This window comes from Capra hircus, chromosome 8 (genome assembly GCF_001704415.2).
Source record: "Capra hircus breed San Clemente chromosome 8, ASM170441v1, whole genome shotgun sequence".
NCBI classification, from domain to species: Eukaryota; Metazoa; Chordata; class Mammalia; order Artiodactyla; family Bovidae; genus Capra; species Capra hircus.
This window is the reverse complement of record NC_030815.1, coordinates 2,014,148-2,158,326: the sequence shown is the minus strand read 5'-3', so window position 1 is coordinate 2,158,326 and position 144,179 is coordinate 2,014,148.

The following is a 144,179-nucleotide window of genomic DNA, read 5'->3' as shown; positions in this document are numbered from 1 at the left end:
TTACACTTTGATTTTTGTATTCTATTGCTTCCACTAAAAGTTAATCACTAAAGAGATGTTGCCCATAGTTTGAAGTGTTCATAACAGCCCATCTCCAGGAACACTGCCCCACATGTCTGAGTATTAAGCTAAAATATCTTTGTTTAGCTCCAGAAAACATCCTAACCAGGCCCCACCATGAATGACTGCAGGAAAGAAGAAATGAACACATCTCCTCTGGAGTTTGGCTAGAACCTGGAAATATTTGCAACAATCTATTGCCTTTTCTAACTTTATCCCCTCAACTCTTCTTCTTTGTTCAATGAAAGAAACTAGCACCCAAACCCAGGCAAGATGATTCTTTGCAACACTAATCCACCCTTTTCTCAGTCTGCTGGCTTTCCTAATAAAGTCACTATTGCTTTCCCCAACACCTCATCTCTTGATTTATTGACCTATCACGCAGTGAGCAATATGAGCTTGAACTCAGTAGCAAGCCCAGGTGAGAGGACTGTTCACCTTTTTAACAGCATCTGCCCTGAGCATATGGAGCCTTTTGAACACTGGGAGGAGAAGACATCAAACTAGAAGGAAACAGCAGAGCCCTGGGAGAGCTTGTGTTTAGTCTGGAGAGAGGATGGCAGGCAGTCAGGCATGTGAGGATCCTAAGGTATGTCAGGATGGGACTGGAGGCACCACCTACAGAGAGGCTGCTATGATTACTTTGAGGTTTATAAAACAAAGAGAAACATTTTTAAAAATAACAACAAGAGATGGGGATAACACTTTGCAGAAGAATTCAGATGTTTTCCATCTGGGCAGAACCTGGTTTAAAACAAACAGCCTGGGTAGAAAGATTAGAACTGAAGAGTTCAACCTTCCGTGGGTCTCTCCTTCCAGAACCCGGAAGGTGCTGACCTTCCCCGCCCTCTGTCCCCTGACACCTAACTTGGGCATGGCGCCACGAGCTTGCTGGTCACCTGGCTTCAAGCCCAGCCTGCCCAACCTGAGCCTGGCCCCGGTCCTCAGACCACCTCTGCTACTGTGGCTTTATCTCCACAGCTCAGATGATTGTAGCCTCAAGTGGTCATGAAGGGACACACCAGTGACAAAATGCTCGGATTGTAACAATGTGAACAGAGTGATCCAAATCCAAACACCGACATGTGAGAAAACAGGCTTAGAGTTAGAGAAGACAACTCATTTCCAGTCACATAAAATGTGGCACAACTAATACTAAACTCACTTTTTAAAAACTCCAACTTCATGTTTATCTTGATCACTTTCATGTTCCTACCACCAGGCTGGAGGCATTTTCTTTAACTAGGTCCAGTATCAGTATCCTTTCCATGCCAATTTTGTTACCACATCCCAGTGAAATAAAGCTGAAGGCTTAGGTTAATTTTGATGAAAACAAAAATTTAAAAAAGAAACAACAAAAGACTGAGCTGAAGATCTCAGATAAAAATGCTTGTGAGAGGATCATAGAAAAGTACTTGGAACCCTACAGCCTCATGCCTGGCTTCTACCTGCTCAGCTTCAAGTAAATCCTGCAACTGGACAAGCCCTAACACTTTATGTAGAACTGCTGGTCAGACTTCCCATTCAGGGGAGAAACAATGCTATAAAATTAATAAAAATTATTGACATTTACAATGAAAATGGATAAATTTTATGGTGTATAAATTATACCTCAATTAAAGCTGTTTTAAAAGGGCAAGACAGATTGAAAATGAATGTCAAAGCAAAAACTGCACCAGGCAAAGTTACACAGGCAAGGAAGACTTTACCCAAGGCTATTGTCACAAGAGTGAAGGAGGAAACAGACAGAACAGGTTCCATCTCGAAAGCAGGACTCCATCTTGGGCCAGACTGTGGACTTTGGGCTATGTGCCCTGTATCTATGGAAATGACATACAAACTGGAAAACCAGACCCTCCTCCCCCCAACCATGAAGGAGCCTCAGGATTTGTACCTAGACTCTCCTTCACCTAAAAGAGTATGCTAATTTTCTCTGTAACAGAACAAAGTCATAAATCCCATTATGCTTATCGGGGTATGACCACAGGCCTATTCATAAATGTCCACTGTTTAACTATCTAGACTTATGGCACATGAATCATGGGTTAACTTTTATCGTATCTCTCTTTCACCTTGTCCAGACTAGTTTCAAGGAATTTGGGGAGAAGAGTTTGGGCATGTACACTTAGGGTATATAAGGTCTTCACAAAAACTGGTCGAGGTCCCTGGCTAAGAGGAGACTCTGCCTTGGGTCTGCCAGAGTAATAAACTGCACTCCACTATCTGCATTGTCCTTCTGAGTGAGTTTGTTTCCTGGAACTCATGGCTACAACAAGAGAAACCATACTCATACTGAACTCCACTAAGGTGAAGGACAAGAGAGATTTTAAGAGGCAGGAGGATCACCAGCCATCTGCTTTTGATGACTGGACTTGCCAAAGGAGTAAGCTATCCTGTTTCAAGACAGGACACAGCTTTACAAGTTGGAGCTCAGTGCCCAGGAAAGCTAGATCCCTGCCCAACCTCACTCCCCAGGAGATGGGAGCTGTCTTCCTTGATGATTGCATTTCAGAAGATAGCCCCTAGGTCCTTGAGAAGGACACTCCCAGGTCATAATATCTACAGGAGGCTTTAGAGTGATTTGCATCTCCAAGGGGCAGAAATAGAAATTACAATAACTAAATTCTTAAACCTCTAATAAGAGAAAGGTTGGGAACCAGAGGCAGGAGGAAGTCTGTCTCAAGTTTTTTCACAGCCTGGGTAACTTGAAGCCCCACCGTGGTATATGCCAACCAAAGAAATAATTGGCCCAGAGAGGTGGGGGAGAAAGGAGCACAGAAACAAGCAGGCAAAAAAATTAACCATTAAAAAATGTAATTAACATTTGCAAAAAGATTTATTAAAATATTGGATCTCTAAAACTTCAACTCTAAAATCAGATTATAATCATCATGCCTCTTAGCCAAAATGAAAATAATAAAAACAAACATTTTTAAAAGGAGATTTCCCAAAATAAAAGAGGAAGGAAAAAGAGAACAACATGATGTGCACTGCGACCGACCAGCGCACTAAGCGCGGCTGAGAGGAACTACCCCATGTCCAAGGCAGGGGCAGAAGCCAGGAGGACCCCATGTCCAAAGGGTGGCGGCCAAGAGGAGTTACCCCACGTCCAAGGACGGGGCAGCGGCCGAGAGTGCCAGGCTGCAACGGCACAGGAACGGCCAAGAGGAGCTACCCCATGTCCAAGGTCAGGGGCAGCGGCCAGGAGGAGCCACCCCTCTTCCGAGGTCAGGGGGGCTGGCCGAGAGGAGCCATCCTGCGTCCCAGGCCAGGGGCGGCGGCCGGGAGGAGCCACACCATGTCCAAGGAGTGGTGGCTTTGCGGGCACAGGAGGGCCTGGAGGAGCTATCCCACGTTGAAGGTCAGGAAGGGCGGCTGTGAGGAGATACTCTCATTCAAGGTAAGGAGCAGCGGCTGTGCTTTGCTGGAGCAGCTGTGAAGAGATACCCCATGCCCAAGGTAAGAGAAACCCAAGTAAGATGGTAGGTGTTGCAAGAGGGCATCAGAGGGCAGACACACTGAAACCATACTCACAGAAAACTAGTCAATCTAATCACACTAGGACCACAGCCTTGTCTAACTCAATGAAACAAAGCCATGCCCACGGGGAAAGCCAAGAGAAGTGAGTCATGGTGGAGAGGTCTGACAGAATGTGGTCCACTGGAGAAGGGAATGGCAAACCACTTCAGTATTCTTGCCTTGAGAACCCCATGAACAGTAGGAAAAGGCAAAATGATAGGATAGTGAAAGAGGAATTCCCCAGGTCAGCAGGTGCCCAACACACTACTGGAGATCAGTGGAGAAATAACTCCAGAAAGAATGAAGGGATGGAGCCAAAGCAAAAAACAATACCCAGCTGTGGATGTGACTGGTGATACAAGCAAGGTCTGATGCTGTAAAGAGCAATATTGCATAGGAACCTGGAATGTCAGGTCCATGAATCAAGACAAATTGGAAGTGGGCAAACAAGACATGGCAAGGGTGAACATCGACATTCTAGGAATCAGCAAAATAAAATGGACTGGAATGGGTGAATTTATCTCAGATGACCATTATATCTACTACTGTGGGCAGGAATCCCTCAGAAGAAATGGAGTAGCCATCATGGTCAACAACAGAGTCCGAAATGCAGTACTTGGATGCAATCTCAAAAACGACAGAATGATTTCTGTTCATTTCCAAGGCAAATCATTCAATATCATGGTAATCCAAGTCTATGCCCCAACCAGTAACGCTGAAGAAGCTAAAGTTGAACGGTTCAATGAAGACCTACAAGACCTTTTAGAACTAACACCCAAAAAAGATGTCCTTTTCATTGTAGGGGACTGGAATGCAAAAGTGGGAAGTCAAGAAACACCTGGAGTAACAGGCAAATTTGGCCTTGGAATGCGGAATGAAGCAGGGGAAAGACTAATAGAGTTTTGCCAAGAAAATGCACTGGTCATAGCAAACACCTTCTTCCAACAACACAAGAGAAGACTCTACACATGGATATCACCAGATGGTCAACACCAAAATCAGATTGATTATATTCTTTGCAGCCAAAGATGGAGAAGCTCTATACAGTCAACAAAAACAAGACCAGGAGCTGACTGTGGCTCAGATCATGAACTCCTTATTACCAAATTCAGACTCAAATTGAAGAAAATAGGGAAAACCGCTAGACCATTCAGGTATGACCTCGATCAAATGCCTTATGATTATACAGTGGAAGTGAGAAATAGATTTAAGACATTAGATCTGATAGATAGGGTGCCTGATGAACTATGGACTGAGGTTCGTGACATTGTACAGGAGACAGGGATCAAGACCATCCCCATGGAAATGAAATGCAAAAAAGCAAAATGGCCGTCTGGGGAGGCCTTACAAATAGCTGTGAAAAGAAGAGAAGTGAAAAGCAAAGGAGAAAAGGAAAGATATAAGCATCTGAATGCAGAGTTCCAAAGAATAGCAAGAAGATATAAGAAAGCCTTCTTCAGCAATCAGTGCAAAGAAATAGAGGAAAACAACAGAATGGGAAAGACTAGAGATCTCTTCAAGAAAATTAGAGATACCAAGGGAATATTTCATGCAAAGATGGGCTAGATAAAGGACAGAAATGGTATGGACCTAACAGAAGCAAAAGATATTAAGAAGAGGTGGCAAGAATACACATAAGAACTGTACAAAATGGATCTTCACGACCCGGATAATCACGATGGTGTGATCACCCTCTAGAGCCAGACATCCTGGAATGTGAAGTCAAGTGGGCCTTAGAAAGCATCACTACAAACAAAGCTAGTGGAGGTGATGGAACTCCAGCTGAGCTATTTCAAATCCTGAAAGATGATGCTGTGAAAGTGCTGCACTCAACATGCCAGCAAATTTGGAAAACTCAGCAGTGGCCACAGGATTGGAAAAAGCTCAGTTTTCATTCCAATCCCAAAGAGGGGCAATGCCAAAGAATGCTCAAACTATCGTACAATTGCACTCATCTCACATGTTAGTAAAGTAATGCTCAAAATTCTCCAAGCCAGGCTTCAGCAATACGTGAACAGTGAACTTCCTGATGTTCAAGCTGGTTTTAGAAAAGGCAGAAGAACCAGAGATCACATTGCCAACATCTGCTGGATCATTAAAAATGCAAGAGAGTTCCAGAAAAACATCTATTACTGCTTTATTGACTATGCCAAAGCCTTTGACTGTGTGGATCACAATCAACTGTGGAAAATTCTGAAAGAGATGGGAATACCAGACCACCTAACCTGCCTCTTGAGAAATCTGTATGCAGGTCAGGAAGCAACAGTTAGAACTGGACATGGAACAACAGACTGGTTCCAAATAGGGAAAGGAGTACATCAAGGCTGTACATTGTCACCCTGCTTATTTAACTTATATGCAGAGTACATCATGAGACATGCTGGACTGGAAGAAGCACAAGCTGGAATAAAGATTGCCAGGAAAAATATCAATAACCTCAGATATGCAGATCACACCACCCTGATGGCAGAAAGCGAAGAGGAACTAAAAAGCCTCTTGATGAAAGTGAAAGAGCAGAGTGCAAAAGTTGGCTTAAAGCTCAACATTCAGAAAACAAAGATCATGGCATCCGGTCCCATCACTTCATGGGAAATAGATGGCAAAACAGTGTAAACAGTGTCAGATTTTATTTTTGTGGGCTCCAAAATCATTGCAAATGCTGACTGCAGCCATGAAATTAAAAGATGCTTACTCCTTGGAAGAAAAGTTATGACCAACCTAGATAATATATTCAAAAGCAGAGACATTACTTTGCCGACTAAGGTCCGTCTAGTCATTTATGGATGTGAGAGTTGGACTGTGAAGAAGGCTGAGACCCGAAGAATTGATGCTTTTGAACTGTGATGTTGGAGAAGACTGTTGAGAGTCCCTTGGACTGCAAGGAGATCCAATCAGTCCATTCCGAAGGAGATCAACCCTGGGATTTCTTTGGAAGGAATGATGCTAAAGCTGAAACTCCAGTACTTTGGCCACCTCATGCAAAGAGTTGACTCATTGGAAAAGACTGATGCTGGGAGGGATTGGGGGCAGGAGGAGAAGGGAACAAGAGAGGATGAGATGGCTGGATGCATCACTGACTCAATGGACATTGAATCTGGGTGAACTCCGGGAGTTGGTGATGGACAGGGAGGCCTGGTGTGCTGCGATTCATGGGGTCGCAAAGAGTCGGACACAACTGAGCGACTGAACTGATTATTTATCTGGACCCTTCATATCCCCAAAAGCTATAAACACAAAATGTGCTAAAAAGCAGGACACTAAAACAAGTCCCATTACTAAAGAAATCTGGGCAGTAAGAACTGTCCATTTATCTTATCTCACTTTGTTTTTCACAATACTTTCCATTAAAAAAAAAACAGTCATCTCATCTTCCCATGTTTCATCAGGGAATAATCTGGAAAGGAAGGGGGGTACAGACATTTGGGCTACATTCACTTTTTAAGAAGTAGGGAACCACACAGAATATCCTGAGCTTTATTTATGATATTTACGTACTTGGGTATGAATTTCTAAACAGATACCTGAATTTTTTTTATTACACTTCACCTGTGACTTAGCCTCTAAAAACAATGATCACAGGGAAGTTCTGTCAAATACTAGAGAAAAAGTTAAATTAGGCTTTTAAAAGTCACTGTTCATTAAAATTGCTTTGCCTAAAGCTTTAATATATCTTTTGTGTCATATTATTTTACTTTTAAATTCTTTTTCCTTTTGCTTTTGATCTCCTATTTTTTGAACTGAGAAATGCAATGAAAAATAAATTGCATCAGATTAAAAGGTAATCACAAGAATAATTGAGAAAGTCTGAGTGACTTCACTTTCACTTTTCACTTTCATGCACTGGAGAAGGAAATAGCAACCCACTCCAGTATTCTTGCCTGGAGAATCCCAGGGACGTGGTACCCTGGTGGGCTGCCGTCTATGGGGTCACACAGGGTTGTACATAACTGAAGCGACTTAGCAGCAGCAGCAGCAATGTAAAAACTCACTGTAACCTTGCTGTTAGAACTCTGAGTACTTTCTTTATGTTGACTGGGAAAAAAAATGCACAACCTAAAAGTTGCGAGTCATGTCTTACTTTGCAGACAAAACTGAAATCTTAGGCCTGGGATACAGCATCTCAGATGGTTCTAAGGGGCTGGTCGGACGTGGTAAGGGAGGAGCCAGGATATATATGGGTTTTTGCAACAAAGACCAGGTAGTTGGGACATCAAAAGATTACTGTTAATTAAGGAAATTAGGTGTCTCAAGTTAAAGAATGTAGTGCTTTTCTGTGTATGGGAAGATGCAAGAGTCTGGGCTCACTGAAATCATTCTTCTGACCTGCAGCTCAGCTACCTGGGGCCAATATCCTGTGCTTTCTAACCCTAAGTGCCCTCAGGGCTCACCACTGGGGTGGCTAGAATATGGCAGCTTGATGGCTGCAGCTTCCTTTTCTTGCTGATGTGCAGGCAACATTTTTCCATTAACATTTTTATTATGCCGGAAGAGGCCAGAGATTATGGCTCAATTTATGATGCATACATACATCATGTCAGCCTTGAAAACTTGGTCAACAGTAATGCCAAAGATGACAGTGACCAGAAAACTTGATTCCCTACTGGAATGGCCTTATGTGGCCAAGACACAGGACTTTGAATCTAGTTAATAGGCGGGTGCTGGAAGCGGGGAAGAGAGTTCTTAAAAACATTAAGGGTCTGGATGGGGTATCAGATAAAACAGAGAAAGACATGAATGATCGAAATCCATGAGGGCTGTGGAATCCAGAAGACACAAGGACCAGCACTCTAGTTTAAAAGGTCAGGAACGGATGGGGAGAATCCTTACAGACATCCAGAGGCTGAAAGGACTCCCAAGCAGGAAAGCAAGAAGGACGATGAGTTTCCAGTTAACCTCAGGCTTCTTCTGTTAAGAAAGGCTGGGACCTGGGACACTTCGCCAGTGCTTACAGCTAGACAAACTTTTCCTCCAGCAACAAAATACAAAGAAACTATAGGCAATGATAATAACTGCATGCATGCACAGTTGGAGCAAAATACAGGCAACACAATGCAAAAAGACCAAAAAGCCCAACTGCCACTTCTGAAGAGCTGTCAGGAAGGTAGGTGCAAAAGCAGGGGACTGTGCATGCCACCTGCACACAAGATCACAAAGGGGTGGGCAAAACACTTAAGCCACTCCACAGCCCTGGACACACCCAATCCTCACCCAGTATATGGCAGTTCACCTCCCTCTCTAGTCCAGGAGTGAGCAAGGTAACCTGTTACTTGTTTTGGCTCCCCTATGCTGTAGCAGGAGCTCCAATGAAGCCATGTCTGAATCTCTAGTCTGGCCTCTGATCAATTTCTATTGATTGGGGAAAGCCAAGAACCCTGGAACATACCACCAAGACCTAGAGGAGTAGGAAGCATAATCCAGGGCATGGGGTTCTACCATTAGGGAAACTGGCATTAGAACACAGGTGGGAATCTAGGTACCTGATAGAACAGACCAAGGGGGAAAAGACATACTTATTCTCTGAGGCAAAAGCTCTTTATTCCATACCCAGGACAGCACAGAGGCTTCCCTGGTGGCTCAGTGGTAAAGAACCTAGCTGCCAATGCACGAGACACAGGCTGGATCCCTGGGTCGGGAAGATCCCATGGAGAAGGGCATGGCAAAGCATTCCAGTATTCTTGCCTGGAGAATTGCATGGACAGAGGAGCCTTGTGGACTACAGACCATGGGTCTGCAAAGAGTCAAACGATTTAGCAAGGACAACATAGAGGCAAAGCCCTGGGCAGACAGAATTCACAGGCTGACCCACCAGAGTAGAGAAGCAGGTGGTATGTGGCAGCAAAAACAAGAAAATTCCATCAGCTTCTCCTTCTCATGTGTTTAGATGAGGACTTCCTTTCAGATGAAAATCAGAATAAAATTTTCCATTCTACACGTTGATATATGCAGTAGTAGAGACAATATAAGCATTTAAACATATCAGGAACACAAGTAACGAGATCACAGAATACTGAAGATAGAATGACAAATTCAAACATCCCTTATTTGGCTGACTTTGTGGATTAAATGGACATGCTGAGCTATAAAACTGCTGGGATAAAGCACCTTAAGACTTTGACCAAGAAATGGGGAACAATCCCAAGATGGCAGATGAATGGGAGACTACTTTCTCCCCTACAAATTCATCAAAAGATCATTTGAATGTTGAGCAGCTTCCACATAACAAATTCTGAATGCTGGCAGGGGACAGCAGGCCCCCAGACAAGCAGCTGAATCACTTTGAAAGGAGTATTGAGACTACTTTAAGAGGAGGACCAAAACCCAGAAGCAGGAGGCTCAACTCCAGAACTTTAGAACATCACAGAACTCCTGACTCCAGGGAACATTAATAGACAAGAGCCCATCCAAAAGTCTCTATACCTACACTGAAACCAAGTTACAGCCAAGAGCCAACAAGTTCCAGTGCAAGACATACCACACTAATTCTCCAGCAAAACAGAAACACAACACTGAACATTGAAAGACAGACTGCCCAAAGTCATACCAAACCCATAAACACCCCCAAAATCACAACTGGACACTTCATTGCACTCCAGAGAGAAGAGATCAAGCTCCAACCACCAGAACACAGACATAAGCTCCCCCAACTAGGAAACCTTGATAAGCCACTGGTCCAACCCCATCCACAGGGAGCAGACTCCACAGTTAAGAAGAACCATGACCTTCCAGCTTGCAGAAAGGACACCCCAAATACAACAATCTAAACAAAATGAAAAGGCAAAGAAATATTCAGAAGTTAAAGGAACATGATAATAACCCACCAAACCAACAATAGAGGATGAGATAGGGAGTCTACCAGAACAAGAATTCAGAATAATGATAGCAAAGATGAATCAAAATCTTGAAAACAAAATGGAGTTACAGATAAATACACTAGAGACAAGGATTGAGAAGATGCAAGAAATGTTTAACAAGGATCTAGAAGAAATAGTCAATCTATAGTAAACAATGCAATAACTGAGATTAAAAACACTCTGGAGAGAGCCAACAGTAGAATAACTGAGGCAGAAGAGAATATGTGAGGTGGAAGATAGAATGGTTGTAATAAATGAAGCAGAGAGGAAAAAATAAAAAAATAAAAATAAATGAGGGCAACCTCAGAGACCTCTGAAACAATGTTAAATATCCCAACATTCAAATGTTAAATACCTCAATATTCATGGGTGTCCCAGAAGAAGACAAAAAGAAGGGGCATGATAAAATACTTGAGCAGATAACAGTTGAAAACTTCCTTAAAATGGGGGAGGAAATAGCCACCCAAATCTAAGAAACCCAGAGAGTCCCAAGCAGGATAAATCCAAGGTGAAACACCCCCAAGACACATATTAATCCAACTAACAAAAATTAAACACAAAGCACAAATATTAAAAGCAGCAAAGGAAAAGCAACAAATAACACACAAGGGGATCCCCATAAAGATAACAGCTGATCTTTCAACAGAAACTCTTCAGGCCAGAAAGGAATGGCAGGATATACTTAAAAGTGATGAAAGAGAAAAATTAATGATCAAGATTTCTCTACCCAGCAAAGATCTCATTCACATATGAAGGAGAAGTCAAAAGCTTTACAAATAAGCAAAAGGTGAGAGAAGTCAGCACCATGAAACCAGCTCTTCAACAAATGCTAAAGGATCTTCTCTAGGAAGATCCTCCAGGAAACACAGAAAAGGTTTATAAAAATGAACCCAAAACAACAAAGTAAATGTAACAGGATCATATTTATCAATAATTACCTTAAATGTACATGGGACAAAACTGGCCAAAAGACAAAAGACAAAACTGGCCAAATGGATAAAAAAAAAAAAAAAAAAAACCCTATATATGCTGTCTAAAAGAGACCCACCTCAAACCTAAGGACACATAAAGACTGAAAGTCAGAGGGGCTAAAAACAATATTTCATGCAAATGGAGACCAAAAGAAAGCAGGAGTAGCAATACTCATATCAGAGAAAATAGACTTTGAAATAAAGACAAAGAAGGACACTACATAATGATCAAGGGATTAATCCAATAAGAAGATATAACAATTATAAATATATATGCACCCAACATAAGAGCACTTCAATATGTAAGGTAAATGCTAACAAGTATGAAAGGTGAAATTAATAGTAATGCAGTAATAGTGGGGGAATTTAATACCTCACTCACACCTATGTATAGATCAACAAAACAGAAAATTAAAAATGAAACACTAGTTTAAATGATACACCCGATCAGTTAGACATAATTGATATCTACAATTTTGATTTCACCCAAAAACAAGGGATTTCACTTTTTTCTCCAGTGGACACGGAACATTCTCCATAAAGAATGGATAGATAGATCCCATCCTGGGCCACAAATCTAGCCTTGGTAAATTTTTTAATATTGAAATAAAGTCAAGGATCTTTTCTGATCACAGTGCATTAAGATTAGATGTCAACTACAGTAAAAAAAAAAAAAAAAAAACTATGAAAAACACTAACATGGAGATTAAACAATATGCTTCTGAATAAACAATAGATCACAAGAGTATCAAAAATGAAATCAAAATATGCATAGACGCAAAAAAAAAAAAAAAAAAAAAAGAAATGAAAGCGCAACAACCCCAAACCTATGGGATTCAGTATAAGCAGTACTAAGAGGACGGTTCATAGCAATACAAGCCTACCTCAAGAAACAAGAGAAACTTCAAATAAACAAACAAAGGTTACACCTAAAGCAGCTAGAAAAAGAAGAACAGAAAAACCTCAAAGTTAACCTTCCTGACTTCAGACTATACTACAAAACTGCACTTATGGACACCTTATCTCTGACAAAGGAGGCAAAAATAAACAATGGAGAAAAGACAATCTCTTTAACAAGTGGTGCTGGGTAAACTGGTTAACCATGTGTAAAAGAATGAAACTAGGAGACTTTCTAACACCATACACAAAAATAAACTCAAAATAGATTAAAGATCTAAATGTAAGATCAGAAACTATAAAACTCTTAGAGAAAAACAAAGACAAAACACTCTCTGACATAAATCATAGCAAGATCCTCTATGACCCACCTCCCAGAGTAATGGAAATAAAAACAAAAATAAACAAGTGGGACCTAATTAAACTAAAAGCTTTTGCACAAGAAAGGAAACTATATGCAAGGTAAAAAGATAGCCTTCAGAATGGGAGAAAATAATAGCAAAGGAAACAACAGACAAAGAATTACTCTCCAAAATATACAAGCAGCTCATGCAGCTAAATACCAGAAAAACAAACTAATCAAAAAGTGGGAGAAAAAAATAGACATTTATCCAAAGTAGACATACAGATGGATAATAAACAGATGACAAGATGCTCAACATCACTCATTATCATAGAAACACAAATGAAACCCACAATGAGGTGTCATCTCATGCCAGTCAGAATGGCTGCCATCACAAAGTCTACAAACAATAAACGCCAGAGAGGGTGTGGAGAAAAGGAACCCTCTTACGCTGTTGGTGGGAATGTAAACTGGTACAGCCACTATGGAGAACAGTGTGGAAATTCCTTAAAACCTGGAAATAAAACGGCCATACGACCCAGCAATCCCACTCCTGGACATACACACTGAGGAAGCCAGAACTGAAAGAGACACAGGTAAACCAGTGTTCACTGAGGCACTGTTTACAATATCTAGGACATGGAAGCAACCTAGATGTCCATCGGCAGATGAATGGATAAGAAATTTGTGGTACATATACACAATGGAATATTACTCAGCTATAAAAAGGAACACATTTGAGTCACTTCTAATTCTAATGAGGTGGATGAAACTGGAGTCTATTATACAGAATGAAGTAAGTCATAAAGAGAAACACCAATACAGTATATTAACATATATATAGGGAATTTAGAAAGATGGTAACTAAAATCCTATATGCAAGGCAGCAAAAGAGACACAGATGTAAAGACAGACTTTTGGACTATGTTGCAGAAGGCAAGGGTAGAATGATATGAGACAATAGCATTTAAACATGTATATTACCATATGTAAAACAGATGACCAGCGCAAGTTCAATGTACGAAGCAGGGTACTCAAACACAGTGCTCTGGGACAACACAGAGGGATGGGGTGGGGAGGGAAGAGGAAGAGAGGCTCAGGATTGGGTGGCACATGTGTACCCATGGCTGATTCATGTGAATGTATGGCAAAAACGACCACAATATTGTAAAGTAGTTATCTTCCAATTAAAATTAATTAATTTTAAAAAATACTTTGATCAATAAATGGAGCTTCACAAATATCAGTTGTTTTAAACAAGATTTAGCCTACGTTAAGGTAATGACCAACTGACTTTATTAATTTTATTTGTAAGTCCATTCTTGCCTAGGAAAATGACAAAATCTCACACTAACTTCTGATTTACTGGAATTTCCATTTAACAAACACGTCTAGACTTATAAGAAAGAAAACAGCAGAGTTTTTATTATCTTCTGTTCAGTGGATTCTCTTGTCAGTTTTCCAGCTGTGCTATTTCTGATAAGTTTTTCTAAGGCTTAGCCCACAAATGGGTAGCAGGCAGAAGCCCCACTATAGCTCTCTCCGTAATTATTGAGAGGATGAGGCAGAAGAGCAGACTGGACCATGTTTCCCTATTGCTCTGTCACTACGCCTGAGAGACACACAGATGTTGATTAACATGCATGTTAACCTTGGCTGCACCCTGGCGTCATAGGCCCACGCCCCTTCTGTTAATTTCCAGATGTTCACCCAGACAATCGCAAGTTCCTAATGCAAGACAGGTGACTCTCCTGTGCAGCCAGGATTGAAACCACGGGGTCAAGGGCTTAGAATTCAGAGTTTGGGATTCAGGCAAGTCACTTCACCCAAGTCTGTTTCCTGACTTGTACAAAAACATCTACTTCTCAGGGGGCTTCCCCAGTTGCATAGATGGTGAAGAATCTGACTGCAATGCAGAAGACCTGGGTTCAATCCCTGGGTCGGCAAGATCCCCTGGGGAAAGGAATGACAATCTACTCCAGTATTCTTGCCAGGAGAATCCTATGGACAGAGGAGCCCGGAGGGCTGAAGAGTCAGAGACGACTGAGCAACCAAAACTTCACTTTCTCAGCATTGATATAGGAGTTAAGTCATCTATAATATTTAAGTTCTGGAACCTGTAAGCTCTCAATAACAGCTGGGTTTTGCCTTTAGGTAGAACCTAAAAGTCCATATTAATAGAAACTATTGACTGAAAATAATGCATAACCTAAAAACTGCTGGGGGCCAGCGTGAGGAATTCCACCCATGGCAAAGGTCATGAGGAAGGAGGCTTGGCATATGCAAAGGTGTGATCAAGCCTCAGGAAACCCCCTGTTCCCGAGCATCTAACCCCAAAGCCAGAGTCTGTTTTATGCTCTCACCTACACCTCTAACTTTACAGGGGGCTCTCCCCCATAACCATTTCTCTCGGAGAAGGAATAAACGTGCAGCTCCAAGGCAATTAAAATTCTTGGGCGTGACAAGAGTGTTTCAGCTTACGGACTCCTCTGAAGGTTATCTAGCCCACCTGTATAGGTTTGTCCGGCCACATGTGATTGTTTACAGCCTCCCAACCTGAGAGGCATGAGATGTTTTAGACTTACTAAAGGCAAAGTCTTTTGGGGAGTTAGAAATTATTAGTATAGTGTGTTGGTTAGGAATTATATTGGTGAAGGGTTTTTTCATTTGTTGTGTCAATAATTGCTGCTAATTCCCTGCTCTGGGTGGGACAAGGATGTCTCAGGTCAAACCTCTCTGCTGACAGACTAGCTTGTGTGACAGCATTATCCATACTCCTGCCACATGATTGTTTACTACCTCTTAACCATAAACAGCACAGAGTTTTGGAGTATTTTGAGAGTCTTAATTAGCATAGGACTTTTTCTTCTTGTTAAGTCAATGATTGCTGCCAGGCCTCCATATCCTTAGGCACCTGGGAATATATTAATCAATGTATTTGGAATATAGCAAAGGAAATATGGTAGTTTTTGATGTTAGCAATACTAGACTTTTTGAGTTAATGGATTTTCTCTTTTGTAATAGATCACTGTACTTTGTTATAAATCACTGTGTCCTTGCTATGTAAGAATGTAACTTTATCATATCTTAAGACTAAACAGATCTTAAGAGGAGCATTGGTGAAAGGATTTTCATTTGTTGGGCTGATGTTTGCTGCTAAATCTCCATGTTCCCTACACTTATAATGAATATAACTAGCATATAGGAAGAAATAAGTATTAACTTTTAAGCATATAGGAGAAATAAGTATTAACCTTTAAGAGTAATCATGTTAACCTTGGGTTAAATAAATTCCTTTCTTGATTGTAACTCACTACACCCTCACCCTATAGGAATGTAACTTTATTTGGAGGGTAGTGCCTGGTTTAAGAAAAAACACCCTTGGAAGAAATAAGTTTTTTGGTTATCAGAAAGAAAGGATCATAAAATGTCAGCAGGTTTCACTCATGGCCAGAAGATGACGTAATATCCCTAAGACCTTTTTTTATACATTTATGTGAAGCACCTGATTTTGATAAAGGTCAGGACTGCTGACCCCCGCGTGACTCTGTATTCATCCCTATGTGTAACAAAAGGTATATAAGCAAACCCAAAAAATAAAGAAATTGGATCAGTTTCTGGAAAGACTGATTCCCCCATGTTGCTTCTTTCTTGCTCCCGTTTTTCTTGCTGAATTCCCATCTGGAGCATGGATGCTATTCCACGTAATCCAAGTTATTCAGCCTCTTTTTCTCCACTGATCTTCCTACTACACTATCCATTTCTAATCTCTCTATATCTGTGATTAAATATGTATTTTTCCAAAGACGCCAACTCCGTCCCCCCACCTTCGAATCACCCTGGATGCACCGGGGCTGGACCCCGGCAAAAAATTGAGTGTGCTGTGTGAGTGTGTATGAGTGAGAAATACTGAGGATGTAAGCCTGGGAGACAGGCTTTCTGACGTCTCTGAGGGGCTGCTCTGCAAAGGTAAGAGAGAATCCAGGATATATAGATTTTTTGCCAAAGAACTGCTACAAAATAACAGACAGTTGAACATCAAAAGATTACTGCTGGACTCACAAACATACAAAACAAACTTAAGGTTACCAAAAGGCAAAAGGGGTGGGGTGAGGGAGGGGGTTTAAATTAGGGGTTTGGATTAGCAGATTTAAAACCACATTAGGTAAATTAGATAAACAACAAGGGCCTACCATAGAGCACAGGAAATTATGTTTGATAGCTCCAATAAACTATAATAAAGTCAAAGTAAAGTCGCTCAGCCATGTCCAACTCTTTGCGACCCCATAGACTGTAGCCTGCCTGGTTCCTCCATCCATGGGATTTTCCAAGCAAGAATACTGGAGTGGGTTGCCATTTCCTTCTCCAGGAGATCTTCCCGACCCAGGGGTTGAACCCAGGTCTCCCGCATTGTAGGCAGATGATTTACTGTCTGAGCCACCAGGGAAGTCCTACCTAAAAGTTAAAACATTGTAAACCAACTATCCTTTGATTACAAAAAATAAAAGATTACTGCTAATGAAAAGAAAAAGAAACATCTCAGGTTAAGGACTTAGCACTTTTCTTGGTTCGGGAAGATGCAAGGCTCTGGGCTCACTGAAACCATTCCTTTATCTGTGCCTCAAATCTCTGCCGTCAGTGTCCTGCTGTTCTCCATCTTGAACCCTCTCAGAGCACACAGTAAGGGGTGCTAAGAGGCTGACAGCTTGATGGCCACAACATCCTTTGTTTACAATATCTTTTTGCTCCTTGGAAGAAAAGCTATGACCAACCTAGACAGCATATTAAAAAGCAGACATTGCCAACAAAGGTCCATCTAGTCAAAGCTATTGTTTTTCCAGTAGTCATGTATGGATGAGAGAGCTGGACTATAAGGACAGCTGAGTGCCGAAGAATTGATGATTTTGAACTATGGTGTTGGAGAAGACTCTTGAGAGTCCCCTGGAATGCAAGCAGATAAAACCAGTTAATCCTAAAGGAAATCAGTTCCTGAATATTCATTGGAAGGACTGATGCTGAAGCTGAAGCTCCAATACTTTGGCCACCTGATGAGAAGAGCTGACTCATTGGAAAGACCCCGATGCTGGGAAAAATGGAAGGCAGAAGGAGAAGAGTATGGCTATCAGGAGCCACATTAGGCATTACTGACAAAATGGAGGCACGGCCCCAACCCCTTCTCATCTCGCAGGCATGGTCACGGGATGAAGGAGTTAGGCCTTTTGATTCTAACTTGTTCTTTCCTTTCTTCCGTTCAGTTGGCAGGAAAGAATGTTAAAGTGCTTGAAAGAAGCATGGGAAAGCACAAAGCCTTCTACAGTTGTACCCAGAAAACAATCTATAAAACAAACCATTGACATTTGTTCAAGGAATGTCCCAGGATGAGCACATAGGCCGCAGCTTGAGATCATGGGGAGGATTATTATCTGAGACCTGTTTGCGAGGGGAATGTTTATGGCAAAAGAACTTTGCCGAGTTTAGGGTTTCAGTTCAGAACAGTTCAGTTCAGTCGCTCAGTCGAGTCCGACTCTTTGCAACCCTATGAATCGCAGCACACCAGGCCTCCCTGTCCATCACCAACTCCCGGAGTTCACTCAGATTCACGTCCATCGAGTCAGTGATGCCATCCAGCCATCTCATCCTCTGTCGTCCCCTTCTCCTCCTGCCCCCAATCCCTCCCAGCATCAGAGTTTTTTCCAGTGAGTCAGCTCTTCACATGAGATGTCCAAAGTACAGGAATTTCAGCTTTAGCATCATTCCTTCCAAAGAAATCCCAGGGCTGATCTCCTTCAGAATGGACTGATTGGATCTCCTTGCAGTCCAAGAGACTCTCAAGAGTCTTCTCCAACACCACAGTTCAAAACCATTAATTCTTCAGCGTTCAGCTTTCTTCAGAGTCCAACTCTCGCATCCATACATGACCACAGGAAAAACCATAGCCTTGACTAGACAGACCTTTGTTGGCAAAGCAATGTCTTTGCTTTTGAATATGCTATCTAGGTTGATCATAACCTTTCTTCCAAGGAGTAAGCGTCTTTTAATTTCATGGCTGCAGTCACCATCTGCAGTGATTTTGGAGCCCCCCAAAATAAAGTCTGACACTGTTTCCACTGTTTCCCCATCGATTTCCCATGAAGTGATGGGACCGGATGCCATGATCTTTGTTTTCTGAATGTTAACCTTTAAGCCAACTTTTTCACTCTCCACTTTCACTTTCATCAAGAGGCTTTTTCGTTCCTCTTCACTTTCTGCCATCAGGGTGGTGTGATCTGCATATCTGAGGTTATTGATATTTCTCCTGGCAATCTTGATTCCAGCTTGTGTTTCTTCCAGTCCAGCATGTCTCATGATGTGCTCTGCATATAAGTTAAATAAGCAGGGTGACAATATACAGCCTTGATGTACTCCTTTCCCTATTTGGAACCAGTCTGTTGTTCCATGTCCAGTTCTAACTGTTGCTTCCTGACCTGCATATAGGTTTCTCAAGAGGCAGGTCAGGTGGTCTGGTATTCCCATCTCTTTCACAATTTTCCACAGTTTATTGTGATTCACACAGTCAAAGGCTTTGGTGTAGTCAATAAAGCAGAAATAGATGTTTTTCTGGAACTCTTGTTTTTTCCATGATCCAGCAGATATTGGCAATGTGATCTCTGGTTCCTCTGCCTTTTCTAAAACCGGCTTGAACATCTGGATGTTCACGGTTCACGTATTTCTGAAGCCTGGCTTGGAGAATTTTGAGCATTACTTTACTAATGTGTGAGATGAGTGCAATTGTGAGGTAGTTTGAGCATTCTTTGGCATTGCCTTTCTTTGGGATTGAAATGAAAACTGACCTTTTCCAGTCCTGTGGCCACTGCTGAGTTTTCCAAATTTGCTGGCATATTGAGTGCAGCACTTTCACAGCATTATCTTTCAGGATTTGAAATAGCTTAACTGGAGTTCCATCACCTCCACTAGCTTTGTTCGTAGTGATGCATTCTAAGGCCCACTTGACTTCACATTCCAGGAAGTCTGGCTCTAGGTGAGTGATCACACCATCGTGATTATCTGGGTCATGAAGTTCTTTTTTGTACAGTTCTTCTAGCTAGAAGACTTTTTAGGAGATAATAATTTTAAGATGCTAGGGGCAAGCAGGATTTAGAAAGATAAGAAATAAACTGAGGAATGTAACATGAGTTACAATGTAATCACAAGTTAAGTACAGTAAAGCTGGGTGGGGAAACTAAAATCGTCAAACCTCTGACCTAATGCTTTTGTCAAAGTATAAAAGAGAACCTGAAGCTTGAAATAAACATGTAGTCCTGTACTATGAGTCAGAGGCTATATCATCATCGCCGACACCGTCCATCTCTTTAGGTTGAATCCCTGGCTGCTGGAGCTGGACTCTGGCAGATGGCAGAGGATGAGATGACTGGATGGCATCACTGACTCGCTGGACATGAGTTTGAGCAAGCTCTGGGAGTTGGTGATGGACAGGAAAGCCTGGCGTGCTACAGTCCATGGGGTCTCAAAGAGTCGGACACAACCTAGCTAATGAACTGAACTCACAGCAGAAGACATTCTTCGTCCACACCTTATTAGTCTACTTTTTTATGACATTGGTACCTTTTATGAAAGCAATATTGACATACATCCCCTTGTATGGAGGGAAAAAACTTTTTCCTCTGTCCTTCTAAGTTCTTAACTGGGACTCCTATAACAAAAGACAGATTAACATAAGAAAATCATACAAGTTAATCTAGCACAAGTTTTATGTCACACAAAAGCCTTCATAAGGAAATGAAGAAAGTAGCAACTACAAATTGGCAGTTGCCATCTACTTCTATGAGCTTCCCCAGTGGCTCAGTGGTAAAGAATCTTCCTGAAAGACAGGAGTTGCAAGAGACATAGGTTCAATCCCCAGGTCGAGAAGATCACTGGAGGAGGGAAAGGCAATCCGCTCCAGTATTCTTGCCTGGAGAATTCCATGAACAGAGGAGCCTGGCAGGCTAAAGTCCACGGAGTCGCAAAGAGTTGAACATGACTGAAGCGACTTAGCACGCATGCACGCATCTACTTCTACAAGGATTAAACTGTTTGCTGCTACAGCTGCTGACCTTCAACACCCCCTGAAAGGAGTTCAGTGTGGGGAGAAGGAATGAGGCATCTGCGCTCAGGAAAAAACTGGCAGAACAGGTCTTCAGATAGATATTTTCAGAAGGTTTTATGATCCTAATTGTTATACCTTCTCATATCTAGAAAAGCACTTTACATGGTGGCGACTGTTCCTCAGGATGAGTAGAAACCTTCTGCAAAAAAAATATGTGTTTGATTTCACGCATTCCCCCTTCACCACAGTCACACAAAGATGGACTGTCGCCCTGCCTCTTGGGAGCAGTTTCTCAGAGCCATCTGAAGTGCTCTCTCCTGGACTGCTGTCCTCATTTTGCCCAAAATAAAACTTAACTCACAACTTTCATGCTGTGCATTTTTTTAAGTCAACAAAACAGTGTTAATGTAGGTTTCATGAATCCTGGAGAGTCTTGCAAAGATGGGAGAAGACAGAGCCTGAGCTCAGTGCAGAGAATGCTGGGAAACAGCAAGCCCTATTGGCTTGGATTCTTCTCAGTGCCCCTATATCTTGAGAGAAAAGGAGGCTCCTTCCTCTGGGTATACAGAGGACACCTCTCATGTGAGGGTCTTATGACCTGTTTCAGAAGAAGATTAGCAAATCCTTCCTGCAGCTGCCATTTCTCAAATTCTTCCAGTTTACAACAGTCTACATGCCAAGGAGTCAAATTTTGATGTAGGGTGGCCTAAGCCCATTCACCCCTAAATAAATAACACCCTCGTTTCAATTGACCTGTTTGGTAAAAATAAGCCTGCACACTAAGGAAATGGGCAAGAAATGCCTGAAAGGAAGTGAGATGTATTACTATATATATATATAGACCAGAATTTTACCATTTATCAAAGATGAAGCAAGGAAAACACAAAACAAAATGAAAGAGACCGAAAGAGGAAATTCAATGCCTGCCTGTAGAGAAAAGAGTGTTTATCACACCTAATAACACATTTTCTATGCTTTTATGGAATGGAAACAGTGACAGACTTTTTCTTCTTGGGCTCCAAAATCACTGCAGATGGTGACTGCAGCCATGAAATCAAAAAACACTTGCTCCTTGAAAGAAAAGCTATGACAAATCTAGACAGCATATTAAAAAGCAGAGACATTATTTTGTTGACAAAGGTTCATATAGTCAAAGCTATGGTTTTTCCATTAATCATGTATGGATGTGAGATTTGGACCATAAAGAGAACCAAAGAATTGATGCTCTTGAACTGTGGTGCTAGAGAAGACTCTTAAGAGTCTCTTGGACTGCAAGGAGATCAAACCAGTCAATCCTAAGGGAAATCAGTCCTGAATATTCATTGGAAGGCCTGATGCTGAAGCTGAAGCTCCAGTACTTTGGGCACCTAATGGGAAGAACTAGCTCATTGGAAAGACCCTGATCCTGGGAAAGATTGAAGGCAGGAGGAGAAGGGGACAACAGAGGATGAGATGATTGGATGGCATTACTGACTCAATGAACAGGAGTTTGAGCAAGCTCTTGGGGTTGGTGATGGACAGGGAAACCTGGCATGTTGCAGTCCATGGAGTCACAAAGAGTCAGACATGACTGAGTGACTGAACTCAACTGAACTGATCATTTTATTAAATGAAACTTCATCATCCATCCAGTTATAAGGATAACTGCACATGTCTGAGTCCAATGTGACTACTGATAGTCTTTCAGGCAGTTTCAACAGGCTCATCAATAGATAAAATAAGAAGAACTGAGACTTCAGTGAGCACATCAGAAGGTGAATTAAACATTTTACACAGAGTCAGAAGGCAGCAGATTTGCCATTGCAGTGTTGACACAGAACATTTTTTCCCTTTGGCTACGTGGAGAGATCACCTCTGTGCCCCACAGGGCTGAAATGGAAAAATGAGCTCTGGATGACTTCATGTTCTGATCCCCGAAAGAGGACCCTGCCATTTGTGTGATACATGTGGACACAACAAAGTAACACATGCTCTTAGTCTGTATTTGGACTGCCAGTAGCCCCCTCCACATCCCAGCCACAGGAGAGCATGCATGCAGGCTTCCTTTCTACACAGTGATGTCCATCACTTTGTCTCACTTGGCCCAAACAGGGCTCCAAATAGGGTAAGAAGTTGTACCTTTTCTGTCCCACCGATAGGGGTGTCATTAACAGAGCCAAGCTAACAACACTTAACCCTCGTGCTGTTGCAGAAATAAGGAAGCGTCTGCATAGAGTTAATAATCCTGGAATAAGTCCCAGACACATGCTCAGGAAAAATCACTTGCCATAACAGCGACTCCAGTTTAAACTTGAAGAGGTCTATATTCAAATGGAATAGATCATGGTTTTTCTATGAGCTGTTGAAGAAGTTTCTCTGTATTCTATGTGAGATCATTATTATAAAAGACTTTGAAAAATAAAAACCAAACCTAAACGAAATTTCTCCAAAGAAGGCATACCATGGCCAACAGGCACAACATACAGATATTCAGAAAAAATGCTCAATATCGCTAATTACCAGAGAAATGCAAATTAAAGCTACAATGAGGAATCATCTCACACCATTCAGAATGGTCATCATCAAAAATTCTACAAACAATAAATGCTGGAGAGGGTATGGAGAAAAAGGAATCCTTCTACACAGTTGGTGGGAATGTAAATTGGTGCAGCCACTATGAAGAACAATATGGAGGTTCGGCAACCCACTCCAGTATTCTTGCCTGGAAAATCTATGGATGGAGGAGCCTGGTTGGCTACCGTCCATGGGGTTGCAAAGAGTTGGACACGGCTGAGCTACTTCACTATCTATCTAAGAAACTAAAATAGAACTACTATATGATCCAGCAGCCCCACTTCTGGGCATATATCTGGAGAAAGCTCTAATTCCAAAAGTTACATGTAGCCCAGTGTTAATAGCAGCACTACTCACAAACCAAGACATGAAACAACCTAAATATCCATCAACAGCTGACTGGATAAAGATGTGGAATATATATACAATGAAATACTACTCAGCCACAGAAAAGAATTAAATAATGCCTGTCTGCTGGAGTAGGGGGCTGCACTGCCCCTCGCTGGGTGGGTGTGCGAGTGTGTGAGTGAGAGACAATCACTGGCCTCCCTCCTGCAGGGGAAGAGTCCCCAACACTGGCCTTGAGCAGCATCATGTGACAATCAGTCCCTCCTATTTGGACCAGAACAGCCTTTGGGCCAAATGGACCCCTTCCCAGCACTGTGGATGGGGGTGAAGAGGCCCCGGGCCCTGGCTCCATCCTGCCCCCTGGCGGTGGCGGCCGGATGACCCCTGGACCCGCGGTTGAGGTCCCACCCTCGGAGGCGGGAAGTATAGCTCGATTTTATTTGGACCCGGTTTTTTCAGGCTCCAATCCCTTCCTTGATCTGGGCCCCTGTGGGTGGTCTGTTGTCCTCAGGGGTTGTGGGTGTCAGGGGAGGATATGCATGGTCTGAACCTAGGGTAGGGGACGGATAAATGCCACATCCCTCGGCCCTCCCACTGTGGCTGAGGTTGGATTTCATTTTGGACAGAGACTGAAGACCCCGGCCTTGGAATGGGAAGGGACCCAGGCTCCCTGTCCCTTAACGGTGAAAAGACCTATTCCATAGCCTTTGACTGCAGATCTGTGGGACCCTCCCAAACTGTTTCAGAAACTTCTGTCTCCCAGGGAGGGGCTGGGGTGTTTGGATGGCACGAGTGTGGACTCAAACAGGCCCTGCCAGGATCCAGGGGCAGCGCCTAGGGTCCCGGGGTGGGGGTCTGCACCATGGTGAGATGCCTTAGCTCGAGGTCCGGGGGAGAGGTGGGGCGTGCCTAACCTTGTTTCCCTTTGTATCCGTCTGAATGCCCCCTCCCTGTATTGTCCCAGCGCTGGCCAGTGCATGTCCACTGGAGGTGGACTGTGGTCTCAGGACCCAGGGAGCTGAGAACTCGCCCCTCTACCCCTCCCCAGTGTCTGGGGGCCTGAAGGGACCGGTAGTCACTGGGACCTGGTAGCTGTGGCCTCTAGAGGTGGGTGAAGGGGGCGGGCCCCAAGGGACTTTGCTTTGGGGTGACTCCCTCCCGGCTGCCCTGCCTGGCCTCATCCTGGTATGTAATTAAACAAGTCTTTTTTTAAACTCCACTCCCCCCCCCGCCCACGAAAAAATGCCATTTGCAGCAACATGGATGGATTTAGAGATCATCATACTATGGGAAGTAAGTCAGAAAGAGAAAGACAAATACTACATGATATCACTCATATGAAAAATCTAAAACATGACTCAAATGAAGTTATTCACTAAACAGAAACAGACTCGCATAGAAAACAAACGTGGTTATCAAAGAAGAAAGGGAGTAGGGAAAGACAGATTAGCAGATATAAACTGCCATATATAAAGTAGACAAATAGCAAGGTCCTATTATATAATACAGAGAATTATATTCAATATCCTGTAATAAATCATAATGAAAAAGACTACACATACATGTATAATTGAATCACTTTGCTGTACATGGGAAACTAATACAACATTGTAAATCAGCTATATTTTGATTTAAATAAAAGCCTTAAAGGAAATTTATTACCAGCCCAATAACAGCAGTATAATCTATTCCAAAGAATTCTCTTCATGCTTATGCCTTATTTCATGGCTCTGCCAATTTTTAAACCAACACAGTTAGTATACCCAGTTGGTTCTTGTCACTTATCTTGGTAAATGGGCAAAGCTAAGAGATACTAAGATAATTTTAAAAGTTAAAGAAGGAATCCAAATCTGACATATTTTAATTTACTTTACCTAAAAACACATAATTTGCCAATATAATAATATAGAATGAAAGCCTTTTCTTTAAGTATGAATCTGCTGATTGCAATAATGAAATATCTTTCTTGCAGGAACCCATGAGTGTTAGTGTGTGTTTTATTGAAACAGAGTGAAAACCTAAAGACTCCTTAAGTAAAACCTTTTGGGGAATTTCAGATCTTCCCCAATCTTGTATAGTCATCTTGCCCATTCTATAATTCAACAGAATTATGTTTTATTTACCTTTATCATCTTTCTAAAGTACTCAAGTTGGTCTTCATAGAAAAAAAAATATCCTTTTTATCCATATTCAATGTCATCAGTTTATGTGTTAACTTATAATATAAAAATATATGTATCTGTCATAAAAAGGTTTGGAAACCAATTCATTCTTGGCAAGAAAACTAGCCAGTTGATACAGGAAGAAGAATCTGGGCATGTATGTAGTCTTGTAATGGTCTATTTACCCTGACCACAAGTTAGTGTACGTTTCCATGGGAATGGAGAACTTGGAAGATTTCACTGAGTCCGTCTATGAGGTGAATTTAAAGAATAACGATTCTATTTTATGAATATCTTAATGCCAATTAAATGTTAACCTGCCTCTCTTAAACTGACTATAAACTCCATGAGATGGATCTCCCTAAGAAGCTAACACTTAACTCACAAACAAGCCAGATATCCAGACTAATTTTCACAAGAAGGAAAGAAAAGAAAAAGAAAGTGAAGTCGCTTAGTCATATCCGACTCTTTGCGACCCCATGGACTGTAGCCTGCCAGCCTCCTCCATCCTGGGATTTTCCAGGCAAGAATACTGGAGTGGGTTGCCATTTCCTTCTCCAGGGGATCTTCCTGACCCAGGGATCGAACCCAGGTCTAACCACACTGCAGGCAGAACGATGTCGGATTCATAATCTCCAAAGAAGATTTAGCTTTGGGACCAGGGACCAGGCACCAGGCTCAATCACTTGAGAGCTTTTGTGTAGCAGAGTTTTATTAAAGTATAAAAGGACAGAGAAGAATTGGTAATTCTTTACCTATTTTTTTCATGAAATATATTTAAAAGGTGAAATCATTAGTGAGAGAGCTAATCCTTAGGTAGATAAGGAGTCCAGGGTCCTCAAGGAGGAAGGGTTCCAGGGCCCTTAAGGAGGAGAAAAGGACAAATTGGTTTTTTTCCTACTTTTTTAATCTTAGTCAATATAACAGTGTATCTTGCTCAAGGACATGTTTCTCCTTAACAAGAACCTTCTGACTAAGCTTATTAAGAAGTATATTGTGAGAGTGGGTCTGGTAAGACCTTTCCATTGCTAGTTCTAATCTTGTTAATTAAAGATATATGTTGGGAGAAAGGGTCTGGTAAAAGTATATAAGGCCTTGATAAGACTAGCAAGTGGGGCACTCTTCATCCCCCTTCTGATGTCTATGTCAGAAGCTTTTTCTGTCCTTTTATACTTTAATAAAACTCTGCTACACAAAAGCTCTCGAGTGATCAAGCCCAGTCCCTAGTCCTGAAGTAAAATCTTCTTTGGAGATCATGAATCTGACATTGTTCACCATAACCTGTCATTAGTAAATCATTTAGGAGTCAGTCTATCTAATTGCAAAGCCACAGGTGCCTATTTTCAAGATCATTTTATATATCTGGTTTTAAACTGCGAATGCTGTTATGTTTAAATATGCTTTTAAAAGTACATAACAAGAAGCTTAGGCTATAACTGAAAGCAGAGTGAAGCAGAAGCAGGTCAGTAAATGATCCAGAAACCTTACAGGACCATGCTAAACAGCGCCAGCAGAGAAGAGTTTAATGAAGAAGCCATATCTTCATTTTTAAATTAGCAATAACACACTAAGTGGAGGAGAAGAATATTGCAATGGAACTATAGGAAAGTTAGTGATGGTGGTGATAAAAATCACAGGAGGATTCACACAGAACAATCTACTCAACTGTTTCTTCCTCTCTCCACTCTGTCAAATGAGAAAGTTTTAGGAAGAAAGGAGAAAATTTCCCACAGCTGATCAGGAATGAATGATACAGTGAAGGCCCCACTTCTCCACTGAATAGCTGGAAAGAATGAAGAAGTCGTTTGTGGCTGAAAGAGGGACGCAGCTGCCAGCTATGGGCCCTGGAAAATGGGACCTGGATGCAGGATACTTCCAGAATGAACCTGTTTGACTCAAGGCTGGATAGAAGCAGCGTGAGGTGTGTGAGAGAGCCATAATCAGCAAAGTTTGATGTCTCCTCACTAACTTTCAACTAGTGCTCACATTTCTTGGAATCTTACACTATCTGAATGCCATTTTTTTTTAGTTTTGTTAATATTAATAATTGACTACTTAATTAACAGTCCTATTTCCATGGCAAAAATCTGAATGGAAGTGTGGGCTCTTCTCTGAACCACAACTAACGTTAAGAGCCTGACTATTCAAAGTCATAACAGAGCTATGACCATGATCTGGTCAAAAGATAATCCAAAATCCAGACAAAATTATGAAAGTGGATAGTTTTGGAGTTGCAAGATGAAAACAGAAAAGAACCATCACACAGACCTTTTTACTGACTCACTAAATTCTGACTTCTTATCTACACATTTGGAATTAGCTTAGTCATATGATGTCAACGACAGCCATAACACAGAAATTACATGAGGCTATTAAACAAAAGACAATGAAATTTGTAATTTGGTAACTAACAAAAACTGCAAGACAATTAAAGCTACTTTTTCATAGGACCATCAGTCAATACCTCATGATTAATAGGAGTCAGGGATTTCCCTGGCAGTCCAGTGGTTAAGACTCTGTACTTTTTCACTGCAGGGGGCATGCGTTCAATCCCTTGTCAGGGAACTAAGATTCCAAATGCTGCATGGCACGGCCAGAAAACACATCTTTCTTCCAACAAGCTATGGCCATCAAGCTTTCTCATGCCGGCATAGGGAAGCATCCAAGAAGAGAGGTAGAGTGTGAAGAATAATACTGAATCCTTACTAAAAGAACACAGCTCTAACTGGAAATGTGAAAGAGGCACCATGAGATGTGTAGACACCTCCAGCAAGAGGAACTGCATTCCATGCTGAAGCGGCTCTGCAAAAATTCCCTCTAGTTTTCTTAGAAAAAAGAATTCTTCATTTAGAACACACTCTTTGATCTTAATTCTACTGATTGGATCTAAACAGAATATGCAGACCTTCCAACACACCCAGTTCACAGCCACCTCCCCAGCCACAACGCACACCGCGCTATTTCATCAAACCTCCAGGTTCCCCGAGGTTTTTCCTGGGCCCCTCTCTTTCCCGAGTCTCTCCTCTCAATGTTCTCAAAGCTGCATGTGCTACAGTGAAAAGGGGGGAAAAAAAAAAAAGGAATGAGTTTTTTCCTTTCCTTTCCTGAAAACAAAGAAGATAAAGAAGAGAACAGTGAGCAGGCCTGGCAATTTCTAGTTTTTATTTTCTTTTATTTTAACTGCTCCTAATTCTGCACACCTGTAACTAAACTTGCTCTTCTGTCCCCTAACTCTGCAGGAAGAGCCTCTGTGGTGGCTGGAATAGTAAAGAATCTGCCTGCAATGCAGGAGACCTGCGTTCGATCCCTGGGTCAGGAAGATCCCCTGGAGAAGGGAATGGCAACCCACTCCAGTATTCTTGCCTGGAGAATCCCATGGACAGAGGTGCCTGGTGGGCTACAGTCCATGGGGTCACAGAGAGTCAGACATGACTGAGTGACAAACACTTAACTTCTTACTCTGAAGGAGCTACACTTAGCACATATCTTCCTTTGATTCTGTGCAAAATATATCCTGTATCTGGTGTTCACCCTTACAACACTCTTCCCCTTATAGTTCTTTTTACATATCAGAAAGAAAGCCACAGAGCCATGGAACTGCCAGACTAAATTACTGTATCACTGCCACCAGCCTACGACTGTCTTTGAAACAATTCAAAAGGAAGAAATCAAGATCCTAACACCTTTGTTCCTCATCACCTACTCCTGGACTGTGAGCCCTCATCTTATATAAGCTCCTAGACTCCTCACTGGGGTGGCGGGTTGGGAGGCACAGTTCTTAGGGCATGAATCTACTGTGTTCTTCTCTCCACTAGTTGAGAATTACAGCTACCTTTCTGTTTCCTCCAAGCTCTGTGTCTGTATTTTTTACACGGCTTCAGTGGGCAGAGAAAGCCAAGATTCTGGTCACCAACACATGTTCCCCCTAAACCATGACCCTTGGGCTAAAAGCCATCAGGGAAGTGGGCCTGGTCTTCAGGAGAGACAAGAGCAACGTTTCCTCATTCTCTGAAATTTCTGTTCATGCAGCCAAAGTTGTGCTAACCCAGTGGCAACCACATCAGGCAGCCAATCACATCAGCTATGCTTCCATGAAATCTTGATTCCTCCCCAGAGCAGGTTCGATGCCACATTCCCACCCTCCCAGGGTTGGAAACCAAGTGTAGGACCTCACTTCCATCTTCAGTGGAGCAGTAATCTCATTAGATCTCACACCACACTGCAATCTGATCACTTTTAAACGAATCCTGAGGCCACTGTGCACAGTAGGCTTACTTTGTTTTTCAGGGGTACATCATATTTTTAGAAAAAGTGTTCCTACATATGCAGTTAATGCATTAATTTTAAAAACTATATTATAAAGGAAGAAGGATAGAGCTATACCTTAAACAGATTTCTTTTTGTTGACAAGAGTTAACTAACAGGCATACCACACACAGACATTAGATTGGAGCACTGGCACCTAGCTTATATAACTAACTCACAAATGTATTAGAGGTTACATGCAAAGTGTCTGATGAAATCAAGACCCTAAGTGTACATATTTTGCTCTGATCTGTCAGTGTAGTTATCCCGTCAAAGGAAATAATGAGGGAAGAACATCAATTGGTATTCATGAACCCGCAGGTAATTACCATTTCTCTCAAAGGGAGTCTGGATTACAATTAGCAGGCTACTGAATACCTGAAATGAAGTATGGAGGTTATCCTTAGGAGTGGCGGAAAAAGAAGTAAATAGGAATAATAGTAGCCTCATCTACTTGACCATTTCCCTGAAGTTAGCCCCATCTCATATCCACCTCCACATGGACAAGCAGAATCCTGTGATGAAGGGTGTTCTGTCCTGAAATTCCTTAACTATATCCAAAGCTTAATAAGAATATGAAAACTGTTCAGTAACCAGTAATTTGTATGACTTGTGAAGGTAAGTTTTAACAAGGATAATGTCAACATAAAAAGTGTGTTAGCTTCACCATTACACACACCCAGACATTCAGATAGTGTCTCTAAGCGCAAATAATAAGAAAGCTGAAGCTAATCTTTAGGAAGTTTTAATCAAATAACATATCTTTTTAGTAATAGAGCAACATTCAAGGAGTGAAAGTTATAAAGCCCTCAGTTGGGGAGTTTATCTTTCCCTTCTTAAAACCTAAGCCAATAAACATGAAATAATAAAGAAACAAACTTTTAATGGCCTATAGATAATGACACCCCTGCTAAGATATCAGTTTAGTATCCTGCAGTTTAAACAGCTGCCATTTGTCAGATAATTGCTGATGTTATTTCCATCTTTGCATTAAAGCAGACGGCTAAATTTGCATTTTTGACCCACTTTGTTTTTGTAAACAAAGTTGGCATTTAAGAACCACTGAAATACCCTATCTTATTGTCTTCACCATTTGGAAGGCTGGAGGCAAAGTCCAAAGAAAACTCAACATCATTGAAAGTGACTTGGTCACATGTAACCTAACTGTCCATCTTACTTCTAGAAAGAGGAAAGAAGACCTCAAGGAGACAACAGCCTGCAGCGGAAGAGAGAGCCACTTCCACGTTCTGACCTCATCTCAGGATTCCACATTCACTTCCCCTGTGCAGAGCTAATTATTTTGCCCCGAATCACTTTTATTTTTAGACCTTGTTAAAGATCTTTGACCAAGACTTCAGTCCACTGGAATACCACTCATTCACTCCATGTGGATAGATCTCAAGGGGACAGAGTATGCTTTCTGCCTAAGTCTCTGCCACTATCTCCAATCGCTGAGCATGAATACATGGTACTATAGACTAGCCCATCTTACACTGGACCCTCAACCAGCCATAATTCTAGGTGGCCATGCTCGAATCCAGGTCTCCCGCATTGCAAGCAGATTCTTTACCGTCTGAGCCACCAAAAGCCCCATGCTAAGCCACCCCTGTGTCAAAACATAAGTGCAATGGCAAGTTAAACAGAAAGGAAGATTTTTCTCAAGACTATTGCAATAGAGGAGAGAGATTGAACTCAACTCCCCAGAAACAAAAAGTGGGGGAGTTTTTAAGCCAGGGTGAGCTAGCAGAAAATTACTGGAGGAAATGGGAGAGGATGGACTATGAGATGAGGCCATTTGTGTTTTAACTGGCCCTGGTGGAAGCTAGGCTCCTCCCCTCCCACAGAGCCTGGGGTGGCTGAGGGTGCTACAAGTTCTATCTTCCCTGATAATCACAGCTCAAAAAAGTGGCTCCCAGATCCTTGAGAAAGACATTTTTGGATCATAAAATGGGCAAGAAGCTTTTAAAAATATTACAACTGAAAGGGCAGAAAAGTAATTTACAATTGAAAGTTTTCTATATCAAATTCTCCAATAAAAGAGAAATCAGGGGTCCAGAGTCAGGAAGAAGCAGGTCTAAGGTTTAGTGGGGCTGAGAAGAGAAGCTGCTCCAGAGCCACACTAAGTCAGGGAGTAAGGCATCAGGCAGTGAGAAGTCGAGGCACACGGCCCAGCCACGTTCACCATCTCCCCCACACACCTGGACGCCTTTACAGAATCTCTGCTAAGATCACCCCTTCATGGCTTTTTTATTAGTACTTTGTTATCTAATGATTACTGTACATAATCATGAAATAATGAAAAAAAATGACCACATATAATTCACTACATTTTTTCTCTCACTACTGCTAAAATCCCATCCACAAAGAAGCAAAAAAAAATTTTTAAAGACTAAGAGGTTCCATTTCTCCAGAAATTACTATAGTCTTACAAAACCCATGAAAAAACCAAACAGGCTGGTATCTAGCTTTTCCAGCAGGACCCAAACAGCTGCCACATGAATTTCTGATGCTTCTCTGAAGACATCCAGGACCTATGATGCCACCAGCCACACCCCAGAGGGAGCTACATGAAAGGGTAATACTGGGGGGCTTCCCTGGTCTTCTTCTTCTGCTGCTGCTGCTGCTGCTAAGTCATTTCAGTCGTGTCTGACTCTGTGTGACCCCATAGACAGCAGCCCACCAGGCTCCTCTGTCCCTGGGATTCTCCAGGCAAGAACACTGGAGTGGGGTGCCATTTTCTTCTCCAATGCATGAAAGTGAAAAGTGAAAGTGAAGTCGCTCAGTCATGTCCAAGTCTTCACGACCCCATGGAGTGCAGCCTACGAGGCTCCTCCACCATGGGATTTTCCAGGCAAGAGTACTGGAGTGGGGTGTCATTGCCTTCTTCCCTGGTGGTCTAGTGATTAAGAATCCACCTGCCAGTGCAGGGGACATGGGTTCGATCCGTGGTCCAGGAAGATCCCACATTACACCACAACTGAGCCTGAGCACCCTAGAGCCCATGCTCCACAACTACTGAGCCCAAGTACCCTAGAGTCCATGCGCCACAACAAGAGAGGCCACCATAATGAGAAGCACACACACTGCAACTAGAGAGTAGCCGGTGTTCGCCACTAGAGAAAGCCTGCACAGCAGCAACAAAGACCCAGACAGAAAAAATAAATAAATCTGAAAACAAAAGGGTAATACTGGGAAGGCTAGTTGTCAGTCCTGCCTTCAGCCCACTTAGACATCAAACTTTCCTCTAATTACCCTATTTCAGATTGAGAGCAGGAGGAGAAGGGGACAACAGAGGATGAGATGGTTGGATGGCATCATCCACTCAACAGACAGGAGTTTGAGAAAACTCTGAGAGATAGTGGAGGAAAAGGAAGCCTAGCGTGCTGCAGTCCATGGGGCTGATAAGTGTCGGACACAACTGAGCAACTGAACAACAGCAACTACAAGCCTTGTTTGAGCCTTGCCCTTCCAGTGCGGCACCTCACTTTATGAAACAACATCCAGCTGTCCTCCCATCAGCCTTGCCTCTTTTATGACTGGCCCAGAATATTCTCGGGGTTCCAGATCCCCAGAGGTGTCGGGCTGGGTGATAGTCCCAGTCATTCTTCTGCTGGAACACTTTCTCTTCTTCCGATAGCCACAGGAACCAGCTCTTCCGAATAGAAGCTCATCCCCCACCCTACCTCCGCAGAGCCTCCCTGACCTTCCTTATTGAATAGTGCCCTTGAGATTCTATTATAGCACCCATCTTATTGTACTGTAATTATAGGTCTGTTCATCTGTATCTCCCACTTGACTGGCTCCTTGCGGAAAAATAACAGTTTCTTCATTTATCTCTGATCCCTTAAAGGCACTCAAACATCTGTTGAACTAACTGAAGATCTATTTTACACTGTCCCCATATGGCAGACTCCATGATTAGCCCTAAATAGATGCAAGGCAGCATCCTGGGACCCATCTCCTTCCGCACTTTGGACATAATGGTTAGAGTATTATATCTCTTTCTTTTCAAGAGGGTATACAGCTAGTACCCTCAGTCATGAAATAGAAAAAAGAGTACTGTAATGAATATGTTCCGTACCATATGTTCTGTAGAACTAACAAGTCCTACATCCTTTAATCTCATCTTTCCTTTGAGAAAAAAAATTTTTAAACATATTTTTGGACAATTAGGACTTACAACCAGTAACCATTATAACAAATTAAAAAGCAAAACATCAGCAAGATATCAAATATAATTGTTTACTTTTTATGAAAAATCCACCAAGATCTTTCCCTTTCTGTGAAGCATTCTAGACTTCCTTTACTCAGGAAATCTTCCCTCTTATACTCTGGTATTCATTCCAGGACAGCTATTTGCCACTCTACTTAGTCTATTATGGGGAAATGAAAAAAACAAAAGAAACAGAAAAGAATTGCCTCATGACTTTGCAGTAAGGCCCATTTTATAGAATCTAAAACTTACAAGAATTTGAGAAAGAGCCTTAACTTTAAGCAAGTTCCCTTTTGTCTGGTTCTTAATTTTTTCCAAATTAAAAAGTGACTCAACCTACTGGTTATCCAGAATTTAAAGTACTTCAAGAACTGATCAGTCCTTCACTTCAGTTAAGTTCAGTTGAGTTTTCAGTCACTCAGTCATGTCCGACTCTTTGCGACCCCATGGACCCCAGCACCCCACGCCTCAGTGTCCATCACCAACTCCTGAAGTTTACCCAAACTCATGTCCATTGAGTCGGTGATGCCATCCAAACATCTCATTCTCTGCCATCCCCTTCTCCTGCCTTCAATCTTTCTCAGCATCAGGGGCTTTTCAAATGAGTCAGCTCTTCACATCAGGTGGCCAAAGTACTGGAGTTTCAGATTCAACATCAGACCTTGCAATGAACACTCAGGACTGATCTCCTTTAGGATGGACTGGTTGGATCTCCCTGCAGTCCAAGGGACTCCTAAGAGTTTTCTCCAACACCACAGTTCAAAAGCATCAATTTTTTGGTGCTCAGCTTTCTTTATGGCCCAACTCTTACATCCATACATAACTACTGGGAAAACAATAGCCTTGACTAGAAGGACCTTTGCTGGCAAAGTAATGTTTCTGCTTTTTAATATGCTGTCTAGGTTGGTCATAACTTTCCTTCCAAAGAGTAAGCTTCTTTTAATTTCGTGGCTGCAATCACCGTCTGCAGTTCTTTTGGGACCCCAAAAAATAAAGTCTGACACTGTTTCCACTGTTTCCCCATCTATTTCCCAGGAAGTAATGAGACCAGATGCCATGATCTTAGTTTTCTGAATGTTGAGCTTTAAGCCAAATTTTTCACTCTCTTTAACTTTCATCAAGAGGTTCTTTAGTTCTTCTTCACTTTCTGCCATAAGGATAGTATCATCTGCATATCTGAGATTATTGAGATTTCTCCCAGCAATCTTGATTCCAGCTTGTGCTTCATCCAACCCAGCATTTCCCATGATGTACTCTGCACATAAGTTAAATAAGCAGGGTGACAATATACAGCCTTGACGTACTCCTTTTCCTATTTGGAACCAGTCTGTTGTTCCATGTCCAGTTCTAATTCTTGCTTCCTGACCACCATACAGATTTCTCAAGAGATAGGTCAGGTGGTCTGGTATTCCCATGTCTTTAAGAATTTTCCACAGTTTATTCTGATCCACACAGTCAAAGGCTTTGGTATAGTCAGTAAAGCAGAAGTAGATGTTTTTCAGGAACTGTCTTGTTTTTTTGATGATCCAACAGATGTTGGCAATTTGATCTCTGGTTCCTCTGCCTTTTTAAAATCCAGCTTGAACATCTGGAAGTTCACAGTTCACATACTGTTGAAGCCTGACTTAGAGGATTTTGAGCATTACTTTGCTAGCGTGTGAGATGAGTGCAATTGTGCAGTAGTTTGAGCATTCTTTGGCATTGCCTTTCTTTGGGATTGGAATGAAAACTAACCTTTTCCAGTCCTGTGACCACTGCTGAGTTTTCCAATTCTGCTGGCATATTGAGTGCAGCATTTTCACAGCATCATCTTTCAGGATTTGAAAGAGCTTGACTGGAATTCCATCACCTCCACTAGCTTTGTTTGTAGTGATGCTTTCTAACGTTCACTTGACTTCACATTCCAGGATGCCTGGCTCTAGGTGAGTGATCACACCATCGTGGTTATCTGGTCATGAAGATCTTTTTTGTGTAGTTCTTGTGTATTCTTGCCACCTCTTCTTAATATTTTCTGCTTCTGTTATGTCCATACCATTTCTGTCCTTTATTGAGCCCATCTTTGCATGAAATGTTCCCTTGGTATCTCTAATTTTCTTGAAGAGATCTCTAGTCTTTCCCATTCTACTGTTTTCCTCTATTTCTTTGTGTTGATCACTGAGGAAGACTTTCTTATCTCTCCTTGCTACTCTTTGGAACTCTGCATTCAAATGGGTATATCTTTCCTTCTCTCCTTTGTTTTTTGCTTCTCTTCTTTTCACAGTTATTTGTAAGACCTCCTCAGAAAGCCACTTTGCTTTTTTGCATTTCTTTTTCTTGGGGATGGTCTTGATCCCTGTCTCCTGTACAATGTCACAAACCTCAGTCCATAGTTCATCAAGCACTCTATCTATCAGATCTAGTCCCTTCAATCTATTTCTCACTTCCACTGCATAAGCTTAAGGGATTTTATTTAGGTCATACCTGAATGGTCTAGTGGTTTTTCCCTACTTCCTTCAATTTAATTCTGAGTTTGGCAATAAGGAGTTCATGATCTGAGCCACAGTCAGCTCCTGGTCTTGTTTCTGCTGAATATATAGAGCTTCTCCATCTTTGGCTGCAAAGAATAGAATCAATCTGATTTTCGTGTTGGCCATCTGGCGATGTCTATGTATAAATTCTTATCTTGTGTTGTTGGAAAAGGGTGTTTGCTATGACCAGTGTGTTCTCTTGGCAAAACTCTGTTGCACTTTACCCTGCTTCATTCTGTTCTCCAAGGCCAAATATGCCTGTTACTCCAGGTGTTTCTTGACTTCCTACTTTTGCATTCCAGTCCCCCATAGTGAAAAGGACATCTTTTTGAGGTGTTAGTTCTAAAAGGTAGTTCTTTTAAAATCCTTAATTCTTACATGTGTTCCCAAACATGAACCCCCCTACCACCACCCTCCCCATAACATCTCTGTGGGTCATCCCACAGAGGATTTTAAAATTAAAAAAATAAAAAACTGAAAAGAAAAAAAATTAAAAAATAAAAATAAAAGGTAGTTCTTGTAGGTCTTCATAGAACCGTTCAACTTTAGCTTCTTCAGTGTTACTGGTCAGAGCACAGACTTGGATTACCGTGATATTGAATGGTTTGCCAGGAGTGGCAAATGGCTGAGAGGAGATATCCCACATCCAAGTCAGTAGCGGGGCTGTGAGGAGATACCTCACATCTAAGGTTAGGAGCAGCAGCTTCACTTTGCTGAATCAGCCATGAACAGATACGTCCATGGCAAGAGAAACCCCAGTAAGACAGTAGGCGCTAAGAGAGGGCATCAGAGGGCAGACAGACTGAAACCACAATCTCAGAAAACTAACCAATCTAATCACATGGACCACAGCCTTGTCTAACTCAATGAAACTAAGCCATGCCATGTGGGGCCACCCAAGATGGACGGGTGATGGTGGAGAATTATGACAAAATGTGGTCCACTGGAGAAGGAATGGCAAACCATTTCAATATTGTTGCCTTGAGAACCCCAAAAACAGTATGAAAAGGCAAAAATATAGGACACTGAAAGATGAACTCCCCAGGTCAGTAGGTGCCCAATATGCTACTGGAGATCAGTGGAAAAATAATTCCAGAAAGAATGAAGAGAGGGAGCCAAAGCAAAAACAACACCCAGTTGTGGATGTGACTGGTGATAGAAGCAAGGTCCTCTGCTGTAAAGAGCAATATTGCATAGGAACCTGGAATGTCAGGTCCATGAATCAAGGCAAATTGGAAGTGGTCAAACAAGAGATGGCAAGGGTGAATGTCGACATTTTAGGAAAATCAGCAAACTAAAATGGACTGGAATGGGTGAATTTAACTCAGATAACCATTATATCTACTACTGTGGGCAAGAATCCCTTAGAAGAAATGGAGTAGTCATCATAGTCAACAAAAGAATCTGAAATGCAGTACTTGGATGCAATCTCAAAAATGAAGAATGATCTCTGTTCATTTCCAAGGCCCTTCACTGCAGCAGACAATTCTGATACTCAGAGAAACCAATCATAATATCCACCACACTGAGGACCAAATAGCTTGTCAGATACTTAACATTTAAAAATGGATAATAATGAATGTGTTTACTATTGATGTCCTGGAAATCGTGTGTCTACAACTTATTTTGTTAAATCAACAGGAAGGAACATACCTAAACTTTAATATCTTTACTTCCTACAGCATAATGTCAAGTGAGTTAAGATTTAATGGTATGCCCTTACTTTTATACAGAATCAAATAAAGGAAGTATAAATTGGAACAATGTGCCCTTTAAATGTAATTATTAAAGATTTACCTACTAGACAATTCATTGGCTCACACACAAACATATTTGCCAAAAAAGTAAACCTTGACACACAAATATAAATATTTTATGTTACCTAGGTAAAAGGCACTATACAGCCCCATATGTTTCTCATTTCCATAGCTCTCATAAGCTAACTGCTTCCCTCAACTGCAGGAAGGCACAAGATAAATTTCATCCCTCCCCCATTTTAATATATTTCATGCACCTTTTATTTTTATTAAGTTTTTTTTAATTGTGAAAGGTACATCTACCTGAGATCTAACCTCTTAACAAATTTGCTAAGTGTACAATATATTATCAACTACAGGTGTTACAGTGTTGTCACAGATCCCTAAAGCTTATTCACCTCTCTTGACTGAAGTCTTATGCTCATTGATTAGCTACTCTCCGTGTCCATCCTCCTCCCCAATGTCTGGCAAACCCCTTCCCACTTCTGATTCTATAACTAGTTCAGATTCCTTATAAAAGGGGAATCATGAAGTACTTGTCTTTCTATGGTGGGATTATTTCATTTAACATCATATCATTAAGGTTCACTCATGTCATTGAATATTATACAATAAGTTTTAAGTAAACTTTTAATTTGTACATTTTTAAAAATACATCATTTACATAGAGTTTGGAGAATTGTACCGAGTGACTACAGAAGAGAACCAAGTGATGACCACACAGACCAAGAAGTGGAAACTGACCAGCAACTCAGAACCCCCATGTGTTCCGCTCAGCACCACTCTATCACTGACTATAGACACAATCAAAAGAAGGAAAACACAGCATCTTCACCCCACTTTCTCTTCATCTACTTCCCAATGGTCACTCGTTGTAGTAAAATTCTGAGAGCTGTCACAAGAGGAGGACCTCAAACAGGAATTTCAATGCTTTGAGGAAGTGATCTAAGATTTCATTTGAATCCTTTAATTCATGTGTACAGTTTATTCTTGAACCTTTAAACATTGCGTCTCGGTCTCTTCATTTATTTTTGTCCTTATTTTTGCTCTTTTTTGGGGAAAAATACAGAGAATTTGAAAACCCACAGCAACATGAAAGGAAATGTGAGGGTGAAGAAAAGAAGACAAACATACTTTTAAGTGTGAAATGTCCTTCATGTCCTTCAACAATGGGAACTTTTCATGGAGCAGGTTAATTGGACATCCTGTGGTGCTGGGGTGCTCAGTTCACAAGAGCTGCTTTACCCTGAAAAATATAACTTGTTCCTTTGATATTTTCTACTTGTCTTCACCATGCATTTCTGGGCAACTTTTCAACAACAAATGTTGTCTATGTTAGAGAGAAAATAATACATGCGCATACATGTCAGTGAAATAAAACTGCATTTTATGCTTTCTTTGCATGGTTTAAATCTTCAAAAAATAAAATGATACATATATTACAATATAGGTCAGTACAAGAGCAAAATAACTAGCATATATTTTAATATAGTGCTTGGTTTAGAACTTAATGTTTATGAGCTCTATTTGTTTTTCCTTTTCTTTTCTTTTCTTTTTTGACCTATAGATACTTGGAACTTAACATGTATCAGGTACTGATCGAGTATTCTGAAAGGATTGTTTTATTTCTTACAAAACTGCCATGAGATATGTACTATCACTATCATATTTTTATAGTGTTATCACCAAAATCTTGTCTTCTCTACAATTCATTGGCTCACACAAAAACTTGCATTCCAAAGGTATAAACACCCACAAACAAATCTGGGTATAGTATTTTGCAAATTATAAGGATAGAGCTCATTATGATGCTTTTATCCACAGCTATCATAGGCTAATGGCAATATCCAACAGCAGGAAGCCACAGTTTTTATAGAGAGGTCTAAAACTTGCCCAAGGTCGCACACAGGAAGTAGAGGAACCAAGGCTTACCTGAGGCTCCAGATCTTAATTGTTAAGCTATAAATAATGTCTGAGAGCTTTTACTAATTACCACATGTGATGGGTGCATATTCAGTCATCTCTATTTATGACCCCATGGACTGTAGCCCACCAGGCTCCTCAGTCCATTGGATTTTCCAGGCAAGAATACTGGAGTGGCCTGTAATTTCCTTCTTCAGGGATCTTCCCTATATAGGGATCGAACTCACATCTCTTACATCTCCTCCACTGGCAGGCAGATTCTATACCGTTAACACCTCCTGGTAAGCCCATTATCACATAACCTTCAAATAACTTATTAAAACATTTCCTGAGTATGTGTGTGTGTGTGTGTGTGTGTGTGTGTGTGTGTGTGTGTGTGTGTGTGTGTGTGTGTATTCATAAGACAATTTGAATTTGCTTTTATGTCTCTAAACACATTAACAGTTCTGCATTTACATTTATATTTATATACCCAGATTTTAATTCTGAAATTTCAGAAACATTAATTGGATAAGTTTCAGAAATGCAAACTGTGTGATATGAGAAGTGATGGGAAAGTCCCAGGATGGCCCCCAGAAATCTGCCGCATGACATGGAATCTTGTTCTTGGAGACCAGTTCCTATGGATGAATCAGCAACATCTTTAAATATCTAAATACCTCAGGAAGAATTAATCTATTGTCCACTTATTTAACAAATATTTATCAAATGTCTGTGTGTTGGGTACTGTGCTAGGCACTTGGAAAATATTAATGAATAAAAACTCTATCCTCATGGAACTTGCTTGTAGAGAGAGAAAATAAGAAAAATATGGTAAATGATAAGTAAATTATATAGAATTAGAGATGATATGTGCTTTCACAAACAGTACATCAGGATAATGAGGATTTGTAATAGTGGGGTGGCTGAGGGTCAGATCACAGTCTTCAATACTGTGGTCAAGGTAAGCCTCATTGACAGGTGAGAGTTGAACAAAGATTTGATGGAGAAGGTGAGGGAGTGAAAAAAGGAGTGCCAGAGGAGAAAGGAGTTCAGAGAGAGGAACCAGCCAGGGTGAAGGCCCTGAAGACCGAGGATGCCTAGTGGCCTAGTGTGACAGAAGAACCAGGTACTTGGTTACAAATTCTGAGGGAGGAGAAAAGCCACGGGAGATCTGACCAGATAGAAAAGGGGGTTAAGATAATTTTACATCTTTATTGAGAATAGCCCTTGATAGATGAAAGCTGAAGCAGGAAATCCTATTGCAATAAACATTGCCTAATGCAACAGTCCAGGCAAGAAATGACTTGCAAATTTGTCAAGATAGTAACTTCAGTCATAGTAAGAAAGGACCAGATTCCAGAGATATGAGTAAGACTGTCTGATGGCTGGAAGTAGGTGGGAGGGAAAGAAGTGGTGAAAAGGTACTCCGAGGTTTTTTGGACTGAATGATGAGTAGCACAGAGTTCACATCAGATGAGAGAGTAAATGGCTGTTGGATGAAAGGAGGGATCACAGGTTAAGTACGGCTATGTTGAGATGGAGGTAATTGTACATCCAAGTATAGATTTTAGTAGAAACATGGAGTGTATGAGTCTAGAGGTTGGAGGAGAAGTTCAGGTTGGAAATTCACATTTTCTGTTAGATACTGATCATTCCCACACAGGTAAAGGTGAAGTCAGCAGGACAGAAAATATTTCCCTGATAAGCATCTGAATAAGTCTAGCAATGTGGATAGAGTTTTGGGTGTAGAAGGGAGGGCAGTTAAGAAAGGTGGTATAATTTTAGCATGTTCAAAAACCCCTGAGGCCCACAAGAGGGCTCATCAACCTAAAGGGCACATCCTAATGTTATTGCTATTACTGCCATGAATACCCAGGAGTAGGATCACTGGATCATATGGTAGTTCTTGGACTACTGGTCAATCCTAAAGGAAATCAACCCTAATAGTCATTGGAAGGACTGATGCTGTAGCTGAGGCTCCAATAGTTTGGCCATCTGATGCAAAGGACCAACTCACTAGGAAAGACTCTGTGCTGGGAAAGATTGAGGGCAGGAGGAGAAGGGGATGACAGAGGATGAGATGGTTGGATGGCATCACTGACTCAATGGACATGGGTTTGATCAAACTCTGGGAGATGGTGAAGGACAGGAAAGCCTGCCATGCTGCAGTTCATGGGGTCACAGACTCAGACATGACTTAGCAACTGAGCAACAAAAACAACATGGTAGTTCTATCTTTAATTCTCTAAGAACCCTCCATACTGTTTTCCATTGAGACAGCTCCAATTTACATTTGCAACAACAATGCATAAGTGTTCCCCCTCCACATCCTCATCAACATTTACCTCTCATCTTTTTGGTGATGCCCATTCTGCCAGGTTTGAGGTGATATCTCACTGCAGTTTTGATTTTCATTCCTTTGATAATTAATGATTATGAATATTTATTCATGTACCTGGTGGCCATCTGAAGGTCTTCTATGGAAAATTTTTCAGACTTTCTGCCTATTTTTTAACTGGATTGTTTGTTTCTTTCTTATCAAGCTGTATGAGTTATTTGTATATTTTGATTATTAGTCCTTTATCAGATATATGGTTTGCAAATATTCTTTCCCATTCAGTGTGTTGCCATTTCATTCTGTTGGTTTCTTTGCTGCGCAGAAGCTTTTTAGTATAATGTAGTCCCATTTGTTTATTTTTGTTCTGTTGATTTTGCTTTTGGTGTCAGATATTAAAAAAACATCACCAAGACTTATAGCAAGAAGCTTACTACCTATGTTTTCTTCTAGGAGGTTAATGGTTTCAGGTCTTACATTCAAGTTGTTAACCCATTTTGAGTTCAATTTGTATATGATGTAAGATAGAGGTCCAGTTTCATTCATTTGCATGTGGCTGTCCAGTTTCCCCAGTACCATTAAAAAGACTGTTCTTTCCCCTTTATATAACCTTGGTTCCTTTGTTGTAAACTAAATGACAATGTACTTAGTCGCAAAGTGATGTCCGACTCTTTGTGACCCCATGCACTGTAGCCCGCCAGGCTCCTCTGTCCATGGGATTCTCTCAGCAAGAATACTGGAGTGGATTGCCATGCCCTCCTCCAAGGTATCTTCCCAACCCAGGGATGAAACCCAGGTGGTTGGGAAGCTGGTTGCAGGTGGATTCTTTGCCAACTGAGCCACCAGGGACGCCCAAACTAAATGACCATATATGTGTCAATCAGAGGTAAGATATAGAAGTGGGAAAAATGTCTAAATGATTTATAGAAGTTGTTTCTCATTTATGAAGCAATGAAAACTTGTGTAACTTCCTTCATTTATATTTCTAACCAGAAAACTGCCAAGTGTTTTCATTTTTTTTTTTTTTTTTTGGATCACAAATGTGTATATTTATTTATTTTTTTATTTTTTATTTTTTTAATTTTAAAATCTTTAATTCTTACATGCGTTCCCAAACATGAACCCCCCTCCCACCTCCCTCCCCATAACATCTCTCTGGGTCATCCCCATGCATCAGCCCCAAGCATGCTGTATCCTGAGTCAGACATAGACTGGCGATTCGATTCTTACATGACAGTATACATGTTAGAATGCCATTCTCCCAAATCATCCCACCCTCTCCCTCTCCCTCTGAGTCCAAAAGTCCTTTATACACATCTGTGTCTTTTTTTGCTGTCTTGCATACAGGGCCGTCATTGCCATCTTTCTAAATTCCATATATATGTGTTAGTATACTGTATCGGTGTTTTTCTTTCTGGCTTATTTCACTCTGTATAATCAGCTCCAGTTTTCATTATTTTATGTAAGCATTGTTTTTAACAAAGAAAGTAATGCAAGTGAGAAAATAAGTTTGCTTGGATAACGTATGATCTATGAATTTCAGTGGCTTTCCATATTCCAATATATTTTTATACAAAGCCAGTTCAAGGTTTATATTGAGAATGAAACATTTTAAGAATAGTGTTACATATATTTTTTCATATAATACTTTTGGGGAATCAGTTTTTCTTGAACATAGTCTTTAGTATATTATATACTTTCAGTTTTCATTTATATTTTTCAAAATAGCAAGAGAGAAAGTTTTATTTTTTTAAGGAAAAATTAGCAAATTAAAGTTTACTAGAGAGCACTCCAATTATCTATATATGAATAAAAGGACACAATATTGAAAATAAGAGAAAATGTGTGAATATGAAAATGAATTTTGATTATATTTCTATTGTCAAGTGAAATTATATGTTCATAAATATCTAAAAAAATTAAAGCCATTAGTATCTGGAAACTTCACTACTTAATTTGATTTAAATATATTTTTTAAGTTGATAGCTGAGGACTCATTCAATTCCTTCAAGTGTTGACTTATGCAAATCAAGCATAAATTAACCAATCATTTTTCCCATAGAAACAAAAACTGAACAGTGAGATATCATTTCTGTTTTTCATTACCAAGGCTATCGGCTGGTGGCCAAACAATAGCATATGCAATGAGAGACTTATTATTGAAAGTGATTGTCAAACAGAGAAAATAAACTGTAAAGAAATGTGGCTAGAACACAGGAAAGAAGATAATTTCTGCAAACTATCATATAAAAGACGTTAGGCCTATACGACCACCACAGAAATATTACCAAACATGGCAACCCACTCCAGTATTCTCGCCCGGAGAGTCCCAAGGACAGAGGAGCCTGGTGGGCTCCCATCTATGGGGTCGCACAGAGTCAGCCACGACTGAAGCGACTTAGCAGCAGCAGCAGCAGCCTTGAAATAAGTCCACGTTTTCCTAAAGCTCATTTGGTAAATCAAAGGAACCTATAATGGGGAAAGAAAAACATTTGAAAACAGAAAAAGCATCAATAGGGAAATTATCAATCCAAATAAAAAGATTGTTATTCCGGGGAACTTATACACAGGCCTAGGACTGGAAGGGATTTTGGTGGTTCCTTCTGGCAGGCAAAGGCTTTGTCCTTCACCAACAATGATAATTAAAAATCTCATAATTAAAATTCTTCAGGGAGTTTCTCCAGCAGTCCCCACTAGAGCTTAAAGGTCTTCCTTTTAGTTAAAACAAGTAGCTTCTTAGAGAATCTTTGAGGAAAAGTGTTCCCAAATAAACTATTCATTTTTCTCCATGACCTTCAATATGTACCAACGGAGTCTGCAAATGGCAAGTAGTCAATAAATGTTTGTTGAATGGCTAAGTGAATGAATTCATTTGCACTTCCCTGATGGCTCAGACGGTAAAGCGTCTGTCTACAATGCGGGAGACCCGGGTTCGATCCCTGGGTCGGGAAGATGCACTGGAGAAGGAAATGGCAATCCACTCCAGTACTATTGCCTGGAAAATCCCATGGACAGAGGAGCCTGGTAGGCTACAGTCCACGGGGTCGCAAAGAGTCAGATACCACTGAGCAATGTTCCTTCCTTCCTTCCTTTAATAATTAGCAAAGAAGTATCAATTTTGGAAGAGTAGGTTGGCTCAGACAGTAAAGAATCTGCCTGCAATTCAGGAGACCTGGAGTCAATCCCTGAATCAGGAAGATCCCCTAGAGAAGGAAATGGTACCCCACACCAGTATTTTTGCCTAGAGAATCCCATGGACAGAGAAGCCTGGCAAATTACAGTCCATGGGATTGCAAAGAGTCAGGCATGACTGAAATGACTTAGCATTGCACACACAGGTATATTAAAAGACACAAGTTTACTAATAAAGAAAGACTTCAAAGAGATACCATTATAACTCTAGGCTAGGAAATTATAAACAGACAAAAATTAGAACTTTTGTTCTCGAAATGTTCAGTTCTGTTCAGTCGCTCAGCCGTGTCCAACTCATTGCGAACCCATGAATCGCAGCATGCCAGGCCTCCCTGTCCATCACCAACTCCCGGAGTCCACCCAAACCCAAGTCCATTGAGTTGGTAATGCCATCCAGCCATCTCATCCTCTGTTGTCCTCTTCTCCTCCTGCCCCCAATGCCTCCCAGCATCAGGGTCTTTTCCAATGAGTCAACTCTTCTCATGAGGTGGCCAAAGTATTGGAATTTCAGTTTCAGCATCAGTCCTTCCAATGAACACCTGGGACTGATCTCCTTTAGGATGGACTGGTTGGATCTCCTTGCAGTCCAAGGGACTCTCAACAGTCTTCTCCAACACCACAGTTCAAAAGCATCAATTCTTCAGTGCTCAGCTTTCTTCACAGTCCAACTCTCACATCCATACATGACCACTGGAAAAACCATAGCCTTAACTAGACCGACCTTTGTAGGCAAAGTAATGTCTCTGCTTTTCAATATGCTATCTAGGTTGGTCATAACTTTCCTTCCAAGGAGTAAGCATCTTTTAATTTCATGGCTGAAATCAATTACCATCTGCAGTGATTTTGGAGCCCCCAAAAATAAAGTCTGACACTGTTTCCCCATCTATTTCCCATGAAGTGATGGGACTGGATGCCATGATCTTGGTATTCTGAATGTTGAACTTTAAGCCAACTTTTTCACTCTCCTCTTTCACTTTCATCAAGAGGCTTTTTAGTTCCTCTTCACTTTCTGCCATAAGGGTGGTGTCATCTGTATATGTGAGGCTATTGATATTTCTCCCAACAATATTGATTCCAGCTTGTGCTTCTTCTAGAAATGTTAGCAATAGTTAAACTGTATTCAATTTTTCTGATTTATATGTGAATATATAATAATCTCATTAACTGAGAATTTCTGTTTTCTAAATTTTAATATAATTTTTGTCAGCATATAATATTATTCATTTAGAAGATTTTATATTACTGTGTTTTCACTGTATTATCATTGAGTCAAAATATGTTATAAAAATATTTTCCTTTCTACTCTTATATAAAACTATAATCATTCCAAAATACAGGTCCTGTGTTTAAAACTGTGTGTCTCTCTACATGTAGGCATTGAAAGAAATTTCTAAATGAAGTCACTTATGCTAAGAAAATTTCTGTAAACATCTGATTCACTGTGAATCAGATCTAAGACAGGGATAGGTAATGCAAAGTCAGTGTCAAGGTCAGAGGTTCCCAACCTTCCTCAGTTCATGGCTCATGGCAGCCTCAGAGTCTCCATTTTCTTTTTCATGGTGTCCTGAAGCCAAAGGTCATCTAACAGTTACCTTCATTAAGCCCATCCATCTTAAGTCGCTTTAGTTGTATCCAACTCTTTGCAACTCTATGGACCGTAGCCCTCCAAGCTCCTCCGTCCATGGGATTCTACAGGCAAGAGTACTGGAATCGGTTGCCAATTCCTCCACCAAGGGATCTTCCCGACCCAGGAATCAAACCTACGTCTCTTATATCCCCTGCCCTGGTAGGTGGATTCTTTACCACTAGCTCAATGTGGGAAGCCCAACCTATAAAATAGCCGTATCTTAAAACAATCCAAAGCAAGAGCTAGAGAAATCAAGTTCCCTGACTTCAGACTATACTAGAGAGCTAAAAGATAGTATGCAACCAGCACAAAAACAGAAAAACAGATATATAGATCAATGGAACAGGACAGGATGACAGATATAAACCCCAGGCAACCTAATCTATGACAAAGGAGGCAAAAGTATATAATGGAGAAAAGACAGCCTCTTCAATAAATGGTGCTGGCAAAACTGGACAGCCTCATTTTAAAGAACAAAATTACAACATTTTCTAACACCAATCACAAAAATAAACTCAAAATGGATTAAAGACCTAAATGTAAGGCCAGACACTATAAAACTCTTAGAGGAAGACATAGGTAGGACACTCTGACATAAACCACAGCAATATCTTTTTTGATCCACCTTCCACAGTAGTGGGAAATAAAAACAAACACAAACAAATGGGACCTAATTAAGCTCAAAAACTTTTGCACAGCAAAGGAAACCATGAACAAAAAGACAACCCACAGAATGGAAGAAAGTATTTGTAAATGAAACAACCGACAAGGGATTAATCTCCAAAGTATACAAACAGCTCATATATCTCAATACAAAGAAGCAAAAAAATAATAATAATAAAAATAAAAAATTTTTTTAAATGGACAGAAAATCTAGATCTAAATAAACTTTTCTCCAAAGAAGATATACAGATGGCCAAAAGGGACATGGAAGATGTTCAACAGCACAAGTTCTCATTTTTCATGTTTGGGAATGCATGTAAGAATTAAAGATTTTAAAATTTTAAAAATTAAAAAATAAATAAATAAATAAAATTTCCAAGAAAAAAAATAATAAAATAAAATATACTTGAAAAAAAATACTTTTATTTAATTTTTAAATAAGCACATTTACTTTCTAACAGAATGCCCAAGCCTGTCTTGAATTTTTCAAACAACTTCTTAAGCCTTGGAATCAAACCTTCGATCCCACCACCTCCGTTTCCCGCTCCACTTAATTTTCATGTGGTGATTGTTTTTATAACCACAACTGCAGAAAACCTAGCTTCACAGAGACACGACGTTGTCTAAAGGAATGTAGCACAAATAAGCCAGCAGTTCACACAGTGTCTGACCGGTGTCACTAGACTCCCCTCGAAAATGTGAAATGCCCTGAAGCGCTGCTATGAATTCACTGTGCTGACGATGTGGGACCCCTGGTCCAGGTGAATGGGTTACTCAGGGTTAAGGGACAAGATGAAACACAAAAGCAAATGGTTAATAATCCCTTAAGGGCAGAGCTGCAAAATAAGACAACAGCAACAAGGATTATGTGCAAAGTTGAATCATTTTTATAACCTGTTAGATTAAGTCAGACCTTAATATGTTAAGGCTGTTTACCTTTTTGTTATTATCAGCTCAAGAAATCTTTAGACAAAGAGAACAGCTGAAAATCAGTCGGTGGTAAGAAAGGAATTGGGGCCAATATATGGAGAATCGCTCAGTCATTCAAAAATATTCAATTTCCCCTGCAAGTCCAGCAGACATTAGCTGCCACAGCAAGAAAATAATAATAATAATAATTCAACTGTAAATGTCCTCCAACTCTTACCTCTTGCTACACATCCCTTGGACAGAGTGACTGTGTATTGTCCCTACAACAAAACAGTGTCTGGGGTTTAGTAGGTGCTTCATAAATGATGCTATGATGAAAATTGGTGGCTCAGACAGTAAAGAATCTGCCTGTAATGTGGGAGACCAGGTTCGATTTCCTGGGACAGGAAGATCGCTTGGTGAAGGGAATGGCACCCCACTCCAGCGCTCTTGACTGGAAAATCCCATGGATGGAGGAGCCTGGTAGGCTGCAGTCCATGGGGTCGTGAAGAGTCGGACACAACTGAGCGACTTCACTTTCACTTTTCACTTTCATGCACTGAAGAAGGAAATGGCAACCCACTCCAGTGTTCTCGCCTGGAGAATCCCAGGGACGGGGGGGGGGGGGGGGGGGCCTGGTGGGCTGCCGTCTATGTGGTTGCACAGGGTCAGACACGACTGAAGCGACTTAGCAGCAGCAGCAGCAGCCTGTTCTAAGAGTTTTCACCAAAAACAAAACTGCTTTTCAAAGCCTTTTTCAATTATAATAGCAGTAGTTACTGGTCAGGAAATTACTAACAGATGAGCGGCAACAGAAATACATTAACAAGCAGAGTTTAAAGACAAGAACATTTATAAAGTTCTTTCCTTTGTTACACTCTTGGAACAAATCAATACGCCATGCAAAGCGAGACAAATGGACTAACAGCAGTGATTACTGTGCACGCTGTTCTGACTCACATTTTATTAATCCATAGATTTATTAGTTTGATTTGAAATACCATCCACCCTCCTTCAGGAAATGGTTTAATTATGAGGTCAGAGTTCAGGAAATCCCTCCAAGTTCTTACGTTTTCTTTTCAATACAATACTGCCCTCCTGTGGAAACAGACACAAGCCCCTAGCCTTGGATCCTGAATCTCTTTTCAGTTGTTGAAGATGTATATTCATATATTTCAGGGAAGTAAAAGAGTTTTAGAAAGCTAGGAGGGAAAAGAAAAAATAACCACCAGATAGTAAGGCATCATTAAGACTAAGTCCTGAAATAGGACTTGGTAAAGAATGCCACATGCGTCTGTAAAAACTGTGTGGTCACCAGGGTCCTGAAACACGGCCAGTCTACGACTCTGTTGGCAAGTCTCTGTAACCTATCATCAGCACAAAAAGGCTTCTTAGTATGCTTCTAAGGCTTAACTACATGAGGTGGTTTGAAATATGATGCTAATCCTAGAATATCAATTTCAAAGAGAGTGGAGTAGAAAACCCATCCCAGTAGCCTTCCAAAAGAGCAATATTTGGAATTTGAAATATAAGCGACTGCAGGCCAACAGTCAAGTACGTACATCATGTTCTGTTTATGTGGATGAGAAATCATAATGAAAATAGAGTGAGATCAGTACATCATAGACATATCTGTTTTGCTTCTCAGGGTGTGATATATGAACGTATTACCATAAGCCATAAGAGGCCATGAATACATCCATCACCTAAGCGGCTGAGATAGCACCCACAAAGTGCTGCTCAGGCTATAAAATAAAATAAAGCTATTCATTCTGTGCCTCAGCCAATGAGCCAAAACCCTGAAAATGAATTGTCATTGTAAACCCTAATACCACTCCTCTAATATTTACTAAAATATGTGAGGATGGCAAGGCTAAATATACGAACTCTTGATTTGTCTCTACGCAGTAATTGGTGTCAGCTGATACCCTTCATGAGGGTGTTTTTTTTGTTTGTTTGTTTTCCTGTGTTATAAATTCTGACATGAGAAATTTAACTCCAGGGAGAGAAAAGCGGTCAGCGTCCAGTACTGCTATTTATGACGTGTATAAACCGGAGTCATTTCAGCACCATTTGTCACTTAAGAGGAAGAAGCGGGTCTGCTGCTCCCTGCAAGTCTAACCTAGTGCTGTTTCTCTGAAGGTCTTAGGAGACCCAGGCATCTCCCTCGCTGTCATGACCCTGCCTCCTCCGTGGCCGTATCTCAGAAGTACATTGAAGTTTATGGCTGTTTCACTAACACTTTGATAAGTATTTGGTATGACATTAAAAAAAAAAATCTACAAATGATCATTTTGCCTTTTGCCCTGCATAACTATAATCACTTCCTATAGGAATACAGGCTAGCCTCTTGTCAATTTGCTACTTGTTATGTTCAAATGAAGTAACAAACAGTTATGAGATAAAGGATTTTGAGTGAAGAGATTCTAAATGACCAATATGAAGAGGCTAAAAATACAGCAGCAGCATTTGAAACAGAGGAAAATACAGGTGGCTATTCAGGTATCTGTGGTTAAGGCACATTTTAAGAAGGTAAGCTTAGAGTGTACTCAGGTGTAGGTTTCTATCAGTTTTATGAAATATATATAAGTTTATAGTTATAAAACTTAAGTTTTATTTCTGGACTTAAAATTCAACAACAGTGAAGCAGCTGCTGTCAGAGTCACCTGTTTCAGACTTTCTATCAGGGACTTGTAACATCACCACACTGAGTCCTCAGACATCCCCATAAGCCAGCAACCACAATTGTCCCCATGTTCAAGATAAGGAAAATAAGAGTTAGCAAAGTGGCACCCCACTCCAGTACTCTTGCCTGGAAAATCCCATGGATGGAGGAGCCTGGTGGGCTGCAGTCCATGGAGTCATGAAGAGTCGGACACGACTGAGCGACTTCACTTTCACTTTTCACCTTCATGCATTGGAGAAGGAAATGGCAACCCACTCCAGTGTTCTTGCCTGGAGAATCCCAAGGATGGGGGAGCCTGGTGGGCTGCCGTCTATGGGGTTGCACAGAGTTGGACACAACTGAAGTGACTGAGCAGTAGCAACTTTGTTTTGAGAACAATAAATTTCTGTTATAAGGGAGGGGCCATTGTAACCATCACTGGGACTGTCCTCCTGTGTGGCTTATGTGAGTGAATTCATGGTTCCCTTAACAAGAGGCAACCATGATAAAAGAATATAAGCTCACATTCAAAATACCTGTGAAAATAAGTCTAGCAATATCTACAGATAAGTGTATTCAGACAAGGGAAACAAAAGCAAAACCAAACAAATTAGGTCTAATTAAACTTATAAGCTTTTGCACAGCAAAGGAAACTATAAGCAAAACAAAAAGACAATAGACTGAACCGGAGAAGATATTTGCAAATGATTTGACTGTCAAAGGGTTAATATCAAAAATATATTAAAACTCATACAACTCAACATCAAAAACCAAAACCTGATTTAAAAATGGGCAGAAGAAATGAGTAGACATTTTTCCAAAGAAGACATACAGATGACCAACAGGCACATTAGAAGATGTTCAAATCACAAATTATTAGAGAAACGTATATCAAAACCACAATGAGGTATCACCTCACACCTATCAGAATGGCTACTGTCAACTAGACAAAAAATAAATGTTTGAAAGAATATGGAGAAAAGGGAACCCTAGTCCACTGTTCCTGGGAATGTAAATTAATGTAATCACTAACATGGAAAACCGTATGGAGTTCCCTGAAAAAACTAAAAATAGACCTACCATATAACACAGCTATTGCACTCTTGGGTTTATACCTCAAGAAAATAGAAACACTCATTTGAAAAGGTACATGCACCCCAGTGTTCAGAGCAGTGGGACGGGAAAGACAGGGCCAGGTCCAAGGACAATCGCCCACGCCTAGGCACTAGGAAGAAGGCAGCACCACCTCCTTGTTTTGCACTTATGGAGGCCAGGCAGCACGAAGGAATGGCATTGAAAACAGAAACTCTGCAGCGTCTCAGCAAGCAATTCTGGCCTTAAAAACTATGAAGTGTGCACAACAAAATGACCCTGTACACCTTCCGCATGCGGTGCTTGACTAGCGGGGGAAATTTACGGAAAACAGCGTTTATGTTTAGAGCGTATGAATGGTGACTTCAGGAGATAAATGTGCTGCTACAACCTGGTGCAATCCAGCCCACACCTCAGCCTTCCCCTCAATGAATATTTCACTCCTAATCAAAAAACCACTCATCCTGAGGGCTAAAAATACAGTAAAAGGGGGATCAAAAAACTCTGCATGGTGCCCCTCACCCACAAAGATGCCCACACTCTTCTCTGAGTGTGTTCTTTTGCTTCTGTCATAAATAAACTGCTTCTTTGTTCTCTTTGCTCCTCAGAGAGAGAGGGAGAGTGTGTCTGTGGGGGTGGGGGGTGGGGGGTGGGGGGGTGGTTTGTTCCTGACCCGGGGATTGAACCTTCATCTCTTTTGTCCCCTACACTGGCAGGCAGGTTCTTTACCACTAGCACCACTTCTTCTGTGTTCCCCACTCAGATTCTTTTTGGACCATGTGAACAAGAGCCTGGATGTTTGATAAAGCTTGTCCAGTGTCAGCAGCACCATTTACAACTGCCAAGACATGAAAGCAACCTAAGTGTCCATTGTGGATAAAGAAGATATGATAGATATACACAAAGGAATACTACATGGTCATATAAAAGAATGAAACCCTACCTTCTGAAGCAACATGGTGGATCTAGCCAGTATTATGCTGAGTGAAGTAAGTCACAGATAAAGACAAGTACTTAATGTGCATGGGTGGAGGGCACTGTTTGGGCTGCACTCCAGGCATCACACATCTGGACTGATGAATACAGGATGAGACGGATAACCTGCACACCACTCAGATGCACCTGTCTACTACCTCCACTCCAACCAGCTCCTCAGAGTCAGGGTAGGAGAGAAAATACGATGACAGCCGCCACAGGACAATTGCTTGGGATGGTGCAATGTAATTTAGAGGAGGACTGTCTGAATTCATGGCGAAAAACTGAGGCAGTGAGTTTTCTTAGAGACAGATGGATTTAAAGCCAAAAAATATGAATACTGGTTCTTTTACTATGACCTGTTGCAGTTACACTATCGCTGAAAACAAATCTCTCCAACAGGTTCAGTCTTCCAGTAATTCTCAAAAATGGCAAAAAAAAAAGGAGACAGAAGAGGCACACGCTGTACGTTCTCTGGGCCTTTTGGAAAACAAAGCTGTCCCTGGGCCACACGGATCTACAAGAAAGGTGACATTACACACACTGAGAGAAGGGGCACTGCTCAAAGAGGCACGGCCCACACTGTTACCATAGCAAACCCACAAGATGGTGCCCAGTACGCTGTTGTCACGGCCATAAACTAACAAATTAAGGGCAAGACTCTTACCAAGAAAATCAACGCACATATTGAAAACATTACGCACTCTGAGAACTGAGATAACTTCCTGCAATATGTGAAGGAAACTGACCAGAAAAAGGAGGAAGCCAAAGACAAAGATACAAACCTGGGTGCAAGTAAGGAGTCAACTTGCTCCGCCCAGAGATGAACACTTTGCAAGAAGCACTGGAGAATAACTTGGGCCGCCAGGACCTATGTTCTATGAACTCAGAGCAAAATAGGTTTAGAAATATAAAAGAATTATTGGTTATAAAAAATCAGCCCCAAGTGTATTGGCATGCAACAATAATCATTTTATTATTATCTTAAGTCTTTATAAGTCAAGAACTTGAGGATGACTAGACTGGGTGGTTCTGGCTTTGGGTCTAATACACAGGCACAATCAGACTGCAGGTAGGCAGAGTGAGTGGAGCAGGGGCAGCTGGGGACTAGCCAGGCACCTGGCTCTTCTGTTCTCAGGCCATCTCCACATGGCCCCAGCGTGGGGACATTTCCTCATAGCAGACGATACTCAGGGCAGAAGGATTGCTTCCCTGGCAGGTGAAGGCTGCACAGGTGACTATTCCAGGAAGAAAGATGCAAAGCTGCTTCACCTCTTATGACAAAGCCCCAGAAGTCATTCAGCAGCAATTCTGCCAAAGTCTCTTGGTGCACACCAGTCACCAACCCAACCATACTCAAGAGAGGGGATTTAGACTGCCTCTTGGTGGAAAACGGGCAAGGCTCTTAAGAAGCCCCCGGGATGGGAACTATTGTTGCTGTCATCCTTGGAAAGTATGGCCTGCCACAGGGTGTTAATATCAAATCATGGTGGCCAAAGATATCTGGGTAATGAATAAATGAATAAACACATAAATAATTAAATACTGTGGAACACATTCCAATGACTTTTTAAATAACTCCCATTCTCCCTAGTACTTATTATGCCATGTTACTGGGTTGACCAAAAGGTTTTGGAAAAACCGCAATGAAGTTTTTGGCCAGTCCTATCTATGACTGGCAAAGTGCAGGACATAGCTGGTAACAGAATTTCCTGATTCATTTTTTCATCCAACATCTGTGGCTTCCCTTCTTCCTCTAAAATTCCAAGTCTGGGAGTCCCTACAACACTAGACTGTGTGCCTGTTCTCTCCTTTCCCTACTCTATACTATCTTCTTGGAAATCTCATCTGCATTTTCTTTCTCCTGACTTTAAACACCATTTTGGGCTTCTTAGTGGCTCAGATGGTAAAGAATCTGCCTGCAATGCAGGAGACCCGGGTTCAATCCCTAGGTCAGAAAGATAACCTGGAGAAGGGAATGGCAACCTACTCCAGGATTCTTGCCTAGAGAATCCCATGGACAGAGGAACCTGGTGGGCTACAGTCCATGAGATTGCAAAGAGTAAGAGACGACTGTGCAACTAACACTAAATACCATTTTATATGAACGTGAAAATGAAGTCTCTCAGTTGTGCCCAACTCTTTGTGACCCCATGGACTGTGGCTACCAGGCTCTCCATCCATGGGATTTTCCAGGCAAGAGTACCGGAGTGGGTTGCCATTTCCTTCTTCAGGGGATCTTCCCGACCCAGGGATCAAACCCAGGTCTCCTGTATTGCAGGCAGATGCTTTACCCTCTCAGCCACCAGGGAAGCCCAAACGTTTTTATATAGCTGACACCAAAATCTATATTACTAGCTCCAACCTTTTCCCTAAACCCAAGATATATATTTCAAATTTGATATTAAATATTTTAACCAAATTTTGAAGTAATTTTTAACATTCACTATAACTTTCCAATGAGGTCCTTCATCTGACTTTCCTCACTTATTGGAGGTTAACTATTACTGTAACTAATAGTTAACTATTACTATAATAATTTAGAAACAGATAAACTAAAATGTTTATAAAACATTTACTTTGAGTAGACATCTACAGTATATTTCTGTGACTGCCACAATGAATTATTACCTCTTCCCAATACCTGAATAGTTGCAATTTGCTTTCCAATGGCTTGCCACTATGAGGTGTTCACTACCAACACATTCTACATACAGCAGTCAGTTTAGAACATTCAAAAGAACTATATTCATTGGAGAACATGACTCCACAAAATGCTTCAATGGCCTACCTTCTATCCAGTGAAAATTCTTTAGCATAATTATTGCTCTACAGTTCCATCTTTATCTTTTACAGTTCTACCTTTATCTTTTACTTAATAGAGATGCCTCATATCATCTATATGCAACATGAACAATAACTAAGTTCCCTGAACTTATTCCAAGTTCTCAAATCAATAAACCTTTCCTTAAATATGTAAAGCAAATGTATCCAGCAAATACTAAGACATAAATGGAGAGTTAACAATAATTGACAACAACAATAACTTATTATTGTAACTGGAGTGTTAAAATAGTGGGGGATTTTAACACTCCACGTACATCAGTGGACAAATGACCCAGACAGAAAATCAATAAGGCAACAGTGACCGTAAATGACACAATACACCAGTTGGACTCAGATCTCTATAGATCTCTATAGGTTACATTCAAAAACTACAGAGTACACAGCCTTCAAGTGCACATGTAACATTCTTCAGGATCAATTACATGCTAGGCCATTAAACAAGTCTTAAATATAAGAGGACAGAAATCATATCAAACATTTTCCTGACAACAATGGTATGAAATTAGAAATCAATAATGGAAAGAAAAATGGGAAAATCACAAACATGTGGAGACTAAACAATATGCTACTAAAAAACCAGCAGGTCAATGAAAAAAATCAGAAAATATCTAAAGACAAATAAAAGCAGAAATAGTACATTTCAAACTGTATATGGTGTAGCAGTTCTAAAAGGGGAAGTTCATAGTGACATAGGTCTTCCTCAGTAAACAAGAAAATTTTCAAATAAACAACCTAACCTACCACCTAAAGGAATTATAAAAAGAACAAACAAAAGCCAAAATCAGAAGAAGAAAGGATGGGGAACACATGTACACCCATGGCGGATCCATGTCAATGTATGGCAAAACCACTACAATATTGTAAAGTAATTAGCCTCCAATTAAAATAAATAAATTTATATTTTTTAAAAAAAGGAAATAATAAAGACTAGGAGAAGGCAATGGCAACCACTCCAGTATTCTTACCTGGAAAATCCCATGGACAGAGGAGCCTGGCAGGCTACAGTCCATGGGATCCCTAGGAGTTGGACATGACTGAGCAACTTCACTTTCACTTTTCATTTTCATGCATTGGAGAAGGAAATGGCAACCCACTCCCGTGTTCTTGCCTGGAGAATCCCAGGGACAGAGGAGCCTGGTGGGCTGCCGTCTATGGGGTCGCACAGAGTCAGACATGGCTGAAGCAACTTAGCAGCAGCAGCAAAGAAAAAATAAACAGTTAAAAGCAATGAAACAAAGAGCTAGTTTTTTAAAAAAGAGAAACAAAATTAATAAACCTGTAGCAGATTCACCAAGGAAGAGGTCTCAGCAAAATAAGAAATGAAAGAAATTGCTACCAATACCACAGAGATACATAAAATCATAACAGAATACTATGAGTAGTTATATGCAAAAAAATTAGACAACCTAGAAGAAATGGGCAGTTCTAGAAACATACAACCTGCCAAGACTGAATCAAGAAAGAAACAGACAATTTGAACAGGCTGATCACTAGTAGTGACAATGAATTTATAATTTTTAAAAATCCCCACCAAAAAGAAGTTCAATCCAGATGGCTTCAGAAGAGATTTCTACCAAATAAATAAGATAGAGATAATATTTATCATTCAGAAACCATTTCAAAAACATTGAAGAGGATGGAATACTCACAAATTCATTTTAAATGTCCACAATTACCCTGATTCCAAAACTAAAGACACTAAAATGGGAAAAATTACATGCTGATATCTCTGATGAATATAGATACAAAAACCCTCACATATTAGCAAATAGAATCCAACAATATATAAAAAGGACCATACACCATGGTCAAGTTGGCTTTATTCCAAGGACACAAGGGTGATTCAGTAGTCACAAAAATCAATGTGATACACCATATTGAAAAAAGGATGGATAAAAATCACATGATCATCTCAATAAACACAGAAAAATCATTTGACAGGATTCAACATCCATTCACGATTTTAAAAAATTTATGTGAGTACAGAGGAAACATATCTCAACATAATAAAGGCAATTTATGACAAACTCACAACTAGTATATTCAGTGGTGCAAAGCTGAATGCCTTTCCTTTAAGTTCAGGGAAAAGCTTGTCCATTCTTACCCATTCTGTTTAACATAGTATTGGAAATCCTAGCCACAGCAATTAGAGAAGAAAAAATATATATAAATTAAATTGGAAGGAAAGAAATAAAACTGTCATGATTTGCAGAAAACATGACACTATATGTAGAAAACCCTAAAGTCTCCACCCAAAACCCATTAGAACTAATACATAAATTCACCAAAGTTTCAGAATACGAGATTAATATATGGAAACCTGCTGCTTTTCTACACACTAATAATGAACTATCAGAATGATAAAGCACAAAAACAATCTCATTTACAACAGCATTAAAGAATAAAATATGTAGGAATAAACTAAATCAAGGAAACATCTATGTTCTAAAAATCATGAAACAGTGATGAAGGAAATGGAAGGAATATTTCTCATGTTCTTGGATTGGAAGAACTAATGTTTTTAAAATGACCACACTACCCTAAGCAATGTACAGATTTAAATACAATCCCTATCAAAATAACCATGGCAGAAGTAGAATAATCCTAAAATTCATATGGAACAAAAGAAGACCCCAAATTGCCAAAGCAATCTTGAGAAAAAAATGAACAAAGCTAGAAGTATCATGTTCCCAGCCTTAAGACCATACTACAAGGCTACAGTAATCAAAACAGTTCAGTAATGGCACAGAAACAGACACATAGACCAATGGAAACAGAACAGAAATCCCAGAAATAAATCCACGCACCTATGGTCAGTTAATCTATGAAAAGAGAAGCAAGAATACACAACGGGAAAAAGCCGATCTCTTCAACAAGTAGTGCTGGGAAATTGGACAACTCCATGTTGAGGTATGAAGTTATAACATTTCCTCGTACCACACAAAAATAAACTCATAATGGATTAAAGGTCTAAATGTAAACCTGAAAGCATGACACTCCTGCATGTGTGCATGCTAAGCCGCTTCAGTCATGTCCATCTCTGTGCAACCCTATGGAGGGTAGCCTGCTGGGTTCCCCTGTCCATAAAATTCTCCAGGCAAGAATACTGGAGTGACTTGCCATTTCCTTCCCAGAGGATCTTCCTGACCCAGGGGTCGAACCAGGTCTCCTGCATTGTAGGCAGATTCTTTACCATCTGAGCCAGTATGGAAGCTTATAAACCTCCCAGAACAGAATATAGGCATACCTCTTATACATAAACCATAGCAATATTTATTAGATCGGTTCCCTAAAGCAAAAATAAAAAAATAAAAGCAAAGATAAACAAATGGAATTTAACAGCTTTTGCACAGCAACGGAAACCATTGAAAAAAATAGGAGAAAATATTTGCAAACAATGTGACTGTCAAGGGATTTAATGTCCAAAATATAAACAGCTCATATAGCTCGATGTCAAGAAAACATACAATTCAATTTTTAAAAAATGAGCAGAAGACCTGAATATTTTTCTACGGACAAGACGGCCAACAGGCACGTGAAAAGATGCTCAACATCACTAATTACTAGGGAAATGCAAATCACAACAACAATAAAAATCACATCTGTCAGAATGGCTGTCATCAAAAACATAAGTACCAAACTAGAGGACGTGGAGAAAAGGGAGCCCTGTACACTATTGGCTAGGAATGTAAATTGGTATAGCCACTGTGGAAATCAGCATGGAGTTCCCCCAAAACACTAAAAACAGAACTACCAGGAGTTCAGGGACAACCTTGAATTAAAATGAATACCTTTCCAGTAATCTGTAGAGAATCGTTATAAACCATCGTTTCAGTCTCTCAGAAAAGAGACTGTTTTCAGTGTTGTAGCTCACCATTGCTTAGGTACTGAATCTGAAAAGGACTCATCAGCCTCATCACTTCACCTATCAGAAGCTCTGCCTGTTTGTAGGCATTTCTTATCCAAACCATTAAAATTATGTTCACAATGTGATAGCCTTGAAGTCATGACTAGTCACACACAGTTTAAAAGCCTCTCATAAAGACACATCACATCCTCTTCCCAACTTGTCCCTCTGTCCACTAAGGTGCTGTGTTCTGAGAAAACCCACCTGTCCTCAGATGATCAAACTCATCCTTACCTGTACGACCTCTCCATTTCTGATTTCAGCAGCCAACAAAACAAAGTTCCGAAGAGGGTGATCACACAGAGTTGATGCTCATAAAAGCTGAAGTGCCCTTGTCATCCATTTCACTGGTCCAAAGAAATGAACAGGCAAAGCATTATCAGCTCCCCCCCCGCCCCCCCACCATCCTATATGCATCAGCCTTTTGCCAAAGCCCGATCACTAACCTGATCAGGACCGAGATGTGTTCTGGGAGAGTAACCACCCTCGAGAGTAATCCCACCTCCCTGGAGAGAAGATGTGGCTTAACCAGCAACTCTCTACACAAGAAAAAACACAACTGGCCTTTGATGCCATTCACCCATTAGTACAGTGACAACATAACGTCTCTTAGTGAACACAGCTCCTCTGATTTGATTCAGCTGTCTGTACTGGGCCTCCTCAAAGCTGTCCCCCATCAGCAGCCATTGTCTTTTCTGTTGGAGGGCTGCATCCCACAAAATGCTCCTACAACCTGATTCCCAGTCTGAGTCCCTGCGCTGCCTCCTCTCCTAATCTGGTCAACTGTGCTTGTCTCCCTACAGGAACGTCTCAAGTCCTAGAGCAAGTTTTAAGCACCCAGCACCCTGGCCCCGGTCCTCACAGCCCTCCTCTTCACCTGTAGTCCTGCAGCTCTAGAGATCTCTCTTGGCAGTTAGGAGCCCTCAGAATCAAATGAGAGCATAAGGGAGGAGAATCCCTCAGCAACGCTGCTTACAGCACCCCTCAGGGCCCTCCTCCCATGCCCCCCACCTTTCCTAACCTCCCACTCCGGCCAGGATTCACCCTAATTCTTACGAGACTGACATCTTGAAAAGGGAAAAGTAAGGAAAGGATTCAGTGCCTTCCCCCATCACACACACATAAGATGAGGACACTTTGACCCTTTCCTGCATTTTTCAATTCATTATGACAGATATCTTCACATGGATCCACCCTTTAAGACCTTAGCCTTATGTGGCTTCTTACCACTTTCCTTGTTCCTTATTTACTATAAAATATCAACATCCATCACAGTGTCTTCCCCCTGAGCAGGCTGAAATGTGTATGGTGAACAAGGAAACAAGAGACCCCAAGTCCTTTACAGATCTGTGTCCAGAAAACTTAAGACCCATCAAATTCTACTCATCATAAAGCAACTAGTTAACCAAGTGGAGGAGGAAAGATATTTATTTATGCTTTGTTTAGCAAAATTAAACAGAGAGGGACATATCATGAGAAAAAGATACTCACTAAGTACTCACCACATGTCAGAAACGGGGACCAGTCTTTCTAAAAAATTTTTATTGGAGTATAGTTGCTTGACAGTGTTGTGTTAGATTCTGCTGTACAACAAAGTGCATCAGCTATATATACACATATACCCCCTCTTTTCTGGATCTTCTTCCCATTTAGGTTACTGCAGAGCATTGAGTTCTCTGTGCTATACAGTAGGTTCTCATTAGTTATCTATTTTACACATAGTAAAATAGATACAAGGGCTTATCATGTATATAAAGCCTTCCTAGGTGACTCAGTGGTAAAGAATCTGCCTGCAATATAGGAAACATGGGTTCAATCCCTGGGCCAGGAAGATCCCCTGGAGTAGGAAATGACAAACCACTCCAGTATTCTTGCCTGGAGAATCCCATGGACAGAGGAGCCTGGCAGGCTACAGTTCATGGGGTCACAGAATCAGACATGACTGAGCGACTAACACACACATTTACAATAGCCAGGACACGGAAGCAACATAAATGCCTATCAACAAAGGGATGGATAAAGAAGACGTGGTACCAGTTTTGATCACATTGTCTTATTTCATCTTCAAACAATGCTACAGAGTAGGATTTCCTTCATCCCCATTGTACAGATGAGGAAAACAAGGTTTAGGGAGACTAAGAAATGTGCCCAGGTTCACATTAGCCTCTAAGGAACAAAAGTAAGAAATTAAACTCAGGGGCCTTGGTTGCAGACTTGTACTTCAGAGCAGTATTTAGAAAATAATGGGGAGCAAAGATGAATATTTTAAAATTATCCAAGAACTTTTCTGACTGTGTTTTCTTGTATCAGTCTTCTATCTGCCTGCAGCCTTGGCACACAATCCTCAATAAGCCCCCATCTGAAGGAGCTGAGCTTAACCAAATTCAGCCTGTCTCAGACAAGAAAAGGTGGGAGGGGAGTTCACGATAGGGAACACGTGTACACCCGTGGCGGATTCATGTTGATGTATGGCAAAACCAACACAATATTGTAAAGTAATTAGCCTCCAATTAAAATAAATAAATTTAAATTTAAAAAAAAGAAAAGGTTGCCTAAATATAGCACATCTTAAAGATAGGAGTAATTAGTGAGCTTGGTTCCTCAATGTAAGTGTGCTGAATGAAATGTGAGTGAGTCAACTGAATGAAACTGATTCAGATTTTCTGAAACAATTCATGCACATAATGAAAAATATGCTTGGAATCAAGGGAAAATACTATCTTCCTCAAATCTATGCTTCTCTGTGCAATTTCTCCTCTTCCTGGAACAGTGAGGGAGCCTTCTCCTGCCTTTCCAGGGAAGACAGAGCCACAGGCTCTCATCATCAGCACACCAGTTACCGTGACTGACGTCTGCAGGTCTGACACATCCATACTCTAGACACCATCTCTCCAAGTGTCCCACAGAGGGTCGTGTGCATACAGACAGACACCTGTACTGGGAGAGTCCAGAGCAGAGGAAGTGATGGTGTAACATGCATGCTCCATTCTGCATTTAAGGAAGACCTGCCTGACCACAAGAAGGAACAGAAAAGGGTAAAAAGAGGAAAACCACATCTGAACTCCAGAGATCAGGACCTATGTGCAGATAGTTCATTTGTGAGGGGTTCCCTGGTGGCTCAGACAGTAAAAAAAAAATCCACCTGCAATGCAGGAGACTGGGTTTGACCCCTGGGTGAGGAAGAACCCCTGGAGATGGGAATGGCTACTTGCCTGGAGAAGCCCATGGACAGAGGAGCCTGGCAGGCTACAGTCTGTGGGGTCACAAAGAGTCAGACACGACTGAGCATTTGTGAAGTGGTCTCGGGCACAGAGACAGGGCCTCCGGAAAACATCAAACAGGAAATGAGGAGACACCACTGAAAGATGCATCAGTGAGCAGATGCCCACATGGCTCCTGGGGACAACCCTGCTGGACATCCTCTGACCTGCTGGGCAGCTGCCCCCCAGGGATGCTCCTTCCTCAGTACTTTGAGTCTGCCCACGACCAGCACAGGGTGGATGGACCTCTGCAGGAATTCCAAAAGGCTTCCCCGACCCAATTCCAAACTGTGTGTGAGGCCTCCCCAAACCAACAAGCAGTCTTCAGGTGCCAGCTGGGCATCTGAAAAATCAGTTCAATTGCAGCACCATCTACCCAGAAAGAGACCAGATTCCACTGGTAAAGGGCTCAGCCCCACAAGACCTCCCTCTGCTTCTGATGCCAACATGAACCCATGGTGTTACCTGTGCTTCCAACCAGCCAGCTACAAACCTGAGGTTCTGACGACCCACTCCAACTCAGGATACTGAGCACAAGCCTAGGTTGCTACCTGTCCTGAACCAACTGGCTACAAATCAGAGGCTCCCACAACCCCTTTATTCAGTTCAGTTCAGTTCAGTCACTCAGTCGTGTCCGACTCTTTGCAACCCCATGAATCGCAGCACACCAGGCCTCCCTGTCCATCACCAACTCCCGGAGTTCACTCAAACTCATGTTCATTGAGTCGGTGATGCCATCCAGCCATCTCATCCTCTGTCATCCCCTTCTCCTCCTGCCCCCAATCCCTCCCAGCATCAGAGCCTATTCCAATGAGTCAACTCTTTGCATGAGGTGGCCAAAGTACTGTACTTTCAGTTTTAGCATCATTCCTTACAAAGAAATCCCAGGGCTGATCTCCTTCAGAATGGGCTGGTTGGATCTCTTTGCAGTCCAAGGGACTCTCAAGAGTCTTTTCCAGCACCACGGTTCAAAAGCATCAATTCTTCGGTGCTCAGCTTTCTTCACAGTCCAACTCTCGCATCCATACATGACCACTGGAAAAACCATAGCCTTGACTAGACAGACCTTTGTTGGCAAAGTAATGTCTCTGCTTTCGAATATGCTATCTAGATTGGTCATAACTTTTCTTCCAAGGAGTAAGCGTCTTTTAATTTCATGGCTGCAGTCACCATCTGCAGTGATTTTCAGTTCCATTAATTTGATACAATGGCTCACAGAATTCAGAAAAACCCATTCACTCACTAGATTACCAATTTATTACAAAAGAATGTGAAAAGATACAAACCAATGGCCAGATTAAAAGATACACAGGGCATGGCCTCAGACAAAGGCATTTTTGTCCCCAGGCAGCGTGGTGCCAGCATACTGGCACATGGAAGTGTCCTGGTTCCCATGCAGAAGCTCTCTGTCCTTTCTGTTTTTACAGAGGTTTCATTACACAGTCATAAATGACCATACAATCGGCCAACCATGACTGACTCAATCTCCAGGCCCTTTCCCCTCCCTGGAGGCTGGGGGTGGGACTGGTAGTTACAACCCTCTAATCCCGGGCTTGTTCTTCTGGCCACTAGTGCCCATCCTTGAGCTGGGGGGTGAGTGTGTATCCAAAATTCAATTCATAAGCTTAGCAAGGGGCTTCCCAGGTGGGCTTCCTGGCAAGGGGCTAATGATAAAGAACCTGCCTGCCAATGCAGGAGACATAAGAGACATGGGTTCAATCCCTGGGTTGGGAAGATCTCCTGAAGGAGGACGCAGCAACCCACTCCAGTATTCTTGCCTGAAGAATTCCATGGACAGAGGACCTTGGTGGGCTACAGTTCATAGGGTTGCACAGAGTTGGACACAACAAGTGACTTAGCATGCACACATGCACGCAAGCTTAACAAGAGACACTTTTGTTGTTCTCATCACTTAGAAAAGTCCAAGACTTTTAGGAGCTCTATGCCTAAAATGGAAGAATTTTTCTTCACTGCTGTCTGAATTCACTCCTACATGGTGCTAGAGACTTGTGGCAGAACATTTTTAACTACTACCAATATATTAAGCCAAGCTATCTACGAACTAAAGCTTAGGCGGTTTTTTGTCAGTTGATCATAGGAGTCCATAGGTGAGAGCTACAGAAGAGGCAGTAATGCAACAGAGAGAAGTGACAAGGAGTCTGGGCCACCTGTTACACAACTTCCTGTGCCCTGAGAACCTGCCTGCATTTGTCCCCAAATGCACCATTTGCACTGAACATGTGCCACCATTACGTTGCCCAACAGTATGTTGCAGTGCTTGGAAGTCACCTGGACAGGGATGGACCACTCTGCTTGCATGCTCGTGTGATGGCCTGTGTCAGGTGACCAGTCTCCTGGGGCTCAGCAGGATGTCAAGGGCCGCTTTGCAAACATCAAGCTGTAGTTCTGTACTGCAGAGGACATAGCATCACTCCAGAGCCCTAGCAGACTGCAGGGTGAACAGGAAAACAGGAAACAGTCTACTCATCTGTGACAAGAGCTCCAGCGCTGCCAGTTCTGCGGAGTGAGAGTCCTGATGGATGGACAGCTTTCACCCCAATCTGGACTTTCCATGGAGACGTCTCTTGCTCTGAGCCATGCTCAAAACCAGTGGCTTTCTGCATTACTCAATAAAAAGGTAAGAGTATGATTCCCAACTGCAGCATAGGCCACCTTCAGAATTCAGATAGGCCCACCATGAATCTCTTTCTTAGTAGTGGGAAGTGTATGGTCCAACAATGTGCCCTTTTGAGGCAGTGACCAGGCATGCCAAAGTCCATGAGGCACTTTAAACCGTGGATCTGAATCCTCCTGGGGTCCATCTCATAGACTCTGGCACATAGGCCCTTTCTAAGCTATCCACAGTATTTTTTACTTCTTCTTCACCACATCTACTTGGCCTGATGTTTTGACACAGCAAAGTAACATGAATCCATACACTTTTAAGATGGTTGAGTTTCCCGAGAAGTATACTACGATGAAATCTTGGAACAAGACAGTGGCAATGTAGTGCTGTCCACCACACGTAAAAGCACACTGCTTTAGACCATCTTATGAGAACTGAGAAAAATCTATGCAGCCGAGGATCTGCTGTATACCAAGTACCAGAGTCTGTACTGATTCATCACAGTCAGGACTCTACGCTCATCACAGTAGTTGTGACTGGACTGCTAATGGGCTATGTGTACAGTCAGCCACTCTCCTCTGCCATTTGGTTCTGACAAAGGTCAACAAGTAAACTGAGTGGGGTCATATGAGGCATTGTCTAAGGCACTCCAATCAGGAAGAAGCAGCATGTGCCCCCAGCACCCCCTAAGTTGGTCAGGGGCCGCAGCAGGATGCCATCTGCCCCTACTCCCAGATGTGCGTGCTCATCAGAATGGACATCTGCGCTCTCAGAGGGAGACGCCCTGTAGGCGTAGAGAAGACCTGGGTGAGGCACACAGTGAAGCCCAGGTGAGACGGCTGCCTACAACGGGACCACAGCAGTGATGAGCATGAAGATGCAGAAGGGAAACTACAGGTGTTGTAACCAACAGGTCAGCTGGCAGAGCATTGCAATATTTGCCTGAACTGCATGACTGTGTAAAGGTCTTAACTAAGGTGATGGTGGCAGATCTGAGGGAAACAAGATAGCTTCTGTAGACAGTTATGGGGAAGCTATCAGAAGGCAAAGTAACAGCGACTAATTTAACATTTCCTATATATCTGCCCTCAAACTTCAAGATCCTCTGTGACAAAATAATTCCTTGAAAAACTTGAGAAATGCTGGTTTATACATAAGCAGTCTTCCTTCCTATGAGATTTCCTTCCTAAAATTCACATTTGTGTATCTGGCTCTCATCTGTGCTACTGACGCCCAGGTATCAGAGAGGAAAGTCCATGCACAGTGTTTGGATCTAAACCAATTTAATGTGGACAGTTCTGATATTTTTCTTTTTGCCTCGTTATATAAGAATGCTAGTTAAAATAAAACTCAAATCAATGAGTCAACAGGACTTGAAATGCAAAAGGAAATCCAACTTCCTGTGGGCTGAAGTAGATGAAAGCGAGCCCCGCAGAGGACTCCCAGCTCACAGGAACATCGCCGAGCCAGGCAGTGCTCAAGTCTTGGACTCTAATATCCTCATTCTCTCTTTAAAAATACCCATATGCCTCACCTTATTTTCTAAGACTAATTTTGGTGAACAGGAAATCCATGCCTCGGATTTCTTTCATAGGCCCCAAAAGGGTTCCCAAGCACAGTTGAGCTGCATAATAGCTGTGTATTTTGGATGAGTACCATCCTCTGTGCTAGAGAAAAAGTGAAAGAAAGCCTCAGAGTGTTAAATATGGGTCATAAACAACACTGGAAAAAGGAACTTTGGTTGTGAAAATTAGAAGTTTCCTGTGTCTAGTAGCAGAGACTTGAGCCAGCGGAGGCAGCAGCTTGTTTTAATGATGTTCCAGGAAAGTTTACTTTAATCCCTGGGCAACTGGGAATCTACTTCTTCTAAAAGTGTTGGAAACCATCTTTCTGAATAATCTTGAAGTGTTCTTAGCAATTTCCTTCAAATACAACAAATTTAAATCACTAGAGACAGTGACACAGAGAGACTCAAAATCCTAGACAATTCTGAGAAACTATAGAAATCATAAAAAATCAGAATCTTGTCTTTTCTCCCAACTACTGGTGATTTACAACAGTTTGATCAAGCTTTCTATATTAAAGCCAGAAAACATCATTTTAACTTCTAAAGAAATACTGCTATAGCACAATAATATTAGCATTTTCAGTAAATTGCAGGTATGACTTGACCTTCCCCCAAAAGCTGAGATGACTATAGGGAAGGCTATAGGCTAGAACATGGGGTCTATTTCCTGTCAAGGGTCAATTATTTCTCATTAGGAAAGAGCATAAGAAAAGCAAAAACTTATCCAACATACATGTTTTTCTTCCACTAGCTTCCCTAATGAATTACCAGCACTGATGAGGTAAAATTGATTGTATTGATTACCCATAAAATTGATTACCTATTATATTTATGATAATCCCAATACATTTATTATATGAAGCTAAATGGCCTTAAGAAAATATACTATTGTAGGAAGGAAAAGGTAAAAGTCTTCCTGTTCACTTAGAGTTTCAGCTGAGGTCCCACAAACTCGTGGAAATGAAGAAAGTTCCTATGGAATAAGGAGGGCTACCAACCCTATAGCTATAAGATGGACAAAAACTAACAAACCCATGGTGGCGCTTGAGAATCCCCATAGGAGAGTCTGAGGAAGAACCTATATTGAGGCAGTTCATTTAACAGGTCACACAAAAAAGCAGGAGGGAAGGAGCAGGGTAATGGAGACAGGGAAGGTGGAAAACGCACTCAGGGCACAGTACTGAGATCGCTGACTTGGGCATCTGGGCTTCAGTCTGCCGAGGGTCCTCTGGGGAACACAGAAAGCCATCTGGGAAGGCCCCCGCAGCAGCCGGGCTGGGGCGCTTACTACTGGCCTGCCCTCAGTTAAGGGCTAACTGCTGTGTAAACTGCATTGCACATGGGGGCTGAAGCTGCAAGCAGGCCCAGGGGATGCGAGCTGCTTTAGAGGAGATTCTGAGGCATAAATGGAGAGATTCGTGGTGGGCCCTAGGGGTGGGATGATACCCATGTGCTTAGAACTGTCCAGCACATCCCTGACTGAAATAAAGAGTGGGCCAGCAGGATGAGATACAGGACGCCAAGCCTCTGCTGCACTGATCCACCCCAAGCCCATCCTTCCATCTCATGCCCATCCTTCTGCTGAAGACACGTTAGAAATGGAGCAAAGGGAGCAACTTCTTAAAGCAAAGGGCCTCACAGCACCGTGGCCTTGCCTTTACTCTTCCCACAGGGTATAGGGCTGCTTTTCATACCAAGTCGAATGAGGAAGTTAAAAAAGAGCTCTGCCCAGTGCCTAGGGGAAGGCTGCAGTGTTTGGGGGAGAGGGCTGGGAGGCGAGGCCTTAAATCTCATTGCCATCAGACATCCTTCTCCTCGCCAAGAGAAGGGCCCAGGCTTATGTCTGTTTCCAACAGAAAAGAGAATGTTTCCGACTTTTAATACGTATGCCTATGTGCTAAGTCGCTTCAGTAGTGTCCTGCTCATTGTGACCCCATGGACTATTGAAGAGGAAAAGTTAAAATTTTACATAACCTCCTGCTCCTCCTGCCTCTGTAACTCAGCTTGCTCCTTACAAAGTCGGGATCACGTAGGTCACATAGTCTCAGAAAGTGGGGGCTTACAATACTAGGAATGGAGCTTATCTCACTCACCCTTGTCCTGCTGTTTGCAATTCCCCAGCCCCTGCAAACCTACTTAATCATGCCTGTCCATGTAAAGGTCAGGCATCCCCCTCCCCATCTTGACTGCTGTTCCTGTGCATGTGAAACCCCTTAGTTTAAACTAGCCTATTAGCAGCTAGTGTTGCCCACTATGGCTTGCCTATAAAAACTCTGTAACCTGTTTGTTCAGGGCTCAGAGCTTGGAGTGTTAACTCCTCTGGGCCCGCCAGCATAATAAATCTGAGTTCTCCAACTCTCTGAGTGTGGTGCTTGGTTTCTTGAGTACTGGTTTCTGCAACACTATGGCTTGCCAGGCTCCTCTGTCCATGGGATTCTCCCGGCAAGAATACTGCAGTGGGTTGCCATGCCCTCCTCCAGGGGATCTTCCAAACCCAGGGATCAAACCCAAGTCTATTATGTCTCAGCATCTCCAATGTCTCCTGCACTTCAGGCAGGTTTGTTACTGCTGAGCCACTAAGGAAGCCCAAATCTTAATATACACCCCTTTACGCTTGATTTTCTTTTCACCTGGAGTCAGTGAGCTAGCTGGAATAGTCTAGGGTGCAGAGCAAGGAGAGGAGAATACAGCCATGAGATCAAAGTGCCTTCTACAATTAATGCAGCAAGGTTACCTATGTCCCCACTGGCCTGGGAGATGCACTGAATGATGGACCAGGATGCTCTTGGAAGGGTATTTCCCCAGCAGTGGCCTGCAGGAAAAGGAACCTGAGGACTGTGTCGCATGAACCACCGGGTTTGGCGAGGTGGGGGTTGGTGGGAGCAGTCTGGCAGAGTGTGTTTTCAAGGCTGATGGGAGAGGTCAACCCTGTCGCTAGCTATCCCCACAAATGCCTGCTCCCTCTTGATGGACACATGGCTGCCAAGCTACAGACTGCATTTCCCAGCCTCTCCTACTCAAAGTAACTGCATGACTAAGTTGTCATCAATGTAATGTTAGCAAAAACTTCAGCCTCACTTGCCCAAAGTAAATATCCACCCTGGATCCGCCTCTTTCCCCTCCTCTCTACCTGAAAATAGACGTGCTCAAGGCAACTTTTTGATCTTGCAGACCAGGTAACACCCAAGGTGATGGTGAAACAGAAAGATGGAAGGAAATCTGGTGCCCTTATGAGGCAGAGCTAGACTCCTAACTGAGACAGTAATAAATCTGCTTTATTTAAGCCAGGATTTCCCAGCTTTTTTTTTTTTCTCACTATTGCCCCTTTAAAGAGAAAAAATAAATATAATTTAAGTAATTAAATGTTTAATTTAACTTCTTCCTAACAAGAGAGATGAAATGCTAAAAAATATGATTTTATTGAGCTTTAGAAGGCCACAAATCATTTCAATAGCTAAGGATATTTTTCACCCCTCTTTCTTCCCAGATCAATTCTCACCACTACTGAGAACACATGTTTTCAGCTATTAAATGCCTGGTCTCTTTGTTCGAGCAGCTTACCTCTGCCCTCACAAACACAGTGAGGGAACTAAGACAGAGTCCCTTCCGGCTCTTCCCACATGCTCACTGTTACTAGCCAGTGACAGAAGTGTTGCCACAGTAAAGGTCATTAAAGAACTGAGTGAAACAATAAACACAGATAAAATAGGGAAGTAAAATGGGCATTACGGACTGAACATTTTTGTCCCCTCACAATCCATATGTTGAAGCCCTCACCCTAAATATTACTGTATGTGGAGACGGGACCCGTAGGGTAGTGATAAAAGTCAAATGAGGTCATGAGGACAAGACCCTCGAATAGCAAGGCTGGACGACACAGGCACAGGCTGTCTCCACCACGAGGGGACACAGCAGGAAGGCAGTCTGCAGAGGGCCATGGGGTGCAGGGCTCCAGCCTCCAGAGAACATGTCTCCTCTGTGCAGCCAAGGGTCTAATGCCCTCAGCGTGGCCACATCTCCCCTTGTCTCTCCTCTCCCCAACCCACCTGGAGGAGCCAGAGTGAGGGGCACGGCACCCAGGAATGTGAACCAGGAGTTTATCCAAACACAGGAGGCCTGGCTTCTCTTAGGTGAAAGAGGGGTGGGGAAACATTCAGCTGAATAAGGAAACAACGTTTCAATTTAGACTGAACTGGCACTAAGCATGGGCGGCTGCAACCAGGTGCACTAAACGTGGCCAAGAGGAGTTACCCCACGTCTGAGATCAGGGGCAGTGGCCGAGAGTGCCAGGCTGCGATGGTGCAGGAACGGCCAAGAGGAGCTACCCCCCGTCCAAGGCCAGGGGCGGCCAGGAGGAGCCACCTCACGCCCGAGGCCGGGGCGTGGCCAGGAGGAGCCACCCCAAGTTGGCGGCCAGGAACTGCAGCCGGGAGAAGCCAATCAAGGAGCTGTGGCTGTGCAGGCGCAGGAGGGCCTAGAGGAGCTATCCCAAGTTGAAGGTCAGGAAGGGGGCGGTAAGGAGATACCCCTCATCCAAGGTAAGGAGCAGCGGCTGTGCTTTGCTGGAGCAGCCGTGAAGAGATACCCCACGCCCAAGGTAAGAGAAACCCAAGAAAGATGGTAGGTATTGTAAGAGGGCATCAGAGGGCAGACACACTGAAACCATACTCATAGAAAACTAGTCAATCTAATCACACTAGGACCACAGCCTTGTCTAACTCAATGAAACCAAGCCATGACCGTGGGGCAACCCAAGACGGGCAGGTCATGGTGGAGAGGTCTGACAAAATGTGGTCCACTGGAGAAGGGCATGGAAAACCACTTCAGTATTCTTGCCTTGAGAACCCCATGAACAGTATGAAAAGGCAAAATGATAGGATACTGAAAGAGGAACTCCCCAGGTCAGTAGGTGCCCAACACACTACTGGAGATCAGTGGACAAATAACTCCAGAAAGAATGAAGGGATGGAGCCAAAGCAAAAACAATACCCAGCTGTGGATGTGACTGGTGATAGAAGCAAGGTCCAATGCTGTAAAGAGCAATATTGCATAGGAACCTGGAATGTCAGGTCCATGAATCAAGGCAAATTGGAAGTGGTCAAACAAGAGATGGCAAGAGTGAATGTCAACATTCTAGGAATCAGCAAACTAAAATGGACTGGAATGGATGAATTTAACTCAGATGACCATTATATCTATGACTGCGGGCAGGAATCCCTCAGAAGAAATGGAGTAGCCATCATGGTCAACAAAAGAGTCCGAAATGCAGTACTTGGATGCAATCTCAAAAACGACAGAATGATCTCTGTTCATCTCCAAGGCAAACCATTCAATATGACAGTTATCCAAATCTATGCCCCAACCAGCAACACTGAAGAAGCTGAAATTGAATGGTTTTATGAAGACCTACAAGACCTTTTAGAACTAACACCCAAAAAAGATGTCCTTTTCATTATAGGGGACTGGAATGCAAAAGTAGGAAGTCAAGAAACACCTGGAGTCACAGGCAAATTTGGCCTTGGAATGTGGAATGAAGCAGGGGAAAGACTAATAGAGTTTTGCCAAGAAAATGCACTGGTCACAGCATACACCCTCTTTCAACAACACAAGAGAAGACTCTACACATGGACATCACTAGATTGTCAACACCAAAATCAGATTAACTATATTCATTGCAGCCAAAGATGGGGAAGCTCTATACAGTCAACAAAAACAAGACCAGGAGCTGACTGTGGCTCAGATCATGAACTCCTTATTACCAAATTCAGACTCACATTGAAGAAAGTAGGGAAAACCGCTAGACCATTCAGGTATGACCTCAATCAAATCCCTTATGATTATACAGTGCAAGTGAGAAATAGATTTAAGACACTAGATCTGATAGATAGGGTGCCTGATGAACTATGGAATGAGGTTCACGACATTGTAAAGGAGACAGGGATCAAGAACATCCCCATGGAAAAGAAATGCAAAAAAGCAAAATGGCCATCTGGGGAGGCCTTACAAATCGCTGTGAAGAGAAGAGAGGTGAAAAGCAAAGGAGAAAAGGAAAGATATAAGCATCTGAATGCAGAGTTCCAGAGAATAGGAAGAAGAGATAAGAAAGGCTTCTTCAGTGATCAATGCAAAAAAATAGAGGAAAAGAACAGAATGGGAAAGACTAGAGATCTCTTCAAGAAAATTAGAGATACCAAGGGCACATTTCATGCAAAGATGGGCTCAATAAAGGACAGAAATGGTATGGACCTAACAGGAGCAGAAGATGTTAAGAAGAGGTGGCAAGAATACACAGAAGAACTGTCCAAAAAAGATCTTCACTACCCAGATAATCATGATGATGTGATCACTAATCTAGAGCCAGACATCTTGGAATGTGAAGTCAAATGGGCCTTAGAATGCATCACAACGAACAAAGCTAGTGGAGGTGATATAATTCCAGTTGAGCTGTTTCAAATCCTGAAAGATGATGCTGTGAAAGTGCTGCCCTCAGTATGCCAGCAAATTTGGAAAACTCAGCAGTGGCCACAGGACTGGAAAAGGTCAGTTTTCATTCCAATCCCAAAGAAAGGCAATGCAAAAGAATGCTCAAACTACCGCACAATTGCACTCATCTCACATGCTAGTAAAGTAATGCTCAAATTCTCCAAGCCAGGCTTCAGCAATACGTGAATCATGAACTCCCTGATGTTCAAGCTGGTTTTAGAAAAGGCAGAGGAACCAGAGATCATATTGCCAACATCCGCTGGATCGTGGAAAAAGCAAGAGAGTTCCAGAAAAACATCTATTTCTGCTTTATTGACTATGCCAAAGCCTTAGACTGTGTGGATCACAAGAAACTCTGGGAAATTCTGAAAGAGATGGGAATACCAGACCACCTGACCTGCCTCTTGAGAAATCTGTATGCAGGTCAGGAAGCAACAGTCAGAACTGGACATGGAACAAGAGACTGGTTCCAAATAGGAAAAGGAGTACGTCAAGGCTGTATATTGTCACCCTGCTTATTTAGCTTCCATGCAGAGTACATCATGAGAAATGCTGGACTGGAAGAAACACAAGGTGGAATCAAGATTGCCAGGAGAAATATCAATCACCTCAGATATGCAGATGATACCACCCTTATGGCAGAAAGTGAAGAGGAACTAAAAAGCCTCTTGATGAAAGTGAAAGAGGAGAGTGAAAAAGTTGGCTTAAAGCTCAACATTCAGAAAACAAAGATCATGGCATCTGGTCCCATCACTTCATGGAAAATAGTTGGAGAAACAGTGGAAACAGTGTCATACTTTATTTGGGGGGGGATCCAAAATCACCGCAGATGGTGACTGCAGCCATGAAATTAAAAGACGCTTACTCCTTGGAAGAAAAGTTATGACCAACCTAGATAGTATATTCAAAAACAAAGACATTACTTTGTCGACTAAAGTCAGTCTAGTCAAGGCTATGGTTTTTCCTGTGGTCATGTATGGATGTGAGGGTTGGACTGTGAAGAGCGCCAAAGAATTGATGCTTTTGAACTGTGGTGTTGGAGAAGACTCTTGAGAGTCCCTTGGACTGCAAGGACATCCAACCAGTCCCTTTTGAAGGAGATAAGCCCTGGGATTTCTTTGGAGGGAATGGTGCTAAAGCTGAAACTCCAGTACTTTGGCCACCTCATGTGTAGAGTTGACTCATTGGAAAACACTCTGATGCTGGGAGGGATTGGGGGCAGGAGGAGAAGGGGACGACAGAGGATGAGATGGCTGGATGGCATCACCGACTGGATGGACGTGAGTCTGAGTGAACTCCGGGAGTTGGTGATGGACAGGGTGGCCTGGCGTGCTGCAATTCATGGGGTCGCAAAGAGTTAAGACGTGACTGAGCAACTGAACTGAACTGAATTGAACTGGACATTTTAAAACTTAAAGAAGAATTAAAAGGTAAGGGTTTCATACAAGGTGTCACCCAGAGGTGACAGTGGCTTACCCACTGTCAATGTTGTTGCTGTTCAGTGGCTAAGTCGTATCCAACTCTTTGTGACCTGATGGACTGGCACAAAAATAAAGCCATTTCTTTGTTGTGCTCTAGAGCTTTCCTGGTGGCTCAGTGGTAAAGAATCCACCTTCCAATGCAGGAGACACAAGTTCAATCCCCGAGTTGGGAAGATTCCCTCGAAGAGCAAATGGTAATCCAGTGATCTTGCCTGGAGAATCCCATGGACAGAGGAGCCTGGCAGGCTACAGTCCATGAGGTCATGACTTAGCAACTACGCATGCACACTTGTGCTCTACAGAGTTCAGTGCATAGAGTAGACCTTGTTATTGCACATCCAATAAGGAAAGTAGATCATGCAAACAGAGAAGGCCAAACAAAATACCTTCTAAACACTGGTCCTCAGCAGTTACCAAGCCTAGAGAATCCAATTCTGACTGCCTGTATCTTACTTTAAGTACAACTTTTACTTCCCTTCCTAGATACTGATTAGGATTCTAAAGTATGTTCATGAAGCCAAATGATTTAATAGATCAATGACGACTTTGTAACTTATTCTAAAAAAATTAGAACCTTTGTCACAGGGGTTGTCCATTCTCCTAGCCAGAGAGTGTCATTCAATAATTAACTAATGAGATTTTCTATGAATAATAAAGAAAGCTTTGCATCTATTCTTCTTTATCTATTGAAGTCTGAACACCTCAAAGTGATAGAATTATGGGTGACATCCTTTTGAATAATAACAATATTTTTCAAACAGTGACAGAGTTTTTTGCTTACTTTTTATATAGCACTTTTATTTTGATAAAGCTTCAACACACTGTTGTGAAAGTTTTCCAAATTGCAGAGGCAGAGAGCGTTGCTTTATAAAATGTAGTTTTAAAGCACTTTGTTGTAAGGCACTTAGTGACTTCTTATCACTGCCCTTAGTCACAGAATTGGGCGTGTTTTCCCCCACTTAACATTTCCCACTGAAATTTAGTGGCAATGTCCTCCTGTGGAGAGGAGAGCATGAGTGGTCAGGAAACACCAAAAGAAGTTCTCAGCTTCTTCTTCCTCAGGCCTCTTCCAGTTCTTATGAACCTAAAGGCCTAAGGGCAAGGCGTCTCCAGTTTTAAATGCCAGCATGGAGAGCAAGGAAGGACAAAACTTTCTTAATAAAGGTCTCAGAAAAGTCAAACATCCAAACTCAGAAATGTCACCTATAAAAGCACTTGGATTTCAAAAGCCCCCAAACAGAGTTAACAAGGGAAAGATAAAGTGAAGACCCACCCACTTCTAATCACCTCGGGTTTCCATCCCCTCAGTCCATGCGTCAGCCCCTTCCCCCCCCCCACCCCCACCAAGCGCTTCTCTCCCCAGGATGGACTGCAGCCCTTCCATTTCCCTCCTCTCCCCTCCAGAGGAGACTGGTTTCCCCTCTCACCCAGCTGCCCCAGGCCCCCTCCTCCATCACACAGGGCAGTGGTGGGGACGAGCCCGGGGCCTCAGGAAGGCAGCAGTCATGAGCTCCTCAGGACCTGAGTGCAGTCTTACTCCACCATAGCCCAGCACAGCAAGTATGAGTTACACTTTCTGTTTTGTTTCATTTTAGTTGTGCTTGAATTGAGACACTGGATGAAGATGAGGAAAAGAACACTTATATTCTTCCAGTGACAGACCACTCTCACAATCTGGGTCCTAGATGTTCATTGCCAGACCTCCGGAGAAGGGTTAAATCTCAAACCTTTTCTTCTCTCCTCCACTCTCTGCCTGGCTGGCTGCCCCACGGCCCCCTCTTCAGCCTCTGGTGGACAGCAGGGGCTACCAAACAGGGCAGAAGCCGGGTGGACAACCGCTTTCTCGAGTCTCTCTGCATAGCTAGATGCCACAGAAGCTCTCTTGGGTCACTAGACAGACCTGCCATGCCCAGACTAACAGCCTTCCAAGAAGCCCTCATTTAGATGAATGAAGTCATGTATAAGCAACGTGAAAAAGAAAGATGGGATAAAACGTGCTGTCTCAGCCCTTTCAGTGAGGTCTGGTCTACACCAACAGTCAGCCTCGTCCAGTGCTTGCTGCCCTTACTTGGATAAGTTGTTATCCTTCCCTGGAAAGTACTAGAAGTTTCTGTGGCCCATGGCCATTCATTACCAGGAAGAACGATCACCTCTCATGTGAGGCTCTTTTTTTTTTTTTTTTTTCACCATGGTCCATTGGCCATGACTGATGTTGCTTTAAGTAAAGCAGTTAAAACTGCTTAACCTCAGAGAGACTCACACACAGAAGGTGCCAGCTGTGGATCAGATAAAATTCAGAGGAGGCAGAGCAGAGGCAAGTGAGCAGAGGCATTCTGCCACCTCCCACCCCTACCTTCCTAGTACCTAAAGGTGCAAGACTCCACTCCCAGGGTACAGGGTGTTATAGCCCTCATGACAAAAATGCCCAAGAGATAAGATCAGAGCTCTCGTACACCACGAACAGTGCAGAACACCACTGACATGAATCCAGCTTTTAGATTAAGGCCAGTCCAAAGGACAAATATATCATAAACAATAAATATCTGCTTTGGGCTTCCTGGCTATCTATTTTACATATAGTAATGTATATGTTTCAATGCTAGTCTTTCAAATCTTCCCACCCTCTCAGGATAGGATGGGGAGGGAGGTGGGAGGGAGGTTCAGGAGGATGGGGACACATATATGCTCATGGCCGATTCATACTGGTGTATGGCAAAAACCATCACAATATTGGAAAGTAATTATCCTCCAATCAACATTTTAAAAATACATAATAAAAAATTATAATAATAAATACCTCATCTTATATTTCACTTACCAGATCTCTTATTAAAACATTTCTTTAAATTCTAACAGTATCATTTTATCCTTCAATTCCTTTTTCAGTCCTGTTCCAATTATTCTTAGGATAATTATAGAATAAGATTTACTATTTCTCTCAGCAACTATATTCTTTTAACCATCAAGCTTTTAATGTGAAGTATTCTGTGAGTTTTATCTTAAGATAATAGCTTATAACAAAGTCACCATTTCCCTCAACATACTTAACTCCACGTGAAGATGGGACTAATGAAAAGAGGAATACTGTCTGCAATTTATAACTTTTTACAATTCTTGAATTGTTTATGAGCCGGCCCCAGGCATCCGCCTTTAGTCCTTTTGTAAAGACTGCGATAACTGTGGCACGTGAAAGGAAAAAAACTAAAAGGGAGATTTTCTTAAAAATTAGCTCAAGATGCATGAAGTAAACAATTTAGAAAGCCCATAAATAGACAGCTAGCTAATAGTTATTACATTCAATAATCTAGCGTGATATGCATGATGGTTTTGACCTCCAAAATAATTTAGCGCTTTATGAGATTAAAGGCAGAACATTAATTTTTCCCTCTGGTTGTCAAGTCAACCCAGAGACCCATCAAATCCGTTTAAATAAAGCCTGCATCATGTAATAATATTAAAGGGAATAAAATATTAATATGGGTCTGTGCTAGAACACTGACCAAAGAGTGGCAGTGAGGTGCCTTTAATTTATGACCGTGACAATCTTTGTACTGAAGCTAGGAGTTAAAGCAATATCTAAGAATTATTTTTCATGCTAGAAGATGGGCCCATTTCAGAAAGGTCATGGGTCATTCAAATGCTGAGAAGTTTTAGTGTCACCAAGAAAAGAAACTCATGAGCTCCATTCTAATTGTATTAATTTGAAGAGACAATGTGAATGCCAAGACTCAGGTGCAATAAAAATTAAAATTTCAAGAAGAAAGGGAAACTTAATTCATTAAGTGAGGCTTGATCATAGAGTTTTTCCCCATTAGAATTTTATCTAAATTAATGTATCATTTACATACACCAAGATTAATCAGCACTTCTATCAAACATGCTCTGGTTTTTTCTCTGAAGATAATGATTTTCTGGTTTGTTTCCCAGTGAGTTTGCTCTCTGATAAGTGGAGATTTTCAGTACTTACCCTTAAATACTATATTCCTATTCTGAAGACAATGGCCTTATAAGAACCACATTTATTCCACTTAGAGATTTTGGAGAGAAGAGGGTGGAGGTTATAGAGATAAACAGGGTGAGAAATCTATACGCAAGGCAAGCTTTATTGTGCTCAACTAGTTCTTTTACAGATGTGAATATTCAGTAGTCAGGTCCAATTTTACTAAATGAGAAATTTGTATAGTTTTCTATGCTTTGTTTAAAATTTACTTTAAACACACCAAACACACTCTTTCCTGCTAAGTTCATTATTTCTCCAGTTGCCACAAGCAAGTTGGAAACCAGAGGTTGTGATCTGGCCTCCCACCATCTATTCCACAGGGCAGCGCCCCTCCCTTTCAGCACAGCTTCCACTGACTCCAAAAGAATCCTTTCTGTGAGGGAACCAGGCCTAAAACACTGGGAGAAACAGAAATCTAGCCACAGGAAGAGAACCCTTTAAGATGCTAATCAAAGCACTGAATTCTCCAAACAAAGTGACTGCTCAGGAACAATCAGATCAGAAGGGAAATTGCAAGCCTTGGAACTGAAGTGGTACCACTTCCCTTCATGCGGAAAGTGCAGGACAGCACAGCTGTGGCTCACAGCCTCCCAGCAGGGATGTAAACACACTGAGGCCCCGCAGACCCCAGGCTAACCTCAGTCACTGGGTACGAGCAACGTGGACGGACCTGGAGATCGCCATACTGAGCGAAATAAGCCAGATAGATCAAAACAAATATCGTATGATAGCACTTATATGTGGAATCCAAAAATGATACAAATGAACTTATTTACAAAACAGAAACAGACCCACAGACATAGAAAACAAACTTATGGTTACCAAAGGGGGAAAGGAGAGGATAAATTAGGAGTTTGGGATTAGCAGATAGAAACTACTATATATATAAAATAAACAACAAGGACATACTGTATAACACAGAGTTTGGTTGCTAAGTCATATCTGACTCTTTTTTGACCCCAAGGATTGTAGCCCACCAGGCTCCTCTGTCCATGGGATTCTCCAGGCAAGAATACTGGGGTGGGTTGCTATCTCCTTCTCCAGGGCATCTTCCCAACTCAGGATCAAACCCCTGTCTTGGGCATCTCCTGCACTAGCAGGTAGATTCTTTATCACTGAGTTACCAGGGAAGCTCACAGCACAGAGAACTATATTTAATATCTTCTAATAAACTATAACAGAAAAGAATATGAAAAAGAATTTTACATGTATATATAACTGAATCACTTTTCTGTACAGCTGAAATCAACAACATTGTATATCAACTATACATAATAAATCAGCTATATATAAAATTGAAAATTTTTTAAAACTTAACTGTTTTTAAAAAAAGACCTAGGTAGGAGGAATGGTGTTAAGGTCACTGGCTACGGTGACCAGGGAGTCACCTCAAAAATTAATAAAAGCAATGGACACCAGCCCAGTCTCAACATGGTTGTCATCTTTCAGGGCAGACCAGCCAACTTCCTCATCCAGAAGTTAACTACTTCTATTAGTATTTTAATTGCTGCAGTGAGCACTTTTCATGAGTAGCTACAGTACCTTTGAAAAGAGTATCTACATAGATTCCTTAGACAGATGATGGACAGATAGACAGAACTGATACATGATAGACTTGTGCACAGGAAACAGGCAATAATGGAGGACGAGGAGGGCATATGGAGAAGTGGAGGACGGGGAGCAGGGAAGCAGGAGTTGGGGGAGGGCCGGGACTGGGAGGAACCAAGGCCAGCTTCCCAGACACATGACCTGTGAGCTCACAGGGGACCCAGAGCTTCGGAGAGTCCTAGGCTTGGTCCAATGCTCTGCTGTCATTGTCTTGAAGTCCTTCCCAATACTGAGCAAAGTTTCCCATATTTTGATCTTGCACTGGTCACATCGGTTATGTAGCCAGTCCTGGGAGAGAATTTCTGGGTTCTCCAGAAAACAGAGCCTGAGGCAAAAGCAGACATGCTACTACATTATTGAGGAACAAAACCCAGAGAAACAGCATCGTGTATGAAAGGGGACAACACAGGAAAAGAGGAGGACACATGGGAGATGTATAGAGTCAGCTGGCAGCTAGCGGGAGGGTAACTGATGCCTCCATTTCCCAGGATGTCCTCAGAGAGGCCAGCTAAGCCCTGCATCCCACATGTGCATGTGCACTGGTTGTTGGAGGAGAAAAGAATTTACTCTCAGCTTCCTCTTCTCCATCTTCCATTAGTCAAAAGCCATCATGTTGAGCTGCAGACTCCTCACACTTATAAGAAAAGTCAGCATTTTCTCCAAGCAGCAGCCAGGAAAGCCTAGCCAGGCAGGACTCCGGCCAGGGTATGGCTGCAGCAACCCTCTCACTATCAGCAACGCTCACAGCTCCCTCCCAGAGCAGCTTCTTAGAATGCTGCCAGGACTGCCTACCCACCTCCCCCCACTCACAGAGCCAGACAGGGGCAGAAGCCAAGTCCCATACATACCCACATGAGATGTATCTACACAGCAGATGAGCACAGAGCAATGGCAGTGAGTGTCACAGCCACTCCCAACAACAGCACATAGCAAATGCAACACCAATATAAGCAGCTGGACACACAAAAACAATCTGCATGACCCAACTCATGAAGTTAAGAAAATAAGTACCACTGCAGAGTTATTTTTAGGACTCCAGGGTGAGCTGGAAAAGTTAGGAATAAAAGCTACAAAGTGATTACTATAAAAACGTGGATAATGGCCCATGTGAGAAGGAGGGAAACGACAGTGATGGGAGAGAGTTTAAGGTCACTGATTCGAATGTTGCTGATAGATAAAGTGAGATGGACTTTTCTTACAAGCACTGGATCTGACACTATGGAGGAGGTCAGTGGTCACCTTGGATTATTCAAGTGAAGTCAAGAGAAAGTGGGGGAGAAATAGGGGACAGGTGGTGTGGAAACTCTGAGATTTATTTGTAAAGGAAAGGATAAATGTAGGGCTGTAACTGGAGATGGAAAGGGTTTTGCTTCTTTCTGTTTTAAGGCATACAGGTCTGCATGTGTACTTACGAGAATTCCCTAGTAGATGGGAAAACTGATAGAAGAGAGGGAAGGAGAGCCTGGTCCAGGTGTTCCACCAGCTGGAGATGAGGGATCTCTGCACCAGCCAGGGGGTAGGAGGGGCATGGACAACCCACACAGTCACAGAAGAGAAGGCAAGTGAAAGTGCCATATGCAGGGAAACGGGAAGCTGGGGTCAGTGGATGTGGCAGAAGTGCTTTCCTGTTATAAAAATAAAAGCTGAAAGTAGGAATGAGAATGAGGAAAAGGGGCTAAGAGTTTTGAAAACAGAGAATGTATGAAACAGTCAACTCAGAGGGAAGAAGAATAAGTTCTAGGGGAAAACAGCATGATCACCTGTAGGGATCTCCTGAACTAGCGATCAGGACTCTAAAGTAAACAGGCCCTGCCACTGTACGTGCTTCTCCAGCAGTTAGCTGATGCAAGCACAAGCTGGCAGAAGCATGGACAGATGCTGGAAAAGTAGGAAATTATATAGCATTAGAGGCTCCTTTTCAGAATATTCTCAAATTAGGAAGGGAACTTTGAACTCAATAGTAGTCATTCAATATAAGAACAAGAAAGCAAATTATTACCTAAACTAATATAAGCCAGACCAATAAAAATCAACATCTTGGCAATGCTGTTTTAGAAGGTAGTATTCAGTTAATTATGTTCAGACATTATCGCCTAACATGCAGTTTAATTCTAGAGAAAAGTCTGAAATCTGAGACTACATGTCAATTCCCTCATTGACTTAATCCATGATTCCCAGAATCTAAGAAAAAAATGTTTTTCCCCATCTATAAAATAGAAGAGTAGAGGATTTGTTTTCACATTATTAAGTAAGCAAGTAAGGAAACAGCACTTTACTATTGTCTGGAATATTAATATAAGAGCTATATTTAATTTAAGAATATGCAGTATTAATAACAGTAGCACATGTTTGATTACAATGTGTTAATAAGTTTCAGTAATTGCTACATTTATTAAAAGGGAGAATGGCATTGAAACATGTATAATATCATGTAAGAAATGAATTGCCAGTCTAGGTTCGATGCAGGATACAGGATGCTTGAGGCTGGTGCACTGGGATGACCCAGAGAGAGGGCATGGGGAGGGAGGTGGGAGGGGGTTCAGGATTGGGAACACGTGGACACCTGTGGCAGATTCGTGTTGATGTACGGCAAAACCAATACAGTATTGTAAAGTGAAATTTGTTTAAAAAAGTAATAAAATTTTTAAATGCCATAAGTCTTCCCTTCTCTGCACAGAATAATAATCTCTGTTTCTTAAGCAGCTCTTATGTGATATAACACGTTTCCAAAAATCTGAGTGTACTTGCTGTCTTGCTTATATGTGACAAGCACCACATCTTACCAGAAAGAAAGTCCATGCTCCTGAAAAAAACCAATCTGGTCAAAGTAATTTTATAAAAGTTATTGGATATGTTTAATTTCATTGACAAACATTTATATTTCTTGGACTTACAACATTCTAATTTTAGTGAAGTATATTTTTACCATTTTTGACACAGAAACATAGAGACAATGAATGTTTTCTTTAAAACCTGTTATAAAGTAAGTCTATCACTAGAAGGAAGAATGCAAAACAATTCAGCAACATTTTAGTAATCCTAATGTAGGTATTGAGAATCAGGTTTTAAGCGCTTACTTAGAGATTTGTTAAGAATTTCAACTTGCATTCCTTGTATAAGAGTACAGTGCGTATATGTGTGCTAAGTTGCCTCAGTTGTATCCCACTCTTTGCAACCCTATAGACTGTAGCCCATCAGGTTCCTCTGTCCATGGGATTCTTCAGCAAGAATACTGGAGTGGATTGCCATACCCTCCTACAGGGGATCCTCTCTACTCAGGGATGGAACTTGCATCTCTTACATCTCCTGCATTGGCAGGTGGGTTCTTTACCACTAGCACCACCTGGGAAGCCCAGAGTTTACAGTTCAGTTCAGTTCAGTTCATTTCAGTCTCTCAGTCGTGTTCACTCTTTGCGACTTCATGGACTGCAGCACTCCAGGCTTCCCTGTCGGTCACAAACTCCTGGAGCTTACTTAAACTCATGTCCATCGAGTCAGTGATGACATCCAACCATCTCATCCTGTGTCGTCCCCTTCTCCTCCTGCCCTCAATCTTTCCCAGCATCAGGGTCTTTTCCAATGAGTCAGTTCTTTGCATCAGGTAGCCAAAGTATTGAAGTTTCAGCTTCAGCATCAGTCCTTCCAATGAATATTCTGGACTGATTTCCTTTAGGATGGCCTGGTTGGATCTCCTTGCAGTCCAAGGGACTCTCAAGGGTCTTCTCCAACACCACAGTTCAAAAGCATCAATTCTTCAGCACTCAGCTTTCTTTATAGCCCAACTCTCACATCCATACATGACTGCTGAAAAAACCATAGCCTTGACTAGATGGCCCTTTGTTGGCAAAGTAATGTCTCTGCTTTTTAATATGCTGTCTAGGTTGCTCATAGGTTTTCCTCCATGGAGTAAGCGTATTTTACTTTCAATGGCTGCAGTCACCATTTGCAGGGATTTTGGACCCCCCAAAGAAAATAAAATCTGTCACTGTTTGCCATCTATTTGCCATGGGAAAGAATAAGACACAGCAATTGGCTTAAATCTTACAGATAATTAAGTAATTTCTAATTAGGGAAAGGAAAAAACTAACAAATTTGCAATAAGATTGCAAGACTAGATCATTTTGTTAAGGAGCATTTTTATTAATATGTGTGTGTGTATATATGTGTGAATATGTATGTTAGGTATAACTCATTATTTCAAAAGGTATTTATATAAAATAAAGGATAACTAAACACATAAATTTATTCCTCCCAAAATTTTCATTTTAAGTCCAGTTAGACAATAACGCAGAGAAAGGATTTATAATTGGTATCTAGAGCACTATTGCATTTTTTACTAGAATATGAATGACTTATGCTACTAGTATATAACAACAAGATAGTTAAAAGTTAACTTTCACTGAATGAGTACATTTGATCTTATGTGATCCTCTATTTTGAGTACCTTTCTTTTGTCTTGTAATATAAAGCAGAACTTAAAGTCATAGCCTAGTCTTTGGGGTTAAGACAAGTTTTACAAGAAGAAATGAAAGAGAAAGAAAACTCAAATTCAGCCCAGCAAAAATCAAACAAGGGAAGGAGAGTAGCTTGGCACTATAAATACTGGGCAACAGAAACCTAGAAAGAAAAAATTCAGAGACCTAGAATTTCTCTGAATTTTAAAAATGCATGCACCGACTGTATGTTGCACTACACCTGGGATGTCTGGGGCAGTGCCACATCGGACAACTGAGTACGTCCACAACAAAAGCTATGACTGCTCACTATGAGAGACACAAGACTAGTGGCAGAGCCTTATTCTCCTAAAAGATCACTAAGGAAAGAAAGTGGGTTGAAAAACTCCTAAGAATGGTCCTAATATTCCACAGTCTGGAAAGAAGAAAACTCAGGACATGGATGAGTGGGCAACTCTGCAAACACTCAGGGGAAGACTTTCAGTAGCAGAAGTCCCTACAGCCTCCTGGGGGGGTCAGAAACAAGAGGAGATATGGGGGTATATCATCCTCTGTAGCAGAGAACAGCAAAAAATCAATGGCTATAGGTTCTAGGAGGAGACTATAGTAGGATTTCAGAGGGAAAATCAAGTCTGAGAATCCAGAACAAGAGTTGTGTGTCTCCCTCTCCTACCCTTAAGCCCTCAGGCTGCAGAAATGTAGATAGAATAGACAACCAGCCCTCAAAATATAGCACCGAAGTAACAAACCAAACCACTCTCCAGAAGAAGGGAAACATATGCTGGAGAGAATGCAGAGAAAAGGCAACCCCCCTGCACTGTTGGTGAGAATGTAGACTGATACAGACATTATGGAGAACACTATGCAGATTCCTTAAAAAACTAGGAATAAATCTACCATATGACCCACCAATCACACTACTGGGCATATACCCTGAGAAAAATCTCAATTCTAAAAGATACATGTACCCCAACATTCACTGCAGCACTATTATATCCAGGACATGGAAACAGCCTAGATAACTATCAACAGATGAATGAATAAAGATATAGTATATAGATATATGAGTGTGTGTGTGTGTGTGTATACAATGGAATATTAACCATATAAAAGAATGAATCTGAGTCAGTTGTAGTGAGGTGGATGAACATAGAGACTGTTATGCAGAGTGAAGTAAGTCAAAAAGAGAAAAGCAAACATATTAATAGTGTATTACTGCATATACTGGGCTTCCCTGATAGCCCAGCTGGTAAAGAATCCACCTGCAATGCAGGAGACCTATGTTCAATCCTTGGTTGGCAAGATTCCCTGGAGAAGGGAAAGGCTACACACTCCGGTATTCTGGCTTGTAGAATTCCATGGACTCTATAGTCTATGAGGTCACAAAGAGTCGGACACAACTGAGCAACTTTCACTTCCACACTCCACTTCGCTGCATATATTGGGCTTCCCAGGTGGCTCAGTGGGGAAAGAATCCTCTTGCACGCAGAGATGCAGGAGACGCAGGTTCGATTCCTGGGTCAGACAGATCCCCTGGAGGAGGGCACAGCAACCCACTCCAGTATTCTTGCCTCGAGAACCCCATGGGCAAGAGAAGCCTGGATGGGCTACGTCCACACGGTCAAAAAGAGTCAGATGTAACTGGAGCCACTGAGCACGCAAGCATATATAATATATTGAAGCTAGAAAAAATGGTGCTGATGAACCTATTTTCAGGAAAGGAATGGAGATGCAGATGTTGAAAATGGATTTGTAGACTCAGCAGGAGGAGAAGAGTGTGGGATGAATTGAGAAATACCACTGACAGATATACACTAGTATGTGTCAAATAGCTGGTGGGATTTTGCTATATAACACAGGGAACCCAGTCTGGTGCTCTGTGATGATGTAGAGGGCGGGATGCAGGGAGGAGAGGGAAACTCAAGAGAAGGGGGATATATATATATATATACACACACAGGTGTTCAAGCTGGATTTAGAAAAGGCAGAGGAACAAGAGATCAAATTGTCAACATCCACTGGGTCACAGAAAAAGAAAGAGAATTCCAGAAAAACATCTGCCTCATTGACTACACTAAAGCCTCTGACTGTGTGGATCACAACAAATTGTGGAAAATTCTTAATGAGATGGGGATTCCAGACCACCTTTCCTGCCTCCCGAGAAATCTGAATGTAGGTCAAGAAGCAATAGTTAGGACTGAACATGGAAAAATGAACTGGTTCCAAAATGGGAAAGGAGTACTTTAAGGCTGTATATTGTCATCCTGCTATTTAACGTCTATGCAGAGTACATCATGTGAAATGCTGCACTGAATGAAGCACAAGCTAGAATCAAGATTGCCAGGAGAAATATCAATAACCTCAGATATGCAGATGATACCGCCCTTATGACAGAAAGTGAAGAGGAACTAAAGGATCTCTTGATGAAAGAGCAGAGTGAAAAGGCTGGCTTAAAACTCAACATTCAGAAAACCAAGAGGCCCATCACTTCATGGCAAATAGATGGGGAAATAACGGAAACAGTGACAGACTTTACTTTCTTGGCTCCAAAATCACTGCAGATGATGACTGCAGCCATGAAATTAAAAGATGCTTACTCCCTGGAAGAAAAGCTATGACCAACCTAGACAGCATATTAAAAAACAGAGACGTTACTTTGCCAACAAAGGTCCGTCTAGTCAAGGCTATGGTTTTTCCAGTGGTCATGTATGGATGCGAGATTTGGACCATAAAGAAAACTGAGTACTGAAGAATTAATGCTTTTGAACTGTGGTGCTGGAGAAGACTTGTGATAGTCCCTCAGACTGCAAGGATATCCAATCATTCAATTCTAAAGGAAAGGACTCCTGAATATTCATTGGAAGGACTGATGCTGAAGCTGAAGCTCCAGTACTTTGGCCACCAGATGCAAAGAACTGACTCATTGGAAAATACCCTGATGAGGGAAAGATCAAAGGCAGGAGGAGATAGGGATGATAGAAGTTGAGATGGTTGGATGTCATCACTGACTCGATGGACATGAGTTTGAGCAAGCTCCATGAATTGGTGACAGAGAAGCCTGCCATGATGCAATCTATGGGGTCACAAAGAGACTCAACTGAGTGACTAAACGGAACTGAACTGATGACTGTTTCACGTTATTGTATAGCAGAAAGCAACACAACATTGTAAAGCAATTTTCCTCCAATTAAATAATTTTTTTAAAAAAAGAAAGGAAATATAGGAAAAGAATTTACCCACACAATGTAAGAATGGAAAGTTCTAGCAAAATGCCCTGTAAACGACGAGCTACATTAAAATGTATGCCATGGCAATAACACAAGGAACTACAGTTTAAGAGCATCTCAGCAAGTGAATGACAGAAAGAGAATTCAGTCATAAAGAAAACACAATCCAAAGAACAAAATTGATTCCCTATAAGTACTTTGCACTGCAAAAGAATTTTAAAGAAAATTAATTCAATAAAATAAAATCTCAAAGGCAAAACAATAAGACAGAAAAAGGAATGTTGAGCTAAAGGGGAAATTGGAGAACTAAAAATTAAGGTCTACATTATTGTAGATCTACTAAATAAATTAGAAGCAGCAAGAAAAAAGTTTTTGAAAATTTAAGTAGCATGGAGAATGTCTTGAAATGCCTAGACATGCATTAATTAGAGGAAATTAAAAGCACATGAAAAGATGCTCAACATCACTCATTATCAGAGAAATGCAAATCAAAACCACAATGAGGTACCATTTCACGCCAGTCAGAATGGCAGTGATCCAAAAGTCTACAAGCAATAAATGCTGGAGAGGATGTGGAGAAAAGGGAACCCTCTTACACTGTTGGTGGGAATGCAAACTAGTACAGCCACTATGGAGAACAGTGTGGAGATTCCTTAAAAAACTGGAAATAGAACTGCCTTATGACCCAGCAATCCCACTGCTGGGCATACACATCGAGGAAACTAGAATTGAAAGAGACAGCAGTGTTCATCGCAGCACTGTTTATAATAGCCAGGACATGGAAGTAACCTAGATGTCCATCAGCAGATGAATGGATAAGAAAGCTGTGGTACATATACACAACAGAGTATTACTCAGCCATTAGAAAGAATACATTTGAATCATTTCTAATGAGGTGGATGAAACTGGAGCCGATTATACAGAGTGAAGTAAGCCAGAAAGAAAAATACCATTACAGTATACTAACACATATATATGGAATTTAGAAAGATGGTAATGATAACCCTATATGCGAGACAGCAAAAGAGACACAGATGTATAGAACAGTATTTTGGACTCTGTGGGAGAGGGAGAGGGTGGGATGATTTGGGAGAATGGCATTGAAACATGTATAATATCATGTAAGAAACGAATCACCAGTCTAGGTTTGATGCAGGATACAGGATGCTTGGGGCTGGTGCACTGGGATGACCTGGAAGGATCAGGGCGGCGGGAGGGGGGGGGGGGGGGAGGTGGGAGGGGCATACGGGATTGGCAACACGTGTACACCCATGGCAGATTCATGTTGATGTGTGGCAAAATCAATACAATATTGTAAATAATAATAACAAATTTAAAAAATAAATAACAAAATTAAAATTAACAAAAGAAACAAATAAACCTAAAGAGCAGATAAATGACATCCATCATTGAAAATAGATTAGGAAAGGTGTGCAACGAAGTACAGAAGTATTTCCCTAAATTTAGAATAAAACAAATTAAAAAATTAAATATACTTTCTGATATGGAAAAAGGCCACAGAAAAAGTAAGACTGCTAGCTTCTTCTTAAGTTACTAAATTTCAAAGGTAAAGTCAGAATACTTCAAGCATCCAGGAAGAAAAAATAAGTAACATTAAAGAAGAAAGATCACACTGGTTTCAGGCTTTTCAACAGTGACATCTGAGAGCAGGAAGTAATGGAAAATATCCCCAAAACCCTCAAGGAAAAACAGCATGGTGTAATATCATAATGACCTACTAGTTCCTCAGCTAGAAAAGCAACTAACAGAGATTCTCAAGTGCTCAAGATTACTGGGCTTTCTAAGTACAAATTGTATTGAATGGTATTAAAAAATATTTGTGTAGACCACAGTGAAAATTTCATTAAAAACATATACTTGGTTTTTTAAACATTTGCTTTTTATTTCTGTGTTTAACTTGTAATGTTTTTTATTGAAATACAGTTGATACACAATGTAGTTAGATTCAGGTTACAACAAAGTTACAGTTATATATATTTTATTCTTTTCTAGTAAAATTCACTAAAAGATAGAGTTTAGTTCTCTGTGCTATACAGTAGAATCTTGCTATGTGTTTTATACATAGCAGTGAAATAAATGAATTTTAAAATTAAAAAAAATATATATATATATATATATATATATATACATATTGGTAATTGTTTAGTGGCTAAGTCATTTCAGACTCTTTAGTGACCCTGGACTATAGCCCACCAGGTTCCCAGGTCCATGGGACTTTCCAAGCAAGAGTACTGGAGTGGGTTGTCATTTCCTTCTCAGGGGATATTCCCAGCCCAGGGATCAAACCTGCACCTCCTGCATTGGCAGACACACTTCCAGTTCTTTACACTGAGCCTCCACAGAACCGTGTGTGTGTGTGTGTGCATACATGCATGGGCACATGTGTGTATAGTTGTGTGCATCTGTTAACCCCATACTCATAATTTATCCCTCCCTGCCACTCATACCCCTTTGGTAACCATAAGCTTGTTTTCGTTCTGTGAGTGTGTTTTTATTTTGTAAGTTCAATGTACCTTTTTTTTTTATTATTCTTTTTTTTTTTTACTTTATTTTCCTTTCCAATACTGTATTGGTTTTGCCATACATCAACATGAATCTGCCACGGGTGTACACGTGTTCCCAATCCTGAATCCCCCTCTCACCTCTCTCCCCATACCATCTCTCTGGGTCAACCGAGTGCAACAGCCCCAAGCATCCTGTATCCTGCATCGAACCTAGACTGGTGATACATTTCTTATATGATATTACACATGTTTCAATGTCATTCTCCCAAATCATCCCACCCTCTTCCTCTCCCAGAAAGAATGAAGGGATGGAGCCAAAGCAAAAGCAATACCCAGTTGTGGATGTGACTGGTGATAGAAGCAAGATCCAATGCTGTAAAGAGCAATATTGCATAGAAACCTGGAATGTCAGGTCCATGAATCAAGGCAAATTGGAAGTGATCAAACAAGAGATGGCAAGGGTGAACGTCGACATTCTAGGAATCAGAAAACTAAAATGGACTGGCATGGGTGAATTTAACTCAGATGACCATTATATCTACTACTGTGGGCAGGAATCCCTCAGAAGAAATGGAGTAGCCATCATGGTTAAAAAAAGAGTCCGAAATGCAGTACTTGGATGCAATCTCAAAAACGACAGAATGATCTCTGTTCATCTCCAAGGCAAACCATTCATTATCACAGTTATCCAAGTCTATGCCTGAAACAGTAATACTGAAGAAGCTGAAGTTGAACGGTTTTATGAAGACCTACAAGACCTTTTAGAACTCACACCCAAAAAAGATGTCCTTTTCATTGTAGGGGACTGGAATGCAAAAGTAGGAAGTCAAGAAACACCTGGAGTCACAGGCAAATTTGGCCTTGGAATGCAGAATGAAGCAGGGCAAAGACTAATAGACTTTTGCCAAGAAAATTCACTGGTCATAGCAAACACCCTCTTCCAACAACACAAGACTCTACATGTGGACATCACCAGATGGTCAACACCAAAATCAGATTGATTATATTCTATGCAGCCAAAGATGGAGAAGTTCTATACAGTCAACAAAAATAAGACCAGGAGTGGACTGTGGCTCAGATCATGAACTCCTTATTACCAAATTCAGACTCAAACCAAAGAAAGTAGGGAAAACTGCTAGACCATTCAGGTATGACCTAAATCAAATCCCTTATGATTATACAGTGGAAGTGAGAAATAGATTTCAGGGCCTAGATCTGATAGATAGAGTGCCTGATGAACTATGGAATGAGGTTCCTGACATTGTACAGGAGACAGGGATCAAGACCATCTCCATGGATGCAAAAAAGCAAAATGGCTGCCTGGGGAGGCCTTACAAATAGTTATAAAAAGAAGAGAGGCAAAAAGCAAAGGAGAAAAGGAAAGATATAAGCATCTGAATGTAGAGTTCCAAAGAATAGCAAGAAGAGATAAGAAAGCCTTCTTCAGTGATCAATGCAAAGAAATAGAGGAAAACAACAGAATGGGAAAGAATAGAGATCTCTTCAAGAATATTAGAGACACCAAGGGAACATTTCATGCAAAGACAGGCTCGATAAAGGACAGAAATGGTATGGACCTAACAGAAGCAGACGATGTTAAGAAGAGGTGGCAAGAATACACAGAAGAACTGTACAAAAAAAGATCTTCACTACCCAGATAATCATGATGATGTGATCACTAATCTAGAGCCAGACATCTTGGAAAGTGAAGTCAAGTGGGCCTTAGAAAGCATCACTACGAACAAAGCTAGTGGAGGTGATGGAATTCCAGATGAGCTGTTTCAAATCCTGAAAGATGATGCTGTGAAAGTGCTGCCCTCAGTATGCCAGCAAATTTGGAAAACTCAAAAGTGGCCACAGGTTTGGAAAAGGTCAGTTTTCATTCCAATCCCAAAGAAAGGCAATGCCAAAGAATACTCAAACTGCCGCACAATTGCACTCATCTCACATGCTAGTAAAGTAATGCTCAAAATTCTCCAAGCCAGGCTTAAGCAATACGTGAACCGTGAACTCCCTGATGTTCAAGCTGGAAAAACCAGAGGAACCAGAGATCAAATTGCCAACATCTGCTGGATCATGGAAAAAGCAAGAGAGTTCCAGATACACATATATTTCTGCTTTCTTGACTATGCCAAAGCCTTTGACTGTGTGGATCACAATAAACTGTGGAGAATTCTGAAAGAGATGGGAATATCAGACCACCTGACTTGCCTCTTGAGAAATCTGTATGCAGGTCAGGAAGCAACAGTTAGAACTCGACATGGAACAACAGACTGGTTCCAAATAGGAAAAGGAGTATGTCAAGGCTGTATATTGTCACCCTGCTTATTTAATGTATATGCAGAGTATGTCATGAGAAACGCTGGACTAGAAGAAACACAAGCTGGAATTAAGATTGCCTGGAAAAATCTCAATAACCTCAGATATGCAGATGACACCACCCTTAGGGCAGAAAGTGAAGAGGAGCTAAAAAACCTCTTGATGAAAGTGGAAGAGGAGAGTGAAAAATCTGGCTTAAAGCTCATCATTCAGAAAACGAAGATCATGGCATCCGGTCCCATCACTTCATGGGAAATAGATGGAGAAACAGTGGAAACAGTGTCAGACTTTATTTTTGGGGGCTCCAAAATCACTGCAGATGGTGACTGCAGCCATGAAATTAAAAGACGCTTATTCCTTGGAAGAAAAGTTATGACCAACCTAGATAGCATATTCAAAGGCAGAGACATTACATTGCTGACTAAGGTCCATCTAGTCAAGGCTATGGTTTTTCCTGTGGTCATGTATGGATGTGAGAGTTGGACTGTGAAGAGGGCTGAGCGCCAAAGAATTGATGCTTTTGAAGTGTGGTGTTGGAGAAGACTCTTGAGAGTCCCTTGTACTGAAAGCAGATCCAACCAGTCCATTCTGAAGATCAACCCTGGGATTTCTTTGGAAGCAATGATGCTAAAGCTGAAACTCCAGTACTTTGGCCACCTCAAGTGAAGAATTGACTCATTGGAAAAGACTCTGATGCTGGGAGGGATTGGGGGCAAGAGGAGAAGGGGACAAGAGAGGATGAGATGGCTGGATGCATCACTGACTCGATGGACATGAGTCTGAGTGAATTCCGGGAGATGGTGATGAACAGGGAGGCCTGGCATGCTGCAATTCATGGGGTCGCAAAGAGTCAGACACGACTGAGCGACTGTATTGAACTGAACTCTCTGTCTCCCAAAGAGTCCAAAAGACTGTTCTATACATCTGTGTCTCTTTTGCTGTCTCACATATAAGGTTATCATTACCATTTTTCTAAATTCCATATATATGTGTTAGTATACTGTATTGGTGTTTTTCTTTCTGGCTTACTTCACTCTGTATAATCGGCTCCAGTTTCATCCACCTCATTAGAATGATTCAAATGTATTCTTTTTAATGTCTGTGTAATACTCTGTTGTGTATATGTACCACAGCTTTCTTATCCATTCATCTGCTGATGGACATCTAGGTTGCTTCCATGTCCTGGCTATTATAAACAGTGCTGCGATGAACACTGGGGTACACGTGTCTCTTTCAATTCCGGTTTCCTTGGTGTGTACGCCCAGAAGTGGGATTGCTGGGTCATAAGGCAGGTCTATTTCCAGTTTTGTATGGAATCTCCACACTGTTCTACATAGTGGCTGTACTAGTTTGCATTCCCACCGACAGTGTAAGAGGGTTCCCTTCTCTCCACACCCTCTCCAGCATTTATTGCTTGTAGACTTTTGGATCGCTGCCATTCTGACTGGCATGAAATGGTACCTCATCGTGGTTTTGATTTGCATTTCTCTAATAATGAGTGATGTTAAGCATCTTTTCATGTGTTTGTTAGCCATCCGTATGTCTTCTTTGGAGAAATGTCTATTTAGTTCTTTGGCCCATTTTCTGATTTGGTCATTTATCTTTCTGGAATTGAGCTGCAGGGGTTGCTTGTATATTTTTGAGATTAGTTGTTTGTCAGCTGCTTCATTTGCTATTATTTTCTCCCATGCCGAAGGCTGTCTTTTCACCTTGCTTATAGTTTCCTTTGTTGTGCAGAAGCTTTTAATTTTAATTAGATCCCATTTGTTTATTTCTGCTTTTATTTCCAGTATTCTGGGATGTGGGTCTTAGAGGATCCTGCTGTGATTTATGTCAGAGAGTGTTTTGCCTATGTTCTCCTCTAGGAGTTTTATAGTTTCTGGTCTTACATTTAGATCTTTAATCCATTTTGAGTTTATTTTTGTGTATGCTGTTAGAAAGTGATCTAGTTTCATTCTTTTACAAGCGGTTGACCAGTTTTCCCAGCACCACTTGTTAAAGAGATTGTCTTTACTCCATTGTATATTCTTGCCTCCTTTGTCAAAGATAAGTTGTCCATAGGTGTGTGGATTTACCTCTGGGCTTTCTATTTTGTTCCATTGATCTATATTTCTGTCTTTGTGCCAGTACCATACTCTCTTGATGACTGTGTCTTTGTAGTAGAGCCTGCAGTCAGGCAGGTTGATTCCTCCAGTTCCATTCTCCTTTCTCAAGATTTCTTTGGCTATTAGAGGTTTTTTGTATTTCCATACAAATTGTGAAATTATTTGTTCTAGCTCTGTGAAAAATACCATTGGTAGCTTGATAGGGATTGCATTGAATCTGTAGATTGCTTTGGGTAGTATGCTCATTTTCACTATATTGATTCTTCTGACCCATGAACATGGTATATTTCTCCATCTATTAGTGTCCTCTTTGATTTCTTTCACCAGTGTTTTATATAGGTCTTTAGTTTCTTTAGGTAGATATATTCCTAACTATTTTATTCTTTTTGTTGCAATGGTGAATGGAATTGTTTCCTTAATTTCTTTTTCTACTTTCTCATTATTCGTGTATAGGAATGCAAAGGATTTCTGTGTGTTGATTTAATATCCTGCAACTTTACTATATTCATTGATTAGCTCTAGTAATTTTCTGGTGGAGTCTTTAGGGTTTTCTATGTAGAGGATCATGTCATCTGCAAACAGTGAGAGTTTTACTTCTTCTTTTCCAATTTGGATTCCTTTTATTTCTTTTTCTGCTCTGATTGCTGTGGCCAAAACTTCCAGAACTGTGTTGAATTGTAGTGGTGAAAGTGGGCACCCTTGTCTTGTTCCTGACTTTAGGGGAAATTCTTTCAGTTTTTCACCATTGAGGATAATGTTTGCAGTGGGTTTGTCATATATAGCTTTTATTATGTTGAGGTATGTTCCTTCTATTCCTGCTTTCTGGAGAGTTTTTGTCATAAATGGATATTGAATTTTGTTAAAGGCCTTCTCTGTATCTATTGAGATAATCATATGGCTTTTATTTTTCAATTTGTTAATGTGGTGAATTACATTGATTTGCAGATATTGAAGAATCCTTGCACCCCTGGGATAAAACCCACTTGGTCATGGTGTATGATCTTGTTAATGTGTTCTTGGATTCTGATTGCTAGAATTTTGTCAAGGATTTTTGCATCTATGTTCATCAGTGATACTGGCCTGTAGTTTTCTTTTTTGTGGCATCTTTGTCAGGTTTTGGTATTAGGGGGATGGTGGCCTCATAGAATGAGTTTGGAAGTTTACCTTCCTCTGCAATTTTCTGGAAGAGTTTGAGTAGGATAGGTGTTAGCTCTTCTCGAAATTTTTGGTAGAATTCAGCTGTGAAGCCATCTGGACCTGGGCTTTTGTTTGCTGGAAGATTTCTGATTACTGTTTCAACTTCCGTGCTTCTAATGGGTCTGTTAAGATTTTCTATTTCTTCCTGGTTCAGTTTTGGAAAGTTGTACTTTTCTAAGAATTTGTCCATTTCTTCCACGTTGTCCATTTTATTGTCATATAATTGCTGATAGTAGTTTCTTATGATCCTTTGTATTTCTATGTTGTCTGTTGTGATCTCTCCTTTCTTATTTCTAATTTTATTGATTTGATTTTTCACCCTTTGTTTCTTGATGAGTCTGGCTAATGGTTTGTCGATTTTATTTATCCTTTCAAAGAACCAGTTTTTGGCTTTGTTGATTTTTGCTATGGTCTCTTTTGTTTCTTTTGCATTTATTTCTGCCCTAATTATTAAGATTTCTTTCCTTCTACTAACTCTGGGGTTCTCCAACTCTTCCTTTTCTAGTTGCTTTAGGTGTAGAGTTAGGTTATTTATTTGACTTTTTTCTTGTTTCTTGAGGTATGCCTGTATTGCTGTGAACTTTCCCCTTAGCACTGCTTTTACAATGTCCCACAGGTTTTGGGTTGTTGTGTTTTCATTTTCATTAGTTTCTATGCATATTTTGATTTCTTTTTTGATTTCTTCTGTTATTTGTTGGTTATTCAGAAGCGTGTTGTTCAGCCTCCATATGTTGGAATTTTTAATAGTTTTTCTCCTGTAATTGAGATCTAATCTTACTGCATTATGGTCAGAAAAGATGCTTGGAATGATTTTGATTTTTTTGAATTTATCAAGTTTAGATTTATGGCCCAGAATGTGATCTATCCTGGAGAAGGTTCTGTGAGCACTTGAGAAAAAGGTGAAATTCATTGTTTTGGGGTGAAATGTCCTATAGATATCAATTAGGTCTAACTGGTCTATTGTATCATTTAAAGTTTGTGTTTCTTTGTTAATTTTCTGTTTAGTTGACCTATCCATAGGTGTGAGTAGGGTATTAAAATCTCCCACTATTATTGTGTTTTTGTTAATTTCCCCTTTCATACTTGTCAGCATTTGTCTTATATACTGTGGTGCTCCTATGTTGGGTGCATATATATTTATAATTGTTATATCTTCTTCTTGGATTGATCCTTTGATCATTATGTAGTGTCCTTCTTTGTCTCTTTTCACAGCCTTTGTTTTGAAGTCTATTTTATCGGATATGAGTATTGCTACTCCTGCTTTCTTTTGGTCTCTTTTTGCGTGGAATATCTTTCTCTAGTCCTTCACTTTCAGCCTGTATGTGTCCCTTGTTTTGAGGTGGGTCTCTTGTAGACAACATATATAGGGGTTAGTTATATTCAGCCAACATTTGTCTTTTGGTTGGGGCATTCAACCCATTTATGTTTAAGGTAATTATTGATAAGTATGATCCCGTTGCCATTTACTTTATTGTTTTGGGTTCTGGTTTATACAGCTTTTTTGTGTTTCCTGTCTAGAGACTATCCTTTAGCATTTGTTGGAGAGCTGGTTTGATGGTGCTGAATTCTCTCAGTTTTTGCTTGTCTGGAAAGCTTTTGATTTCTCCTTCATATTTGAATGAGATCCTTGCTGGGTACAGTAATCTGGGCTGTAGATTATTTTCTTTCATCACTTTAAGTATGTCTTGCCATTCCCTCCTGGCCTGAAGTGTTTCTATTGAAAGATCAGCGGTTATCCTTATGGGAATCCCTTTGTGTGTTATTTGTTGTTATCCCCTTGCTGCTTTTAATATTTGTTCTTTGTGTTTGATCTTTGTTAATTTGATTAATATGTGTTTTGGGGTGTTTCGCCTTGGGTTTATTCTGTTTGAGACTGTCTGGGTTTCTTGGACTTGGGTGATTATTTCCTTCCCCATTTTAGGGAAGTTTTCAACTATTATCTCCTCAAGGATTTTCTCATGGTCTTTCTTTTTTGTCTTCTTCTTCTGGGACTCCTATAATTCAAATGTTGGAGCATTTCATATTGTCCTGGAGGTCTCTGAGATTGTCTTCATTTCTTTAAATTCGTTTTTCTTTTTTCCTCTCTGATTCATTTATTTCTACCATTCTATCTTCTACTTCATTAATCCTATCTTCTGCCTCCGTTATTCTACTATTTGTTGCCTTAGAGTGTTTCTGATCTCATTTATTGCATTATTCATTATATATTGACTCTCTTTTATTTCTTCTATGTCCTTGTTAAACCTTTCTTGCATCTTCTCAATCCTTGTCTCCAGGCTATTTATCTGTGATTCCATTTTGATTTCAAGATTTTGGATCATTTTCACTATCATTATTCAGAATTCTTTATCAGGTAGATTCCCTATCTCTTCCTCTTTTGTTTGGTTTGGTGGGCATTTCTCCTGTTCCTTTACCTGTTGGGTATTCCTCTGTCGCTTCATCTTGTTTATATTGCTGCATTTGGGGTGGCCTTTCTGAATTTTGGCAGTTTGTGGAGTTCTCTTTATTGTGGAGCTTCCTCACTGTGGGTGGGGTTGTATCAGTGGCTTGTCAAGGTTTCTTGGTTAGGGAAGCTTGTGTTGGTGTTCTGGTGGGTGGAGCTGGATTTCTTCTCTCTGGAGTACAATGAAGTGTCTAGTAATGAGTTATGAGATGTCAATGGTTTTGGAGTAACTTTGGGCAGTCTCTATATTGGAGCTCAGGGCTATGTTCCTGTGTTGCTGGAGAATTTGCGTGGTATGTCTTGCTCTGGAACTTGTTGGCCCTTGGGTGGTGCTTGGTTTCAGTGTAGGGATGGTGGCGTTTGATGAGCTCCTATCAATTAATGTTCCCTGGAGTCAGGAGTTCTCTGGTGTTCTCAGGATTTGGACTTAAGCCTCCTGCTTTTGGTTTTCAGCCTTATTTTTACAGTAGTCTCAAGACATCTCCTTCTATACCGCACCGCTGATAAAACATCTAGGTTAAATATGAAAAGTTTCTCCACATTGAGGGACACCCAGAGAGGTTCACAGAATTACATGGAGAAGAGAAGAGGGAGGAGGGAGTTAGAAGTGACCCAACTGAGATGAGGTGGAATCAAAAGAAGAGAGAGCAAGCTAGCCAGTAATCACTTCCTTATGTGTGCTCCACAGTCTGGACTGCTCAGAGATGTTCACAGAGTTATACAGAGAAGAGAAGAAAGAGGAAGGAGATAGAGGTGGCCAGGAGGATAAAAAGGGGGGAATGAAAAGGAGAGACAGATTCAGCCAGTAATCAGTTCCCTACGTGTTCTGCACCATCTGGAACACACAGAGATTCAGAGTTGGGCAGAGAAGAGAAGGGGGAGGGAGGAGACAGAGGCGACCTGGTGGAGAAAAAGGAGAGTGCAAAGGAGGAGAGAGCAGTCAAGCCAGTAATCTCACTCTCAAGTAAAAATGGGTACTGAAGATTGGGTTTTGAAAGTACAAAATTGATAACAAATACCAAAAGCAAAGATTAAAAATCTAGAGTAGAGGTTGGATTTTCAAAAATACAATATTAAAGAAAAGAAGAAGAGAAAAAAAAGTCACAAGAATTATTAAATATACATATATATGAAGTTTGCTTTAAAAATAGGGTCTTTTTTTGAAAAATTATAGTAGGTTATAAAAATGAAAATGAGTAATAAAGGACTTAAAAATTTTTTTAAGTGTTTTAAAAAAAGAAGAAATAGAAAAGAAGAAGAAAAAAAGAATGATCGTAAAAATAATAAAGATATATCTAGGACTTTCTCTGGTGTTGTTGTGGGCAGTGTGGGGTCAGTTCATTTTCGGATAGTTCCTTGGTCCGGCTTATATTTCTCAAGATCTATAGGCCCCTTCCTATGTAGTCAGTACTAATGACAGGATTTTAATCTATTGCACCTGTCACTTCCAAGGCGGTTCCCTCTGTTTCAGCTTCTTCTGTTTGCTGGTCTCTTCAGTGTCTGTTTTCCGCCCTGACACAAGGGGGCAGTGGTGGACACTTTTTTTAGGCTCACTTGTTCAGTTGCACTGTGGGGAAGGAGGGACGCTGCAAACAAATAACACTGGTGTGTGTTCACAGTGTCTCAGCCACACTGGGCCTGCCCCTGCTCACGGTGCACACAACTCAGGCTCTAGGTTGCTCCACGAGGAACTGTCTGAGCCCGGCCCTGGGCTGCATGCCCCTCCCAGGTCTAAGCCGCTCAGGCTCAGGCAGTAAGGTAGTCCTCAGAGGCTCAGACTCGGTTGGGCCTGCGCTTTGTGCCCTTCCCCAGTCCGAGTAGCTCCGGTGTTTGGCGAGCGCAGCGGCTGTGACTTATCGCCTCCCCCGTCCCTGCCGCTCGGTTTTCTGGGTGTACAACAGGCGCCCCTTCTCAGGCGGATGATGACTGTCCAGAACCCCAAGAAGTCTTAGTTAGCAAAGAAGCCTGCTTGCAGTTTGGTAGTTAATGTCTCTCTGGGGCTGCTATTGCCCCCTTCCGGCCCTTCTGGCACTGGCTGCCTGTCACCGGAGGGAGACTGTCTGCAACCGGCTAATTCTGTTCCATCCTTTGTTCTGTATGTGGTTCTGGTGGTGTCTTATGTTAGAGATTTTCGCGTGGTAGCTATCCCACAGTCTGGTTTGCTAGCCCAAGTTAGATCGCTCTGGTTACCCTCGGGGCATTCAACCCTGCTCCTTAAAAAGCACTGCAGCCCGAGCCTCCCTGCCCAGCCCCCGCCTCCCTGCCCAGCCCCCGCTTGCTAGTGGCGGATGCAGGTGTCTTCGCTGCTTCCTTGCTGGGGGAGTTACCATTGGGCTCGTAATCTGTGGGGTTTAATTATTAATTTATTTTCCTCACTGTTATGTTACCCTCTGTGCTTCCAAGGCTCACCACAGACTCGGCAGTGAGAGTGTTTCCTGGTGTTTGGAAACTTCTCTCTTTTTAAGACTCCCTTCCCGGGATGGAGGTCCCTCCCTACCTCTTTTGTCTCTTTTTTTGTCTTTTATATTTTTTCCTACCTCTTTCCGAAGACACTGAGCTGCTTTTATGGGAGCCTGATGTCTTCTGCCAGCATTCAGAAGTTGTTTTGTGGAAATTACTCGGCATTGAAATGTTCTTTTTTTTTTTTTAATGTAACACTTATTTTTATTTTTTTGTTTGTTTGTTTTTTGTTTTTTATTTTTTAAATTTTAAAATCTTTAATTCTTACATGCGTTCCCAAACATGGACCCCCCTCCCACCTCCCTCCCCACAACATCTCTCTGGGTCATCCCCATGCACCAGCCCCAAGCATGCTGCACCCTGCGTCAGACATAGACTGGCAATTCAATTCTTATATGATAGTATACATGTTAGAATGCCATTCTCCCAAATCATCCCACCCTCTCCCTCTCCCTCTGAGTCCAAAAGTCCGTTATACACATCTGTGTCCTTTTTCATGTCTTGCATACAGGGTCGTCATTGCCATCTTCCTAAATTCCATATATATGTGTTAGTATACTGTATTGGTGTTTTTCTTTCTGGCTTACTTCACTCTGTATAATTGGCTCCAGTTTCATCCATCTCATCAGAACTGATTCAAATGAATTCTTTTTAATGGCTGAGTAATACTCCATTGTGTATATGTACCACAGCTTTCTTATCCATTCATCTGCTGATGGACATCTAGGTTGTTTCCATGTCCTGGCTATTATAAACAGTGCTGCGATGAACATTGGGGTACATGTGTCTCTTTCAATTCTGGTTTCCTCGGTGTGTATGCCCAGAAGTGGGATTGCTGGGTCATAAGGTAGTTCTATTTGCAATTTTTTAAGGAATCTCCACACTGTTCTCCATAGTGGCTGTACTAGTTTGCATTCCCACCAACAGTGTAGGAGGGTTCCCTTTTCTCCACACCCTCTCCAGCATGTATCACTTGCAGATTTTTGGATCGCAGCCATTCTGACTGGTGTGAAGTGGTACCTCATTGTGGTTTTGATTTGCATTTCTCTAATAATGAGTGATGTTGAGCATCTTTTCATGTGTTTGTTAGCCATCCATATGTCTTCTTTGGAGAAATGTCTATTTAGTTCTTTGGCCCATTTTTTGATTGGGTCGTTTATTTTTCTGGAATTGAGCTGCATAAGTTGCTTGTATATTTTTGAGATTAGTTGTTTGTCAGTTGCTTCATTTGCTATTATTTTCTCCCATTCAGAAGGCTGTCTTTTCACCTTGCTTATATTTTCCTTTGTTGTGCAGAAGCTTTTAATTTTAATTAGATCCCATTTGTTTATTTTTGCTTTTATTTCCAGAATTCTGGGAGGTGGATTATAGAGGATCCTGCTGTGAGTTATGTCTGAGAGTGTTTTGCCTATGTTCTCCTCTAGGAGTTTTATAGTTTCTGATCTTACATTTAGATCTTTAATCCATTTTGAGTTTATTTTTGTGTGCGGTGTTAGAAAGTGATCTAGTTTCATTCTTTTACAAGTGGTTGACCAGTTTTCCCAGCACCACTTGTTAAAGAGATTGTCTTTACTCCATTGTATACTCTTGCCTCCTTTGTCAAAGATATGGTGTCCATATGTGCATGGATTTATCTCTGGGCTTTCTATTTTGTTCCATTGATCTATATGTCTGTCTTTGTGCCAGTACCATACTGTCTTGATGACTGTGGCTTTGTAGTAGAGCCTGAAGTCAGGCAAGTTGATTCCTCCAGTTCCATTCTTCTTTCTCAAGATTGCTTTGGCAATCTTGAAATGTTCTTTTCATGAATTTGTGGGGGAGAAAGTGGTCTTCCCGTCCTATTCCTCTGACATCTTAGGACCACCCCCCTGTACTATTTTTTTTAATTTCACATATAAGTGATATTATATGGTATTTATCTTTGTTTTCCTTGCTTCATTTAGTATTGTAATCTCTAGAGCCATCTATGTTACTTAAAATGGCATTATTTCATTCTTTTATACGGCTGAATAGTATTAGATTGTATATAGACCACATCTTCTTTATCCATTCATATGTTGATGGACTTTTTTGAATAGACAATTGAAAAATTGACAAACAAAAGAAAAATCAAGTGAAACATTTGACAATGAAGCGGTTCCTTAAAATGATTAAGAACTAGCATTGCAGGTAAAATTCAGAATTGCAACAGAATGCCTGGAAGATGATGGCTCGCAAATATAAAACAAGCATTCTTAAAATTCCTAACAATTCAAAATAAAAATCTCATAAATCGTAATCAAGAGGTTCAAGAGGAGGCGATGAGACCAAGAGTCACTCCACTAATCACCTTAAATTTGAAAACAGGTCAGTCTTTACCATCAATTTAAAAACAGGTTATATAATTGAAAAAAAGAGTGGTTAAACCTCTTAACAGATCTATTTTTATTAACATTAGAATAGTGTTAGGGGCTAACAAAATTTATTGAAGAAATTTTATCTTTTATCTGTAATCTGTTAATTCCAGAAAATTTACCTCAATTTTTTCCAGTATATACAATTAAATGTATCTAACTTTAAAAGAGCATGATTCTAGTGATCAAATTATTCTATGACTCCTATTGAAATATAGTATCTATAGATAGATATATATTCATACACATAAATCATTCCTGAGACATACAAAGAGGCAAAAGATGCATTTACATTTACTAAGATATCTAAAATAATGATAACTAATATTAAAATTGTGATTACTTCAAGTTGTGGAATCAAGGGATTTCTTTCTACTTTACTTTGGAGCTGTCTACTTTGTTTAAATGTATTATTATACTATAATGAGCTTGTGTCACTTTCATAATAGCAATAGAATTATTTGCTTCAAAAATTTTTTAACTAAAGTGAAGTAAGCTGGGGCTTTGGTCAACATTCTGAACAATACATGAAGACAAATACTTACAAATGACCTAAGAAGTCATTCTACACCCAGTAGTTACAATGAACTTGGGCTAAGTGTTTTTAAGTCTTTGCCATGTTTCGTATAATATAAATTGGTTAATTTGAAGACCAAGGATAAAGTACACATTTATTTGTGTTAGAATAATATGTTACTCTTAAAAATATGAGAATCCTCTTATCAATATAATGGAATTGTAACCACAGTCATTCTGATCAGTATCTTGTTTACTGAGTAGCTGTTTTGTGTTTGGCATATAACTTGTCACTGATCTTTATGTTTCCCATCCTTCACTATTCTTACCAAACAACTAGAAATGTAAGCATTATCATTCTCAAATTTTAATGAACAAAACTGGGTCTAGAAAAGCATAAGATCACATGGAAGAGGAAAGCATAAGAAAGTTACTGGAAGAGGCTCTGGTTTTAGCCAGACAAAAATAACTACCCAATATATTCCTTTCCTTTGGCTACTCAATTACACTTTTTAATTGATATATTTCAAAAGTGGCACTGTAGAGCATTTGGAAAGCATGATTCTTTCAATAAACAGTGTGGGTTAGTGAGAAATATACATACTAGAAAATCAATTTCTCTCCTGCATCATGCCTCACAAACACACAGAAATGATTGCAGGTTTATTGTAAGTTGAAATTTGAAATCTAGAAAATTCACTTTTGGATATAAGGTAGACTAGTATCTTCATGCCCCTGGGGCCTTGTTTGAAAACATATTAAGTCTGTAACTACCACAGATATTTATTCCTCTGATGGCTCTGGACAGAGTAAATCAAAACCTTCTAGAAAGGATTCACCATTCTAAATGCCATTGAGAACAGTCATCATTCATAGGAAGAGATCAAATATCAACATTAACAGGAGTTTGGAAGAAGGTGGTTCCGACCCTCTGAAGACTCCAAGACTGCAGTGGATGAAGTAAACTGCAGATTTAGAAACAGCTGAAGAGCTGGAAATGGATCCTGAAGATGTGATGGAATTGCTGCAACTTCATGACAAAGCTTTAACAGATAAGGAGCTGCTTCAGTTCAGTTCAGTTCACTCTTTGAGACCCCATGAATCACAGCACACCAGCCCTCCCTGTCCATCACCAACTCCCGGAGTTTACCCAAACTCATGTCCATCGAGTCGGTGATACCATCTAGCCATTTCATCCTCTGATGTCCCCTTCTCCTCCTGCCTCCAATCCCTCCCAGCATCAGGGTCTTTTCCAATGAGTCAACTCTTTACATGAGGTGGCCAAAGTATTGGAGTTTCAGCTTTAGCATCAGTCCCTCCAATGAACACCCAGGACTGATCTCCTTTAGGATGGACTGGTTGAATCTCCTTGTAGTCCAAGAGACACTCAAGAGTCTTCTCCAATACCACAGTTCAAAAGCATCAATTCTTCGGTGCTCAGCTTTCTTCACAGTCCAACTTTCACATCCATACATGACCACTGGAAAAACCATAGCCTTGACTAGATGGACTCTGTTGGCAAAGTAATGTCTCTGCTTTTCAATATGCTATCTAGGTTGGTCATAACTTTCCTGCCAAGGAATAAGCATCTTTTAATTTCATGGCTGCAATCACCATCTGCAGTGATTTGGGAACCCAAGAAAATAAAGTCTGACACTGTTTCCACTGTTTCCCCATCTATTTCCCATGAAGTCATGGGACCAGATGCCATGATCTTCGTTTCCTGAATGTTGAGCTTTAAGCCAACTTTTTCACTCTCCTCTTTCACTTTCATCAAGAGGCTTTTTAGCTCCTCTTCCCTTTCTGCCATAAGGGTGGTATCATCTGCATATCTGAGGTTATTGATATTTCTCCCGGCAATCTTGATTCCAGCTTGTGCTTCATCCAGCCCAGCATTTCTCTTGATGTACTCTGCATATAAGTTAAATAAGCAGGGTGACAATATACAGCCTTGATGTATTCCTTTTCCTATTTGGAACCAGTATGTTGTTCCATGTCCAGTTCTAACTCTTGCTTCCTAACCTGCATATAGGTTTCTCAAGAGGCAAGTCAGGAGATCTGGTATTCCCATCTCTTTCAGAATTTTCCACAGTTTCTTGTGATCCACACAGTCAAAGGCTTTGGCACAGTCAATAAAGCAGAAATTCTTAGGGACGAGCAAAGAAAGTGGTTTCTTGAGATAGAATCTAGTCCTGGGGGAGATGCCATGAAGACTGTTGATATACCAGAGATTTAGAGTATGACATAAAGTTAGTTAAGTAACAGCAGGGTTTTAAAGGACTGACTCAAATTTTGAAAGACATTCTACTGTGGGTGAAATGCTATCAAATAGCACTATATGCTACAGAAAAATGATCAGTAAAAGGAAAAGTCTATTGATACAGCAAACTTCACTGTTACCTTGTTCTAAGAAATTGCCACAGACGCCCCAGCCTGCAGCAACTACCACCCTGATCAGCCAGCAGCCACCAACACAGAGGCAAGACCTTTCACCAGCAAAAAGACTACAACTCACTGAAGACTCAGATGGTGATTACCATTTTTTGGCAATAAAATACTTCTTAATTAAGATATATACATTCTTTTTTAGACATAATGCTGTGGTACACTTATAGTATAAATATAACTTTATATGCACTGGGAAGACAAAATATAGGTGTGACTCATTTTATTCCAATATTCACTTTACTGTGGTGGTCTGGAACCAAACGCACATCTCTGAAGTCTGCATGTATGTCAGAGCCAAGTTCAGTGCCCTGCTCAAACTTACTCATCAGCGCCTCCTGTCTTAACCATGTTCCTGAAATTAGTATTTCCACAGTGGTATAAATTAGCTTTATTTATTGTACTATCCAGGACTTCCCAGGTGGCTCAGTGGTAAAGAATCCACCTGCAATGCAGGAGACACAGGTTCGATCCCTGTATCAGGAAGATCCCCTGGAGAAGGAAATGGCAACACACTCCAATATTCTTGCCTGGAGGATTCAATGGACACAGGAGCCTGGCAGGCTATAGTCTGTGGGGTCACAAAGAATCAGACACAACTGAGCACAATATCAATAAATTGTACTATCCATTCCTAACCCCAAGCTTAAGATATAAGGTTTTGGGCCTTAATATGAATAAAGTGATAGTGAAGTTCTACCAGGACAGATTTAATCCACAACAGGTCCATAACATTTCAAGACTAAAAGTTGTAACATAATCCACAAAAGAATCATGTTCAAACAGTCCACAAAGCATTTTCAACTCAAAAAATCTCCTGTTGCTGAAAATCTCCTTCTATGTCACATTTCTGACAGTGATCTCAAATCATCTAATGCTTTTAAAACATTATTAATTTTCATATCAAAACATATAGCAATGATAATAGGATGTTTTATGACTAAGAGTCAAATATGCACGGAGAGCTCATTTTTTGTTAAAGACTATACCAGACACTGGGGAAGAATGAGTTGCAAACCAAAGCCCTTGCCTTCATGGGACTTATGCTGCAATAGGAAATGCAGACTAAGAGAAGTAAATAGGTGAATCAATGGGATGTTGCAAATGCCATGAAATTGGCTGGCAGGGGCAGGGAACACAGATCACATGGTGAAAGGAGATTATTCTGATGAAAACAAGATGAAGAGATGAGAATATGCCAGCCATACGCAGGGCAAGAAGGAGCTATGAGTGGAAGGAAAGCCCTGCATCCAGGATCCCGAGCGGACAAAGACATTTATTTTTAAAGACCACCAGCAGGTTTGGAACATGTTGAAAGGGCACGTGTACAAGTGTAACTGAGTTAACAGTAGCAGGAGAGACAATCACTAACAGGGTGGACCACACTCCTCCCGTTACTCAACTTATCTGTGTCCTGCAGTCCTGAGCTGCTGCTGTGAGTCGGTCACCAAGCTCTAGTTCCTGGACCGGGAGCTAAGTTATGAACAGTGCTTCTCCTCAGACACACATTGTAAAGTCACCATGAACGAGGCCCTGTGTATAACATTCAGGATGCAAAGATGAGGACAACTTTGCACAGCAACCGCCCAAAGGTCAAGTGGTAGCTACTAACCAGACAGCCAATAAGTGCAGGCTGGGGTGACAAATGTTCAGGGTGTACACAACTGCTCAAAGTAATGCACACCCAAGAGCAGGGTGCTCTTCCTTTCTGAGCAAAGCATCACGGGGTTTTCTTCCTGACACCTTCCAGCCTCACTTAGGAGCACTGGGTGACTCTGCCAACAAGCTCCAGCTCATTTCCCAAAGAGGGCTCCATAAGTACACACACCTCTTGTTTTCAGAGTCATCCTGGTAGGCTGGAAAAGGTCTCAACAAATCTCAGCATCTCTTGCCCTCATAGATTTAGCAAGTGAATCACTCTTCCATGAGACATGATTTCCTAGGCTTCAGGGAGCCGACACTGCTTTGCGTTAATTCATTCAAGGCTGAATAGCTACACTGATGAGACAACTCCAAGGACCAGGTCTCAGTGCCTCTGGAGCTGCTCTCATTGCATTTCAATGCAGTTAATGATGGAGAAGAGAGACTGGTGTGACTTCTGCTGTCACCTCTCTGTCAAGTTCAGCAGACCATTTCAAGGCTCTTATTAGGAACAGAAACTGTCATTGTATAGCACTCTGAAGAGGAATCTCTCAGTAAGTTTCAGTGGTACCAAAGGTTAGGAGGGAAAAGCTTATCCTGTGGGGCAATTTATGACCTTTAAGAAAAGAGGTCAGTGTCTGATGCAGTGTATTTCATTAACAAGGGCTCCATGAAGAAGGACGGGAGCGTGGTGTGCACTGAGCAGCCAAGGTGGGAAAGTGTGAGGTTGGAGGACTGACATTTCTGTGTGAGCTGGGAGCAGAGTCCTGTAATTCAAGGAGGCAGACAAAGCCCAGAGGAGCTGAAGACGGAGGCAGGCCCTTGATGGGGAAGCAGCTCATTCTGCAACATTGTTTCAGAGCATTGGCACCTGAGCTCCTTGGATACTTCAGGTCTCTTATCTCAGATCATCAGTTCACTTCAGTTCAGTCACTCAGCTGTGTCCGATTCTTTGCAACCCCATGAACCGAAGCACACCAGGCCTCCCTGTCCATCACCAACTCCCGGAGTCCATCCAAACTCATGTCCATTGAGTCGGTGATGCCATCCAACCATCTCATCCTCTGTCGTCCCCTTCTCCTCCTGCCCCCAATCCCTCCCAGCATCAGGGTCTTTTCAAATAAGTCAGCTCTTCCCATCAGGTGGCCAAAGCATTGGAGTTTCAGCTTCAGCATCAGTCCTTCCAATGAACACTCAGGACTGATCTCCTTTAGGATGGACAGGTTGGATCTCCTTGCATTCCAAGGGACTCTCAAGAGTCTTCTCCAATACTACAGTTCAAAAGCATCAATTCTTCAGCGCTCAGCTTTCTTTACAGTCCAACTCTAACATCCACACATGACTACTGAAAAAACCATAGCCTTGACTAGACAGACCTTTGTTGGCAAAGTAATGTCTCTGTTTTTTAATATGCTGTCTAGGTTGGTCATAGCTTTTCTTCCAAGGAGCATACCTCAAAACAATTCTGATCTTTTTTAAATATAATACAGAAAAATGCAGAGAGCTCTGAGAGACATTATAGAGAAAACTCACTAGGATTTGACTCATCCGGCTCTGGATACAATAGGAAAGATGTCTAAGAAGACACATAAAGAAACACTGTTAGGACACAATGTTCACTCAATATTCTGTTTCCAGTAGTTGCTTCCAGAAACTTCTGCTGTTATTCCCTCCATTATCTCAAATGTCCTATAGAAATATGCTATTCTCATCACCCTTGGTTAGTGATGCATCAGAGGAATAAAGGAAGAAGAAAATGTGGCCCAGGGCACAGAAAACAGAGAGCAGTGAGCAGGAGAAACACAGTGGTCGATGGAGCAAATCATGGCAGGCAGTGCCCAGAAAATGCCATTCCCAGGGATACTTAGGATGGCTAGACTTTCCACACCACAGGGGTGGAGGGCTGAGCCATTCAGCAAAGGTATCAAAGGAAAGGGGACCTGAGAAGGCTGGAGGACATGGGGTCACTCGGGTGACAGATAGTTGGTTTATCTAAGTTCTCTGGGTACAAATTCAGTCCAGCTATGCCATGCACACTTGTTTTCTTTGCGCCTGAGCTAGTCTCTGCAGTGGAGAGTTAATCCTGAGTGCCCTTGCCAGGAGTGCCCGCGAGTTCCAAGCGAGAACAGCCTGTGAGAAACAAACCTGCTGGAAACCGCCTGGGCTAGTGCATCCCCCCTTTCTGCAAGTGAGGAAGCCCTTCTTCTGCCTCCTTCCTGAAGGGAACTCAGTCCTCCTGCTGGCACCTCTAATGGGTCCATCTGAGTTGGAAAATTCAGTAAATTAAGTACCTTCCATTCCCTTCCCCACAGTGGAGCTTGCAGGACAGGGAGCACATGTCCTCCAGCATGCTCTGGCCCTTCCTGCCTCCGCCCAGGGAAAGGGAAAGCAGACTGCAGATGGGAAGACCTCTACATCATCAGGCTTCCCTTTGGGGCCTGGGTTTTTGCAACATAAAAACCAACAGTTTGAAAAGCCAAAAGCCTTTCTCTACTTGTATGTAGCATATGATTCCTCTTACACAAGGAGGTAACTGACTAAAACACGGAGGAACAGGAGGTTAGAAAAACAAAGAAAACACCTGGCTTTTTTTTTTTTTTCAAATAGTATCCCTTGAGTGAAGTCCCCAAGATGGTGACACAGATTGTTCCCAACTTCACTCCCCTCACAGGAGCAACTAACAACAGTTTATGCATAAGAGGGCACTAAGAGAATCCTAGAAAATGGGGTGAAGCCACACCCCTGCACCACAGAGACCAAGACAGACCATGTCAAAGGGCAGGAGGAGCAGATGCAGGCTGACCCCTTGCCCTACCGCCAAGCCAGCCCAGCACCACACCGAGGTCTCCCCATGGAGGTCACCACACTGCGGTCCCTGCACCAAGGTCTCCCCTGAGCTCCGGCTGCTCCAGAGGAAAGTGAGCCCTATTGGACATCCAGCTCCCAGGGCTGGGGTCACTTCTCGGCCACCCCCCACCTCAAGTCTTACCCCAGAGGAACGAAGAGGAATCTGTGGGGCCTGACCACAGGGAATGATGACAGGGAAGGGGGAAGGTTTCTAACAACTAGCGCTCAGGGCTTGGCAGGCCTGTTTCTACCTGCAGAACCCAGGGAGTAGGCCAAGCAGCAGCTCTGCTCTTCTGCAGAGCCGGGAGAGTGACGCAGTCTGACCAAGGAAATCAGCAGGTCACAGGTCACCCAGATGCAGATCTTCAAATGAAGGATCTCTCTGGCCGGAGCCTGGTCTGCCCATCCCTCTACCCGAGGCATAGGAGCTGAGTCCGGGCCTGCGCACTGCCCCGTGTGGCTCCCTGCCAGAAAGCCAGGCAGAACATGCGCACCGATGCTCAAGCAGAGAGCATGAGAACGGCAGGCAGAGTCGACCCGCCATTAGGCCTGGGAACTTGGGGCAGAGGTCATCTTGAGTTAAAACCCAGAAGAGAAGCCTCACTGAACCTGGAGCTGTTTCCTGCCCATTGCCACGTGCCCTCCGGTCTCACCTGGAGCAGACCGTCCATGCAGAGCGAGAGTGGGCGACCTAGATACACCTGGGCCTTACGTCCAGCAGGAGGCCCTATTTGGCCATGGAATCTGGAGCGCAAGTCGGCCTGAGTCAAGAATCCAGAGAGCGGTACAGGAATTGGAGCCTGTCCTCCTGCTCTGTGAGGAGCGGAGGGTAGTTCACAGCCCACCCGCGGCCAAGACCAGCCTTTAAACTATCCAGACAGGGCCCCAACCAGAGCACAGGAAGCTGCCTGGCCCCTTTTTCCTATAGCCCGCTTACAACCACGCTTGAGCAGAGAGAGCATAGAGCCACACCAGTGGCCCCATCTGGCCAGGGAATTCGGTGCACAGACTCACCCGACTTGGGTCCCCAAACAACGAGCCGTGTGGGCTTGAGGACCATTCTGTGCACTCCCAGGACAGGGGTACTCATCCACAGCCCCACCTACCTCTGAGAGTGGTAATAGTCCTGCTAGTCTAGGAAACCTGTGCAGAGAACTTGAGCACAGAGCCCAACCAACAGCATCTCTTGAGCAGGAACCAAGCCAGCAGTGTATTCGCCTGCTCCTAGCCAGTGGAATCCCACCCCACCTCACAGCTTAGACCATGGCCTTGACCCAGCATAGACCCTGACAGCAAGGCCACTTGCCCAAGAACATAAAGCGTGGACACATATGAAACTCTAAGCTGAACCGACTGGAAGCACTGTCTCTGCCAAAGCAAACCTGGAAGGTGTGGGAGAGGAAACCACCTTCTTCAATGTACAGATGCCAACAGGAGGAACCAAGGGTCATGAAAAATCAGGTAACCATGACACCACCAAAGGAAACTAACAGAGCCTCAATAACTGACCATACAGAAACAGAGATGTATATGCCGTCAAAGAATCCAGAATAATCATCTTAAAGAAGTTGAGTGCACTACAGGAACACACAGAGAGAAAACTAAATCAGTAAAATAATATATAAACAAAAAAGAAGTTCAAACAAGCAATTGAAACCATGAAAAAAAAAAAAGAAAGAAAAAAGAAACAGAAATCCTAGAGCTAAAACCTACAACAGAACTGAAGAATTCAACAGAGAGCTTCAAAAGCAAACGATTCATCTGTACCTTTCTTCCATATTCCGCGTACATGCATTAGTATGCAATATTTGCTTTTCTCTTTCTGGACCTATCTGCAGGGTAGGAGGAGAGATGCAGACGTAGGGAATAGGCATGTGGACACAGGGTGGGAGGGGTGATGAATTGGGAGGTTGGCATATGTGAACTGCTGTATGCAAAAGAGATTGTTGTTGTTCAGTTGCTCAGTCATGTCTGACTCTGTGTGGCTCCATGGACTGTAGCACGCCAGGCTTCCCTGTCTTTCACTATCTCCCAAAGCTTGCTCAAACTCATGTCCATAGTCAGTAATGTCATCCAACCACCTCGTCCTCGGTCATCCCCTACTCCTCTTGCCATCAATCTTTCCCAGCATCAAGGTCTTTTCTAATGAGTCAACTCTTCACATCACGTGTCCAAAGTATTGGAGGTTCAGCTTCAGCATCAGTCCCTCCAATGAATATTCTCTATTGATTTCCTTTAGGATTGACTGGTGTGATCTCCTTGCAATCCAAGGGACTCTCAAGAGTCTTCTCCAATACCACAGTTCAAAAGTATCAATGCTTTGGTGCTTAGCCTTCTTTATGGTCCAACTATGGTCATACAGATAGCTGGGTGGGAATATGCTGTAGAGTAGAGGGAGGCAGCTTGGTGCTCTGTGATGACCTACATGGGTTTGGGGGTGGGAAAAGGTCCGAGAGGGATGGGATATATGTATATATATAGCTGATCCACTTCATTGTACAGCAGAAAATAACAGAACATTGTAAAGCAATTACACCTCAATTTTTTAAAAAGAAATGAAAAAGCACACTAAATCATACAGAATAAAAATATCAGTGACCTAGAACACAGAATATTTGAAATTATCCAGTAAGAGGCAGAAAAGAAAAGAATGAAGAAGAGTGAAGAAAGCCTAAGGGACTAGTGGGGTACTATCAAAAGAAACAGTATCTGCATTATAGGAATTCCAGAAGGAGAAGAGGAGAGAAAAGGGGAGAAAGTATATTTAAAACAATAATGGCTTCCTGGGGAGAGAAATGAACATCCATTTCCATGAGGCCTCAAAGACCGCAAATAGGTTAAACTCAAAAAGGGCTACACTAAGTTACAATAAAACTTCATTCATTACAACATAAAAAGCCAGTGTAAACTTACTGATAATAGGAAGTATTATGGACTTGGTAATTTATGGGTTTCCCTGGTGGCTGAGTGATAAAGAAGCCACCTGCCAATGCAGGAGATGCATGTTCAGTCCCTGGATCAGGAAGATCCCTTGGAGAAGGGAATGGTTACCCACCCCAGTATACCTGCCTGGAGAATTCCATGGACAGAGGAGACTGGTAGGTTATAGTCCAGAGGGTCCCAAAAGAGTCAGACATGACTTAGTGACTAAACAACAATAATGGTAAATATATAACTAAAGTTCAGCTCTGTAATATGGTAATGATTGTGCATAGTTCATTTACAACTCTCCTTTAAAAGTTATTACAATTTGTATTTTACTAATTTTACAAAATTAAGTTGTTAATCAATTTAAAATAGGATGTTATAATTTTAAGATATGTAAGCCTTAAAATAACTACAAGGGAAAATATCACAATTATCTTTTTCTTTGATAAATCAAAACATACTGCTACCAAAAGACATCAAAACACAAAAAAAAATACATCAGGGTAAGAAGCAAGGAACAATGGATCTATAAGGTAGTCAGAAAATAATAAACTAAATGACAGTAGTAAGTCCTTATCTGTTAATAATTGCTTTAAATGTAGATAGATTAAAATTTGCAATCAAAAGATACAGATGGCTAAAGAGACTTTAAAAAAGATCTAACAACATACTGCCTACAAGAGACCAACTTTAACCTTAAAGACACATATAGAGTGAAGCAATGGAAAAAGATATTTCTAGCAAATGAAAACCCTCCAAAAATAGTGGGTATCTATACTTATATAAGACAAAGTAGACTTTAAAATTAAAATGGAAAAAGAGACACAGAAGGTCATTACACAATGATATAGGGATTAATACACCAAGAAAATAAACAACTGTAAATATGTAGGCATCCAACATCAGAGTATCTAAAAATAAACAAAAACAGAACCAAATGAGAGATAAAAAGCAATATAGTACAAAACAATAACAGATAGGGACTTTAATATTCCACTCTCAACAATACATATATCATCCAGAGAAAATCAATAAGGAAACAGTAGATTTGATTGACATTGTAGACCCTATGTACCAAACAGACATATGCAAAATATTCTATCTGAAAATAGCAGAATAAAAATTCATCTGAAGCACATATGCTGTATTTTCTAAATAGGCCATATGTCTGGTCACAAAACCAGTCTTAACAATTCAAGGAGATTGAAAGCATACCAAATTTCTCCCTGACCACAATGAGATGAAACTAGAAACTAATAAAAGAAGAAAACTGCAAAACTCACAAAAACATGGAAATTAAACAACCTTCTCCTGAACAAATGGATTAAACAAAATTAAAGAAGAAATGTAAAAGTTTCTCGAGAAAATTGAAATGGAAACACAACATGGAAAAATTGATAGAGTAAAGTAAAAGTTGCTCAGTCGTGTCCAAATCTTTACAACCCCACGGACTGTAGCCCACCAGGCTCCTCTGTCCATGGGATTCTCCAGGCAAGAATACTGGAGTGGGGTGCCATTTCTTCCTCCAGGGGATCTTCCCAACCCAGGGACTGAACACACGTCTCCCTCATTGCAGGTGGATTCTTCACCATCTCAGCCACCAGGGAAGCCATAACAGAAAAATTGAAAGGACACAGCAAAAACAATTCTACGGTGATTGTTCATAGCAATAAACATATAAGAAACAAGAAAGATCCCAAATAAGCAACCTAACCCTGCACCTCAATGAACTAGAAAAAGAAAACCTTAAGCTCAAAGTTAGCAGGAAAGAAATAACAAAAATTAGAGCAGAAATAAATAGAAAATTGGAAAACAATACAAAAGATTGAGTTGCTGCTTTGAAAAGAAATACAAGATATAAAATTTTTGGATAGGTTAACCATGTTAAAAAAAAGAAAGAGGACACTATTCAACAAAATTATAAATGAAAGACAAGCATTACAACTGATACCACAGAAATATAAAGGATCATGAGAAGCTACTATGAATATATATACCAAGAAACTGTACAACCTAAAAGAGAAGTTTGAATCAATAATAAACAATCTCCCAACAACAACCGAAAAATCTATGACCAATTGGATTCACTAGTGAATTTTTTTCAATATTTAAAGAATTAACACCATTCCTTCTCAAACTCTTCCAAAAAAACTGAAAAGGAAGGAACACTACAAAACTTATTTATGAAGCCAATATTACCCTGATAACCAATGCAAGAAAAGCACATTACAAAGAAAGAAAATTATAAGGTCAGTATCCCTGATGAATATTAATGCAAAGATTCCCAATCAAATACAAGCTAACTGAATTCAGCAGCAAATTAAAAGATTATTCACTGAAACTAGACCCATATCTTACACAATTACAAAAATTAACTCAAAATGGATTAAAAGACCTAAATGTAAGACTGGAAACCATAAAACTCTCAGAAAAAAGCATAGAACAAAATTCCTTCCACATGGATCTGGCTAATGATTTTCTTGATATGACACCTGAAGTACAAGCAACAAAAACAATAACAAAATGAGGCTACATCAAACTAAAAAGCTTTGCATAGCAAAAGAACTGATCAACAAAATGAACAAACCTAAAAAATGGGAAAAAAAAATGTTTGCAAGCTATACATCTAATAATGGGTTAAAATTCAAAATATATAAATAATTCAAGCAACTCAATAACAAAATAATAACAAAATTCAATTTTAAAATAGACAAAGGGCCTGAATACACATTTTTCCAAAGAAGTATATGAAGGGCAAATAGATACATGAAAAGACGCTCATCACTAGTCATTCAGAGAAACGCAAATCAAAACCACAGTGGGATATCACAGCACACTTGCTAGAATGGCTGTCATCACAATCATGAGAGAAAAATGTAGGAGAGGGTGTGGAGAAAAGAGGACACTTTAGCCCTGTTGATAGTACTGTAAACTGACGCAGCCACCATTAAAAACAGTGGAGGGTCCTCGAAATGTTAAAAATTGAACTATCATATAAGCCAGCAATTTCACTGATGGAAACATATCCAAAGAAAACAAAAACACCATGCCAAAGAGAGAGCTGAATCCCCTATGTGCATAGCAGCATTGTTCACAATAGCCAAGGCATGGAAACGTAGACGGGTGAATGAATAAAGATGCTGAGAGGTATATAAATATAATGATATGTGTGTATATGCATTCACTATGCAACATTGTACATACATGTATGTACAATATTACTCAGCCACAACAAAGAAGAAAATCCTGTCATATGTGACAACATGCATGGACCTTGAGGGTATTACGCTGTGTCAGAGAAAACAAATACTGTATGATATTCTTATATGTGAAATAAAAAAAAATTAAAAAAAAAACCCAAAGTCATGGAAAAAAGATCAGACACATGGTTACCATGGGGAATGGGGAACTGATTGCATGAACATGGTCAAAAGGTACACACTTCCTGTTATAAACAAACACTGAGATGCGATATACAACATGATGGCCGCAGCTAACACTGCTGTATGTTTGAAAAATGTTAAGAAAATAGAGTCTAAGAGTTCTCATCACAAGGATAACAACAATTTTTTCCTTTCATTTTGTTATCTACAAGATAATGGACATTAACTAAATAAACTTGCGACAATTATTTATTGCAAGTGTAGTTCAGTTCAGTCGCTCAGTCGTATCTGACTCTGCAACCCCATGAACCACAGCACACCGGGCCTCCCTGTCCATCACCAACTCCCGGAGTTCACTCAGACTCACGTCCATCGAGTCCGTGATGCCATCCAGCCATCTCATCCTCTGTCGTCCCCTTCTCCCCTGCCCCCAATCCCTCCCAACATCAGAGTCTTTTCCAATGAGTCAACTCTTCGCATGAGGTGGCCACAGTACTGGAGCTTCAGCTTTAGCATCATTTCTTCCAAAGAAATCCCAGGGTTGATCTCCTTCAGAATGGACTGGTTGGATCTCCTTGCAGCCCAAGGGATTCTCAACAGTCTTCTCCAATACCACAGTTCAAAAGCATCAATTCTTCGGTGCTCAGCCTTCTTCACAGTCCAAATTTCGCGTCCATACATGACCACAGGAAAAACCATAGCCTTGACTAGATGGACCTTAGTAGGCAAAGTAATGTCTCTGCTTTTGAATATACTATCTAGGTTGGTCATAAATTTTCTTCCAAGGAGTAAGCGTCTTTTAGTTTCATGGCTGCAGTCACCATCTGCAGTGATTTTGGAGCCCCCCCAAAATAAAGTCTGACACTGTTTCCCCATCGATTTCCCATGAAGTGATGGGACCAGATGCCATGATCTTCATTTTCTGAATGTTGAGCTTTAAGCCAACTTTTTCACTCTCCTCTTTCACTTTCATCAAGAGGCCTTTTAGCTCCTCTTCACTTTCTGCCATAAGGGTGGTGTCATCTGCATATCTGAGGTTATTGATATGTCTCCCAGCAATCTTGATTCCAGCTTGTGTTTCTTCCAGCCCAGCGTTTCTCATGATGTACTCTGCATAGAAGTTAAATAAGCAGGGTGACAATATACAGCCTTGACGTACTCCTTTTCCTATTTGGAACCAGTCTGTTGTTCCATGTCCAGTTCTAACTGTTGCTTCCTGACCTGCATACAGATTTCTCAAGAGGCAGGTCAGGTGGTCTGGTATTCCCATCTCTTTCAGAATTTTCCACAGTTTCTTGTGATCCACACAGTCAAAGGCTTTGGCATAGTCAATAAAGCAGAAATAGATGTTTTTCTGGAACTCTCTTGCTTTTTCCATGATCCAGCGTATGTTGGCAATTTGACCTCTGGTTCCTCTGCCTTTTCTAAAACCAGCTTGAACATCAGGGAGTTCACGGTTCACATATTGCTGAAGCCTGGCTTGGAGAATTTTGAGCATTACTTTACTAGCATGTGAGATGAGTGCAATTGTGCGGTAGTTTCAGCATTCTTTTGCATTGCCTTTCTTTGGAATTGGAATGAAAATTGACCTTTTCCAGTCCTGTGGCCACTGCTGAGTTTTCCAAATTTGCTGTCATATTGAGTGCAGCACTTTCACAGCATCATCTTTCAGGATTTGAAATAGCTCAACTGGAATTCCATCACCTCCACTAGCTTTGTTCTTAGTGATGCTTTCTAAGGCCCACTTGACTTCACATTCCGAGATGTCTGGCTCTAGATTAGTGATCATGTCATCGTGATTATCTGGGTCATGAAGATCTTTTTGTACAGTTCTTCCGTGTATTCTTGCCACCTCTTCTTAATATCTTCTGCTTCTGTTAGGTCCAGACCATTTCTTTCCTTTATCGAGCCCATCTTTGCATGAAATGTTACCTTGGTTTCTCTAATTTTCTTGAAGAGATCTCTAGTCTTTCCCATTCTGTTCTTGTCCTCTATTTCTTTGCATTGATCGCTGAAGAAGGCTTTCTTATCTCTTCTTGCTATTCTTTGGAACTCTGCATTCAGATGTTTATATCTTTCCTTTTCTCCTTTGCTTTTCACCTCTCTTCTTTTCACAGCTATTTATAAGGCCTCCCCAGACAATAAACTTGCCATAATTATTTATTGTAAGTGTAAGTTAAGTCGTTTTCTGTATTCCTTAAATCTACATAGTACTATATGTCGATTATGTCTTAATAAAACTGGAGGAAATAATTTGAACAGTGTCCCTTTATATAAAAAAATATTTTTCTGTTATTCATTGCATGGTTAGTCTTCCCCACAAAGCAGAAGGTACCCCATCATTGTTTGTCCCATGCCTGCTGTAGGAAACATGTCAGTTGTCTGCTAACAGGATGGTGCTGAGTCCTGGCCACTCTGAGCCTGCAAAATCTGCATTCCTGGAGCATTCTGTCATCCAGGTACTCAGCGAGGTGCTTTAAACATGATGGCTCCTTAATAAGCATTTGTTTAAATGAGATTATTTTGCTGATTTTCATATTTATTTATTCACTCAAGTAGTCACTGAGCTACTCTATGCAATGTCCCAGGTGCTGAGGAAGTAAAGCTCTGAGGGGCACACGGTACAGTGGGGGAACAGACAGACACAGATGAACACATGAACACGTGGGTGTCAAAGGGAAGAAGTGGGGTGTCGAGAGAACCATGCCACCCCTCTATGTTGGCAGTTAGGAAAGGTCTCATTGGGCAGGGAACATGCAAACACGTGGTTGTGAATCCAGCCAGAGATAAAAGCAGAGTGAAGTTTCTAGAGAGAACAAGCTGGGTGCAGCCAGCATAACCGGAGCAGGTGTGCAGGGGAGGCGGTGGCCAGTGAGGTCAAGGGCCACCAAGGCCAGAGCCTGTGGACTGTGTAGGTCCCAGTGGGACTGGCTTTTATGCTGAGTCTCCTGGGAGCAAGGGCAGGGTGTGAGCAGAGAAATGGCATCATCTGACTTTGTATTATTGGTATTCTCTCACTGTTGTGGGGGTGGGGAAGGGCCGGGTGGCAAGGGCAGGAGCAGGTGACAGTTAAGGGCTTTGCCATAATCACAGTGTCTGGGGACTGAGGCTTGTTCCTGGTGACAGTGGGGGCCATGGTGGGCTGAGACACCAGCGGATTCTACATATTTTGAAGGTGGCACCCGCAGGACCAGCTGTGGGTACAAACCCCCTGAGCCTCAGGGCCTTGTGCACATGTGACTACACCGCATCCCCACCAAGCTCACTCCCACCCCACTCTCAGCCCTTAATCCACCACGGCCTTGGCACACAGCTTCAGTGGAGTCTGCTCGGGCAGCAAGCAGAGGTGAACTAACAACAGCCGCCTCTGGGGATGTCCCAACAGCAGCTCGCCGAAGGCCTCCTCCCAGCTTCTCCACCTTCACCCTCTGAGATCCGGTTGCTTCTCACTTTACATGGAGGCCTTGGGATGACACTGCAGGAATTGGGCCCAGCCTTCTCCTCTGCTCCAGAAATTGCATGGCTAGCTGTCTCCTCAAGAAAGGCGGAACTTGCAGTTAACTCCTCACTTCTTGGTAATAAAATTCCTGATCTATGCCGTGCCTTTTTCCCATTTCTCAAAACGATATGCTAACAAAAGGTCACAGGCTGGTCCCGTGCCCTGTGTACTTTGCAAGGTAATACATCTGAAAAAAAAAAGCTTCAATAAAAGGTCAAGACACAGAATCTATTTTCCTGACTATAAGTACTGAACATTTACTTAGATTCATGGACCACGCTTAGTCGCCAAAATGAAATCAACTTTCCTTTATACTATTGAGAATATTTAAGTATCAAAAACCAGGGGAGAAAAAGAAACAGCAAAATACTCAAAGGGCCTTGATCCACTTAAGTACCTGTGAAATCACTTAAATTCCTTATCCCACCCTGGAACATACACACGGACCAAATGTATTTCACATGGCTTTGCTTAATAATGATGCCAATTTTCTTTACAGTTTTTAAGTAAGTGAAAGTGAAAACAGAAGTTGCTCAGTTGTGTCTGACTCTCTGCAACACCATGGACTATACAGTCCATGGAATTCTCCAGGCCAGAACACTGGAGTGGATAGCCATTCCCTTCTCCAGGAGATCTTCCCAACCCAGGGATCGGACCCAGGTCTCCAGCATTGCAGGTGGATTCTTTACCAACTGAGCTATCGGGGAAGCCCTTTCAAGTAAAGTTGACTTTAAATTTGAATAAACTGAATTTGCTATAAAAATTAATCCCATTTTAAAATCAAGAGTATGTTCCCTTAATGGCAAACAATCCCAGGCACGCTGAGATGAGCATCTTTAACCAGAGCAAGTTAGGATGACACAGCCAGCAGACACATTCTGGACACCAAGGTGGCTCATCGGCTACCAAGGCAGCCCTCCAGGCTTCCGAGTACTCCCAGGACTCTGTCCACTTCGCAGAGGTCCTCCTGAGCCACTGACCTAAACTAGAAACCTCACTACTCCTGGGAATCCCCCAGCTTCTACCACATTCTTCCCTTCTTCTTTTTCATCAGGCACAGTGGCCCCAGCACATCACATTTTTTTCAACAAGTCATTGGCGGGTGTGTGTGTGTGTCTGTGTGTCTGTGTGTCTGTGTGTCTGTGTGTGTGTGTACACGCACCTGCACGCTATCTACCACTCAGCAAATTTCCTTCCTTCGTTAAGTCTCTAAGTTAAAAATTAAGGATATTGCATTTGCTCCCTGTGCTAATCTTTTAAAGATATGGCAATAAACTGCATACAGGATGAAGGTATAATCGTCTTTGTTAAGCTTTATCATTTTGGTGAAAGTCATGACAAGAAAGGCACCAGAGCAGTGTGATCATGGGAATATGAAACTGCTCCAGATGACGTGGCACTTTCTCTCTGGGGAAACAAGAGCTCCCATATCTAAGTGCTTCCTTTATGAATGCAGGGTCAGAGGTTGGGTTTCTGTTGTTTTCACTTGTTTTATCTTTACAAATATTGGGGATGCTGTAAGACTCCCTTGTCCTCAGTTCTCACAAACTCTAAAAAATGTTAGAAAAGTTAATAACATTTTTAAAATAGCACCTCTTGCACAGTTTTATCTTTCTAGAATGAATAAAATGAATATTTTAAAAACTGCTTTTGAAACTACATATTTTACACATAAAGATACATATCAGGTGTGTTTAAAAAAAATTTATCATAGAACCTAAATAAATAAATAAATCTTCAAATGTAATTTTCTACCATTCTAATTAAAATTGGCAAAAATAAAATACATGTTTTTTATTTTCTCTTTTAAAAAAATAGTGCTTATCCAAGTTCTTAGAAAAGGAATTCCTTGGCAATGTGATATCTTATACATTAGAAAAATCAAATACATGTTGAAACATGGTGTCAATAATGATACCAAATCTAGAACTCCTTTATCACATCTATGGAGACAAGAATTTATTTACTTATTTACTACCGGTAGAAGAAAACATCTAGCTTTTATAGGGGCTCAGTCAGTGTTGCTTTAAAGAATACATTCATACTCTGAGTTGGCATGCTTCCCCTTCACCTAGACTTGCCCAAAGCAGAGCCTAGGATCGTGGGCCCTAACCCTCCCACCACCAGCTTGAACTTTGTAACCAAGTCCTGGCTCTGTCAGAGCTTCTGATCCTTACCAAAACTGCAGGATGTCTTAATCCATTTGCTACCATTTGGGTTTAAAAAATAAACAGCAGCAGAACAAGTTCTTTCTGGATTATCAATTTGGCGGGGGGGGGGGGGGGGGGGTGGAATCCAGAACTTAATCTTGAACTTGGCCATGATAGATGGATAAAGAAAATCAGTATAGCTAAATGAATCAGTTCAGTTCAGTCACTCAGTTGGGTCCAACCCTTTGAGACCCCATGGACTGCGGCAAGCCATGCTTCCTTATCCATCAGCAACACCCAGAGCTTGCTCAAACTCATGCCCATTGAGTCAGTGATGCCATCCAACCATCTCATCCTCTGCCGTACCCTTCTCCTCCTGCCTTCAATCTTTCCCAGCATCAGGGTCTTTTCTAATGAGTTAGTTCTTGCCATCAGGCCAAAGTATTGGAGCTTCAGCTTCAGGCTCAGTCCTTCCAATGAATTTTAAGGACTATTTTCCTTTAGGATTGACTGAATTTATCTCCTTGCAGCCTGAGGCACTCTCAAGAGTCTTCTCCAGCACCACAGTTCAAAAGTGTTCTTTATACTCCAACTCTCACATCCTCACATCCATAGATGACTACTGGAAAAACCATAGCTTTAACTAGACAGACTTTTGTTGGCAAAGTAATGTCTCTGCTTTTTAATATGCTGTCCAGGCTGGTCATAGCTTTTCTTTCAATGAGAAAGTGTTTTTTAATTTCATGACTGTAGTCATCATCTACAGTCATTTTGGAGTGTTACAGTGATATTTGGAGTCCAAGAAAATACAGTCTGTCATTGTTTCCATTGTTTCCCCATCTATTTGCCATGAAGTGATGGGAGCAGATGCCATGATCCTAGTATTTTGAATATTGAGTTTCAAGCCAGCTTTTTCACTCTCCTCTTTCACTTGCATCAAGAGGCTCTTTAGCTCTTCTTCACTTTCTGCCATAATGGTGGTGTCATCTGTGTATCTGAGGTTATTGATATTTCTCCTGGCAATCCTGATTCCAGTCTGTGCTTCATCCAGCCCAGCATTTCAAAAGATGTACTCTGCAGAGAAGTTAAATAACCAGGGTGACAATACACAGCCTTGACATACTCCTTTCCCAATTTGGAACCAGCCCTTTGTTCCTTGTCCAGTTCTAACTGTTGCTTCTTCATATACATACAGATTTTTCAGGAGGTCTGGTATTCCTGTCTCTTGGAGAAAGTTGGCTTAAAACTCAACATTCAGAAAATTAAGATCATGGCATCCAGTCCCAAAACTTCATGGCAAGTAGATGGGAAACAGTGGAAACAGTGACAAACTTTATTTTCTTGGGCTCCAAAATCACAACTGAACTGAATTGAACTGAAGAATTTTCCACAACTTGTTGTAATCCACACAGTCAAAGGCTTTGGCATAGTCAATAAAGCAGTAGATGTTTTTCTGGAACTCTCTTGCTTTTTCTGTGCTCAAACAGATGTTGGCAATTTGACCTCTTGTTCCTCTGCCTTTTCTAAATTCAGCTTGAACATCTGGAAGTTCTTGGTTCATGTACTGTTGAAGCCTGGCTTGGAGAATTTTGAACATTACTTTCCAAGAATGTGAGATGAGAGCAATTGTGTAGTAGTTTGAACATTCTTTGGCATTGCCCTTCTTTGGGATTGGAATGAAAACTGACCTTTTCCAGTCCTGCGGCCACTGCTGAGTTTTCCAAATTTGCTGGCATATTGAGTGCAGCACCTTCACAGCATCCTCTTTTAGGATTTGAAATAGCTCAACTAGAATTCCATCACTTCCACCAGCTTTATTTGTAGTGATGCTTCCTAAAGCCCACTTGACTTCGCATTACAGGATGTCTGGTTCTAGGTGAGTGATCACACCATTGTGGTTATCTGGGTCATGAAGATGTTTTTTTGTATAGTTCTGTGTATTTTGCCACCTCTTCTTAATATCTTCTGCTTCTGTTAGGTCCAAACCAATTTTTTCCTTTATTGTGCCCATCTTTGCATGAAATGTTCCCTTGGTATCTCTAATTTTCTTGATGAGATCTCTAGTCTTTCCCGTTCTATTGTTCTCATCTATTTCTTTGCATTGCTCACTGAGGAAGGCTTTCTTATCTCTCCTTGCTATTCTTTGGAATTCTGCATTCTGATGGGTATATCTGTCCCTTTCTCCTTTGCCTTTAGCTTCTCTTCTTTTCTCAGCTATTTGTAAGCCCTCCTCAGACAATCATTTTGCCTTTTTGCATTTCTTTTTCCTGGGGATGGTCTTGACCTGCATACAGATTTCTCAGCTAAATGAATATTCTCAGCTATTCTCACCAAATGGATACTCGGGGGAAATAAATACTTTGTTGATTTTACAAACATAGACAGACATTGGGCTTCCTGGTGGTTCAGATGGTAAATAATCTGCCTGCAATGCAGGAGACCCAGGGTTTGATCCCTGGGTTGGGATGATCACTTGGAGAAGGGAATGGCAACCCATTCCAGTATTTTTGCCTGGAGAATCCCATGGACAGAAGAGCCTGGTGGGCTATGGTCTACGTGGTCACAAAGAGTCAGACGTGACAGCGAGTAACACACACAGAGACACACACCATTCCAGAGAATTTTTTTTTTTTTAAGTAACCAGTAACCTAGCTGGAAACGGAGATTGAAAGGCAGCATTTACTTGGTCTGTATGTAAGTTATCAAAAAATAACAGACTAACCCAGAGGCTTCTATCTCATACGAAAGGAGGGAAGATCAATTGAAACAGGCAGGCAGAAAACTGTTCACTGTTTCTCAATTTTTCATGATTGCTAAAACTGATAAGAGTACTTGGTGACAGCTTAGAATCGAAGCCTTAGATACTGCATAAGTCTAGTGGTCAGTATAATAAATGCTATTCATTTCAACTGGTTGATACATAGGGTCATCAAGCTTCTAAGAACTCAAAGACACCATGAAAGAACAGTAGACTATAACAGTTAACATACAGAAGTGTGTGCTTAAGAACTCACTGATAAACCAGTCCAGGTAATTCTCTGAGGCAGATGTGAAGTCCACTTGGTATTTAATTTTCCTTAATAATGAAATTTATCTTATAACAAGTAAACTATGTCCAGGAAGTATGTATTTCACCAATGGACTTGAAAAATAAGAATTATTATTTGTATAAAAGACAATTTTAACTATGGAAGTTTTCATCCTAATATTGATGTTATATATTGATATCAGATATTCTAATATCTAACATCTATAAGATGTTACAAAAAACTCAAATGATCTTTTTGGTCAACCCAGTATTGCACAAACTTATGGTTATTTAAATTACCTTTCTAGAAAATAGTTGTCTTAGAAACTATTTCAGTAATAATATGATAACAGTTATCTGTACTCCATTACTCAATTGAGATAGTGGCCTTCTATGCTCTTTGAAGCTCTTTTAAGAGACAGGTGAAGGATCATAGCAATAAAAGAACTTAGAAACCAAGGTAAGAATTGCTTTCAAAAAGTTAAGAAAAATGCAATTGATTATGAAAGAAGAAAATACCATATCATATAAACAAAGACTGTGCTGTGTGCTGTGCTTGGTCACTCAGTGGTGTCCAGCTCTTTGTGACTGCATGGACTGTAGCCCACCAGGCTCCTCTGCCCATGGGGATTCTCCAGTCAAGAATACTGGAATGAGTTGCCCTGTCCTCTTCCAGGGGATCTTCCCAACCCAGGAATTGAACCAGGTCTCCCGCATTGCAAGTGGATTCTTTACCATCTGAGCCATCAGAAAAGCCAAAGAATACTGGAAAGGGTAGGCTATCCCTTCTCCAGGGGCTCTTCCTGACCCAGGAGTTGAACCAGGGTCTCCTGCATTGCAGGCAGATTCTTTACCAGCTGAGCTACCAGGGAAGCCCAAGCAAAGACTAGATGCTGTTTGTTGCTTCTTTGAAAGAAAGAAAAATCATCTAAATATATGAATGAGTCAGCAGATTATGTTTTTAAAAATCAGTAAATGAACCGTTGACTATTTTTGCTTTGAAGATGTATACGTATTGCATATGGGAGGCTTGGCTTTTGATATAATACACATCAAAACAGCAATATTGCAATAAGTAAACAAAATAAACATGCTCTTTGGGCAAGGTGCATTGTTACATGCCATATGGAGCATAAATGAATTAAAGATAAAGTCAACCACTGTTTTCAAGTGGGGAGGTTGTTTCAGGTTCTAAGTGTTTTACGTAAGTTATCTCTGTGATCACCACAATAGCATCATAAAATAAGTAATGTTATCACCGTGTTAAACGAAGGATTTTTTTTTTTTATGTTATACTTTTAGAACTCGGCAACTAGAACATTCCTAAATGGTAGTTTTCTAAAACTACCCAAAAAAGGGCAAATCACAGAGGATTATTGATTTGTTCAATTTGTTATCTTCTATCCCATCTCAAAAATAACATGAAACAATATACAAAATGCAGGTTTAAAAGGTTAATGAATTGTGATAGTACTTCAGAACCATAAAAATAAAATGTAAGCAGGTGAATCATAGTAAGTTCCCAGGATCAGAAAGAAGTTTAATCAGTTCCTCAGGGAAGACAATTTTTTTTTTCCTTCCTGGAGCTAAGTCCTAAAAGACTATCTCGTGTGGGGATTTATATAGGGCACATTAAATAATGTAATAGGCGGTGTCAGAATCAATGAAGGGGCAAATGTCATAAGCGTCTTGCTTGCTGCGGCCTCCATAAACCTGCAAACAGCCCATGACACCGCAGGGCAAGGAGGGCATCTGCAAAGGACAAACTGCTGCCAAATATGCTGCTTCACAGCCACGGAATCCGACTCAAGGACACAGCTGCAAGCCTGCCAAGAAGTCAGTGCTGGTTATTGCTGGCATCATTGTTATTTCTAATAATGCTTCTTTCAAATGGGGCATTTTTTCCTTTTTTTAAATTTATTTATTTTAAAGGATAATTGCTTTACAATATTGTGTTGGTTTATGCTATGTATCAACAGGAATCAGCCATATGTATGCCCTTGGGACATTTTTTAACAGGCTGAAATAGGGCAGTTTGGGTTTACGTTTTAGGACAAGAGCCTAGTAAGCTCCTTGATCTGGGCCGACACCACAGGAGGCTCAGCCAGTATCTTATTTCCATTCCCACACAGGACTCAGGGAACCCCTAGAAAAACAAGATCTTTCTCAGTGGGTCCCTTCTGATCTGCTCCTGGGGAGATTACATGGTACAAGGACAGAAACCAACACTCATGAAAACAGTACAATGTCAATTCAATAACACACTTCATGTTCATCATTGCTTTGTATTCCAAAATATAATGCTTAATAAAAATTATAATAATGACATAAGAATCAACCTTTTCCCAAAGAGTATTTGGAAGATTGTTGTTTCCAAGGATATAGATGAGGGTTATTTTAAAGTCATATTCCAGATTCTTTTGAGTTATATTTTTAAATCTAAGATTTTTATGCTGTTTTGAATAATCCATATCCTTTCCAACTCTATATGAAGGGATTCACCAGTATATAGACGTTTATAATTTCAAGCAAAAGGAAACTGGCATTTAAATAATTTAGATTGATGGCATTACCCTGTGATTTCATTTTCTTCATTTTCTACATGAGTAGAAAACAGACATTTCAACTAAGTTGCATGAATTTTACAGGCTGGGGAAAGCTGAAGACAGCAAAACATTAGACTCTTTGAAATCCCCAAAGCAGTAAAAGTTTCATGTCAGAGGCTTAACTAGAGCCCTAGCAAAGCCCCAAAGGAGGCTCAGGTCACTTTCTGAAAGCTGCAGAGAAGTGACTGAAGGCATGGGAGCAGCCCCAGTATACTGAGCAAGTTTTTCTTCTGCAGCAAAACTCAATTTTGTCTTATACTTCTAAACTACACACACTGCATTTAGTTACATCAGCAAAATCTTCCAAATACAAAGTCCTTTCTTCTCCTTGTCCAATACCAAAAAACAAACAATCCGATCAAAAGCAGACAGAAAACCTAAACAGACATTTTTCCAAAGAAGACATACAATGACCAAGAGGCACATGAAAAGATGCTCAACATCACTAATTATTAGAGAAATGTAAATCAAAACTGTAATGAGGTAATATCTCACACTGGTCAGAATGGGCATCATCAAAGAGTCCACAAACCATAAATGCTGAAGAGGGTGTGGAGAAAAAGGAACACTCCTACACTGTTGGTGGGAACATAAATTAGTGCAACCACTATGGAGAGCAGTATGGAGGTTCCTTAAAAAATTAAAAATAGATCTACCATAACTTAGCAATCCCACTCATGAGCATATATCCAGAAAAGATGAAAACTCTAATTCAAAAAGATACATGCACCTCAATGTTCAATGCAGCACTATTTACAAAGAAGATGTCATACATATATATATATGTAACACTCACACACATATAATATAATACTATTCAGCCATAAAAAAGAATGAAATAATGCCACTTGCAGCAACATAGATGGGCCTAGAGATTATCATACTAAGTGAAGTCAGTCACACAGAGAAAGACAAACATCATATGATATCATTCAGATGTAGAATCTAAAAAAAAAAGATATAAATGAACTTATTTACAAAACAGAAGGAGACTCACAGACACAGAAAACAAACATAAGGTTATCAAACAGGAAAGAGGGAGAGGGATAAATTAGGAGTCTGGGATTAGCAAACACACACTATATAAAGTAGATAAACATTAAGGACCTACTGTATAGCATCAGAAACTATATTCAATATCTTGTAATAACCTATACTGAAAAGAATAGATATATACATATAACGGAGTCATGTTGCCATACCCCAGAAACTACGATAACATTGCAAATCAACTATACTTCAATAAAAAGTTGTTTGTTTTGAAAGAATGCATGCTGCTGCTGCTAAGTCAGTTCAGTCGTATCCGACTCTGTGCGACCCCATAGACGGCAGCCCACCAGGCTCCCCCGTCCCTGGGATTCTCCAGGCAAGAACACTGGAGTGGGTTGCCATTGCCTTCTCCAATGTAGGAAAGTGAAAAGTGAAAGGGAAATCGCTCAGTCGTGTTCGACTCTTTGCGACCCCATGGACTGCAGCCCACCAGGCTCCTCTGCCCATGGGGTTTTCCAGGCAAGAGTACTGGAGTGGGTTGCCATTTCCTTCTGCAGAAAGAATGCATATATTCATATTAAACCCCCCCCTCCAAAAATGAGCTGGTTTTACCTACTATAGGTTATTTGATTTTTTTTTTTTTAACCAAGGCAGGTAACTGCTAAGCTGAACATTAAGAGTCATATGGCTCCATCAGAAACTAATGTTTCTGCGCAGTGCTAACTTCTAAATTTCCTCTGTGAGCCTAGGTCTTTACCTAACACTGCCTGAAACCTCTGAGAAAGTCAATAGCCTCTTCAATCACTGTTAAATAGTAAGATGACCTCCATTCACTTTCAAGCATAAGAACAGTCATAAATACTAATAGATCCAGTCCGGTGCAGTTTTCTAAGAGCCTGACTTTTATTTAGAGTTGAATCTTTTGCCTCTCCCGGGAGAGACAAGCTTGGGAGGCTCTCGCCGGGTTATATTCAACTTCTGTACTAGTTCCCCGCCCCCTTGCCTCTGCTCCTCTAATCGGGGCAGGTTTGGAGCAGAGGAAGCAAAAAAGGTCAAGGGCAGAACAAGCGTCGTCGGGCCGGTTTCCCCAAGCAGGTGGGGGTGTGACTGTTAGCTCCCACGGACAGCTAACTCCTGTCCTGGGATGGTACGTGTGGACTTCAGGCCAGGCTGAGGACTATAGCTCCGCTGGAAATCCAGGAGCCCATCCCCGCTGCAGAGTTCTCCAGACCAGAGTTTAAAGAGGCTTGAGAGCAGCTCTCTCCCCTTGAGGACTCACTTCTGGTCCACAAGGAGCACCCTCGTGCAGGCTCGCCCACCACCGGCGCCTGATCCACAAAGATATCTCTTTGCTCCGCCCACCCTAGAAGAACTGGCCTCTTGCCTTAGAGCCCTGGACGCGCGGCTCCTATCCCTCACCCACGCCTGTGTTCCGCGGACCGCTTGGTGTTCTCTGATCCTGCAGCGCCCTCTCCTGGACCTTCACTTTGCAATTCATCTTTGCAATTCGGGAAGATGCTAAATTCACGGCATTCAGAGGGGCTCTGCTCCCTTGACTCCACAGCAGCGCGGACATGTCTGTCACATCCTGTGATTCATTACTGAACTTATATGCAAAAGAAGCAAGGGTTCCAACAGTATGTGCCCCTCACCATCCAAACGTAGAGATGGATGGACATCTAAAGCTTCTGCTACGACATCAAAACTAAAGGAAAATCCCCGTAGCCTCTTTCCTGGTATGTTAGAAACGTGAAACTGAAAGACCATGGGCCAACTCCCTCATCTCTTCTGCTCAAGGGAAACACCCAATTTCCATTTTAGAGGTAAGCGGTCTTCTTGTGTAACAGCCCCAGGTATCCCTGCAAAGACTCGGGGAACACTCCTTAAAGCAGCTGGTTCTCGCTGAAAGATCTCCTTTAGGTGTATGACAACTTGGTGCTTTCTGTCAGCCCAAGTCATGAGCTTGTACAAGAGGGGTGTAGTTATTTATCATTACACCTTGATCTCCTGGATTCCATCTCCGAGGTTCCAGTTATTTCCAGCAACTCCAGAGCTGCATGAGTGTGTGTGGTATATAGTGCATTCCACTAGATTCGAGATCCACTAGATTCAGGAAGCTACAATACTTTGGCCACATGATGCAAGGAATCAACACACTGGAAAAGACCTTGATGCTAGGAAAGACTGAAGGCAGGAGACGGGAATGACAGAGGATGAGATGGTTGGATGGCATCACTGACTCAATGGACATGAGTCTGAGCAAGCTCAGGGAGCTGGTGATGGACAGGGAAGCCTGGCGTGCTGCAGTCCATGGGGCTGAAGAATCAGACACAACTTAGCAACAGAACAATGAGAAGAAGATTCAGGATGCAGGTGGCTCAGAGTCGGAACGGCATCTGCCATCCTGGGTCAAAAGGTGTGTTACTCTATGTCACCCAGGGGAAGAATTGCTATTTTTGTTCAGTGTGCTCTGAGCACCACCTGCTCAGAATCATCTTCAATGCCTGATAAATGTGCAAATTCCCATTCTAAGCCCAAAGACACAGAACCAGAATTTTCCAGGGCTTGAATGCTAGAAACTGAAAACTGAAGAATCACTGCTGTGCACACAGCAAAGTGTGAGAAACAAGAGGCAGACAATCAAAGAAGTAAATGTCTACTCCCCTGTAATACCTGAGTTCGCCCCAAAGAATCAAAAAATAAGAACACAGATGAAAGACGCAAAAGGGAGAGAGAAGAGGCGAGAATCAGGGTAACAAGAGAAACCTTCCCATGTATGAGGTGGGTATTAAAGATGGCATTACAGGTACTGAAACAATACATACAAGAAAACACCTGTTATTTAAAGTGACAGAGGGCATCACAAAGATCTAAAAGTCATGAACAGAAGCGGGTATTGTCAGGAGCAGCAGTAGGGTTGAGGAAGCTAAGTCTACAGTCGGGGCGGGGGGTTTAATCACAGACATGCATTCTCTCAGGAAAGCATTTAAATGTGCTTTTTGACATAAATTTTACTGATCTGTAATAAATTCTAACACCAAATGTGGCTAACATGGAACCTTCCTCCCTCAGGTCTAAGGAGTTCATTCCAGACAGCTATAAGCCTCCTCTGAACGTTCTAGGATCTTCTTTCCCTTCTAATTCTGGGAGCTTTGATATGTCTGCTCTTGAACCCTGATTATTGGCTATGTTATTGGTGAAATCAACATTCCTGGCTATCTAAAGGGGAAGAGAGGAAGAGAATTTAACTTTTATTTTCGAAAGCAGATGAAAAGGAGGTGCCTGTTCCCACAGGCTAATGGCCCACCTACTCCAAGATATTAAACACCCCTGTGGACAGTAGCCCAGAACTACCAGTTAAACCATCTCGCACCTGATACATCAGGAGCTGTGTGTCCCAGAGCACTGACAGAGGAAGGAAAGACCTGACCACTCATCACGAGCTTTTATTCCCACTGGATTTTCTGCAGTGTTGCCAACGACACCTGCATCACAGGAGTTCTGTTCCTAAGAGGCCACATGGGAAGCATGGACAAGGGCCTAAATTAATGTTGATATAAAATAGGGAGAATGTAGGAGAGGAAATGTACTGAGATCTAACACTTTATCTCATTTTCACCCTGTGCATCAGATGTTATTAATTTCACTGATTTATTTATTAGGGGAGTCTGGTACTCAGGGAGGTTAAGTAGTTTAACTGACTTCCATTTATAAAGCAGTGAAGAGTCAACCCTGCTACTTCTGGAAAATCTGTTCGATTCATTCAAGGATTAGGTGAATCCAAATTCAGTGAATATGAGTTCCCTTCTCCTTTAAAAACGAACCCTCCAAAGTCTCATGGGGTGAAGCAGGGTGAAATTGTTGAGTTATAGCCCCAACTTCAACTCAGACTCCTTGAGGGTAGGACATGTATTTACGTATTCATGTATTCAGGGAGTCCATAATGCTCAGGGTTTTACCCGTCATAGATGTTCACTACTTATCTGCTGAACATTAAGTACTTAAACACGATCTTAAAAGACAGCGTTAAAGATTCAATTCCTCATTGAAAAGACCCAAGAAATGACAGGAAAGTCTCAAAAGCAGCAAGAGGGACAAACCTGGACATTGTAACATAACCAGCTAGAAGCACTCATGTTGACACTGCCTGGTCAAAGAGACACACCAAAATGAAAATCACTGCTTTCTTCCTTTTAAACAAGAAACCCCAGCATCTTTCTCCTCCTTTTCCTGGAGCTTGATCACAGGTCCGGCCAAGCCCCATCCCCCTGCCCTCAGAGCTGTCATTGTGACTGAGAACTGTGGGGCAGCTCACAGTGTGGGTGTGCACAGGCAGGCCATGTGTGGTGACTGTGAATCCCAAGTCCATGTCACCACCAGAGTTGCTATGACATGGCCATCAGTTGTGCAAAGATCAAGGGGTGTCGGCTTTGAGTTCCAAATGCCTCCATGAGGACTCGGCCTGGGGCACACACGGCTCTGTGGATTGACCCTGCATGGGTGTTAGTCACTCAGTGGTGTCCAACTCTGCAACGCCATGGACTGTAGCCCAACAGGCTCCTCTGCCCGTGGGATTCTCCAGGCAAGAATACTGGAGTGGGTTGCCATTTCCTCCTCATTGGCACTGCGGCCTCCACCAGAGCTCAGATGTGAAACCGTCTGAGCCAACCAGTAGTGAGGTAGGTCCTTTGTACACCCACGAGCTCTGATTACTCCAAAGTTCATGTTCATGAATCCACATTCCCTTCCTCAAGTGCCAGCATACACAAAAGTGCACACATAGCTACAAACAAGTGTGGCTGTTGAGTGAGGGAGAAGAGAAAGACCAAAACCTACTAAATCTAAGATTATGAGCCCAAAATCAGTCATCTGGAGTGGAATCTTCTCTTGATGGTGAATAAGACTTCTTCCCTTCAGTCTTAAATAAGGCATTCTTCACCTTGGTTTTCTCAAAGTCTCAGTCAGCTCTTTCTGATGTATTTTTACCCTAAACATGCATCCAAAGTCTGCTTCAACCAGCGACTTCTGTTCTGAATAGCAGCATCCAAGTGTTAATTTAATATTGGTCCCCACTTGCCATCATACACCTTGGGCCCTTCCTAAAGCCGCATCAAATTCACCTTGGGCCCCGTGGCTGAGTAATGGAAATCCACTGCAATCACAGCAGAAGTCAGGGCAATTTTATTTGTCACCTTGAAAAGCCCAGACCTTGCTTCCAGATTCAACTTTCTCTTGAACTTGGGCATCTGTTTTGCCTGGTCTGTACTTCAGCAAGTTATCATTTCTCTTCCTTTCATGCAAACCCTGAAAAATGCCAACATAGCCAGACTTTTTACTGACTACCTTTGAACAGAGGTCTGCTTTACTACCCTGTCGACTGGCTCCATTTGTCTTCATGACAGCGAGTTAAATAGGAGCACTATTTTCATACAGAGAAAAGGGTTGTTTTTCTTTTAATGAAAAATGAGAAATGTTAAATCTGCAAAGGATTGTGGGAAACAAGTCCATTTTGTTTTACTGAGTTCTAAAGCTGGGGCAATTCACTCTGTATATCAGTGGGCACCCATCTGGGTATCTGGAGGGCACCCCATGTACTTGCCAAGGCAGGCTGAACAACTGAAGTTGTAGAGCTTTTGGTTCATTCCACCCGCTCTCTGATTGGACAATATTTCTTTAAGTAACAAATGGCTTGGGGCATCTGGATATTGATGCTTAAATAGATTCTACAGCTTCCCCTGAGGAGATGATAGTAGATACCTTAATACCATTTCCCTTAATTTCCATGTGACATATTCACAAATATCAACACGAATGATCTGCTCTAACCTCCTGTGTAATCTCCATTCTCTGCCTCCCATTTAACTTCCCTCTTATGACACTGAATGCAATTTTCTCATCATCGAAGCATAAACTAAGAATTACCTGCTTCCCTAAGAAAAGAAGCACTGTGATTAAAGAAAAAGAAGGTGCCCAGAGAGGAAGAAAACTCAGACTCCCTAGCCACGCCCACTCAAACCTCCACTGTCAGGGCTGGCAGGACGTCAGAAGACAGATCCGTCTGTGCTCCGTCTGCTCTGCGCATTTTAATGGGATTTGTGTCCATAAGAAAGGCAGTCCTTCCCCTCAAAATCAGAGTGAAAAGGAGGAAGACGACAAGCTCCAGTCTACAAAACTACTCATCGCTCTGCTTCTGCTCTGGTGACTCACAACCCGGAAAGAAAGTCCATGAGCTTGGACTGTAAGTAAATAGCTCTGTGTTATTCTATATGCCTTTAGGTGAAATGTAGCATTGCATTCAATTATCAATGTAGAAAAAGAAGTATTAGTGGCATGTGTCATTTGTCACAATTAGCACTGGTGTGTCCCTATCATACTCTCGCTGTCACCGGTATCTCAGAATGTGCTCCTAATATGAAATCATGGTAGGTATCAAACCTCCTCCAGGCTGCACCAGTTTCCTCTTCACCAACTAGTGAATCATTCCTCACCCCATAGTTATTCAGTTAATAGTGAAACCATGCGTGCAAACCGATGCTCAGAAAATGACTTTGTTTTCCTGGATTCCACATCTACAATACTTTTTGACCAAAGCTGGAAGAAGATGAAAACTTAAATGTTAAAGTTTCACAAAATCAGATGGTTCAAATTTCCATTCTTAATCCTCTGTAGGACAGAACAATTTGTGAAATGTGATTGGTTCATGGTCCACAAGTAGTGAGCTTTCACACTGATAAACGTGGAAAAGAAGACATTGAACTTGAACTTGTCTCTATTTCATGTGGCTGTCCTGTGAATTAACACATGAATACAGAGGCATGTATATTACTCTATTGCAAACCCATTATGAGATTCATATGCTTCACTGGACTACTCAGAGTTGTCTGTCTTAGTTCCCTACTGCTGCTCCTGTTATAAATTACCATAAATTTAGAAACTTACAACACAGGTTTGTTATTTTATAGATCAGGAGGCCAGAAGTCCAAAAATAGGTGTTGTGAAGCTAAAATCAAGGTGTCAGCAGGGCCCCACCATGATGTAGGGAAGATTCTGTCTCCAGCTCCGGGGAGGACCACAGTTCTCGGCTCAGGTCCTTGATCACATCACTCCAATATCTGCTTCCATCATTACACCTCCTTCTCCAACCACCCCGTCTCCCTCTTTCACTTATAAGGAAACTCACAATCACACTGGATTCACCTGGATAATCTAGGATGATCCTAAATTCATCTGCAAAGCACCCTTTGCCACGTAAGGTAACATTTCCACAGGTCCCAGGAGTAGGATGTAGGTATCTCTGGGGGCAACTGCACTGCCTCCCACCATGTCCATAACACACACACACACACATACATACACACACACACACACACACACACACACACACACACACATACATACACACACACACACACACACACTAAGAAGCCCTGTTCTGTTTCCTGCCACCTTTTCTGATACTGCAAACATATCAATGACACTCTCTGCAACACAAAATATTGTGTTATGTTTTTCAATTTTGTTAAAAATATAATTCAGCTAATCATTATGCTTGAGATTCACAGTCACCTTCTAGAGAACAGGACAGCATTGTAATCATAAAAACTCAAAGGAAAATGATAGTATATACAGGTCTAAGCTGGAATCAAGATGCTGGGAGAAATATCAATAAACTCAGATATGCAGATGACACCACCCTTATGACAGAAAGTGAAGAGGAACTCAAAAGCCTCTTGATGAAAGTGAAAGAGGAGAGTGAAAAAGTTGGCTTAAAGCTCAACATTCAGAAAACGAAGATCACGGCATCTGGTCCCATCATTTCATGGGAAATATGTGGGGAAACAGTGGAAACAGTGTCAGACTTTATTTTGGGGGGCTCCAAAATCACTGCAGATGGTGACTGCAGCCATGAAATTAAAAGATGCTTACTCCTTGGAAGAAAAGTTATGAGCAACCTAGATAGCATATTCAAAAGCAGAGACATTACTTTGCCAACTAATGTCCGTCTAGTCAAGGCTATGGTTTTTCCAGAAGTCATGTACGGATGTGAGAATTGGACTGTGAAGAAAGCTGAGCACCGAAGAATTGATGCTTTTGAACTGTGGTGTTGGAGAAGACTCTTGAGAGTCCCTTGGACTTCAAGGAGATCCAACCAGTCCATCCTAGAGGAGATCAGTCCGGGGGGGTTCTTTGGAAGGAATGATGCTAAAGCTGAAAGTCCAGTACTTTGGCCACCTCATGGGAAGAGTTGACTCATTGGAAAAGACTCTGATGCTGGGAGGGATTGGGGGCAGGAGGAGAAGGGGATGACAGAGGGTGAGATGGCTGGACGACATCACCAACTGGATGAACATGAGTCTGAGTGAACTCCGGAGTTGGTGATGGACAGGGAGGCCTGGTGTACTGCAATTCATGGGGTCACAAAGAGTCAGACATGACTGAGTGACTGAACTGAACTGAACTGAAGATGTTGAAAAGTCTAGAATTTATACAAAATCGGTACAATATATTGAATAAAGCAAAATGATTTCAAGGAGCACAAGTATCTTACATCCTTCTGAGTAAGAGCTTCAATGTAAGAGCTTCAGAGAACAAACCCAGAAGTCCTTTTTCCCAACAGGAGGACACCTGAACAACCTGTCCTTAAAGCGAGATCAAAGCTGATTGACAGAGCAGACTACAAAACATGGTTACAAGAGTTAAATTCTATTTCTTTGTAATCTTGTTGAACATCTCTCAACTTGCCACTCAATATTAGAAAATAGATGAGATGGTCATTTCCGGCACACACACCACCATTCCCCCCTCTCTCTTTGCCAGTTAAGTACTGATAAATTTATCTTAAATTCTTAGATAATTAAAAACCTAAAACAAAATGTGAAGATACAGTATCAAGTGTTTATAAGTGATCAAGCTATAGTCCAGTCTCTTCTGCCCCATCTGCTCTCCTATTTGCAACAAAGGAAAGAGACTGGAGCCAGTGGGATGGTGGGAAAATAGCTCTTATTTCTTCAACCTTGAGCCCATGACCTCTGTTGTGTTCTCTCATAAATATCTGATTCTACAACATGTTTACATCCATCCGTAAGGTACCTCACATCCTGTTAGAAATTATCAGTGTCTACCTTCAAATAATGGGCTTCCCTGGTGGCTCAGTAACAAAGAATCCTCCTGCAACACAGGAGAATCAGGAGATTCGGGTTCGATCCGTGGGTCAAGAAGATCCCCTGGAGGAGAAAATGGCAAAGCACTCCAGTACTCTTGCCTGGAGAATCCCAGGGACAGAGGAGCCTGGTGGGCTACAGTCCATGGAGTCAAAAAAGAGTCAGACATTACTGAGCATACACAGCACACTTTCAAATAATAACCATTAGCATAAAATTAGTCTCACTGTTTCCATCTACTTCCCATGAAGTGATGGGACCGGATGCCGTGATCTTCGTTTTCTGAATGTTGAGCTTTAAGCCAACTTTTTCACTCTCCTCTTTCACTTTCATCAAGAGGCTTTTGAGTTCCTCTTCACTTTCTGTCATAAGGGTGGTGTCATCTGCATATCTGAGGTTAGTGAGATTTCTCCCGGCAATCTTGATTCCAGCTTCTGCTTCTTCCAGCCCAGCGTTTCTCATGATGTACTCTGCATAGAAATTAAATAAGCAGGGTGACAATATACAACCTTGATGTAATCCTTTTCCTATTTGGAACCAGTCTGTTGTTCCTTGTCCAGTTCTAACTGTTGCTTCCTGACCTACATATGGGTTTCTCAAGAGACAGGTCAGATGGTCTGGTATTCCCATCTCTTTCAGAATTTTCCACAGTTGATTGTGATCCACACAGTCAAAGGCTTTGGCATAGTCAATAAAGCAGAAATAGATGTTGATGGGGAAACAGTGGAAACAGTGTCAGACTTTAGTTGGGGGGGGGGGCCTCCGAAATCACTGCAGATGGTGACTGCAGCCATGAAATTAAAAGACGCTTACTCCTTGGAAGGAAAGTTATGACCAACCTAGATAGCATATTCAAAAGCAGAGACATTACTTTGCCAACTAAGGTCCGTCTAGTCAAGGCTATGGTTTTTCCTGTGGTCATGTATGGATGTGAGAGTTGGACTGTGAAGAAAGCTTAGCACTGAAGAATTGATGCTTTTGAACTGCGGTGTTGGAGAAGACTCTTGAGAGTCCCTTGGACTGCAAGGAGATCCAACCAGTCCATTCTGAAGGAGATCAACCCTGGGATTTCTTTGGAAGGAATGATGCTAAAGCTGAAAGTCCAGTACTTTGGCCACCTCATGGGAAGAGTTGACTCATTGGAAAAGACTCTGATGCTGGGAGGGATTGGGGGCAGGAGGAGAAGGGGATGACAGAAGATGAGATGGCTGGGTGTCATCACTGACTGGATGGACGTGAGTCTGAGTGAACTCCGGGAGTTGGTGATGGACAGGGAGGCCTGGCGTGCTGTGATTCATGGGGTCGCAAAGAGTCAGACATGACTGAGCGACTGAACTGAACTGAACTGAGTCTAACTGTATAATTTATTTATATGACTTTAAAGCTCTAAATTAGCTGTTTATGTGAAGTAGATCATGGTTTTTTCTAATCATAATATTTTACTATAACATGTGTATTTATACACACATATACATGTGAATCATGTCAAAAAGTCAGGATTTTTTTTAAAGAACAGATTAGCAGAAATGACTCTCCTCCCTGATACAAGTGGTTATAATGCTATCGCTCAAGCAGGCCAAGTTATCAGCTACTGTCACCTTGCTGCTTTTTTATTACAAAGCTGCAGGATTCATTTTGCTTTAGAATAAAAATCACATTATTAGTCCCAAAATAAAATAATTTAATAGAAAAAATTCTCCAGATACTCTTAAACACTTTTGTAGACTCCTGGTTTCTTAATCAAACTTGAAGCTTTCTTGAATCCAATAAACTTTAATAGACAATTTTTGTCCTTTGCTTCATTTACATACAAATTCTTTTCTCCTATTTAAATGCCATCAAGTTATCTTAAATTAATGATGAGGTGGGACAAAGGGAAAAGTGCAGTAGTCCTGGAGATAAAATAATTATTGCTTTCGCAGCTTAGTGCGGATGATTGCCTCTGGGTCTGCACTGTTCAACAAAGGAAGCCAGAAGGTGCCCTGCCTGCCTGTACGCCTCCCAGGAGCATGACTGCCATCCCCAGCAGCCCACTGATGAGTCTCTCCTGAGTAACTTTCCACCCTCAGGACCACATCAAGATTATTGTTCTGGGGCTTTCCTGGTGGTCCACTGGCTGAGACTCCACACTCCCAGTGCAGAGGGCCTGGGTTCAGTCCCTGGTCAGGGAACTAGATCCCACATGCTGCAGCTCAAGAGTTTGCATGCCACAACTAAACCTCCTACATGCCTCAAGTAAGACCCGGTGCAGCCAAAATAAAGAGATAAATAAGAATGAAGATTTTTTATGATTATTATTTTGGATAATTTTGCTCCACTGTTAAATATTTGAAATTAAGAGTTTGTTTACATATTTGTTGACTTAGTTTTATTGTATGTTACTAGGAGAAAACCTAAAGAAATTTGGGGAGCTGGCATGGTACAATGAGAGTCAGGAAACCTGAGCCTGGTCTCAGGTGGAAGGCAACCATTGCTCACCCCTTATGGGACCTTCAGTGAAGAATTAACTCTTGAGGGCTCAATCACCTATTTTGGTTTTGGTGGTTTTTTTTTTTTTTCTTTTTTTGGAGAAACATTATTTTTCTTCTAATATAATGATCTGAGAATTGTGAATTTTACAGTTCATGAAATGAAGGGTAATTACTTAGTCAACATGGGTGTACATTAATCATATGACCTTTCAGGGAAGGCTTGTGTATACCTTTCTTGAGTATCAGTGAAGATGTCTTTATTTCAACCACGTCAACTAATATTCATGACTCCTATCTTTGCTATTATGAAGATACATCAGGATTTTAATGAACTGTCTTCTTTTTATCCTTAAAAAGCACTGGCACAACTATTTATGATTCAGAATGATCTTCTGTCTTGATTTAATACAAAATTAGATTTCCCCACCCCGAACCCCCACCCCATGCGGTGCTCCACAGATCTTGGAAACCTTAATATACAGATTTTATTTGGAGCTCTAGTTATCAGATATACAGCTTTTCAAATATTTTAATAAACCTTAAGACAAAAATTAGAGTAAAGCAGTTGATATAACATCACTGAGGCAATGCTTTTTGTTTAAAGGTCATTTTAAAAATGTGTAGTAAAATGGGAAAAGCAATTCTCTTAACAGCTGTAACCACATTTCCTCATTGGGGGTTGAACTGAGAATATCCCTAAGGCTCCAAGAGACATCACTCTAGAGGAACTGAACTGTGGTAGATGAGGGGAAAATCTGCCAGTTTCTGCAGACAGGGAGAGGGTCCAGAAGAGAGTATAAGAGAAAGAAACAGCATGTGGACTCAAGACAACAGTGAAAAAGCAGGACTGCAGAGTGACCTCTGACTTCTGCGTAGGTCATCTCAGTAATGACTGCAATTATTAAAGCCTGAGCAGGAGGGAACTGAACACCAAGAGCCTGGTCCCTGCCTCTAGACCAGACATCAGGACAAGTCCTTCCAAAAGGGCCAAAGAGCAAATGTCTCAGGCTCCACGGGTCATGTGGTCTGTGTCTCAGCCTGTCCTTGTGCATCAAGCCTCCCAGAGTGTGAATGAAGGGTGTAGCCCACAACTGTTCTAATAAAACTTTATTTGGGACACCAACATTTGAATTTCATACACTTTTCATGTTTCACAAAATATTGTTCTTCTTTTAACATTTTTCAACCACATAAAAACATCACACCCATTCCCAGTGTGAGGCTAGCCTATGGGTCAGGGTCAGAGTTGGCCAACTCTAGCTCTAGACCCAGGAAGTGGGGAAAGAAACAGAGAAGCATTTACCTGGGTGATGAGGAAGAGACCTCAAACAGGCAGCGATTGTAGGGAAAGCTTTGGACTGTCACTGACTAGGAAGTAAGCTTTCATTGACTATAATCAGATTCATAAGAAATTGCTGGGCCCCCAGGGATATTGCTGGAGAAGGGTATGGCAACCCACTCCAGTATTCTTGCCTGGAGAATTCCATGGACAGAGGAGGCTGGGGGGTGGGGGGAGCGATTGGCTACCATCCATGGGATCACAAAGAGTTGGACACGACTGACCAACTAACACAAACACAGGGATGTTGAGATTACAAGGAAAACAGAATGGAAATGTTGGGCAAGTGTATTCATTAGAACTCTGCAAATAATTCAAAATAACTTTGACCAGTGTGA